We start from the raw sequence: 144,179 nt of genomic DNA on the forward strand, positions 1-144,179 counted from the left end.
CCTAGACTAGTTTGGTTCCAATCGGGCAAAAAACCAGGGACTAGTTCGCAAAAGTAGGTTTTGAACATACTCAGGAATATTTAATGAACATATTAATTGACAGCAACAGTTCTAGAGAAAAAGTTGTTTGGTATGAGGAGATCTATCAAATGATATGCATATTTCGTGGATGTGTGCAACACCACGTGATTACAGAGCCGTAAAACTCGTTAGCGCCAACTAGTGGCCGATTTCTTTCAAAATTCTTACAGACCTCTAGGGCCATGAGACTTGTCTAATAGGTGCTCAAATGTAATTGGCTGTGGCAGCCATGTTTTTTAAGATACGCCAATGTCCTCATAGACATACTTGGTACCTTGGACCAAGACACTGCATACCAATTTTCAAGTCAATCGGACCAGCGGTCAGGTGGTTAAAGCCATTTTGATGTTTTTTCACGTTATTGTGCCACCAAGTGTTAAATCGTCGCGATTTTTTTATCGTGACCAAAGACTCAGCCTATACACATGTGTACCAAGTTTGGTGAAGATATCTCATTTTGTTCCTGAGTTATAGCCCTTTTAGTAAATAGGCTCCCCCCTGAACGATTATTTTTACGCTCCTTAACAACCGTGAATATAAATTTCGACTTTTTTTGATAATTATTGATAATCTGACTCCAGAGAACATTTTGACACTGGTTTGGTTCCGATCCGGCAAAAAACCTAGGACTAGTTTGCAAAAGTAGTTGTTTGACAAAATGCAAAATGGCGGAAAATCTATCATGGCGGAAATGAAATCGGAGATATACGTTTTATTCGTCATGGACTCACCTTTCCAATGATATAAGACACTTGAGTCTACGACATACGGTTTAGGAGTTATGAGCCATTTCGCCCTTTTGATTGCTGTAGCGCCACCTATTGGCCAATCAAGTTCATACTCTGACAACATTAGCCTCGATTTTTGTACTACCATCTGATAAAGTTTCAAGTCTCTAGCATTTACGCTTTGGTCTGCACGATCACAGTTTAAATATGATTGAACAATATTAGTTTAGAGGATAAGCCAATGAGTGGTCTTCTGCTGCCATCTGGTGGCAATTTTAGGTAATACGCCATAATATATTTGAAATAAATTAATTTGACAAAATGTAATTGTAAATATTGTAATAGTGACTTTATAATGTCTAAATAGGAATTATAGAACATGATAAGTAAATAGAATGACAAAATGACCATTTAAGCCCAGCAGGTGGCAGCAGAGAACCACTCATTGGCTCATTTTCATTTTAAATGTCTGTTTTTCATTTAATTGGCACATTTTCCAAGTTAATGTCTTCAGACGTGCTTAACTCACATGCACATTTTGTTGGAGATATAGATATTTGAAATAAATGATGGGTAACAAATAGCTTATTCCAGGTTTTCCCCTTTAAAACATATTTTCAGGCATTATTTTAATTGTAATTTAATAATTATTGTAAAAACATTAATCAAATGAACAAATTAATTGATAAACATTGACAAAATGTCATTTGCAACATTTATTATAATGATTTTATAAAGTTTAAATATGCTTAGTAAGCAGAATGAACCAATGAGTGGTCTTCTGCTGCCATCTGGTGGCAATTTTAGGTAATACGTTTTTAACATAATTGTGAATAAATAAATAACAATTTGATTGACAGTATTGGTTCTTGAGGCAAAGTTGTTCAGTATGAAGAGATCTATCATAATTTCTGCACATTATGTGGATGTTTTTTACCCCACCTGATTACAGAGATAGAAAATACCATTTACAGCCAATACAGGCAATTCACCATAGGGAATACATGGTTTTCAAAGCTTTTTAACAGTTATAGCGCAACCTATGGTCCGATCTCCATAAAACTTTGCATGCTTCTTCAGCATGTTATGTCACATATACATAACAATTTTCGTGAAGTTTTGAGTTTTCCTTTAGGATTTATAAGCTGTATAGTGTATTTTGCTACGCCCCTCTTCTAAATGACCCTGTTATAGCCATCCAAATGCAAAAGTTCAATTTTTTTTCAATAATTATTAATCTAGAGAGTCCAGAGAATTGTCCTAGACTGGTTTGGTTCCGATCAGGCAAAAATCCAGGGACTAGTTCGCAAAAGTAGGTTTTAAACATAATTGCAAATATTTAATGAACGCTTTGATTGACAGCAATGCTTCTAGAGGCAAAGTTATTCAGCATGAGGAGACCTATCATATGATATGTATATTTGGTTTATGTGTGCAACACCACGTGATTACAGGGCCATAAAACTCGTTAGCGCCAACTAGAGGCCGATTTCTTTCAAAATTCTTACAGACCTCTAGGGCCATGAGTCAAACATGCCCACCGAGTTTCATTCCGATCGGCCTCCGTTAACCTTGTCTTAGAGGTGCTCAAACTTCATTAGCCGATAGCGGCCATGTTTTTTGAGATACGCCAATGTCCTCATAGACATATATGGTACCTTGGACCAAGACACTGCATACCAATTTTCAAGTCAATTGGACTAGCGGTCGGGTGGTTATAGCCATTTTCATGTTTTTTTTGTGTTATAGCGCCACCAAGTGTTCAATCGTCGCGATTGTTTTATCGTGACCAAAGACTCAGCCCATACACATGTGTACCAAGTTTGGTAAAGATATCTCATTTTGTTCTTGAGTTATAGCCATTTTAGTAAAATAGGCTCCTCCCACAACATTCGTTTTCCGCACCTTAGCAACCGTGAATCGAAATTTCAACTTTTTTTCGATAATTATTGATATTCAGACTCCAGAGAACATTTCTGCACTGGTTTGGTTCCGATCGGGTTAAAATCCAGGGACTAGTTCGCAAAAGTAGTTTTTCAACAAAATTCAAAATGACGGAAAAATTTGCCTACCGGAAATGAAATCGGAGATATACATTATTTACGTCAGGTATTCAGCTTTCCAATGATATAAGACACTTGAGTCTATGACTTACGGTTTAGGAGTTATGAGCAGTTTCGCGCAATTGATTGCTATAGCGCCACCTATAGGCCAATTTGGCTCATAATTTGATAACCTCTCCTCGATTTTTGGGCTACCATCTGACAAAGTTTCAATGCTCCAGCCTTTACGGTTTGGGCTGCACGATGCGTTTTAGCGGAGAATAATAATAATAAAAACCCTTACAATTACAATAGGGTTTCAGCACTTCGTGCTTGAACCCCTAATAATAAAAATCAGCACAAATACAATAGGTGTTCAGCACTTCGTGCTTGAACCCCTAATTAAAGCTGCAAGCAGCATTTATCGGGGTTCAAGCAGTTAAGGCCTTTAAGCACACAAGCATCAAAAGACATTAAGTTTTATTTAGCAAGCATTTAACAACTGCCATCATAGATGAAAAAGTCAATTTACAGCCTATACAGGCAGTTTACCATAGGAAATATATGGTTTTAAAGCGTTTTTACAGTTATAGCACCTTTTGCCTGAGTCTTCTTATAGTCTTGCCTGATCTCCACCACTTTTATTAGTAGTACTCAAAGTGTGCCCATACTGTATATATGTGGAGGGAGTTTGATTGACAGGCGATCTGACTAATCATAATCCGCCATTTTGTCCAACAAAGCAGTCAGGAAAGTTAGTAGATTAACATAGGAGGAATTAAATTTGAAAAACAAAATGTACTGACGTCTTAGCACTTTAAAACAACATTCCTTTTATGTTCATTCATGTTTATTTTAATGATATAAATTAACTAGAAGGAAGAGATGATCGGTTCACAAGCAGCTTTAACTGAGCCTCGAGTCTACAGCAATCTATCAGACACATTAAAGAGTCACAAAATGGCATTTATTTTTTAAATGTCTCTAAAAATTGACTACATTTGAAAGGTGATACTTTGTTTCATATCAAAAGTACTTGTCTGTCAGCACGCAGTCTTTTCTCTGATCCGCAATGTATTTTTCAATGCGTGAGAACTTGGTGTGGTTTGAGAGTGGCGTCGCTTGTCAGACATAGCAACAGTAACTAAAGTGGGCTGGTCTTTGCGAACGGTCATTGACAGTATGGACGGGGATTCGCCAGTCCCAATTCAAAACAAATTTCATCACAATCCATCATTGTTCGTTTCAAACATGTGAGAGCATCAAAATGATCCATGGGTGAAATTGATTGGATTTAATTTATTTTTTTGTCAGTTCCTATCATAATTTTAACATTTTGGCGTTATTGTTTAGCTATTTACCTATGTTTACAAATTTCATTTGTTTTTTTGTTGTTGTCTCGATCAGACTAACAGCTTTGAAGATAACCACAATTTTTTAAAGCTCTAAATGACACTTACAAAAACCATAAGGCGAAACCTGGCATGTTTGGTATTGTTGGACTCGGCAAGGATTCTTAGGAGGTCTCTCCTGTGAAAAAAACACGGGCTTTAAACTTCTAAGGCTCCTTCAAGGCATTGTGCCAATGACGTATACTTGCTCGGAACTGCACCTAAGAATTTCACCTACTGTTGCACTTGTGCATATGGTAGAGTGACAATAAAGTGATTTGACAAAGACACTGCATGCCAATTTTCAGTAAACTAACGCCCGTTTCACACATACTCCGTCTGCAGTGCGTATGCGGTGCGTGTTGCGGTGCGTATGCGGTGCAGGAGCAGCACGCGCTGTTGTGCTTTCATATATGCTGTGTTTGCAGCGTGCAACTGATCCGCGGTTGTATACCACAAACACAGCATTTATTCATTATTATTTTCATTTCAAATCCAAAAGTTGTTACTGAACATGGCTTGTCAGAATTAAAATTCTCTTTGTTTACACTTTCATAGATGTCACGTTTTAACGTAGTACATTTAAACAACGTTTTATTCAATTCATTACTTTATATTTATATAGCCTATATAACTTTATATAGCCTATACTTTAGCTCACACAAGTGGAAAAACATTGAAATATAACTTATAGCCTATAAACATTTTAAATTAGAAACTTACAATAGAAACAGCCGACTCTCGTCTTCTCTTTCGTTTTTAAACCCTTTTAAAAGCAGGTCATAAAGACCTTTGTTTTTCCACCTCCAGGAATGTACGTGCTCTTCCTTATTTAAATTTTTTTAACCTAAATGCCAGGTAAGGTGTCGTTTCCTTGCTTTACCCGAGAAAAAAAAGCCATGTGTTGACTTTGAAACAGAGTATATTTTAAATTACATACATCTGTGGTAAAATTACTAGATTTTCGTGTCAGTACATGTTTATTTTAAAGCGAACAATGTGCTGTCACTTTAATTCCGCAGTGCAGCACAGCAAAAAATAGACTCGGTACGGAAACGATCGCCGGACTGCTGCAGACGCACCGCACCTGGAACGGACTGACGGACAGCATCCGCGCGCAGTGTGAAAGCTGTAATCCGTTAACATGGGTCGGGAAAAAAATATGCACCGCATACGCACTGCAAACGGAGTATGTGTGAAACAGGCGTAACGGTTGGGTGCGCTTATAGCTATTTTCATGATTTCTTTCACTGTTATAGCGCCACCAAGTGGCCAATTGTCACGATTCTTTTCATGTCAACTCAAATTGAGCTTATGAACATGTGTCCCAAGTTTAGCGAAAATATCTCTTTCCGTTCACAAGTTATAACCATTTTATAGTGCCACCAAGTGGCCAATTGTCATGATTTTTTTTCACGTGACCTCAAAATGAGCTCATGAACATGTGTCCCAAGTTTTGCGAAAATTTCCCTTTCTTTTCACAAGTTATAACCGTTTTATAGTGCCACCTAGAGGCCAATTGTTGCGATTTTTTTCAAGTGATCTCCGAATGAGCTCACGAAGATGTATCCCAAGTTTAGCAAACAAATCTCTTTCCGTTCACAATTTATAACCATTTTAGTAAAAATGGCCCTTGTGCCATCAAAGATTTTGGTTCCCCTTATCGACCGTTAATTGAAATTTTGAGTTTTTTGGATGATTATTGATTGACCGACTCCAGAGAATAGTCTTGCAGTGGTTTGGTTCCAATCAGGCCAAAAACCTAGGAGAAGTCAGCAAAAATAGGTTTTTCAAAAAAATGCAATTTACTCAAAATTGGCGCCTGAAGGGCGAGCAAATCGGAGATAGCCATTTTGTCTGCCTTGAGCCAAGGATTCCAACGATATAAGACACTTGATCCTGGGACAAACAGTCTAAGAGTTATGAGCAATTTTGGACTTTTGGTTGCTGTAGCGCCACCTATGGGCCATTCGGGGTCATACTCTGATAGGTTGTCCCCAAACTGAGGCCTACCATCTGGCCAGGTTTCATGTCTCTAGGCCTTACGGTTTGGCCTGCACGATGCGTTTTACGAATCCTTACAATTACAATAGGGTTTCAGCATTTCATGCTTGAACCCCTAATAAGAATGAAGGCTTTTTGCCAGTTATAGCGCCACCTATGGTCCGATCTCCATGAAACTCTGCATGCTTCCTCGCCATGTTCTGACACATATGCTCATCAATTTTGGTGAAGTTCTGAGTTTTCATTTGGGATGTATAGGCTTTTTAGTGTATTTTGCCACGCCCCTTTTCTAAATGACCCTGTTACAGCCACCCAAATACCAAAGTTCAACTTTTTTTTGATAATTATAGATCGAGAGAGTCCAGAGAATTGTCCTAGACTGGTTCGGTTCCGATCGGGCGAAAAACCAGGGACTAGTTCGCAAAAGTAGGTTTTGGACAAAATTCGACATAGCAGAAAATTTTCCCTGCCTACATCCAAATCGGAGATAGCCATTTTGTCTGCCTTGAGCCAAGGATTCCAACGATATAAGACACTTGATCCTGGGACAAACAGTCTAAGAGTTATGAGCAATTTTGGACTTTTGGTTGCTGTAGCGCCACCTATGGGCCATTCGGGGTCATACTCTGATAGGTTGTCCCCAAACTGAGGCCTACCATCTGGCCAGGTTTCATGTCTCTAGGCCTTACGGTTTGGCCTGCACGATGCGTTTTACGAATCCTTACAATTACAATAGGGTTTCAGCATTTCATGCTTGAACCCCTAATAAGAATGAAGGCTTTTTGCCAGTTATAGCGCCACCTATGGTCCGATCTCCATGAAACTCTGCATGCTTCCTCGCCATGTTCTGACACATATGCTCATCAATTTTGGTGAAGTTCTGAGTTTTCATTTGGGATGTATAGGCTTTTTAGTGTATTTTGCCACGCCCCTTTTCTAAATGACCCTGTTACAGCCACCCAAATACCAAAGTTCAACTTTTTTTTGATAATTATAGATCGAGAGAGTCCAGAGAATTGTCCTAGACTGGTTCGGTTCCGATCGGGCGAAAAACCAGGGACTAGTTCGCAAAAGTAGGTTTTGGACAAAATTCGACATAGCAGAAAATTTTCCCTGCCTACATCCAAATCGGAGATAGCCATTTTGTCTGCCTTGAGCCAAGGATTTCAACGATATAAGACACTTGATCCTGGGACAAACAGTCTAAGAGTTATGAGCAATTTTGGACTTTTGGTTGCTGTAGCGCCACCTATGGGCCATTCGGGGTCATACTCTGATAGGTTGTCCCCAAACTGAGGCCTACCATCTGGCCAGGTTTCATGTCTCTAGGCCTTACGGTTTGGCCTGCACGATGCGTTTTACGAATCCTTACAATTACAATAGGGTTTCAGCATTTCATGCTTGAACCCCTAATAAGAATGAAGGCTTTTTGCCAGTTATAGCGCCACCTATGGTCCGATCTCCATGAAACTCTGCATGCTTCCTCGCCATGTTCTGACACATATGCTCATCAATTTTGGTGAAGTTCTGAGTTTTCATTTGGGATGTATAGGCTTTTTAGTGTATTTTGCCACGCCCCTTTTCTAAATGACCCTGTTACAGCCACCCAAATACCAAAGTTCAACTTTTTTTTGATAATTATAGATCGAGAGAGTCCAGAGAATTGTCCTAGACTGGTTCGGTTCCGATCGGGCGAAAAACCAGGGACTAGTTCGCAAAAGTAGGTTTTGGACAAAATTCGACATAGCAGAAAATTTTCCCTGCCTACATCCAAATCGGAGATAGCCATTTTGTCTGCCTTGAGCCAAGGATTCCAACGATATAAGACACTTGATCCTGGGACAAACAGTCTAAGAGTTATGAGCAATTTTGGACTTTTGGTTGCTGTAGCGCCACCTATGGGCCATTCGGGGTCATACTCTGATAGGTTGTCCCCAAACTGAGGCCTACCATCTGGCCAGGTTTCATGTCTCTAGGCCTTACGGTTTGGCCTGCACGATGCGTTTTACGAATCCTTACAATTACAATAGGGTTTCAGCATTTCATGCTTGAACCCCTAATAAGAATGAAGGCTTTTTGCCAGTTATAGCGCCACCTATGGTCCGATCTCCATGAAACTCTGCATGCTTCCTCGCCATGTTCTGACACATATGCTCATCAATTTTGGTGAAGTTCTGAGTTTTCATTTGGGATGTATAGGCTTTTTAGTGTATTTTGCCACGCCCCTTTTCTAAATGACCCTGTTACAGCCACCCAAATACCAAAGTTCAACTTTTTTTTGATAATTATAGATCGAGAGAGTCCAGAGAATTGTCCTAGACTGGTTCGGTTCCGATCGGGCGAAAAACCAGGGACTAGTTCGCAAAAGTAGGTTTTGGACAAAATTCGACATAGCAGAAAATTTTCCCTGCCTACATCCAAATCGGAGATAGCCATTTTGTCTGCCTTGAGCCAAGGATTCCAACGATATAAGACACTTGATCCTGGGACAAACAGTCTAAGAGTTATGAGCAATTTTGGACTTTTGGTTGCTGTAGCGCCACCTATGGGCCATTCGGGGTCATACTCTGATAGGTTGTCCCCAAACTGAGGCCTACCATCTGGCCAGGTTTCATGTCTCTAGGCCTTACGGTTTGGCCTGCACGATGCGTTTTACGAATCCTTACAATTACAATAGGGTTTCAGCATTTCATGCTTGAACCCCTAATAAGAATGAAGGCTTTTTGCCAGTTATAGCGCCACCTATGGTCCGATCTCCATGAAACTCTGCATGCTTCCTCGCCATGTTCTGACACATATGCTCATCAATTTTGGTGAAGTTCTGAGTTTTCATTTGGGATGTATAGGCTTTTTAGTGTATTTTGCCACGCCCCTTTTCTAAATGACCCTGTTACAGCCACCCAAATACCAAAGTTCAACTTTTTTTTGATAATTATAGATCGAGAGAGTCCAGAGAATTGTCCTAGACTGGTTCGGTTCCGATCGGGCGAAAAACCAGGGACTAGTTCGCAAAAGTAGGTTTTGGACAAAATTCGACATAGCAGAAAATTTTCCCTGCCTACATCCAAATCGGAGATAGCCATTTTGTCTGCCTTGAGCCAAGGATTCCAACGATATAAGACACTTGATCCTGGGACAAACAGTCTAAGAGTTATGAGCAATTTTGGACTTTTGGTTGCTGTAGCGTCACCTATGGGCCATTCGGGGTCATACTCTGATAGGTTGTCCCCAAACTGAGGCCTACCATCTGGCCAGGTTTCATGTCTCTAGGCCTTACGGTTTGGCCTGCACGATGCGTTTTACGAATCCTTACAATTACAATAGGGTTTCAGCATTTCATGCTTGAACCCCTAATAAGAATGAAGGCTTTTTGCCAGTTATAGCGCCACCTATGGTCCGATCTCCATGAAACTCTGCATGCTTCCTCGCCATGTTCTGACACATATGCTCATCAATTTTGGTGAAGTTCTGAGTTTTCATTTGGGATGTATAGGCTTTTTAGTGTATTTTGCCACGCCCCTTTTCTAAATGACCCTGTTACAGCCACCCAAATACCAAAGTTCAACTTTTTTTTGATAATTATAGATCGAGAGAGTCCAGAGAATTGTCCTAGACTGGTTCGGTTCCGATCGGGCGAAAAACCAGGGACTAGTTCGCAAAAGTAGGTTTTGGACAAAATTCGACATAGCAGAAAATTTTCCCTGCCTACATCCAAATCGGAGATAGCCATTTTGTCTGCCTTGAGCCAAGGATTCCAACGATATAAGACACTTGATCCTGGGACAAACAGTCTAAGAGTTATGAGCAATTTTGGACTTTTGGTTGCTGTAGCGCCACCTATGGGCCATTCGGGGTCATACTCTGATAGGTTGTCCCCAAACTGAGGCCTACCATCTGGCCAGGTTTCATGTCTCTAGGCCTTATGGTTTGGCCTGCACGATGCGTTTTACGAATCCTTACAATTACAATAGGGTTTCAGCATTTCATGCTTGAACCCCTAATAAGAATGAAGGCTTTTTGCCAGTTATAGCGCCACCTATGGTCCGATCTCCATGAAACTCTGCATGCTTCCTCGCCATGTTCTGACACATATGCTCATCAATTTTGGTGAAGTTCTGAGTTTTCATTTGGGATGTATAGGCTTTTTAGTGTATTTTGCCACGCCCCTTTTCTAAATGACCCTGTTACAGCCACCCAAATACCAAAGTTCAACTTTTTTTTTGATAATTATAGATCGAGAGAGTCCAGAGAATTGTCCTAGACTGGTTCGGTTCCGATCGGGCGAAAAACCAGGGACTAGTTCGCAAAAGTAGGTTTTGGACAAAATTCGACATAGCAGAAAATTTTCCCTGCCTACATCCAAATCGGAGATAGCCATTTTGTCTGCCTTGAGCCAAGGATTCCAACGATATAAGACACTTGATCCTGGGACAAACAGTCTAAGAGTTATGAGCAATTTTGGACTTTTGGTTGCTGTAGCGCCACCTATGGGCCATTCGGGGTCATACTCTGATAGGTTGTCCCCAAACTGAGGCCTACCATCTGGCCAGGTTTCATGTCTCTAGGCCTTACGGTTTGGCCTGCACGATGCGTTTTACGAATCCTTACAATTACAATAGGGTTTCAGCATTTCATGCTTGAACCCCTAATAAGAATGAAGGCTTTTTGCCAGTTATAGCGCCACCTATGGTCCGATCTCCATGAAACTCTGCATGCTTCCTCGCCATGTTCTGACACATATGCTCATCAATTTTGGTGAAGTTCTGAGTTTTCATTTGGGATGTATAGGCTTTTTAGTGTATTTTGCCACGCCCCTTTTCTAAATGACCCTGTTACAGCCACCCAAATACCAAAGTTCAACTTTTTTTTGATAATTATAGATCGAGAGAGTCCAGAGAATTGTCCTAGACTGGTTCGGTTCCGATCGGGCGAAAAACCAGGGACTAGTTCGCAAAAGTAGGTTTTGGACAAAATTCGACATAGCAGAAAATTTTCCCTGCCTACATCCAAATCGGAGATAGCCATTTTGTCTGCCTTGAGCCAAGGATTCCAACGATATAAGACACTTGATCCTGGGACAAACAGTCTAAGAGTTATGAGCAATTTTGGACTTTTGGTTGCTGTAGCGCCACCTATGGGCCATTCGGGGTCATACTCTGATAGGTTGTCCCCAAACTGAGGCCTACCATCTGGCCAGGTTTCATGTCTCTAGGCCTTACGGTTTGGCCTGCACGATGCGTTTTACGAATCCTTACAATTACAATAGGGTTTCAGCATTTCATGCTTGAACCCCTAATAAGAATGAAGGCTTTTTGCCAGTTATAGCGCCACCTATGGTCCGATCTCCATGAAACTCTGCATGCTTCCTCGCCATGTTCTGACACATATGCTCATCAATTTTGGTGAAGTTCTGAGTTTTCATTTGGGATGTATAGGCTTTTTAGTGTATTTTGCCACGCCCCTTTTCTAAATGACCCTGTTACAGCCACCCAAATACCAAAGTTCAACTTTTTTTTTGATAATTATAGATCGAGAGAGTCCAGAGAATTGTCCTAGACTGGTTCGGTTCCGATCGGGCGAAAAACCAGGGACTAGTTCGCAAAAGTAGGTTTTGGACAAAATTCGACATAGCAGAAAATTTTCCCTGCCTACATCCAAATCGGAGATAGCCATTTTGTCTGCCTTGAGCCAAGGATTCCAACGATATAAGACACTTGATCCTGGGACAAACAGTCTAAGAGTTATGAGCAATTTTGGACTTTTGGTTGCTGTAGCGCCACCTATGGGCCATTCGGGGTCATACTCTGATAGGTTGTCCCCAAACTGAGGCCTACCATCTGGCCAGGTTTCATGTCTCTAGGCCTTACGGTTTGGCCTGCACGATGCGTTTTACGAATCCTTACAATTACAATAGGGTTTCAGCATTTCATGCTTGAACCCCTAATTAAAGCTGCAAGCAGCATTTAGCGGGGTTCAAGCCTTTAAGGCCTTTAAGCACACAAGCATCAAAAGACATTAAGTTTTATTTAGCAAGATTTTAAACACTGAAATAATAGATGGAAAAGTAAATTTTCAGGCAATATAGGCAATTTACCATAGGAAACATATGGTTTTAAAAGGTTTTTAACAGTTATAGCGCCACCTATGGTCCGAGCTCTATAAAACTTTGCAAGCTTGTTAAGGATCTAATGTCACATATGCTCACCAATTTTCGTGAAGTTTTGAGTTTTCCCTTAGAATATATTAAATGATATGTATATTTCATGGATGTGTGCAACACCACGTGATTACAGAGCCATAAAACTCATTAGCGCCAACTAGTGGCCGATTTATTTCAAAATTCTTACAGACCTCTAGGGCCATGAGACTTGTCTAATAGGTGCTCAAATTTAATTGGCTGTGGCAGCCATTTTTTTTAAGATACGCCAATGTCCTCATAGACATACTTGGTACCTTGGACCAAGACACTGCATACCAATTTTCAAGTCAATCGGACTAGCGGTCAGGTGGTTAAAGCCATTTTGATGTTTTTTCAAGTTATTGTGCCACCAAGTGTTAAATCGTCGTGATTTTTTTATCGTGACCAAACACTCAGCCTATACACATGTGTACCAAGTTTGGTGAAGATATCTCATTTTGTTCCTGAGTTATATCCCTTTTAGTAAATAGGCTCCCCCCTGAACGATTATTTTTACGCTCCTTAACAACCGTGAATATAAATTTCGACGTTTTATTGATAATTATTGATAATCTGACTCCAGAGAACATTTTGACACTGGTTTGGTTCCGATCCGGCAAAAAACCTAGGACTAGTTTGCAAAAGTAGTTTTTTGACAAAATGCAAAATGGCGGAAAATCTATCATGGCGGAAATGAAATCGGAGATATACGTTTTGTTCGCCATGGACTCACCTTTCCAATGATATAAGACACTTGAGTCTACAACATAGGGTTTAGGAGTTATGAGCCATTTCGCGCTTTTGATTGCTGTAGCGCTACCTATTGGCCAATCGGGTTCATACTCTGACAACATTAGCCTCGATTTTTGTACTACCATCTGATAAAGTTTCAAGTCTCTAGCATTTACGCTTTGGTCTGCACGATCACAGTTTAAATATGATTGAACAATATTAGTTTAGAGGATTAGCCAATGAGTGGTCTTCTGCTGCCATCTGGTGGCAATTTTAGGTAATACGCCATAATATATTTGAAATAAATTAATTTGACAAAATGTAATTGTAAATATTGTAATAGTGACTTTATAATATCTAAATAGGAATTATAGAACATGATAAGTAAATAGTATGACAAAATGACAATTTAAGCCCAGCAGGTGGCAGCAGAGAACCACTCATTGGCTCATTTTCATTTTAAATGTCTGTTTTTCATTTAATGGGCACATTTTCCAAGTTAATGTCTTCAAACGTGCTTAACTCACATGCACATTTTGTTGGAGATATAGATATTTGAAATAAATGATGGGTAACAAATAGCTTATTCCAGGTTTTCCCCTTTAAAACATATTTTCAGGCATTATTTTAATTGTAATTTAATAATTATTGTAAAAACATTAATCAAATGAACAAATTAATTGATAAACATTGACAAAATGTCATTTGCAACATTTATTATAATGATTTTATAAAGTTTAAATATGCTTAGTAAGCAGAATGAACCAATTAGTGGTCTTCTGCTGCCATCTGGTGGCAATTTTAGGTAATACGTTTTTAACATAATTGTGAATAAATAAATAAATAACAATTTGATTGACAGTATTGGTTCTTGAGGCAAAGTTGTTCAGTATGAGGAGATCTACCATAATTTCTGCATATTATGTGGATGTTTTTTACCACACCTGATTACAGAGATGGAAAATACTATTTACAGCCAATACAGGCAATTCACCATAGGGAATACATGGTTTTCAAAGCTTTTTAACAGTTATAGCGCCACCTATGGTCCGATCTCCATGAAACTTTGCATGCTTCTTCAGCATGTTATGTCACATATACATAACAATTTTCGTGAAGTTTTGAGTTTTCATTTAGGATTTATAGGCTTTTGAGTGTATTTTCCTACGCCCCTCTTCTAAATGACCCTGTTATAGCCATCCAAATGCAAAAGTTCAACTTTTTTTCAATAATTATTGATCTAGAGAGTCCAGAGAATTGTCCTAGACTGGTTTGATTCTGATCGGGCAAAAATCCAGGGACTAGTTCGCAAAAGTAGGTTTTAAACATAATCACAAATATTTAATGAACCATTTGATTGACAGCAATAGTTCAAGAGGCAAAGTTGTTCAGTATGAGGAGATCTATCAAATGATATGCATATTTCGGGGATGTGTACAACACCACGTGATTACAGAACCTCAAAACTCGTTAGCGCCAACTAGTGGCCGATTTCTTTCAAAATTCTTACAGACCTCTAAGACCATGAGTCAAACATGCCCATCGAGTTTCGTTATGATCGGCCTCTGTTAACCTTGTCTAATAGGTGCTCAAATTTAATTGGCTGTGGCGGTCATGTTTTTTGAGATACGCCAATTTCCTCATAGACATATATGCTACCTTGGACCAAGACACTGCATACCAATTTTCAAGTCAATTGGACTAATGGTCAGGTGGTCATAGCCTTTTTCATGTTATTTTCATGTTATAGCGCCACCAAGTGGCCAATCGTCGAGATTGTCTTATCGTGACCAAAGACCACGCCCATACATATGTGTACCAAATTTGGTGAAGATATCTTATTTTGATCTAGAGTTATAGCCTTTTTAGTAAAATAGGCTCCGCCCTGAACATCAATTTTAAGCCCCCTAACAACCGTGAATCCAAATTATGACTTTTTTTCAATGATTATTAATAGTCAGACGCCAGAGAACATTTTGGCACTGGTTCGGTTCTGATCGGACAAAAAACCTAGGACTAGTTCGCAAAAGTAGTTTTTTGACAAAATTCAAAATGGCGGAAAAATTTGCATACCGGAAATGAAATCGGAGATATACGTTTTTTATGTCAGGTATTCAGCTTTCCAATGATATAAGACACTTGAGTCTACAACATACAGTTTAGGAGTTATGAGCAGTTTTGCGCAATTGATTGCTATAGCGCCACCTATAGGCCAATCGGGGTCATAATTTGATAACCTCTCCTCGATTTTTGTACAACCTATTGGCCAAGTTTCAAGTCTCTAGCCCTTACAGTTTGGTCTGCACGATGCGTTTTAGGTCTGAATAATAATAATAATTAAAGCTGCAAGCAGCATTTAGCGGGGTTCAAGCCTTTAAGGCCTTTAAGCACACAAGCATCAAAAGACGTTAAGTTTTATTTAGCAAGATTTTAAACACTGAAATAATAGATGGAAAAGTCAATTTACAGGCAATTTACCATAGGAAACATGGTTTTAAAAGGTTTTTAACAGTTATAGCGCCACCTATGGTCCGATCTCTATAAAACGTTTAATGCTTGTTAAGGATCTAATGTCACATATGCCCACCAATTTTCGTGAAGTTTTGAGCTTTCCCTTAGAATTTATAGGCTTTTGAGTGTATTTTGCCACGCCTCTTTTCTAAATGACCCTGTTATAGCCATCCAGATGCAAAAGTTCAACTTTTTTGATAATTATTGATCTAGAGAGTGCAGAGAATTGTCCTAGACTTGTTTGGCTCCGATCGGGCAAAAAAAACGGGACTAGTTTGCAAAAGTAGGGTTTTAACATAATTACGAATATTTAATGAACGATTTGATTGACAGCAATGTTTCTAGAGGCACAGTTGTACAGTATGAGGAGATCTATCAAATTATATCAATATTGTGGGAATATGTGAAACATCACGTGATTACAGAGCCGTAAAATTCGTTGGAGCCTACTAGTGGCCAATTTCTTAAAAAATTATTACAGACCTCTAGGACCATGAGTCAAACATGCTCACCAAGTTTTGTTCCGATCGGCCTCCTTTAACCTTGTCTTATAGGTGCTCAAATTTCATTGGCCAATGGCGGCCATGTTTGGACCTTGGACCAAGACACTGCATACCAATTTTCAAGTCAATTGGACTAGCAGGTGGGTGGTTATAGCCCTTTTCATGTTTTTTTAATGTTATAGCGCCACCAAGTTTTCAGTCCTCACAATAAATTTTACTGTGACCAAAGACTCAGCCCATACACATGTGTACCAAGTTTGGTGAAGATATCTCATTTCGTTCCTGAGTTATAGCCCTTTTAGTAAAATAGTCTCTAAAACAGGCTTCAAACCAGTTGTTCCATTATGCATGGTTACACACACACACACAAAATGTTTTTGAGATATGTAATTGTGAAAATATCTTTTAATGGTCTATGAGCATGTCAAATTTTTTTGTGAAATACATCACGTTCTAGTATTATTTACTATGAATAACCATGTTTCTAGCATGATTTACCATAGTCTACCGTGATTTACCCTGTTCTAGCAAAATTTACAATGATATACCATGTTCTAGTATTATTTACCATGATTTACCATGTTTCTAATGTGATTTATCATGATTTACCACATTGCTAGTAATTATGTGAAGTGTCAACTCTGACAAAATATGATTGTGTTATAATAGTAATTGCTTTAGTGCAAAATACTGTGGAAAATCAAACTTTAAAAGGAAAGTGAGTCAATAAGTGGTCTTCTGCTGCCCTCTGCTGGACATTCTACTTATTAATACAGTCTTTTCACAGTTGCTTCACTTAAATATCATATTGGTCTTCCATGTTAATTCCATTATACATGCTTATACACACACACACACACACACACACACACACACACACACACACACACACACACACACAGACACACACAGACACACTTTTTCACACACTATGGTCTATAATCATTTCACATAGCTCTTTGTAACTATTAATCAGATTATTAAAAATGTATTCAAAAAAATAGGACTACACACACACACAAACACATTTTGTTGTAGATACAGACATTTTAACTATATGATGTTGCAGTAAACAAAATGTTTCCTGCAAGTCTCCTTCAAGATTCTCATTTCTCAATGTGACAGTTGTCAATAGTAATACTTAATAGATTAATTTTAACTAAATGTGATTGTAAATGTTAAAATAGTGAATTTTTAAAGTCTGAATATGACTTAGAGATCAATATTAGAGTGTAGTACAATAAAATGAACAGCGGGGGGCAGCAAACGACCACTTATTGGCTTAATATACCATTATTTTCATAATTTTCAGCTTTTTAACTGTTATAGAGGCAAATATTGTCCTATCTGTCTGAAATTTGTCATGCTTGTTTAGAGGCATAGTACACATGTTCTGACTTGTTTTTAAGAATATCTGAGCATTCATTGAATAGATATAGGCATTTGGAGACACTTGGTCAAGGCCACATCTTGAAATAAACCTGTTATAGCCATTCAGATGTAAAAGTTTAACTTTTTTTAAATAATTATTGCTCTAAAGAGTCCAGAGAATCATACTGCAGTGGTTTGGTTCCAATCGGGCAAAAAAACTAGGACTAGATTGCAAAATGAGGTTATTAACATAATTGTGAATGTTTAAATAACGATTTGATTGACAGTATTGGTTCTTGAAGCAAAGTTGTTCAGTATGAGGAGATCTATCATAATGTATGCATATTATGTATTACAGAGATGGAAAATACCATTTACAGCCAATACAGGCATTTCACCATAGGGAATACATGGTTTTCAAAGCTTTTTAAAAGTTATAGCGCCACCTATGGTCCGATCTCCATGAAACTTTGCATGCTTTTTCAGCATGTTATGTTACATAGACATAAAAATTGTCGTGAAGTTTTGAGTTTTCCTTTAGGATTTATAGGCTTTTGAGTGTATTTTGCTAAGCCCCTCTTCTAAATGACCCTGTTATATCCATCCAAATGCAAAAGTTCAACTTTTTTTCGATAATTATTGATCTACAGAGTACAGAGAATTGTTCTAGACTGGTTTGGTTCCCATCGGGCAAAAATCCAGGGACTAGTTCGCAAAAGTAGGTTTTAAACATAATCGCGGATATTTAATGAACGGTTTGATCGACAGCAATGCTTCTAGAGGCAAAGTTGTTCAGCATGAGGAGACCTATCATATGATGTGTATATTTGGTTGATGTGTGCTACACCACGTGATTACAGAGCCATAAAACTCGTTAGCGCCAACTAGTGGCCGATTTCTTTCAAAATTCTTACAGACCTCTAGGGCCATGAGTCAAAGATGCCCACCAAGTTTCATTCCGATCGGCCTCCGTTAACCTTGTCTTAGAGGTGCTCAAACTTCATTAGCCGATAGCAGCCATGTTTTTTGAGATACGCCAATGTCCTCATAGACATATATGGCACCTTCGATCAAGACACTGCATACCAATTTTCAAGTCAATCGGACTAGCGGTCGGGTGGTTATAGCCATTTTCATGTTTTTTTGGTGTTATAGCGCCACCAAGTGGTCAATCGTCGCGATTGTTTTATCGCGACCAAAGACTTAGCCCATACACATGTGTACCAAGTTTGGTAAAGATATCTCATTTTGTTCTTGAGTTATAGCCATTTTAGTAAAATAGGCTCCTCCCACAACATTCGTTTTCCGCCCCTTTGCGACCTTGAAGCGAAATTTATACTTTTTTTCGATAATTATTGATATTCAGACTCCAGAGAACATTTCTGCACTGGTTTGGTTCCGATCGGGCTAAAATCCAGGGACTAGTTCGCAAAAGTAGTTTTTCAACAAAATTCAAAATAGCGGAAAAATTTGCATACCGCAAATGAAATCGGAGATATACATTATTTACGTCACGTATTCAGCTTTCCAATGATATAAGACACTTGAGTCTATAACATACGGGTTAGGAGTTATGAGCAGTTTCGCGCAATTGATTGCTATAGCGCCACCTATTGGCCAATTTGGCTCATAATTTGATAACCTCTCCTCGATTTTTGGGCTACCATCTGACAAAGTTTCAACGCTCCAGCTCTTACGGTTTGGGCTGCACGATGCGTTTTAGCGGAGAATAATAATAATAAAAACCCTTACAATTACAATAGGGTTTCAGCACTTCGTGCTTGAACCCCTAATTAAAGCTGCTAGCAGCATTTAGCGGGGTTCAAGCCTTTAAGGCCTTTAAGCACACAAGCATCAAAAGACATTAGGTTTTATTTAGCAAGATTTTAAACACTAAAATAATAGATGGAAAACTTAAATTACAGGCAATTTACCATAGGAAACATATGGTTTTTAACAGTTATAGCGCCACCTATGGTCCGATCTCTGTAAAGCTTTGCATGCTTGTTAAGGATCTAATGTCACACATGCCCACCAATTTTCGTGAAGTTTTGAGTTGTCCCTTAGAATTTATAGGCTTTTGAGTGTATTTTGCCACGTCTCTTTTCTAAATGACCCTGTTATAGCCATCCAAATGCAAAAGTTCAACTTTCTTTTGATAATTATTGATCTAGAGAGTCCAGAGAATTGTCCTAGACTGGTTTGGTTCCAATCGGGCAAAAAAACAGGGACTAGTTTGCAAAATTAGGTTTTTAACATAATGGTGAATATTTAATGAACGATTTGATTGACAGCAATGATTCTAGAGGCAAAGTTGTTTAGTATGAGGAGACCTATAAAATGATATCAATATTGTGGGAATATGTGAAACATGACGTGATTACAGAGCCATAAAACTTGTTAGCGCCTGCTAGTGGCCAATTTCTTTAAATTCTTATAGACCTCTAGGGCCATGAGTCAAACATGCCCATCAAGTTTTGTTCCGATCGGCCTCCGTTAACCTTGTCTAATAGGTTCTCAAATTTCATTGGCCAATAGCGGCCATGTTTTTTGAGTTACACCATATTCCTCATAGACATGCATGGTACCTTGGACCAAGACACTGCATACCAACTTTCAAGTCAATCGGACTAGCAGTCGGGTGGTTATAGCCCTTTTCATGTTTCCTTCATGTTATAGCGCCACCAAGTGTTCAATCCTCACAATTATTTTTACTGCGACCAAAGACTGAGCCCATGCACATGTGTACAAAGTTTGGTGAAGATATCTCATTTCGTTCTTGAGTTATAGCCCTTTTAGTAAAATAGGCTCTGAAACAGGCTTCAAACCAGTTGTTCCATTATGCATGCTTACACACACACACACACACACATTTCTTTTAATGCTATGGTCTATAATCATTTCACATAGATCTTTGTAACTATTAATCAGATTATTAAAAGTGTATTCAGAAACATTGGACTACACACAAATTATGTTGTAGATACAGATTATAACTATATGATGTTGCAGTAAACATAACAAAATTCCTGCAAGTCTCCTTCAAGATTCACATTTCTCAATGTGACACAATTGTCAGTAGTAATACTTAATAGATTAATTTTGACTACATGTGATGTAAACGTTTAAATAGTGATTTTAATCAGATTATTAAAAATGTATTCAGAAAAATAGGACTACACACACACACACACACACACACACACACACACACACACACACACACACACACACACACACACACACACACACACACACACACACACACAAACACATTTTGTTGTAGATACAGACATTTTAACTATATGATGTTGCAGTAAACAAAATGTTTCCTGCAAGTCTCCTTCAAGATTCACATTTCTCAATGTGACAATTGTCAATAATAATACTTAATAGATTAATTTTAACTAAATGTGATTGTAAATGTTAAAATAGTGATTTATTTAAAGTCTGAATATGACTTATACATCAATATTAGAGTGTAGTACAATAAAATGAACAGCGGGGGGCAGCAAACAACCACTTATTGGCTTAATATACCATTATTTTCATAATTTTCAGCTTTTTAACGGTTATAGAGGCAAATATTGTCTTATCTGTCTGAAAATGATCATGCTTGTTTAGAGGCATATTACACATGTTCTGACTTGTTTTTTAAGAATATCTGAGCATTCATTGAATAGATATAGGCATTTGGGGACACTTGGTCAAGGCCACATCTTGAAAAAACCCTGTTATAGCCATTCAGATGCAAAAGTTTAACTTTATTTTAAATAATTATTGCTCTAAAGTGTCCAGAGAATCATACTGCAGTGGTTTGGTTCCGATCGGGCAATAAAAACTAGGACTAGATTGCAAAATGAGGTTATTAACATAATTGTGAATGATTAAATAACGATTTGATTGACAGTATTGGTTCTTGAAGCAAAGTTGTTCAGTATGAGGAGATCTATCATAATTTATGCATATTATGTATATGTTTTTAACCCCACCTGATTACAGAGATGGAAAATACCATTTACAGCCAATACAGGCATTTCACCATAGGGAATACATGGTTTTCAAAGCTTTTTAACAGTTATAGCGCCACCTATGGTCCAATCTCCATGAAACTTTGCACACTTCTTAAGCATGTTATGTCACATATACGTAAAAATGTTCGTGAAGTTTTGAGTTTTCCTTTAGGATTTATAGACTTTTGAGTATATTTTGCTAAGCTCCTCTTCTAAATGACCCTGTTATAGCCATCCAAATGCAAAAGTTCAACTTTTTTTCAATAATTATTGATCTAGAGAGTCCAGAGAACTTTTCTAGACTGGTTTGGTTCCCATCGGGCAAAAATCCAGGGACTAGTTTGCAAAAGTAGGTTTTAAACATAATCGCGGATATTTAATGAAAGGTTTGATTGACAGCAATGCTTCTAGAGGCAAAGTTGTTCAGCATGAGGAGACCTATCATATGATGTGTATATTTGGTTGATGTGTGCAACACCACGTGATTACAGAGCCATAAAACTCGTTAGCGCCAACTAGTGGCCGATTTCTTTCAAAATTCTTACAGACCTCTAGGGCCATGAGTCAAAGATGCCCACAAAGTTTCATTCCGATCGGCCTCCGTTAACCTTGTCTTAGAGGTGCTCAAACTTCATTGGCCGATAGCAGCCATGTTTTTTGAGATACGCCAATGTCCTCATAGACATATATGGCACCTTCGATCAAGACACTGCATACCAATTTTCAAGTCAATCGGACTAGCGGTCGGGTGGTTATAGCCATTTTCATGTTTTTTTGGTGTTATAGCGCCACCAAGCGGTCAATCGTCGCGATTGTTTTATCGTGACCAAAGACTTAGCCCATACACATGTGTACCAAGTTTGGTAAAGATATCTCATTTTGTTCTTGAGTTATAGCCATTTTAGTAAAATAGGCTCCTCCCACAACATTCGTTTTCCGCCCCTTTGCGACCTTGAAGCGAAATTTATACTTTTTTTCGATAATTATTGATATTCAGACTCCAGAGAACATTTCTGCACTGGTTTGGTTCCGATCGGGCTAAAATCCAGGGACTAGTTTGCAAAAGTAGTTTTTCAACAAAATTCAAAATGGCGGAAAAATTTGCATACCGCAAATGAAATCGGAGATATACATTATTTAAGTCAGGTATTCAGATTTCCAATGATATAAGACACTTGAGTGTACAACTTACGGTTTAGGAGTTAAGAGCAGTTACGCGCAATTGATTGCTATAGCGCCACCTATTGGCCAATCGGGGTCATAATTTGATACCCTCTCCTCGATTTTTGGGCTACCATCTGACAAAGTTTCAACGCTCCAGCCCTTACGGTTTGGGCTGCACGATGCGTTTTAGCGGAGAATAATAATAATAAAAACCCTTACAATTACAATAGGGTTTCAGCACTTCGTGCTTGAACCCCTAATAATTAAAGCTGCAAGCAGCATTTAGCGGGGTTCAAGCCTTTAAGGCCTTTAAGCACACAAACATCAAAAGACATTAATTTTTATTTAGCAAGATTTTAAACACTGAAATAATAGATGGAAAATACCATTTACAGTCAATACAGGCAATTTACAATAGGAAATACGTGGTTTTAAAAGGCTTTTAACAGTTATAGCGTCACCTATGGTCCGATTTCCATAAAACTTTGCATGCTTGTTAAAGATGTTATCTTACATATGCAAAAACAATTTTCGTGAAGTTTTGAGTTTTCCCTTAGAATTTATAGGCTTTTGAGTGTATGTTGCCACACCTCTTTTCTAAATGACCCTGTAATAGCCATTCAAATGCAAAAGTTCAACTTTTTTTCAATAATTATTGATCTAGAGAGTCCAGAGAATTATCCTAGACTAGTTTGGTTCCAATCGGGCAAAAAACCAGGGACTAGTTCGCAAAAGTAGGTTTTGAACATACTCAGGAATATTTAATGAACATATTAATTGACAGCAACAGTTCTAGAGAAAAAGTTGTTTGGTATGAGGAGATCTATCAAATGATATGCATATTTCGTGGATGTGTGCAACACCACGTGATTACAGAGCCGTAAAACTCGTTAGCGCCAACTAGTGGCCGATTTCTTTCAAAATTCTTACAGACCTCTAGGGCCATGAGACTTGTCTAATAGGTGCTCAAATTTAATTGGCTGTGGCAGCCATGTTTTTTAAGATACGCCAATGTCCTCATAGACATACTTGGTACCTTGGACCAAGACACTGCATACCAATTTTCAAGTCAATCGGACCAGCGGTCAGGTGGTTAAAGCCATTTTGATGTTTTTTCACGTTATTGTGCCACCAAGTGTTAAATCGTCGCGATTTTTTTATCGTGACCAAAGACTCAGCCTATACACATGTGTACCAAGTTTGGTGAAGATATCTCATTTTGTTCCTGAGTTATAGCCCTTTTAGTAAATAGGCTCCCCCCTGAACGATTATTTTTACGCTCCTTAACAACCGTGAATATAAATTTCGACTTTTTTTGATAATTATTGATAATCTGACTCCAGAGAACATTTTGACACTGGTTTGGTTCCGATCCGGCAAAAAACCTAGGACTAGTTTGCAAAAGTAGTTGTTTGACAAAATGCAAAATGGCGGAAAATCTATCATGGCGGAAATGAAATCGGAGATATACGTTTTATTCGTCATGGACTCACCTTTCCAATGATATAAGACACTTGAGTCTACAACATACGGTTTAGGAGTTATGAGCCATTTCGCCCTTTTGATTGCTGTAGCGCCACCTATTGGCCAATCAAGTTCATACTCTGACAACATTAGCCTCGATTTTTGTACTACCATCTGATTAAGTTTCAAGTCTCTAGCATTTACGCTTTGGTCTGCACGATCACAGTTTAAATATGATTGAACAATATTAGTTTAGAGGATAAGCCAATGAGTGGTCTTCTGCTGCCATCTGGTGGCAATTTTAGGTAATACGCCATAATATATTTGAAATAAATTAATTTGACAAAATGTAATTGTAAATATTGTAATAGTGACTTTATAATGTCTAAATAGGAATTATAGAACATGATAAGTAAATAGAATGACAAAATGACCATTTAAGCCCAGCAGGTGGCAGCAGAGAACCACTCATTGGCTCATTTTCATTTTAAATGTCTGTTTTTCATTTAATTGGCACATTTTCCAAGTTAATGTCTTCAGACGTGCTTAACTCACATGCACATTTTGTTGGAGATATAGATATTTGAAATAAATGATGGATAACAAATAGCTTATTCCAGGTTTTCCCCTTTAAAACATATTTTCAGGCATTATTTTAATTGTAATTTAATAATTATTGTAAAAACATTAATCAAATGAACAAATTAATTGATAAACATTGACAAAATGTCATTTTCAACATTATTATATTGATTTTATAAAGTTTAAATATGCTTAGTAAGCAGAATGAACCAATGAGTGGTCTTCTGCTGCCATCTGTTGGCAATTTTAGGTAATGCGTTTTTAACATAATTGTGAATAAATAAATAACAATTTGATCGACAGTATTGGTTCTTGAGACAAAGTTGTTCAGTATGAGGAGATCTATCATAATTTCTGCATATTATGTGGATGTTTTTTACCCCACCTGATTACAGAGATGGAAAATACCATTTAGAGCCAATACAGGCATTTCACCATAGGAATACATGGTTTTCAAAGCTTTTTAACAGTTATAGCGCCACCTATGGTCCGATCTCAATGAAACTATACATGCTTCTTCAGCATGTTATGTCACCTATACATAACAATTTTCGTGAAGTTTTGAGTTTTCCTTTATGATTTATAGGCTTTTGAGTGTATTTAGCTACGCCCCTCTTCTAAATGACCCTGTTATAGCCATCTAAATGCAAAAGTTCAACTTTTTTTCAATAATTTTTGATCTAGAGAGTCCAGAGAATTGTTCTAGACTGGATTGGTTCCGATCGGGCAAAAATCCAGGGACTAGTTTGCAAAAGTAATTTTTAAACATAATTGCAAATATTTAATGAACAGTTTGATTGACAGATATGCTTCTAGAGGCGAATTTGTTCAGCATGAGGAGACCTATCATATGATATGTATATTTGGTTGATGTGTGCAACACCACGTGATTACAGAGCCATAAAACTCGTTAGCGCCAACTAGTGGCCGATTTCTTTCAAAATTCTAACAGACCTCTAGGGCCATGAGTCAAACATGCCCTTCGAGTTTCACTCCGATCGGCCTCCGTTAACCTTGTCTTAGAGGTGCTCAAACTTCATTGGCCGATAGCAGCCATGTTTTTTGAAATACGCCAATGTCCTCATAGACATATATGGTACCTTGGACCAAGACACTGCATACCAATTTTCAAGTCAATCGGACTAGCGGTCGGGTGGTTATAGCCATTTTCATGTTTTTTTCGTGTTATAGCGCCACCAAGTGTTCAATCGTCGCGATTTTTTTATCGTGACCAAAAACTTAGCCTTTACACATGTGTACCAAGTTTGGTAAAGATATCTCATTTTGTTCTTGAGTTATAGCTTTTTTAGTAAATAGGCTCCGCCTTGAACAAATATTTTTACGCTCCTTAACGACCGTGAATACAAATGTCTACTTTTTTTCGATAATTATTGATAATCAGACTCCAGTGAACATTTTGACACTGGTTTGGTTCCGATCGGCCAAAAAACCTAGGACTAGTTCGCAAAAGTAGGTTTTCGACAAAATCCAAAATGGCGGGAAAATTTGCATACCGGAAATGAAATCGATGAGGCACGTTTTGTTGGTCTTGAGCCAAAGATTCCAATGATATAAGACACTTGCATCTGGGACAAAGGGTTGTTGAGATTTAAGCAAAATAGTGAATTTTTTTTGTTTTTTGCGCTATAGCGCCACCTATTGGCCAATCGGGCTCATATTTTGATAACCTCTCCTCGATTTTTGTACTACCTTGTGGCCAAGTTTCAAGTCTCTAGCACTTACGGTTTGGGCTGCACGATGCGTTTTAGGTCTGAATAATAATAATAATAATAAAAATCAGCACAAATACAATAGGGTTTCAGCACTTCGTGCTTGAACCCCTAATAATAAAAATCAGCACAAATACAATAGGTGTTCAGCACTTCGTGCTTGAACCCCTAATTACAATAGGGTTTCAGCACTTCGTGCTTGAACCCCTAATTAAAGCTGCGAGCAGCATTTAGCGGGGTTCAAGCCTTTAAGGCCTTTAAGCACACAAGCATCAAAAGACATTAAGTTTTATTTAGCAAGATTTTAAACACTGAAATAATAGATGGAAAACTCAAATTACAGGCAATATAGGCAATTTACCATAGGAAACATATGGTTTTTAACAATTATAGCGCCATCTATGGTCCGATCTCTATAAAGCTTTGTATGCTTGTTAAGGATCTAATGTCACACATGCCCACCAATTTTCGGGAAGTTTTGAGTTTTCCCTTAGAATTTATAGGCTATTGAGTGTGTTTTGCTACGTCCCTCTTCTAAATCACCCTGTTATAGTCATCTAAATGTAAAAGTTGAACTTTTTTTTGATAATTATTGATCTAGAGAGTCCAGAGAATTGTCCTAGACTGGTTTGGTTCCGATCGGGCAAAAAACCAGGGACTAGTTTGCAAAAGTAGGTTTTTAACATTATTGCAAATATTTAATGAACAATTTGATTGACAGCAATGGTTATAGAGGCAAAGTTGTTCAATATGAGGAGATCTATCAATTGATATGCATATTTTGTGGATGTGTGCAACACCACGTGATTACAGAGCCATAAAACTCGTTAGCGCCAACTAGTGGCCGATTTCTTTCAAAATTCTTAAATACCTCTAGGGCCATGAGTCAAACATACCCATTGAGTTTCGTTCTGATCGGCCTCCGTTAACCTTGTCTAATAGGTGCTCATATTTAATTGGCTGTGGCGGCCATGTTTTTTGAGATACGCCAATGTCCTCATAGACATATATGGTACCTTGGACCAAGACACTGCATACCCATTTTCAAGTCAATCGGACTAGCGGTCGGGTGGTTATAGCCATTTTCATGTTTTTTTCGTGTTATAGCGCCACCAAGTGTTCAATCGTCGCGATTTTTTTATCATGACCACAAATTGAGGTCTTACACATGTGTACCAAGTTTGATGATGATATCTCATTTTGTTCTTGAGTTATAGCCATTTTAGTAAAATAGGCTCCTCCCACAACAATCGTTTTGCGCCCCTTAGCGACCGTGAATAGAAATTTCAACTTTTTTTCAATAATTATTGATAATCAGACTCCAGAGAACATTTCTGCACTGGTTTGGTTCCGATCAATCAAAAAACCTAGGACTAGTTTGAAAAAGTAGTTTTTTGACCAAATTCGAAATGGCGGAAAATCTATCATGGCGGAAATGAAATCGGAGATATACGTTTTGTTCGTCATGGACTCACCTTTCCAATGATATAAGACACTTGAGTCTACGACATACGGTTTAGGAGTTATGAGCCATTTCGCGCTTTTGATTGCTGTAGCGCCACCTATTGTCCAATCGGGTTCATACTCTGAAAACATTAGCCTCGATTTTTGTACTATCATCTGATGAAGTTTCAAGTCTCTAGCATTTACGCTTTGGTCTGCACGATCACAGTTTAAATATGATTGAACAATATTAGTTTAGAGGATAAGCCAATGAGTGGTCTTCTGCTGCCATCTGGTGGCAATTTTAGGTAATACGCCATAATATATTTGAGATAAATTAATTTGACAAAATATAATTGTAAATATTGTAATAATGACTTTATAATGTCTAAATAGGAATTATAGAACATGATAAGTAAATAGTATGAAAAAATGACTATTTATGCCCAGCAGGTGGCAGCAGAGAACCACTCATTGGCTCATTTTCATTTTAAATGTCTGTTTTTCATTTAATGGGCACATTTTCCAAGTTAATGTCTTCAAACGTGCTTAACTCACATGCACATTTTGTTGGTGATATAAATATTTGAAATAAATGATGGGTAACAAATAGCTTATTCCAGGTCTTCCCCTTTAAAACATATTTTCAGGCATTATTTTAATTGTAATTTAATAATTATTGTAAAAACATTAATCAAATGAACAAATTAATTGATAAACATTGACAAAATGTCATTTTCAATGCTATTATAATGTTTTTTTAGAGTTTATATATATGCTTAGTGGACAGAATGAACCAATGAGTGGTCTTCTGCTGCCATCTGCTGGACATTCTACTTATTAATAAAGTCTTTTCACAGTTGCTTTGCAATAAACACTATAAAATCAGTTATATATCAAATTGGTCTTCCATGTTAATTCCATTATGCATGCTTATACACACACACACACACACACACACACACACACACACACACACACACACACACACACACACACACACACACACACACACACACACACACACACACACACACACACACACACACAGATACACTTTTTCACAAACTATGGTCTATAATCATTTCACATAGCTCTTTGTAACTATTAATCAGATTATTAAAAATGTATTCAGAAAAATAGGACTACACACACACACACACACACACACACACACACACACACACACACACACACACACACATTTTGTTGTAGATACAGACATTTTAACTATATGATGTTGCAGTAAACAAAATGTTTCCTGCAAGTCTCCTTCAAGATTCACATTTCTCAATGTGACAATTGTCAATAATAATACTTAATAGATTAATTTTAACTAAATGTGATTGTAAATGTTAAAATAGTGATTTATTTAAAGTCTGAATATGACTTATACATCAATATTAGAGTGTAGTACAATAAAATGAACAGCGGGGGGCAGCAAACAACCACTTATTGGCTTAATATACCATTATTTTCATAATTTTCAGCTTTTTAACTGTTATAGAGGCAAATATTGTCCTATCTGTCTGAAAATGATCATGCTTGTTTAGAGGCATATTACACATGTTCTGACTTGTTTTTTAAGAATATCTGAGCATTCATTGAATAGATTTAGGCATTTGGGGACACTTGGCCAAGGCCACACCTTGAAATAATGTTATAGCCATTCAGATGCAATAGTTTAACTTTATTTTAAATAATTATTGCTCTAAAGAGTCCAGAGAATCGTACTACAGTGGTTTGGTTCCGATCGGGCAAAAAAATCTAGGACTAGATTGCAAAATGCGGTTATTAACATAATTGTGAATGTTTAAATAACGATTTGATTGACAGTATTGGTTCTTGAAGCAAAGTTGTTCAGTATGAGGAGATCTATCATAATTTATGCATATTATGTGGATGTTTTTAACCCCACCTGATTACAGAGATGGAAAATACCATTTACAGCCAATACAGGCATTTCACCATTGGGAATACATGGTTTTCAAAGCGTTTTAACAGTTATAGCGCCACCTAGGGTCCGATCTCCATGAAACTTTGCAGGATTCTTCAACATGTTATGATACATATACATAACATTTTTCGTGAAGTTTTGAGTTTTCCTTTAGGATTTATAGCCTTTTGAGTGTATTTTGCTAAGCTCCTCTTCTAAATGACCCTGTTATAGCCATACAAATGCAAAAGTTCAACTTTTTTTTGATAATTATTGATCTAGAGAGTCCAGAGAATTGTTCTAGACTGGTTTGGTTCCCATCGGGCAAAAATCCAGGGACTAGTTTGCAAAAGTAGGTTTTAAACATAATCGCGGATATTTAATGAACGGTTTGATTGACAGCAATGCTTCTAGAGGCAAAGTTGTTCAACATGAGGAGACCTATCATATGATGTGTATATTTGGTTGATGTGTGCAACACCACGTGATTACAGAGCCATAAAACTCGTTAGCGCCAACTAGTGGCCGATTTCTTTCAAAATTCTTACAGACCTCTAGGGCCATGAGTCAAAGATGCCCACCAAGTTTCATTCCGATCGGCCTCCGTTAACCTTGTCTTAGAGGTGCTCAAACTTCATTAGCCGATAGCAGCCATGTTTTTTGAGATACGCCAATGTCCTCATAGACATATATGGTACCTTGGACCAAAACACTGCATACCAATTTTCAAGTCAATCGGACTAGCGGTCGGGTGGTTATAGCCATTTTCATGTTTTTTTCGTGTTATAGCGCCACCAAGTGGTCAATCGTCGCGATTGTTTTATCGTGACCAAAGACTTAGCCCATACACACGTGTACCAAGTTTGGTAAAGATATCTCATTTTGTTCTTGAGTTATAGCCATTTTAGTAAAATAGGCTCCTCCCACAACATTCGTTTTCCGCCCCTTTGCAACCTTGAAGCGAAATTTATACTTTTTTTCGATAATTATTGATATTCAGACTCCAGAGAACATTTCTGCACTGGTTTGGTTCCGATCGGGCAAAAATCCAGGGACTAGTTCGCAAAAGTAGTTTTTTGACAAAATTCAAAATGGCGGAAAATCTATTATGACGGAAATGAAATCGGAGATATACGTTTTGTTCGTCAGGGACTCACCTTTCCAATGATATAAGACACTTGAGTCTACGACATACGGTTTAGGAGTTGTGAGCAGTTTCGCGCAATTGATTGCTATAGCGCCACCTATAGGCCAATCTGGCTCATAATTTGATAACCTCTCCTCGATTTTTGTACTACCATCTGACAAAGTTTCAAAGCTCCAGCACTTACGGTTTGGGCTGCACGATGCGTTTTACGGCAGAATAATAATAATAATAATTAAAGCTGCAAGCAGCATTTAGCGGGGTTCAAGCCTTTAAGGCCTTTAAGCACACAAGCATCAAAATACATTAAGTTTTATTTAGCAAGATTTTAAACACTGAAATAATAGATGGAAAACTCAAATTACAGGCAATATAGGCAATTTACCATAGGAAACATATGGTTTTTAGATTCAAGATTCAAGATTCAAGAGTTTTATTTGTCACATACACAGTTATATACACAATATACAACTGGCAGTGAAATGTAAACAGGTCCGCTCCATGGACAGTGCAAATAACAGTTACAAGAAATTAAATAGAAATAGAATAAAATTAGAATAAAAAGTATTAACATAAGTAGAATTATAAATAAATCAAGTTAAGATAAAAATAGGAAATAAGATAAAAATAAAAATATAAAAAATATGTGGATATGATAAGTGAGATAAACTGTAGACTTAAAAATAAGTGGTTAACATAAAATATATAATATGTATATATAAAGAAGTATAATGTGCAAGGTTTATTACAGGTTGTTACGCAGTAACAATAGGGACGTAAAGTGCAGTGCAATTGCAGTATGTGGATGTTAATGTTAAAAGACTGGATGTTTATGTGTGTGCGGGGGTGAAGTGAGTCACGTGACTGAGTTCAGGAGTCTTTTAACAGTTATAGCGCCACCTATGGTCCGATCTCTATAAAGCTTTGTATGCTTGTTAAGGATCTAATGTCACACATGCCCACCAATTTTCCTGAAGTTTTCCTTTAAGATTTATAGGCTATTGAGTGTGTTTTGCTATGTCCCTCTTCTAAATCACCCTGCTATAGCCATTCAAATGCAAAAGTTGAACTTTTTTTTGATAATTAATGATCTAGAGAGTCTAGAGAATTGTCCTAGACTGGTTTGGGTCCGATCGGGCAAAAAACCAGGGACTAGTTTGCAAAAGTAGGTTTTTAACATAATTGCAAATATTTAATGAACAATTTGATTGACAGCAATGGTTCTAGAGGCAAAGTTGTTCAATATGAGGAGATCTATCAAATGATATGCATATTTTGTGGATGTGTGCAACACCACGTGATTACAGAGCCATACAACTCGTTAGCGCCAACTAGTGGCTGATTTCTTTCAAAATTCTTATAGACCTCTAGGGCCATGAGTCAAACATGCCCATTGAGTTTCGTTCTGATCGGCCTCTGTTAACCTTGTCTAATAGGTGCTCAAATTTAATTGGCTGTGGCGGCCATGTTTTTTGAGATACGCCAATGTCCTTATAGACATACATGGGACCTTGGACCAAGACACTGCATACCAATTTCCAAGTCAATCGGACTAGCGGTCGGGTGGTTATAGCCCTTTTCCTGTTTTTTTCGTGTTATAGCGCCACCAAGTGTTCAATCGTCGCGATTTTTATATCGAGACCGAGGAATGAGCCCATAAACATGTGTACCAAGTTTGGTGAAGATATCTTATTTTGTTCTTGAGTTATAGCCATTTTAGTAAAATAGGCTCCACCCACAACATTCGTTTTCCACCCCTTAGCAACCGTGAATATAAATTTCGACGTTTTTTTGATAATTATTGATAATCTGACTCCAGAGAACATTTTGACACTGGTTTGGTTCCGATCCGGCAAAAAACCTAGGACTAGTTTGCAAAAGTAGTTTTTTGACAAAATGCAAAATGGCGGAAAATCTATCATGGCGGAAATGAAATCGGAGATATACGTTTTGTTCGTCATGGACTCACCTTTCCAATGATATAAGACACTTGAGTCTACGACATACGGTTTAGGAGTTATGAGCCATTTCGCGCTTTTGATTGCTGTAGCGCCACCTATTGGCCAATCGGGTTCATTCTCTGACAACATTAGCCTCGATTTTTGTACTACCATCTGATAAAGTTTCAAGTCCCTAGCATTTACGCTTTGGTCTGCACGATCACAGTTTAAATATGATTGAACAATATTAGTTTAGAGGATAAGCCAATGAGTGGTCTTCTGCTGCCATCTGGTGGCAATTTTAGGTAATACGCCATAATATATTTGAAATAAATTAATTAGACAAAATGTGATTGTAAATATTGTAATAGTGACTTTATAATGTCTAAATAGGAATTATAGAACATGATAAGTAAATAGTATGACAAAATGACAATTTAAGCCCAGCAGGTGGCAGCAGAGAACCACTCATTGGCTCATTTTCATTTTAAATGTCTGTTTTTCATTTAATGGGCACATTTTCCAAGTTAATGTCTTCAAACGTGCTTAACTCACATGCACATTTTGTTGGAGATATAGATATTTGAAATAAATGATGGGTAACAAACAGCTTATTCCAGGTTTTCCCCTTTAAAACATATTTTCAGGTATTATTTTAATTGTAATTTAATAATTATTGTCAAAACATTAATCAAATGAACAAATTAATTGATAAACATTGACAAAATGTAATTTGCAACATTTATTATAATGATTTTATAAAGTTTAAATATGCTTAGTAAGCAGAATGAACCAATGAGTGGTCTTCTGCTGCCATCTGGTGGCAATTTTAGGTAATACGTTTTTAACATAATTGTGAATAAATAAATAAATAACAATTTGATTGACAGTATTGGTTCTTGAGGCAAAGTTGTTCAGTATGAGGAGATCTATCATAATTTCTGCATACTATGTGGATGTTTTTTTACCCCACCTGATTACAGAGATGGAAAATACCATTTACAGCCAATACAGGCAATTCACCATAGGGAATACATGGTTTTCAAAGCTTTTTAACAGTTATAGCGCCACCTATGGTCCGATCTCCATGAAACTTTGCATGCTTCTTCAACATGTTATGTCACATATACATAACAATTTTCGTGAAGTTTTGAGTTTTCCTTTAGGATTTATAGGCTTTTGAGTGTATTTAGCTACGCCCCTCTTCTAAATGACCCTGTTATAGCCATCCAAATGCAAAAGTTCAACTTTTTTTCAATAATTATTGATCTAGAGAGTCCAGAGAATTGTCCTAGACTGGTTTGATTCTGATCGGGCAAAAATCCAGGGACTAGTTCGCAAAAGTAGGTTTTAAACATAATCACAAATATTTAATGAACAATTTGATTGACAGAAATAGTTTATGAGGCAAAGTTGTTCAGTATGAGGAGATCTATCAAATGATATGCATATTTCGGGGATGTGTGCAACACCACGTGATTACAGAGCCTCAAAACTCGTTAGCGCCAACTAGTGGCCGATTTCTTTCAAAATTCTTACAGACCTCTAAGACCATGAGTCAAACATGCCTATTGAGTTTCGTTCCGATCGGCCTCTGTTAACCTTGTCTAATAGGTGCTCAAATTTAATTGGCTGTGGCGGCCATGTTTTTTGAGATACGCCAATTTCCTCATAGACATATATGCTACCTTGGACCAAGACACTGCATACCAATTTTCAAGTCAATTGGACTAATGGTCAGGTGGTCATAGCCTTTTTCATGTTATTTTCATGTTATAGCGCCACCAAGTGGCCAATCGTCGCGATTGTTTTATCGTGACCAAAGACTGAGCCCATACATATGTGTACCAAATTTGGTGAAGATATCTTAATTTGATCTAGAGTTATAGCCTTTTTAGTAAAATAGGCTCCGCCCTGAACATCAATTTTAAGCCCCCTAACAACCGTGAATCCAAATTATGACTTTTTTTCAATGATTATTAATATTCAGACTCCAGAGAATATTTTGGCACTGGTTTGGTTCTGATCGGACAAAAAACCTAGGACTAGTTCGCAAAAGTAGTTTTTTGACAAAATTCAAAATGGCGGAAAAATTTGCATACCGGAAATGGAATCGGAGATATACGTTTTTTATGTCAGGTATTCAGCTTTCCAATGATATAAGACACTTGAGTCTACGACATACGGTCTAGGAGTTATGAGCAGTTTCGCGCAATTGATTGCTATAGCGCCACCTATAGGCCAATCGGGGTCATAATTTGATAACCTCTCCTCGATTTTTGTACTACCATCTGACAAAGTTTCAAAGCTCCAGCTTCTACGGTTTGGGCTGCACGATGCGTTTTAGCGGAGAATAATAATAATAACAAGCAGCATTTAGCGGGGTTCAAGCCTTTAAGGCCTTTAAGCACACAAGCATCAAAAGACATTAAGTTTTATTTAGCAAGATTTTAAACACTGAAATAAAAGATGGAAAAGTCAATTTTCAGGCAATATAGGCAATTTACCATAGGAAACATATGGTTTTAAAAGGTTTTTAACAGTTATAGCGCCACCTATGGTCCGAGCTCTATAAAGCTTTGCAAGCTTGTTAAGGATCTAATGTCACATATGCCCACCAATTTTCGTGAAGTTTTGAGTTTTCCCTTAGAATATATCAAATGACATGTATATTTCGTGGATGTGTGCAACACCACGTGATTACAGAGCCATAAAACTCATTAGCGCCAACTAGAAGCCGTTTTATTTGAAAATTCTTACAGACCTCTAGGGCCATGAGACTTGTCTAATAGGTGCTCAAATTTAATTGGCTGTGGCAGCCATGTTTTTTAAGATACGCCAATGTCCTCATAGACATACTTGGTACCTTGGACCAAGACACTGCATACCAATTTTCAAGTCAATCGGACTAGCGGTCAGATGGTTAAAGCCATTTTGATGTTTTTTCATGTTATTGTGCCACCAAGTGTTAAATCGTCGCAATTTTTTTATCGTGACCAAAGACTCAGCCTATACACATGTGTACCAAGTTTGGTGAAGATATCTCATTTTGTTCCTGAGTTATATCCCTTTTAGTAAATAGGCTCCCCCCTGAACAATTATTTTTACGCTCCTTAACAACCGTGAATATAAATTTAGACGTTTTTTTGATAATTATTGATAAACTGACTCCAGAGAACATTTTGACACTGGTTTGGTTCCGATCCGGCAAAAAACCTAGGAGTAGTTTGCAAAAGTAGTTTTTTGACAAAATGCAAAATGGCGGAAAATCTATCATGGCGGAAATGAAATTGGAGATATACGTTTTGTTTGCCATGGACTCACCTTTCCAATGATATAAGACACTTGAGTCTACAACATAGGGTTTAGGAGTTATGAGCCATTTCGCGCTTTTGATTGCTGTAGCGCCACCTATTGGCCAATCGGGTTCATACTCTGACAACATTAGCCTCGATTTTTGTACTACCATCTGATAAAGTTTCAAGTCTCTAGCATTTACGCTTTGGTCTGCACGATCACAGTTTAAATATGATTGAACAATATTAGTTTAGAGGATAAGGCAATGAGTGGTCTTCTGCTGCCATCTGGTGGCAATTTTAGGTAATACGCCATAATATATTTGAAATAAATTAATTTGACAAAATGTAATTGTAAATATTGTAATAGTGACTTTATAATGTCTAAATAGGAATTATAGAACATGATAAGTAAATAGTATGACAAAATGACCATTTAAGCCCAGCAGGTGGCAGCAGAGAACCACTCATTGGCTCATTTTCATTTTAAATGTCTGTTTTTCATTTAATGGGCACATTTTCCAAGTTAATGTCTTTAAACGTGCTTAACTCACATGCACATTTTGTTGGAGATATAGATATTTGAAATAAATGATGGGTAACAAATAGCTTATTCCAGGTTTTCCCCTTTAAAACATATTTTCAGGCATTATTTTAATTGTAATTTAATAATTATTGTAAAAACATTAATCAACTGAACAAATTAATTGATAAACATTGACAAAATGTCATTTGCAACATTTATTATAATGATTTTATAAAGTTTAAATATGCTTAGTAAGCAGAATGAACCAATGAGTGGTCTTCTGCTGCCATCTGGTGGCAATTTTAGGTAATACGTTTTAAACATAATTGTGAATAAATAAATAACAATTTGATTGACAGTATTGGTTCTTGAGGCAAAGTTGTTCAGTGTGAGGAGATCTATCATAATTTCTTCACATTATGTGGATGTTTTTTACCCCACCTGATTACAGAGATGGAAAATACCATTTACAGCCAAAACAGGCAATTCACCATTGGGAATACATGGTTTTCAAAGCTTTTTAACAGTTATAGCGCCAACTATGGTCCGATCTCCATGAAACTCTGCATGCTTCTTCAACATGTTATGACATATATACATGTCAATTTTCGTGAAGTTTTGAGTTTTTCTTTAGGATTTATAGGCTTTTGAGTGTATTTTGCCACGCCCCTCTTCTAAATGGCCCTGTTATAGCCATCCAAATGCAAAAGTTCAACTTTTTTTCGATAATTATTGATCAAGAGAGTCCAGAGAATTGTCCTACACTGGTTTGGTTCTGATCGGGAAAAAATCCAGGGACTAGTTCGCAAAAGTAGGTTTTAAACATAATAACAAATATTTAATGAACGATTTGATTGACAGCAATAGTTCAAGAGGCAAAGTTGTTTAGTATGAGGAGACCTATCATATGATATGCATATTTTGTGGATGTGTGCAACACCACGTGATTACAGAGCCATTAAACTCGTTAGCGCCAACTAGTGGCCGATTTCTTTCAACATTCTTACAGACCTCTAGGGCCATGAGTCAAACATGCCCACAGAGTTTCGTTCCGATCGGCCTCCGTTAACCTTGTCTAATAGGTGCTCAAATTTAATTGGCTGTGGCGGCCATGTTTTTTGACATACGCCAATTTCCTCATAGACATATATGGTACCTTGGACCAAGACACTGCATAACAATTTTCAAGTCAATCGGACTAATGGTCAAGTGGTCATAGCCTTTTTCATGTTATTACCATGTTATAGCGCCACCAAGTGGCCAATCGTCGCGATTGTTTTATCGTGACCAAAGACTGAGCCCATACATATGTGTACCAAGTTTGGTGAAGATATCTTATTTTGATCTAGAGTTATAGCCTTTTTAGTAAAATAGGCTCCGCCCTGAACGTCAATTTTTAAGCCCCTTAACGACCTTGAATCCAAATTATGACTTTTTTTCAATGATTATTAATATTCAGACTCCAGAGAACATTTTGGCACTGGTTTGGTTCCGATCGGACAAAAAACCTAGGACTAGTTTGCAAAAGTAGTTTTTTGACAAAATTCAAAATGGCGGAAAAATTTGCATACCGGAAATGAAATCGGAGATATACATTTTTTACGTCAGGTATTCAGCTTTCCAATGATATAAGACACTTGAGTCTACAACATACGGTCTAGGAGTTATGAGCAGTTTCGCGCAATTGATTGCTATAGCGCCACCTATAGGCCAATCGGGGTCATAATTTGATAACCTCTCCTCGATTTTTGTACCACCTATTGGCCAAGTTTCAAGTCTCTAGCCCTTACAGTTTGGTCTGCACGATGCGTTTTAGGTCTGAATAATAATAATAATAATAATAATTAAAGCTGCAAGCAGCATTTAGCGGGGTTCAAGCCTTTAAGGCCTTTAAGCACACAAGCATCAAAAGACATTACGTTTCATTTAGCAAGATTTTAAACACTGAAATAACAGATGGAAAAGTCAATTTACAGGCAATATTGGCAATTTACCATAGAAAACATATGGTTTTAAAAGGTTTTTAATAGTTATAGCGCCACCTATGGTCCGATCTCTATAAAACTTTGCATGCTTGTTAATGATGTTATGACACACATGCCCACCAATTTTCGTGAAGTTTTGAGTTTTCCCTTAGAATATATCAAATGATATGCATATTTCGTGGATGTGTGCAACACCACGTGATTACAGAGCCATAAAACTCCTTAGCGCCAACTAGTGGCCGATTTCTTTCAAAATTCTTACCGACCTCTAGGGCCATGAGACTTGTCTAATAGGTGCTCAAATTTAATTGGCTGTGGCAGCCATGTTTTTTGAGATATGCCAATGTCCTCACAGACATACTTTGTACCTTGGACCAAGACACTGCATACCAATTTTCAAGTCAATCGGACTAGCGGTCGGGTGGTTAAAGCCATTTTCATGTTTTTTCACGTTATTGCGCCACCAAGAGTTAAATCCTCGCGTTTTTTTTTATCGTGACCAAAGACTCAGCCTATACACATGTTTACCAAGTTTGGTAAAGATATCTCATTTTGTTCTTGAGTTATAGCTTTTTTAGTAAATAGGCTCCGCCCTGAACAACTATTTTTACGCTCCTTAACAACCGTGAATTTAAATTTCGACTTTTTTTGATAATTATTGATAAACTGACTCCAGAGAACATTTTGACACTGGTTTGGTTCCGATCGGGCAAAAAACCTAGGACTAGTTTGCAAAAGTAGTTTTTTGACAAATTTCAAAATGGCGGAAAATCTATAATGGCGGAAATTAAATCGGAGATATACGTTTTGTTCGTCATGGACTCACCTTTCCAATGATATAGGACACTTGAGTCTACGTCATACGGTTTAGGAGTTATGAGACATTTTGCGCTTTTGATTGCTGTAGCGCCACCTATTGTCCAATCGGGTTCATACTCTGACAACATTAGCCTCGATTTTTGTACTATCATCTGATGAAGTTTCAAGTCTCTAGCATTTACGCTTTGGTCTGCACGATCACAGTTTAAATATGATTGAACAATATTAGTTTAGAGGATAAGCCAATGAGAGGTCTTCTGCTGCCATCTGGTGGCAATTTTAGGTAATACGCCATAATATATTTGAAATAAATTTATTTGACAAAATGTGATTGTAAATATTGTAATAGTGACTTTATAATGTATAAATAGGAATTATAGAACATGATAAGTAAATAGTATGAAAAAATGACTATTTATGCCCAGCAGGTGGCAGCAGAGAACCACTCATTGGCTCATTTTCATTTTAAATGTCTGTTTTTCATTTAATGGGCACATTTTCCAAGTTAATGTCTTCAAACATGCTTAACTCACATGCACATTTTGTTGGAGATATAGATATTTGAAATAAATGATGGGTAACAAATAGCTTATTCCAGGTTTTCCCCTTTAAAACATATTTTCAGGCATTATTTTAATTGTAATTTAATAATTATTGTAAAAACATTAATCAAATGAACAAATTAATTGATAAACATTGACAAAATGTCATTTTCAATGCTATTATAATGTTTTTTTAGAGTATATATATATGCTTAGTGGACAGAATGAACCAATGAGTGGTCTTCTGCTGCCCTCTACTGGATATTCTACTTATTAATAAAGTCTTTTCACAATTGCTTTGCAATAAACACTATAAAATCAGTTATATATCAAATTGGTCTTCCATGTTAATTCCATTATGCATGCTTATACACACACACACACACACACACACACACACACACACACACACACACACACACACACACACACACACACACACACACACACACACACACACACACACACACACACACACACACACACACACACACACACACACACACACACACACACACACACACACACACACACACACTTTTTTAATGCTATGGTCTATAATCATTTCACATAGCTCTTTGTAACTGTTAATCAGATTATTAAAAATGTATTCAGAAACATAGGACTACACACACACAATTTGTTGTAGATACAGACATTTGAACTATATGATATTGCAGTAAACAAAATGTTTCCTGCAAGTGTCCTTCAAGATTCACATTTCTCAATGTGACAATTATTGTCAATGGTAATAGGTAATAGATTAATTTTGACTAAATGTGATTGTAAATGTTAAAATGGTAAAAAAAATTTAAAGTCTGAATATGACTTATAGATCAATATTAGAGTGTAGTACAATAAAAAGAACAGCGGGGGGCAGCAAACGACCACTTATTGGCTTAATATACCATTATTTTCATAATTTTCGGCTTTTTAACTGTTATAGAGGCAAATATTGTCCTATCTGTCTGAAATTTGTCATGCTTGTTTAGAGGCATAGTACACATGTTCTGACTTGTTTTTAAGAATATCTGAGCATTCATTGAATAGATATAGGCATTTGGGGACACTTGGTCAAGGCCACATCATGAAATAACCCTGTTATAGCCATTCAGATGCAAAAGTTTAACTTTTTAAAAAAATAATTATTGCTCTAAAGAGTCCAGAGAATTGTACTGCACTGGTTTGGTTCTGATCAGGTTGAAACATCTATGACTAGTTTGCAAAAGTAGGTTATTAACATAATTGTTAGGGTTAGGGTTTAAATAACGATTTGATTGACAGTATTGGTTCTTGAGGCAAAGTTGTTCAGTATGAGGAGATCTATCATAATTTATGCATATTATGTGGATGTTTTTAACCCCACCTGATTACAGAGATGGAAAATACCATTTACAGCCAATACAGGCATTTCACCATAGGATTACATGGTTTTCACAGCTTTTTAACAGTTATAGCGCCACCTATGGTCCGATCTCCATGAAACTTTGCATGATTTTTCAACCTTTTATGTTACATATGTATAACAAGTTTCGTGAAGTTTTGAGTTTTCCTTTACGATTTATAGGCTTTTGAGTGTATTTTGCTAAGCCCCTCTTCTAAATGACCCTGTTATAGCCATCCAAAGGCAAAAGTTCAACTTTTTTTCAATAATTATTGATCTAGAGAGTCCAGAGAATTGTTCTAGACTGGTTTGGTTCCCATCGGGCAAAAATCCAGGGACTAGTTCGCAAAAGTAGGTTTTAAACATAATCGCGGATATTTAATGAACGGTTTGATTGACAGCAATGCTTCTAGAGGCAAAGTTGTTCAGTATGAGGAGACCTATCATATGATGTGTATATTTGGTTGATGTGTGCAACACCACGTGATTACAGAGCCATAAAACTCGTTAGCGCCAACTAGTGGCCGATTTCTTTCAAAATTCTTACAGACCTCTAGGGCCATGAGTCAAAGATGCCCACCAAGTTTCATTCCGATCGGCCTCCGTTAACCTTGTCTTAGAGGTGCTCAAAATTCATTGGCCGATAGCAGCCATGTTTTTTGAGATACGCCAATGTCCTCATAGACATATATGGCACCTTCGATCAAGACACTGCATACCAATTTTCAAGTCAATCGGACTAGCGGTCGGGTGGTTATAGCCATTTTCATGTTTTTTTCATGTTATAGTGCCACCAAGTGTTCAATCGTCGGGATTTTTTTATCGTGACCAAAGACTTAGCCCATAAACATGTGTACCAAGTTTGGTAAATATATCTCATTTTGTTCTTGAGTTATAGCCATTTTAGTAAAATAGGCTCCTCCCACAACATTCGTTTTCCGCCCCTTTGCGACCTTGAAGCGAAATTTATACTTTTTTTCGATAATTATTGATATTCAGACTCCAGAGAACATTTCTGCACTGGTTTGGTTCCGATCGGGCAAAAATCCAGGGACTAGTTCGCAAAAGTAGTTTTTTGACAAAATTCAAAATGGCAGAAAATCTATTATGACGGAAATGAAATCGGAGATATACGTTTTTTTCGTCAGGGACTCACCTTTCTAATGATATAAGACACTTGAGTCTACGACATACGGTTTAGGAGTTATGAGCAGTTTCGCGCAATTGATTGCTATAGCGCCACCTATAGGCCAATCTGGCTCATAATTTGATAACCTCTCCTCGATTTTTGTACTACCATCTGACAAAGTTTCAAAGCTCCAGCACTTACGGTTTGGGCTGCACGATGCGTTTTACGGCAGAATAATAATAATAATAATAATAATAATAATAATTAAAGCTGCGAGCAGCATTTAGCGGGGTTCAAGCCTTTAAGGCCTTTAAGCACACAAGCATCAAAAGACATTAAGTTTTATTTAGCAAGATTTTAAACACTGAAATAATAGATGGAAAACTCAAATTACAGGCAATATAGGCAATTTACCATAGGAAACATATGGTTTTTAACAATTATAGCGCCATCTATGGTCCGATCTCTATAAAGCTTTGTATGCTTGTTAAGGATCTAATGTCACACATGCCCACCAATTTTCGGGAAGTTTTGAGTTTTCCCTTAGAATTTATAGGCTATTGAGTGTGTTTTGCTACGTCCCTCTTCTAAATCACCCTGTTATAGTCATCTAAATGTAAAAGTTGAACTTTTTTTTGATAATTATTGATCTAGAGAGTCCAGAGAATTGTCCTAGACTGGTTTGGTTCCGATCGGGCAAAAAACCAGGGACTAGTTTGCAAAAGTAGGTTTTTAACATTATTGCAAATATTTAATGAACAATTTGATTGACAGCAATGGTTCTAGAGGCAAAGTTGTTCAATATGAGGAGATCTATCAATTGATATGCATATTTTGTGGATGTGTGCAACACCACGTGATTACAGAGCCATAAAACTCGTTAGCGCCAACTAGTGGCCGATTTCTTTCAAAATTCTTACATACCTCTAGGGCCATGAGTCAAACATACCCATTGAGTTTCGTTCTGATCGGCCTCCGTTAACCTTGTCTAATAGGTGCTCATATTTAATTGGCTGTGGCGGCCATGTTTTTTGAGATACGCCAATGTCCTCATAGACATAGATGGTACCTTGGACCAAGCCACTGCATACCCATTTTCAAGTCAATCGGACTAGCGGTCGGGTGGTTATAGCCATTTTCATGTTTTTTTCGTGTTATAGCGCCACCAAGTGTTCAATCGTCGCGATTTTTTTATCATGACCACAAATTGAGGTCTTACACATGTGTACCAAGTTTGATGATGATATCTCATTTTGTTCTTGAGTTATAGCCATTTTAGTAAAATAGGCTCCTCCCACAACAATCGTTTTCCGCCCCTTAGCGACCGTGAATAGAAAATTCAACTTTTTTTCAATAATTATTGATAATTAGACTCCAGAGAACATTTCTGCACTGGTTTGGTTCCGATCAATAAAAAAACCTAGGACTAGTTTGAAAAAGTAGTTTTTTGACAAAATTCAAAATGGCGGAAAATCTATCATGGCGGAAATGAAATCGGAGATATACGTTGTGTTCGTCATAGACTCACCTTTCCAATGATATAAGACACTTGAGTCTACGACATAGGGTTTAGGAGTTATGAGCCATTTCGCGCTTTTGATTGCTGTAGCGCCACCTATTGGCCAATCGGGTTCATTCTCTGACAACATTAGCCTCGATTTTTGTACCACCATCTGATAAAGTTTCAAGTCTCTAGCATTTACGCTTTGGTCTGCACGATCACAGTTTAAATATGATTGAACAATATTAGTTTAGAGGATAAGCCAATGAGTGGTCTTCTGCTGCCATCTGGTGGCAATTTTAGGTAATACGCCATAATATATTTGAAATAAATTAATTTGACAAAATATAATTGTAAATATTGTAATAGTGACTTTATAATGTCTAAATAGGAATTATAGAACATGATAAGTAAATAGTATGACAAAATGACCATTTAAGCCCAGCAGGTGGCAGCAGAGAACCACTCATTGGCTCATTTTCATTTTAAATGTCTGTTTTTCATTTAATGGGCACATTTCCAAGTTAATGTCTTCAAACATGCTTAGCTCAAATGTACATTTTGTTGGAGATATAGATATTTGAAATAAATGATGGGTAACAAATAGCTTATTCCAGGTTTTCCCCTTTAAAATATATTTTCAGGCATTATTTTAATTGTAATTTAATAATTATTGTAAAAACATTAATCAAATGAACAAATTAATTGATAAACATTGACAAAATGTCATTTGCAACATTTATTATAATGATTTTATAAAGTTTAAATATGCTTAGTAAGCAGAATGAACCAATGAGTGGTCTTCTGCTGCTATCTGGTGGCAATTTTAGGTAATAAGTTTTTAACATAATTGTGAATAAATAAATAACAATTTGATTGACAGTATTGGTTCTTGAGGCAAAGTTGTTCAGTATGAGGAGATCTATCATAATTTCTGCATATTATGTGGATGTTTTTAACCCCACCTGATTACAGAGATGGAGAATACCATTTACAGCCAATACAGGCATTTCACCATAGGAATACATGGTTTTCAAAGCTTTTTAACAGTTATAGCGCCACCTATGGTCCGATCTCCATGAAACTTTGCATGCTTTTTCAGCATGTTATGTTACATATACATAATAATTTTCGTGAAGTTTTGAGTTTTCCTTTAGGATTTATATGCTTTTGAGTGTATTTTGCTACGCCCCTCTTCTAAATGACCCTGTTATAGGCATTCAAATGCAAAAGTTCAACTTTTTTTTGATAATTATTGATCTAGAGAGTCCAGAGAATTGTCCTAGACTGGTTTGTTTCCGATCAGGCAAAAATCCAGAGACTAGTTTGCAAAAGTAGGTTTTAAACATAATCGCAAATATTTAATGAACGATTTGATTGACATTAATGCTTTTAGAGGAAAAGTTGTTCAGTATGAGGAGCCCTATCATATGATGTGTATATTTGGTTGATGTGTGCAACACCACGTGATTACAGAGCCAAAAAACTCGTTAGCGCCAACTAGTGGCCGATTTCTTTCAAAATTCTTACAGACCTCTAAGTCCATGAGTCAAACATGCCCACCGAGTTTCATTCCGATCAGCCTCCGTTAACCTTGTCTTAGAGGTGCTCAAACTTCATTGGCCAATAGCAGCCATGTTTTTTGAGATACGCCAATGTCCTCATAGACATATATGGTACCTTGGACCAAGACACTGCATACCAATTTTCAAGTCAATCGGACTAGCGGTCGGGTCGTTATAGCCATTTTCATGTTTTTTTCGTGTTATAGCGCCACCAAGTGTTCCATCGTCGCGATTCTTTTATCGTGACCCAAGACTCAGTCCATACACATGTGTACAAAGTTTGGTAAAGATATCTCATTTTGTTCTTGAGTTATAGCCCTTTTAGTAAAATAGGCTCCTCCCACAACGTTTGTTTTCCGCCCCTTAGCGATCGTGAATAGAAATTTCAACTTTTTTTCGATAATTATTGATATTCAGACTCCAGAGAACATTTCTGCACTGGTTTGGTTCCGATCGGGCAAAAATCCAGGGACTAGTTCGCAAAAGTAGTTTTTTGACAAAATTCAAAATGGCGGAAAATCTATAATGGCGGAAATGAAATCGGAGATATACATTTTTTACGTCAGGTATTCAGCTTTCCAATGATATAAGACACTTGAGTCTACGACATACGGTTTAGGAGTTATGAGCAGTTTTGCGCAATTGATTGCTATAGCGCCACCTATAGGCCAATCTGGCTCATAATTTGATAACCTCTCCTCGATTTTTGTACTACCATCTGACAAAGTTTCAAAGCTCCAGCACTTACGGTTTGGGCTGCACGATGCGTTTTATGGCAGAATAATAATAATAATAATAATAATAATAATAATTAAAGCTGCGAGCAGCATTTAGCGGGGTTCAAGCCTTTAAGGCCTTTAAGCACACAAGCATCAAAAGACATTAAGTTTTATTTAGCAAGATTTTAAACACTGAAATAATAGATGGAAAACTCAAATTACAGGCAATATAGGCAATTTACCATAGGAAACATATGGTTTTTAACAATTATAGCGCCATCTATGGTCCGATCTCTATAAAGCTTTGTATGCTTGTTAAGGATCTAATGTCACACATGCCCACCAATTTTCGGGAAGTTTTGAGTTTTCCCTTAGAATTTATAGGCTATTGAGTGTGTTTTGCTACGTCCCTCTTCTAAATCACCCTGTTATAGTCATCTAAATCTAAAAGTTGAACTTTTTTTTGATAATTATTGATCTAGAGAGTCCAGAGAATTGTCCTAGACTGGTTTGGTTCCGATCGGGCAAAAAACCAGGGACTAGTTTGCAAAAGTAGGTTTTTAACATTATTGCAAATATTTAATGAACAATTTGATTGACAGCAATGGTTATAGAGGCAAAGTTGTTCAATATGAGGAGATCTATCAATTGATATGCATATTTTGTGGATGTGTGCAACACCACGTGATTACAGAGCCATAAAACTCGTTAGCGCCAACTAGTGGCCGATTTCTTTCAAAATTCTTACATACCTCTAGGGCCATGAGTCAAACATACCCATTGAGTTTCGTTCTGATCGGCCTCAGTTAACCTTGTCTAATAGGTGCTCATATTTAATTGGCTGTGGCGGCCATGTTTTTTGAGATACGCCAATGTCCTCATAGACATAGATGGTACCTTGGACCAAGACACTGCATACCCATTTTCAAGTCAATCGGACTAGCGGTCGGGTGGTTATAGCCATTTTCATGTTTTTTTCGTGTTATAGCGCCACCAAGTGTTCAATCGTCGCGATTTTTTTATCATGACCACAAATTGAGGTCTTACACATGTGTACCAAGTTTGATGATGATATCTCATTTTGTTCTTGAGTTATAGCCATTTTAGTAAAATAGGCTCCTCCCACAACAATCGTTTTGCGCCCCTTAGCGACCGTGAATAGAAATTTCAACTTTTTTTCAATAATTATTGATAATCAGACTCCAGAGAACATTTCTGCACTGGTTTGGTTCCGATCAATCAAAAAACCTAGGACTAGTTTGAAAAAGTAGTTTTTTGACAAAATTCAAAATGGCGGAAAATCTATCATGGCGGAAATGAAATCGGAGATATACGTTGTGTTCGTCATAGACTCACCTTTCCAATGATATAAGACACTTGAGTCTACGACATAGGGTTTAGGAGTTATGAGCCATTTCACGCTTTTGATTGCTGTAGCGCCACCTATTGGCCAATCGGGTTCATTCTCTGACAACATTAGCCTCGATTTTTGTACCACCATCTGATAAAGTTTCAAGTCTCTAGCATTTACGCTTTGGTCTGCACGATCACAGTTTAAATATGATTGAACAATATTAGTTTAGAGGATAAGCCAATGAGTGGTCTTCTGCTGCCATCTGGTGGCAATTTTAGGTAATACGCCATAATATATTTGAAATAAATTAATTTGACAAAATATAATTGTAAATATTGTAATAGTGACTTTATAATGTCTAAATAGGAATTATAGAACATGATAAGTAAATAGTATGACAAAATGACCATTTAAGCCCAGCAGGTGGCAGCAGAGAACCACTCATTGGCTCATTTTCATTTTAAATGTCTGTTTTTCATTTAATGGGCACATTTCCAAGTTAATGTCTTCAAACATGCTTAGCTCAAATGTACATTTTGTTGGAGATATAGATATTTGAAATAAATGATGGGTAACAAATAGCTTATTCCAGGTTTTCCCCTTTAAAATATATTTTCAGGCATTATTTTAATTGTAATTTAATAATTATTGTAAAAACATTAATCAAATGAACAAATTAATTGATAAACATTGACAAAATGTCATTTGCAACATTTATTATAATGATTTTATAAAGTTTAAATATGCTTAGTAAGCAGAATGAACCAATGAGTGGTCTTCTGCTGCCATCTGGTGGCAATTTTAGGTAATAAGTTTTTAACATAATTGTGAATAAATAAATAACAATTTGATTGACAGTATTGGTTCTTGAGGCAAAGTTGTTCAGTATGAGGAGATCTATCATAATTTCTGCATATTATGTGGATGTTTTTTACCCCACCTGATTACAGAGATGGAAAATACCATTTACAGCCAATACAGGCAATTCACCATAGGGAATACATGGTTTTCCAAGCTTTTTAACAGTTATAGCGCCACCTATGGTCCGATCTCCATGAAACTCTGCATGCTTCTTCAGCATTTTATGTCACATATACATAACAAGTTTCGTGAAGTTTTGAGTTTTCCTTTAGGATTTATAGGCTTTTGAGTGTATTTAGCTACGCCCCTCTTCTAAATGACCCTGTTATAGCCATCTAAATGCAAAAGTTCAACTTTTTTTCGATAATTATTGATCTAGAGAGTCCAGAGAATTGTTCTAGACTAGTTTGGTTCCAATCGGGCAAAAATCCAGGGACTAGTTTGAAAAAGTAGTTTTTAAACATAATTGCAAATATTTAATGAACGGTTTGATTGACAGATATGCTTCTAGAGGCAAAGTTGTTCAGCATGAGGAGACCTATCATATGATATGTATATTTGGTTGATGTGTGCAACACCACGTGATTACAGAGCCATAAAACTCGTTAGCGCCAACTAGTGGCCGATTTCTTTCAAAATTCTTACAGACCTCTAGGGCCGTGAGTCAAAGATGCCCACCAAGTTTCATTCCGATCGGCCTCCGTTAACCTTGTCTTAGAGGTGCTCAAATTTCATTAGCCGATAGCAGCCATGTTTTTTGAGATACGCCAATGTCCTCATAGACATATATGGTACCTTGGACCAAGACACTGCATACCAATTTTCAAGTCAATCGGACTAGCGGTCGGGTGGTTATAGCCATTTTCATGTTTTTTTCGTGTTATAGCGCCACCAAGTGTTCAATCGTCGCGATTTTTTTATCGTGACCAAAAACTCAGCCCATACACATGTGTACCAAGTTTGGTAAAGATATCTAATTTTTTTCTTGAGTTATAGCCATTTTAGTAAAATAGGCTCCTCCCACAACATTCGTTTTCCGCCCCTTTGCGACCGTGAATCGAAATTTCTACTTTTTTTCAATAATTATTGATATTCAGATTCCAGAGAACATTTCTGCACTGGTTTGGTTCCGATCGGGCAAAAATCCAGGGACTAGTTCGCAAAAGTAGTTTTTTGACAAAATTCAAAATGGCGGAAAATCTATTATGACGGAAATGAAATCGGAGATATACGTTTTGTTCGTCAGGGACTCACCTTTCCAATGATATAAGACACTTGAGTCTACGACATACGGTTTAGGAGTTATGAGCAGTTTCGCGCAATTGATTGCTATAGCGCCACCTATAGGCCAATCTGGCTCATAATTTGATAACCTCTCCTCGATTTTTGTACTACCATCTGACAAAGTTTCAAAGCTCCAGCACTTACGGTTTGGGCTGCACGATGCGTTTTATGGCAGAATAATAATAATAATAATAATAATAATTAAAGCTGCAAGCAGCATTTAGCGGGGTTCAAGCCTTTAAGGCCTTTAAGCACACAAGCATCAAAAGACATTAAGTTTTATTTAGCAAGATTTTAAACACTGAAATAATAGATGGAAAAGTCAATTTTCAGGCAATATAGGCAATTTACCATAGGAAACATATGGTTTTAAAAGGTTTTTAACAGTTATAGCGCCACCTATGGTCCGAGCTCTATAAAGCTTTGCAAGCTTGTTAAGGATCTAATGTCACATATGCCCACCAATTTTCGTGAAGTTTTGAGTTTTCCCTTAGAATATATCAAATGACATGTATATTTCGTGGATGTGTGCAACACCACGTGATTACAGAGCCATAAAACTCATTAGCGCCAACTAGAAGCCGTTTTATTTGAAAATTCTTACAGACCTCTAGGGCCATGAGACTTGTCTAATAGGTGCTCAAATTTAATTGGCTGTGGCAGCCATGTTTTTTAAGATACGCCAATGTCCTCATAGACATACTTGGTACCTTGGACCAAGACACTGCATACCAATTTTCAAGTCAATCGGACTAGCGGTCAGATGGTTAAAGCCATTTTGATGTTTTTTCATGTTATTGTGCCACCAAGTGTTAAATCGTCGCAATTTTTTTATCGTGACCAAAGACTCAGCCTATACACATGTGTACCAAGTTTGGTGAAGATATCTCATTTTGTTCCTGAGTTATATCCCTTTTAGTAAATAGGCTCCCCCCTGAACAATTATTTTTACGCTCCTTAACAACCGTGAATATAAATTTAGACGTTTTTTTGATAATTATTGATAAACTGACTCCAGAGAACATTTTGACACTGGTTTGGTTCCGATCCGGCAAAAAACCTAGGAGTAGTTTGCAAAAGTAGTTTTTTGACAAAATGCAAAATGGCGGAAAATCTATCATGGCGGAAATGAAATTGGAGATATACGTTTTGTTTGCCATGGACTCACCTTTCCAATGATATAAGACACTTGAGTCTACAACATAGGGTTTAGGAGTTATGAGCCATTTCGCGCTTTTGATTGCTGTAGCGCCACCTATTGGCCAATCGGGTTCATACTCTGACAACATTAGCCTCGATTTTTGTACTACCATCTGATAAAGTTTCAAGTCTCTAGCATTTACGCTTTGGTCTGCACGATCACAGTTTAAATATGATTGAACAATATTAGTTTAGAGGATAAGGCAATGAGTGGTCTTCTGCTGCCATCTGGTGGCAATTTTAGGTAATACGCCATAATATATTTGAAATAAATTAATTTGACAAAATGTAATTGTAAATATTGTAATAGTGACTTTATAATGTCTAAATAGGAATTATAGAACATGATAAGTAAATAGTATGACAAAATGACCATTTAAGCCCAGCAGGTGGCAGCAGAGAACCACTCATTGGCTCATTTTCATTTTAAATGTCTGTTTTTCATTTAATGGGCACATTTTCCAAGTTAATGTCTTTAAACGTTCTTAACTCACATGCACATTTTGTTGGAGATATAGATATTTGAAATAAATGATGGGTAACAAATAGCTTATTCCAGGTTTTCCCCTTTAAAACATATTTTCAGGCATTATTTTAATTGTAATTTAATAATTATTGTAAAAACATTAATCAACTGAACAAATTAATTGATAAACATTGACAAAATGTCATTTGCAACATTTATTATAATGATTTTATAAAGTTTAAATATGCTTAGTAAGCAGAATGAACCAATGAGTGGTCTTCTGCTGCCATCTGGTGGCAATTTTAGGTAATACGTTTTAAACATAATTGTGAATAAATAAATAACAATTTGATTGACAGTATTGGTTCTTGAGGCAAAGTTGTTCAGTGTGAGGAGATCTATCATAATTTCTTCACATTATGTGGATGTTTTTTACCCCACCTGATTACAGAGATGGAAAATACCATTTACAGCCAAAACAGGCAATTCACCATTGGGAATACATGGTTTTCAAAGCTTTTTAACAGTTATAGCGCCAACTATGGTCCGATCTCCATGAAACTCTGCATGCTTCTTCAACATGTTATGACATATATACATGTCAATTTTCGTGAAGTTTTGAGTTTTTCTTTAGGATTTATAGGCTTTTGAGTGTATTTTGCCACGCCCCTCTTCTAAATGGCCCTGTTATAGCCATCCAAATGCAAAAGTTCAACTTTTTTTCGATAATTATTGATCAAGAGAGTCCAGAGAATTGTCCTACACTGGTTTGGTTCTGATCGGGCAAAAATCCAGGGACTAGTTCGCAAAAGTAGGTTTTAAACATAATAACAAATATTTAATGAACGATTTGATTGACAGCAATAGTTCAAGAGGCAAAGTTGTTTAGTATGAGGAGACCTATCATATGATATGCATATTTTGTGGATGTGTGCAACACCACGTGATTACAGAGCCATTAAATTCGTTAGCGCCAACTAGTGGCCGATTTCTTTCAAAATTCTTACAGACCTCTAGGGCCATGAGTCAAACATGCCCACAGAGTTTCGTTCCGATCGGCCTCCGTTAACCTTGTCTAATAGGTGCTCAAATTTAATTGGCTGTGGCGGCCATGTTTTTTGACATACGCCAATTTCCTCATAGACATATATGGTACCTTGGACCAAGACACTGCATAACAATTTTCAAGTCAATCGGACTAATGGCCAAGTGGTCATAGCCTTTTTCATGTTATTATCATGTTATAGCGCCACCAAGTGGCCAATCGTCGCGATTGTTTTATCGTGACCAAAGACTGAGCCCATACATATGTGTACCAAGTTTGGTGAAGATATCTTATTTTGATCTAGAGTTATAGCCTTTTTAGTAAAATAGGCTCCGCCCTGAACGTCAATTTTTAAGCCCCTTAACGACCTTGAATCCAAATTATGACTTTTTTTCAATGATTATTAATATTCAGACTCCAGAGAACATTTTGGCACTGGTTTGGTTCCGATCGGACAAAAAACCTAGGACTAGTTTGCAAAAGTAGTTTTTTGACAAAATTCAAAATGGCGGAAAAATTTGCATACCGGAAATGAAATCGGAGATATACATTTTTTACGTCAGGTATTCAGCTTTCCAATGATATAAGACACTTGAGTCTACAACATACGGTCTAGGAGTTATGAGCAGTTTCGCGCAATTGATTGCTATAGCGCCACCTATAGGCCAATCGGGGTCATAATTTGATAACCTCTCCTCGATTTTTGTACTACCTATTGGCCAAGTTTCAAGTCTCTAGCCCTTACAGTTTTGTCTGCACGATGCGTTTTAGGTCTGAATAATAATAATAATAATAATAATAATAATAATAATAATAAAAATCAGCACAAATACAATAGGTGTTCAGCACTTCGTGCTTGAACCCCTAAAAATCAGCACAAATACAATAGGTGTTCAGCACTTCGTGCTTGAACCCCTAATAATAATAAAAATCAGCACAAATACAATAGGTGTTCAGCACTTCGTGCTTGAACCCCTAATTAAAGCTGCGAGCAGCATTTAGCGGGGTTCAAGCCTTTAAGGCCTTTAAGCACACAAGCATCAAAAGACATTAAGTTTTATTTAGCAAGATTTTAAACACTGAAATAATAGATGGAAAACTCAAATTACAGGCAATATAGGCAATTTACCATAGGAAACATATGGTTTTTAACAATTATAGCGCCATCTATGGTCCGATCTCTATAAAGCTTTGTATGCTTGTTAAGGATCTAATGTCACACATGCCCACCAATTTTCGGGAAGTTTTGAGTTTTCCCTTAGAATTTATAGGCTATTGAGTGTGTTTTGCTACGTCCCTCTTCTAAATCACCCTGTTATAGTCATCTAAATGTAAAAGTTGAACTTTTTTTTGATAATTATTGATCTAGAGAGTCCAGAGAATTGTCCTAGACTGGTTTGGTTCCGATCGGGCAAAAAACCAGGGACTAGTTTGCAAAAGTAGGTTTTTAACATTATTGCAAATATTTAATGAACAATTTGATTGACAGCAATGGTTCTAGAGGCAAAGTTGTTCAATATGAGGAGATCTATCAATTGATATGCATATTTTGTGGATGTGTGCAACACCACGTGATTACAGAGCCATAAAACTCGTTAGCGCCAACTAGTGGCCGATTTCTTTCAAAATTCTTACATACCTCTAGGGCCATGAGTCAAACATACCCATTGAGTTTCGTTCTGATCGGCCTCCGTTAACCTTGTCTAATAGGTGCTCATATTTAATTGGCTGTGGCGGCCATGTTTTTTGAGATACGCCAATGTCCTCATAGACATATATGGTACCTTGGACCAAGACACTGCATACCCATTTTCAAGTCAATCGGACTAGCGGTCGGGTGGTTATAGCCATTTTCATGTTTTTTTCGTGTTATAGCGCCACCAAGTGTTCAATCGTCGCGATTTTTTTATCATGACCACAAATTGAGGTCTTACACATGTGTACCAAGTTTGATGATGATATCTCATTTTGTTCTTGAGTTATAGCCATTTTAGTAAAATAGGCTCCTCCCACAACAATCGTTTTCCGCCCCTTAGCGACCGTGAATAGAAATTTCAACTTTTTTTCAATAATTATTGATAATCAGACTCCAGAGAACATTTCTGCACTGGTTTGGTTCCGATCAATCAAAAAACCTAGGACTAGTTTGAAAAAGTAGTTTTTTGACAAAATTCAAAATGGCGGAAAATCTATCATGGCGGAAATGAAATCGGAGATATACGTTGTGTTCGTCATAGACTCACCTTTCCAATGATATAAGACACTTGAGTCTACGACATAGGGTTTAGGAGTTATGAGCCATTTCGCGCTTTTGATTGCTGTAGCGCCACCTATTGGCCAATCGGGTTCATTCTCTGACAACATTAGCCTCGATTTTTGTACCACCATCTGATAAAGTTTCAAGTCTCTAGCATTTACGCTTTGGTCTGCACGATCACAGTTTAAATATGATTGAACAATATTAGTTTAGAGGATAAGCCAATGAGTGGTCTTCTGCTGCCATCTGGTGGCAATTTTAGGTAATACGCCATAATATATTTGAAATAAATTAATTTGACAAAATATAATTGTAAATATTGTAATAGTGACTTTATAATGTCTAAATAGGAATTATAGAACATGATAAGTAAATAGTATGACAAAATGACCATTTAAGCCCAGCAGGTGGCAGCAGAGAACCACTCATTGGCTCATTTTCATTTTAAATGTCTGTTTTTCATTTAATGGGCACATTTCCAAGTTAATGTCTTCAAACATGCTTAGCTCAAATGTACATTTTGTTGGAGATATAGATATTTGAAATAAATGATGGGTAACAAATAGCTTATTCCAGGTTTTCCCCTTTAAAATATATTTTCAGGCATTATTTTAATTGTAATTTAATAATTATTGTAAAAACATTAATCAAATGAACAAATTAATTGATAAACATTGACAAAATGTCATTTGCAACATTTATTATAATGATTTTATAAAGTTTAAATATGCTTAGTAAGCAGAATGAACCAATGAGTGGTCTTCTGCTGCCATCTGGTGGCAATTTTAGGTAATAAGTTTTTAACATAATTGTGAATAAATAAATAACAATTTGATTGACAGTATTGGTTCTTGAGGCAAAGTTGTTCAGTATGAGGAGATCTATCATAATTTCTGCATATTATGTGGATGTTTTTTACCCCACCTGATTACAGAGATGGAAAATACCATTTACAGCCAATACAGGCAATTCACCATAGGGAATACATGGTTTTCCAAGCTTTTTAACAGTTATAGCGCCACCTATGGTCCGATCTCCATGAAACTCTGCATGCTTCTTCAGCATTTTATGTCACATATACATAACAAGTTTCGTGAAGTTTTGAGTTTTCCTTTAGGATTTATAGGCTTTTGAGTGTATTTAGCTACGCCCCTCTTCTAAATGACCCTGTTATAGCCATCTAAATGCAAAAGTTCAACTTTTTTTCGATAATTATTGATCTAGAGAGTCCAGAGAATTGTTCTAGACTAGTTTGGTTCCAATCGGGCAAAAATCCAGGGACTAGTTTGAAAAAGTAGTTTTTAAACATAATTGCAAATATTTAATGAACGGTTTGATTGACAGATATGCTTCTAGAGGCAAAGTTGTTCAGCATGAGGAGACCTATCATATGATATGTATATTTGGTTGATGTGTGCAACACCACGTGATTACAGAGCCATAAAACTCGTTAGCGCCAACTAGTGGCCGATTTCTTTCAAAATTCTTACAGACCTCTAGGGCCGTGAGTCAAAGATGCCCACCAAGTTTCATTCCGATCGGCCTCCGTTAACCTTGTCTTAGAGGTGCTCAAATTTCATTAGCCGATAGCAGCCATGTTTTTTGAGATACGCCAATGTCCTCATAGACATATATGGTACCTTGGACCAAGACACTGCATACCAATTTTCAAGTCAATCGGACTAGCGGTCGGGTGGTTATAGCCATTTTCATGTTTTTTTCGTGTTATAGCGCCACCAAGTGTTCAATCGTCGCGATTTTTTTATCGTGACCAAAAACTCAGCCCATACACATGTGTACCAAGTTTGGTAAAGATATCTAATTTTTTTCTTGAGTTATAGCCATTTTAGTAAAATAGGCTCCTCCCACAACATTCGTTTTCCGCCCCTTTGCGACCGTGAATCGAAATTTCTACTTTTTTTCAATAATTATTGATATTCAGATTCCAGAGAACATTTCTGCACTGGTTTGGTTCCGATCGGGCAAAAATCCAGGGACTAGTTCGCAAAAGTAGTTTTTTGACAAAATTCAAAATGGCGGAAAATCTATTATGACGGAAATGAAATCGGAGATATACGTTTTGTTCGTCAGGGACTCACCTTTCCAATGATATAAGACACTTGAGTCTACGACATACGGTTTAGGAGTTATGAGCAGTTTCGCGCAATTGATTGCTATAGCGCCACCTATAGGCCAATCTGGCTCATAATTTGATAACCTCTCCTCGATTTTTGTACTACCATCTGACAAAGTTTCAAAGCTCCAGCACTTACGGTTTGGGCTGCACGATGCGTTTTATGGCAGAATAATAATAATAATAATAATAATTAAAGCTGCTAGCAGCATTTAGCGGGGTTCAAGCCTTTAAGGCCTTTAAGCACACAAGCATCAAAAGACATTAGGTTTTATTTAGCAAGATTTTAAACACTGAAATAATAGATGGAAAACTTAAATTACAGGCAATTTACCATAGGAAACATATGGTTTTTAACAGTTATAGCGCCACCTATGGTCCGATCTCTGTAAAGCTTTGCATGCTTGTTAAGGATCTAATGTCACACATGCCCACCAATTTTCGTGAAGTTTTGAGTTGTCCCTTAGAATTTATAGGCTTTTGAGTGTATTTTGCCACGTCTCTTTTCTAAATGACCCTGTTATAGCCATCTAAATGCAAAAGTTCAACTTTCTTTTGATAATTATTGATCTAGAGAGTCCAGAGAATTGTCCTAGACTGGTTTGGTTCCAATCGGTCAAAAAAACAGGGACTAGTTTGCAAAATTAGGTTTTTAACATAATGGAGAATATTTAATGAAAGATTTGATTGACAGCAATGATTCTAGAGGCAAAGTTGTTTAGTATGAGGAGACCTATCAAATGATATCAATATTGTGGGAATATGTGAAACATGACGTGATTACAGAGCCATAAAACTCGTTAGCGCCTGCTAGTGGCCAATTTCTTTAAATTCTTATAGACCTCTAGGGCCATGAGTCAAACATGCCCATCAAGTTTTGTTCCGATCGGCCTCCGTTAACCTTGTCTAATAGGTTCTCAAATTTCATTGGCCAATAGCGGCCATGTTTTTTGAGTTACACCATATTCCTCATAGACATGCATGGTACCTTGGACCAAGACACTGCATACCAACTTTCAAGTCAATCGGACTAGCAGTCGGGTGGTTATAGCCCTTTTCATGTTTCCTTCATGTTATAGCGCCACCAAGTGTTCAATCCTCACAATTATTTTTACTGTGACCAAAGACTGAGCCCATGCACATGTGTACAAAGTTTGGTGAAGATATCTCATTTCGTTCTTGAGTTATAGCCCTTTTAGTAAAATAGGCTCTGAAACAGGCTTCAAACCAGTTGTTCCATTATGCATGCTTACACACACACACACACACACACACACACACACACACACACACACACACACACACACACACACACACACACACACACACACACACACACACACACACACATTTTTTTTAATGCTATGGTCTATGATCATTTCACATAGATCTTTGTAACTATTAATCAGATTATTAAAAGTGTATTCAGAAACATTGGACTACACACAAATTATGTTGTAGATACAGACATTATAACTATATGATGTTGCAGTAAACATAACAAAATTCCTGCAAGTCTCCTTCAAGATTCACATTTCTCAATGTGACACAATTGTCAGTAGTAATACTTAATAGATTAATTTTGATTACATGTGATGTAAATGTTTAAATAGTGATTTTTTTAAAGTCTAAATATGACTTATAGATCAATTTTTGTGTGTGTAGTACAATAAAATGAACAGCGGGGGGCAGCAAACGACCACTTATTGGCTTATTATAACCAAGACTAAGCCCATACACATGTGTACCAAGTTTGGTTAAGATATCTCATTTTGTTCTTGAGTTATAGCCATTTTAGTAAAATAGGCTCCTCCCACAACATTCGTTTAACATATTAGTTTTGTTCATCATGGACTCACCTTTCTAATGATACAAGACACTTGAGTCTACGACATACGGTTTAGGAGTTATGAGCAGTTAAATATGACTTAGAGATCAATTATTTTGTGTGTAGTACAATAAAATGAACAGCGGGGGGCAGCAAACGACCACTTATTGGCTTAATATACCATTATTTTGATATGAACTCTGTAATTTTCACCTTTTTAACTGTTATAGAGGCAAATATTGTCCGATCTGTCTGAAATTTTTCATGCTTGTTAAGAGGCATAGGATACATGTACTGACTTGTTTTTAAGTAGATCTGAACATTCATTGAATAGATATAGGCATTTGGAGACACTTGGTCAAGGCCACATCTTGAAATTACCCTGTTATAACCATTCAGATGCAAAAGTTTAACTTTTTTTTATAATTATTGCTCTAAAGAGTCCAGAGAATTGTACTGCACTGGTTTGGTTCTGATCAGGTCGAAAAATCTATTACTAGTTTGCAAAAAGAGGTTTTTAACATAATCGTTAATATTTAATGAACGATTTGATTGACAGTATTGGTTCTTGAGGCAAAGTTGTTTAGTATGAGGAGATCTATCATAATATATGCATATTATGTGGATGTTTTTAACCCCACCTGATTACAGAGATGGAAAATACCATTTACAGCCAATACAGGCAATTCATCATAGGGAATACATGGTTTTCAAAGCTTTTTAACAGTTATAGCGCCACCTATGGTCCAATCTCCATGAAACCTTGCACACTTCTTCAGCATGTTATGTCACATATGCATAACAATTTTAGTGACGTTTTGAGTTTTCCATTAAGATTTATAGGCTATTGAGTGTATTTTGCTACATCCCTCTTCTAAACGACACTGTTATAGCCATCTAAATGCAAAAGTTGGACTTTTTTTTGATAATTATTGATCTAGAGAGTCCAGAGAATTGTCCTAGACTGATTTGGTTCTGTTCGGGCAAAAATCCAGGGACTAGTTTGCAAAAGTAGGTTTTTAACATAATTGCAAATATTTAATGAACAATTGGATTGACAGCAATGGTTCCAGAGGCAAAGTTGTTCAATATGAGGAGGTCTATCAAACGATATGCATATTTTGTGGATGTGTTCAACACCACGTGATTACAGTGCCATAAAACTTGTTAGCGCCAACTAGTGGCCGATTTCTTTCAAAATTCTTATAGACCTCTAGGGCCATAAGTCAAACATACCCATCGAGTTTCGTTCTGATCGGCCTCCATTAACCTTGTCTAATAGGTGCTCAAATTTAATTGGCCTTGGCGGCCATGTTTTTTGAGATACGCCAATGTCCTCATAGACATACATGGTACCTTGGACCAAGACACTGCATACCATTTTTCAAGTCAATCGGACTAGCGGTCGGGTGGTTATAGCCATTTTCATGTTTTTTTCGTGTTATAGCGCCACCATGTGTTCAATCATCGCGGTTTTTTTAGCGTGACCAAAAACTGAGCCCATACACATGTGTACCAAGTTTGATGAAGATATCTCATTTTGTTCTTGAGTTATAGCCATTTTAGTAAAATAGGCTCCTCCCACAACATTCGTTTTCCGCCCCTTGGCAACCGTGAATAGAAATTTCAACTTTTTTTCGATAATTATTGATATTCAGACTCCAGAGAAAATTTCTGCACTGGTTTGGTTCCGATCGGGCAAAAAACCTAGGACTAGTTCGCAAAAGTAGTTTTTTGACAAAATTCAAAATGGCGGAAAATCCATCATGGCGGAAATGAAATCGGAGATATACGTTTTGTTCGTCATGGACTCACCTTTCCAATGATATAAGACACTTGAGTCTACGACATACGGTTTAGGAGTTATGAGCAGTTTCGCGCAATTGATTGCTATAGCGCCACCTATAGGCCAATCTGGTTCATAATTTGATAACCTCTCCTCGATTTGTGTACTACCATCTGACAAAGTTTCAAAGTTCCAGCCCTTACGGTTTGGGCTGCACGATGCGTTTTAGCGGAGAATAATAATAATAATAATAATAATAATAATAAAAATCAATACAATTACAATAGGGTTTCAGCACTTCGTGCTTGAACCCCTAATAATAAAAATCAGTACAATTACAATAGGGTTTCAGCACTTCGTGCTTGAACCCCTAAAAATCAGCACAAATACAATAGGGTTTCAGCACTTCGTGCTTGAACCCCTAATAAAAATCAGCACAAATACAATAGGTGTTCAGCACTTCGTGCTTGAACCCCTAAAAATCAGTACAATTACAATAGGGTTTCAGCACTTCGTGCTTGAACCCCTAATAAACAAGACAGAAGAAAAGTCAAAACGATTTCGCTGAACGAAAAGGGAAAACGATTTCGCTGGACATTACCAAATATAGTCCAGTCAAAATGAGCCATTCTGAATGTTGACAGGATTTGAAAATTACCCTTCATTCAATAGTTTTCCCATATATTTTTGCAGACAATTAGTTAAGAGAAATATCTAAGCTCAACTTAGATATTTTTGCTCATTCAACATTTTATTAATGGGCTTTTTTTTTACAGTGTATTTTAAAGAGGATTGTTTCTTATTGCAGAGAAAACTGTTGAAACACGAAATATGTTTATGAAGCCCTTTAAGTGACATGGTGAAAAACATAAACAATTGAAATAACTTTTAATATGAAGTGGGAGAAAAACTTTTAGCATTAAAACATTTGGTCCCACTCTATATTACGTTTTTTAATGTACCAACATTTAAACTAATAATGTGCACTTATTGTGTACATGCATGCTTGTGTATTGTACTTGTATTTAAAAAATAAAAATACCTGCATGTTACTTCTATAAATACACTGGACTTTCTCAAGGGGTTTTCAATCTTAAAGGAGCCCACAAGATACAATCTCGTGTGATGGACCCCCATTCTAAAATTTAAAAGGCATACATCTTTTATAAACACCTAATTTATAATCTGAAAAATTAATAGGCCTATTAATAATATTGGGGGAAAAAAAAATAAATAAAAAAAAATGTACCTATATATTTTCTTCTCACTATACTGTTAAATGTATTGTTTGGTTATTTAACTTTATTCAATCTAAAAAAAATTTATAACTTATTACAATTGTGTTACTAATATATAATATTTTAATCATTTTGTATTCAAATCTAATTTATTGATTTAATTTTTTTAAAATCATTATTATTATTATTATTATTTATTTTAATTATTATTATTTATTTTTTTACAGTTTTTCCTCTATTTTTCTACACACCCGCTGTCACTTCCTTGTGGTCCCCGGGCCCCCGTTTGAAAAGTTCTGCGTTAACCCACCCTTAAACTGAACCATACCACAAAACCCTAACATTAACCATATCCCACCAGCAGAAGTGTTTTGCAAAACAACATGAACACAATAAATGCATTGTACCAAACAATTTTTTTAAATGCAAGTATAGTTAAAGACACCTAATATAAAGGGTGACTAAATATTCCCCCCCCCCCCCCCCATCACCATGTCTCTTTAGGGGCTTTGACCGTACAGTTATGTTGAAGAGATTGAATATAAAAAAGCACCTGCTGATGACTGTTGCCATGTAAAGCCTCTTTTGCAGTGGTTCCTAACCCTGGTCCTGGAGTACCCCCAACCTGTACACATTTTGGATGTCTCTCTACAGGTCTTGAAGTCTCTTCTAACGAGCTTGAGGTATGTTTGATTAGGGAGACATACAAAATGTACAGATACAAATGTGACCAGGGATTTGAACCACTGCTCTATTGGTTTTATGCTGCCACCAAGTGGTCACAACAAAGATGTATTTAACAATTCGGTTACACTTTATTTTAAGGTGACGTATTTACATTGTACTTACTCCAGTAAGTACAGAGTAATATTAATTAACTACATGTACTTCGTATAGAGTTACAGTTAGGGTTAGTTTCTTGTAATTATGCATAATTTACTGTTATTACCATAGTAAGTACAAGTAGTAACATGGAACTACGTCACCTTAAAATAATGTGTTACCAACAATTCTAATATCAGTGAGATTGACCATATTCATTAGTTTACAAAGTCAAGCAATTAGACTATGTATTATTATGTTTTTATTATTCATTAAAAAAATAATCCTTTGAATTTAAACAGATCTAAATGTCCACAAAAAGCTGTATAACGTATGTGCCTCTTCTGTTCAGCTGTTTTTAGTATTGCTTTTTTTATGGAAAAAATACGTGCCTGGGCCTTAGTATGAACTTAAAAACAAAACAAATCATAAAATACAGTCCATGTTCACAGTTCCCTCCTCACACGGGACATCTCTGCAGAAATTAAAATAGAAAATAGTTAAGAAAAATTAAATCAAACTGTTCGCCTTTCTCACGAGCCAAGAAAACAACATCCAGGGCATTTTCAACATTAATCATCCATGACGAATGCATCGGAGACTGAAGTCTGCAGTCACGAGTGAAAACCTCAAACAGATACCTATAGCAGAACAGCTACCGTTGAGCAGATCTCAGATCAGCTTAAAACATTGAAGTACTTTCCAATACTGTTCATCGGTCATTTCACCCGTGTGTTGTTCATTCGTGGAGATACTGCCTCTGGCTTCGCACCGTCATCCGTTTCCCACTCCTCCTCCTGTTCTTCCTCATCAGTGGAGAACAGCTCATCCTCAAAGAAGGATCCGCCCAGCCCGTACTCCTGCGTGTGAACCGACACCTCATTGGACAGCAGATGTGGAGAGCCTTCGATGAAGTCTGCAAACCTGAGTGTAAGTGTGTTTTTTTTAGACAACATGAAATCAAAATGGACCTTTTTCTTTCTTAACATACTAATTTTTGCTCTTAAGCATGATTCTTTAATATTCTGAAGTCATTAATCATTACCGTTTTACACCTTTGTGTAGGGTCAAGACAATTCGGAGTGAATTATTTTAACCAGCACTTATTGGGGCATGGAACATGAGGCATGGAATATGGAAGATTTTGGCTGACGAGCTGCTACACTGCTGAGCAAATACAAGAATTTGTTCAGCCAAGTCAAAATATATTTTTAAAAAAAAGGACAGGCTGCTGTAAGAAAATTGTGGAGCCCTGTAGCTGGGGAGGAGGAGGGATAGATAGATATTTTCATAATTGCACAGGCGATTGCAGGCTAGGGTATGAGATATAAATTTACGTGGATTAGGAAGTGCTTCTGATTGGCTGATGCCAGCGCGTTGCAAGAACCAATCAGCGCTCGGTTATCTCACAAAACTACTGCGTTCCCCCAAGAAACTTTGCACTCCCTCACAAAACTTTTGTGATGGAAATATGAAGTGAGAGGATAAACTAAATTTCAGTGCTTTTATGTGCGAACACAAAGTTCCTTGGTTGAATGCAAAAGTTTGTGTGAAAACACAAAAGCATTGAAATATAATTTTTCCTCCAATCAAATTTTTTTTACCATCACCATGTTCTTATAGAGGCTCTATATAGGATAGAGGCATTTTAAGAACTTTATTTTTTTAAAACACTATGCAACTTATTATTGAGTGAGTGCATCTTTCAAATCATGTCTCTTCTTTACCCAAACACAGGTTTGATAAACCTGTAATAATGATTTATATTTTAAAGTTGTCACATGTGTCACATCTTATCCGTACACTGAGAAAAGTAGCTCCGGCTGTAAGTAGCGTGAAGTTTGTCGTCACAACAAACAAGAAAAATTCACAATGGATCATTCAATACAGCAAACCTCAGGAGAATCACCGGTTGTAAAAAAGAAAATAAAGTTATTTACTTGTCCATCTACTCTGATAAGATGTCTCAAACCACATCCATCCGTGCAGAAGAGCAGAGCCGGAGCACAACCTAACCTATGTTCTTCCACAAGATGCATGCAGATTCATTTTTTTAACCGTTAGAGGGCCAAAACATTACATAGTGTAACTTTAACACTGTGTTTCTAAAATATTCTCTCATACCTCTTAGGAGACTGGAGCCTAGAGACCGTCTTCCAGGTGTTGAATTCAGGACTGCCGCAGTATTTCCTAAGTTCCTCCAGAGCTTTCTGAGTCTCCGCCTCCGACTGTCTCTGATACTCCTCTTCAGTCAGCAGACGCCGTGGCTCGAGTTTCTTAGGCTTCAGCTTCCTTCAGAGCATTCATTCAGCAAGAAGACAATGACTACATTGCTCAAAATGTATTTGAACAACATTTATTAAAGTTATATGCTCACTGATAAAGCATGAAGGCCTTGGTAAAAGGGTACTCCAGGTTCTTTGAGCAGAATGCAGCTATCATGATGGCCAGAGCCACTTGCTGGACCTGAATTCCAGCGTACACCAGCAAAAGGCCGAATATCTGCAGCGTCCAGGACAGGATGTTGATACTCCGCTCTTCCACCAGAGGCCCATAGCGGTAACAGACTGCAAAACTGACGAACCCGATCACAATGACATAACCTAAATATATTTCAAACAAAGAACAGTCAGCACTTCATATACTTTGCAGACTAGTATAAAACATACCAACATCAAGTATTTGCAAAATAAAGTTTGTTTTTATAATATATCAATAAAAAAATATAATCATTTCTATTTATTAATATAAAAAAATTAATCGTAGCTCACTTTTCACAATCTAGTCAAATCTGCCGTCTAAAAGTCTTATTTACGGCCATTATTTCTCGCTGAATAGTGTTTCAAACAGAAATATCATACTACAAAAATTCAATGTGTTCTATGCTGACATGGTGCTCTCTTACCGATTGCCAGATGCCAGTGATCTTTAAGAATTATTTGTAGATTCCTAAACACCAGCTGGATGATGTAGAGAGAAAAGGACCAGCCGCCCATCAGCAGCACATAGAATGGGCTTTTCTACAGGCCAAGGAAGCAAACATGTTGAAAGGTAATAAGATAACGGATAGTTCTGGGATATAAGGGTCACTTTCTCACCCTCAACCCTTCCAAACTGTTATGAATTTCCTTCTTGCTGAACACAAAAGAAGATATTTTGAAGAATGCTGGTAACCAAACAGTGGATGGGCCCCATTGACTTCCATAGTACTTTCATACTATGGAAGTCAATGGGTCCCAATTGTTTGGTTACCAGCATTCTTCAAAATATCTTCTTTTGTGTTCAGCAGAAGAAAGAAATTCATTCAGGTTTTGAACAACTTGACGGCGAGTAAATTATGACAATTTTAATTTTTGGGTGAACTATCCCTTTAATAAGATTCCATAGTTAATTGCTACACAAAGCCAACAAAGGTGTTCAGAAGTAGAGAAAGGGACATTTAGTACATGTTAAAGAATGTGAAGAATCCTACCTTGGGTAAAAAACGGCCGATGATGAAGATGAGGATGATGAGGGAGGCGATCATGCCGGTGCTCATGCCAGCAGAGTAGTAGAACAGTTGACTCCTACAAGACGGATGAAACGGGTTATAAACACAATATGTCTTAGTAACAACCTCCATGCAGGAAAAGGAGGACTGGTTAAAGATAATACAATATATAAATGTCAATTACCTGCTTAGTATGTCTGCAAAAAAGAACAGCAACACTCCAGCCAGAAAAACCAAAAACAGGTAGATGTCAAAATCTACAGGAGGAAAAACAATATCAATCTGCAAATCAATAACACACTGCCAAATATATGAGCATGAAGATTTCATTTAAGCAATATAAGCTGAAGGACCAACAGGAATACATTTTTGGAAAACTTTTGCCTTTCTAATATATTAACGCAAGTCCTTTTCAACTCACGTCGGCTAGGTTGAACTGTATAGAGTGCATAGGCATCTGAAGGGTCCACTCTGAAACAGGTCTTGTTGCTAAAGAGACTGACGCTCACGGTGGTCTCATTGGTCTGTTCGTGAACAAAATACTGCACAAGCTTCCAGATGCTGAAATGCTCGAGCTCCTGCAGGTCCTGCTCATCATTAACCACTGTCACTTTCAGCTTCGTAGTGCTCCACACTCTCACCTGTCAATCAAATAACAAGCACTCTCAATTTGGATGCAAACATTACTGATCACATTGACAAGAGTCATAGTTAAAAGTCTTCTACCTGTATTCTAGTCCATGTTTCCCTCCATCCAGGTATGATGGAGTTATAGTAGCAAAAATGTTGTGCAGCTTGTGTTTTGATTTCTGGTCCATCTTTAATTTCTATGATGGGACGGGTGGCACCTGCACGAAAATGACCGAGTAATAACTTTAGTGAATCATTCTCCATGTGTGTGTGTGTATAAATCACAGTTTACATATAAATATAATTTATATCATATATATACACATTTTAAAATGCGAAATTTTGAAATAACAGGTTTTATTCATAAAGAATAAAGTAGGTTTTCCTCAGCCATCTATTGTGAGGTGAGGGTTTAACTCAAACATCTGGTTGCGGCAAAAAATATTTTAAAAAAAATACAACAAACTACATTTTTATAACATAACGTTACATTTAACGTTTACCTTTGTATGCAAAGCTGTAACTAATTAAGTTACATCAACACACACACACACACATACATACATATATATATATATATATATATATATATATACATATATATATATATATATATATATATATATATATATATATATATATATATATATATATATATATATATATACATAGTACCATGCCTAGTAACGTTACGCTAACAACAACAATAGCTTTCTTATTTGTCCTACATAATTTAGAAACACTATGTATGAAGATATAATATCTTAAACCTTGTCTTAGTATTGCTTACCTGACGTTTGAGAAAAATGAAATGAAAACAGCACTGTAGTCAAGATAACTTTCAATCTGACAGTTTTGAACCTAAAGTCATTTTCGGATTTCATTAATCCCGCCATGATGTCTTCTCGCGTTTCTTCGATGGTCGGAGTGACGTTACCTACGAGACTTGAGAGCTGAACAGCGTCATCTGCTGCACTGGAGCGGCAACGCGTATCTGTCGCACATCACACATGACTGTTAAATGTTTCTCAATAGTCAAAAACGATCCAATTAAATACTGAAATACCATACGAGTGTTTGTTTTTTTTGTTGTTGTTTTTTTTGCAGTTTAAAGCGACGTATATTGCACAGTTATTAATTGTAGGCTAAAAAAATACTTTCCAACATAATATTTCTTACATTTAAAATTGCAGTCCACAACTTTTTTTTTTTTTTTTTTGTGGTTAAAAATGATCCAAAATCAATTTTTGAAGTGTATAACCAGCCATTGCTCAAAACTATCTCCTTACCTTAGCCGATTCACAACGGTGAGCTTGTAATACTATGTTATAATTTAAGTGGTACTGGTGGATTTCCGCTGGAAATTCAAGCATGTCTTTGCGTCATTACGTCATGACTGTATACATAAAAAGGGAGTCCGGTAGCCTATGTCATGTGAGGATGCTGCAGGTGGCAGATCATTTATAGCCTTTTCTCACAGCAATAATTTGCACGGTTTGATGTGGTATGAGCTATGCGATGGCACAATTTATTGTTATGCTTTTTTCTCAGTTGGTCAGAACAAAATGGCAGACATGTTACTTACTAGTTCAGATTACATTTTCCAGTGAAAACTATTATTTTGGTCGTACTTCCCAGACGTAGCCTAGTATCTGTAATACAGTACAGTATCCACACCAGTGCAGTGACAGCCTACACATATTACTCCTCAAAACATTAGATTAATCCGCGCTGAGGAGCCGTGACGAGACACAACCATAGACCATAAAAAAATTTGGACGACGCAAGTTCATTGACTTCCGCTGACAAGAGTTGAAGCTTTCGGAGGCCCGCACACGATGCTGACATCTTGCGCAGATTTGGGACAGAGTCTGCGCAGTAGTGATCTCGGGACCGGAGTTGTGCAGTAGAGAGCAGGAAGTAGAGGTGTGATTATCAAAAGCCCGCCTACACTCTCACAGATGCAGAACAATTCATTATGTCGTTGTGAAATAAACAGTTATGGAAATGTAGAAATTAAAGCTAAAGCTCCAATCTCCTCACAAAAATCCAGAAAAAAGTCTGTTAGTGCCTCAGTGACAACTTCACTCAGAGAAGCCGTCAATCTCAGCTGTCAATCATGACGTCACACCCCCCGTTTTTATAGCATCAAATAACTAACTAAAACCAAACTTATTTAAAAAACGAACACTTGAAATGAAATCATTGTGATAAAAACTGCCTAAAATGACAGAAACCATCTTTAGGAAACAATTATTTGAAGTGTAATTTGATTGTTTAGTTTGTCTTGCGTCCACTGTAATAAATGGAGGGGCGGGGTTTATGAGCTATACTGGGACCAGCCACCGGGGGGCGATCGAGGAGCGTAAGCTTCAGTTTCTGACAGGAGTGCTGCAGGCTTGGACACAACCACAACCCACCTAATACGGTAATAACTCAGCAACTAACTGCAATTCCAGGTTTCAAACAAAGATGGTGACAAAGAGGCAACACTTACAAACTGCAGCTTTAAATAAATAAATTGACAAAACAGTGCCACTAAGGATTTTTATTCACTCAGCTTCACCAACCCTAAACAAGTCATAGCAAAACTAAACCGTTTCTTTGTCTGGTGCCAGATTGTCTTTTCCTGTTGTCTGTTACTCATAATCCCATCCTTTCTTTAAAGCTCTTGAACTTATTACAGTTTGAAAACACATACTCTTACTTCCCTCTCTAATAACATTCAATATCCTCTCTATGTCAAGCAAATCCTCTTTTTTTGTCCATGAAATGGACAAAAACAAATATGTAATTGCAGAGCTCATTAAACTCCCTTTACAGAGCATGACTATGCATATATGTTCCTTTTAAAGAGTCTAAATCACTTTCATATGTTAAAATGACAGTTAGTTGCAGATAAAATATTTGAAATGATTTTGATTTAATTAAATTAAAACACTTGCAACTTCCAAGCATATATGCATAAAATATTAAACAGATTCAGTAAAAAATGTTAGTTGCCTATAATATTTCATTACTTTGATACAGAAATTATTTAACAAATTCTTTCAATCATAGCAAAATATACACAAATAGAACTGTGTATAAAAAGATGTGTTCCTTACATGTAGATCTCAATTGCAATGTGTACATCACTTTATCACAAATCCGAAGAGGAGATATTTACAAAAATGTACATTATGCGAGGTTGAGCTGCACGCCCAGTTCAGATGTAGGGTCCATTTTTTAAATCAGCAACTGGTGTGCAGCATTAACTGCTCCATATGAGAGGATTTTGGGTCCTGACAGTGAAGTACAAATGCTGGTCACAGATTCTCTCAACCCCAGGCTCCTCCCGGGTGGAAATCTGGAACAATTGAGGCAGCAGCAGAAAGAGGGGTGGAGTATCCCACAGTGAAGTTCTGCAGACCTAACATCAGACATTTCCAACTGTAGCGAAGAGCCTTTCCTACGTTCTGTAAGACAAACAAAATGTTGGAAAAAGAACACGCATAGTGAATTTGTAACTTAGTCAACCAACATTATTTTAATATGTGTGTCTATTAACAATAAATTACATAAAATCAATACCTACATAAAAAATACCCTACATTTATATAAAAAGATCTGGTCCCTTTTTATTAATTTTCTTCAGAATAGTTTTTTATTTTGCAATTTTAATTTGTGTAATTACATTTTTTATTGTCTGTAATTGTAAGTTTAGTTATTGGATAAATAATTTACTTAAAGCCACAGTATATAATTTTTCGCTTATTAAAAAAAAAAAGGCATAACTTGATGACGCCTTGATTATGTAGAGCTTTTATTATGCCGCAGGCAACCGCTTCCGCTTTTTTATGGTGTGACATTTAATAATTCTTGAAAACATTTGATGCAAGTGTTATATTATGCAACAAACCATAATCCTTTAAACAATTGGATTTAAATGCAATCCAATTCCTTTGAAAATAACTATTTTCATTCACATATCCAGGAGATTTAGCCTGTGCCAGCAGCAATATTATAGAATTAAGACTTTGAGTGGTTTAAATACCGGAATTCCAAGTAGACAATTTAGCTGGATTAAACACTAGGCTTTATCATTTTAAACTGTAAACATGTAGCTTAGTGTCTTTAGATTAGTGACTGTCTCTCTGTGTGACAACAGGCCAGAAACAGGATGCACTGCTTTATCCTGAGGGAGGAAATATTTGCTGCATGACAATGGGTCACCGCATGTGATCTGAATGACCCTTTCCTCCCAAAATAACAAATGTCTGACTTTGTACTAGCCCTAGTCCTCTAGAAAAGGCCTCCATATGGGCAAAAACAGATGCTGTATTGAATGAATGCAATGTAAGCTAATGTTGTTAAAGCTGCTGTCCGTAACTTTTTTTGTGTTCAATATTTACAAAAAGTATATAATGAGAATGTACAACATGAATCAATTTTCCAAACTGTGTTTTTGTCTTACCCTGAATCATTATGGTACACTTATAATAAGTGTTTATATTGGGACTGTTTCAGACCAGACTGGTAGGAACCGCTGCGGAGGAGCACAGTCCCTGCGTGACTCGCCATAGACATAAACAGAGAGAAGTAGTTTTTTATGGACTTCAAAAACAGAGCAACTATTACTATTATAATGCTTGGAAGAGCCAGGACTTTTTAATATAACTCAGATTTTATTCATCTGAAAGAAGAATGTCATATACACTTAGGATGACTTGAGGGTGAGTAAATCATGGGCTAATATTCATTTTTGGGTGAACTATCCCTTTAAAAAAGTAAAATATATCTTGGTTGCGGCCAGTGAAAATGCCAGGACAAGTATGAACCTGAAATACTGGCCCAACCAGACCAGCAACAGAAAATCCTTATTGTTGAGCGAGCCCTGTATTTCACTTTATGTTGTTGGGAAGGTTGGCCACTAGCACCAAACTTGTACAAGCTACTTTGGTGAAGGTGCTTTGGAAATAAAACAAAACAGGGATGATATAGATTTTAAGTGGATTACAGATGGCGTGTTTACTAAAGATACTCCATTTACTCAGTCTCAGAAGTTTTAATTGGCTAAGTCTGATAAGGAAACAGTCTAAGATGCCAGACAGGTCACCCGTTGATCTTTGACCTAGTCTAACACAGGGTCAGCAAATTCTCTAGATAAGTCATGTGCTTGTTTAAATAATGCATTTATTTATGGGGTCATCATATTCAAAGCATTAACAGAAGTGGGAATTTTATCTGTGCAGGATTTCATAATCAAAATTCCCTATATGGAAAAGAAGCATTTTTCCATTACTGAATAACACATGACAACTTTCACTCCTCTCCCTCATGAGTCATGACCAAGGCACTGGTCATTTGGAAACTCAAAAGTTTGTTAGACTTTAAATCAGGATAACACAAGAACAAAACCAGTTTGAACTATTTCATCCAAGTTCCCTCAAATTTTTACAAAATAAATTAATAATAATTCAAAATTTACATCAACAACTGCTAATAAAATGGGTCAGAATTGAATAGGTATTTGAACCACAAGAATACACAATAATTTACCAGTACTATTGGAATACTTTCTTTCTTCTGTTTTCTTCATTATACATTCCTTCCTTCTGCTGAACACAAAAGAAGATATTTTGAATAATGTCAGTAACCAAACAGCTAATTGGCCACATTGACTTCCATAGTATTTTTTCATACTATGGAAGTCAATGGGCCCTTTCAACTGTTTGGGTTAACCATATTCTTCAAAATATCTTCTTTTGTGAACAAATTAACTCATTTTCACAAAATTTTCATTTTTGGGTGATCTGTCCATTTAAAAAAATAAATGTGTATGATTTTTATATTTAGGGGCAGGGACAAGCTATATTACTACCCAAACAATAATATTTTTGATCGACATTAACACTTTTATTAAGTAGCCTAACACTTCATCAAAGAGCCTTGAAACACGATGCATCCCACTGATGAGGAGTGATTTTTTTTTTCCAAAAAAAAAACAAAAAGGTAACGACCTTAAACTTTTGAAATGTAGTGTGCATTAAAAACGCACTTTTTATGTTTCCAAGTGAAATAATCATCCTACCTTTTTGTATTTTTTATACTTGTCTTTCTTTTTAGCTTTCTTTTCCTCCTTTAGTTTGTGTTGGCTGTCATCTTCCACTAAGGGCTCGTATGGAGATCTCTCCGGCAGTAAAGTGAAGTGCAGATCTCTGGGCCTCTTCTCTGCCGGCTGATCGAGGCTCTGCTCCGGGGCGCCGCTGTCGACCTGCCGCCTGTATCTGCCGCTAACGTCCTCAAAGAGGCCAAGCCGCGGCACACAGAGAGACTTGGGCTTCATGGTATTCACAGGAGCGTGTTGTTAGTGCTCTCTGATAACGCTCGAGTAGGCTACATACGCACATCCTCTTGGAGCAGCTCTGCAGTGTTTGGCTGGACTCCAGCTCTGATTGGAGTCCAACATCATCGAGTTCACACCAGGGGGGCGCTTGAAAGACTTGGAGTACAAACTATGGTTGACAGTCTGGGGTCAATTAAGTATATTCGAATCAAATTGAATTTCCATTCAGTTGAATTCACTAATTCCATTGTGTGTGGAATGGAAATAATTTAGGTCTAACCTAATTCCAAATAGCTGTTATTATTTTATTATTTAGGTCTAAATACATAGGCCCACAGTTTAAAACCCTGATTGTGTGACTGCAATTCATCAAAATTAAGCAATACAATTAAGTAACAAACAAACAAATAAATAGGCATGAGAAATGGTAAATTTAACCTCTATAAAATGTAATATTAGTATCTGAGTATAGGGACTAGTTTGTTGTAAAATGTTGGTTTGTGAGAAACATATAGCCCACTTACCCTCAATTTTTCCAGAAAATAAAGAATATTTGAGAACATGTTATTAAATTTATTCAGTTAAATTACACATTAGTAGGCCTAAGTGTGTATTTTTTTTTAAATACTGGTTTTATTTTTATTTAAAAATGTTACATCTTCAAAAAAATAATTAAATAGTAGGCTAATAAAATAAATTATCCCTTATTATTATTATTTTGTTGTTGTTGTAAAAACCGAAATGACGCATGCAGATGTTTTTGTAAACATATGATCTAAACAATAACCCGCCCCTTTTTGACCACGTGATCATTGACTGACAGGCGTCAAATCACTGAAGTGAAAGTAGAATGAGCGGGCATTTGGACATAACCTCGGCTGTTGGTAAGTACTCACAGAGTTTCTTAAAAATACGTAAATTAAACTTTAACGTTTAAATGTGGCCTATATTTCAGTTTTACAATCTATGATGGTTGAGAGTATTTAGCTATAATAAATTGTCATTACAGTGGTGTAGCCTATTGAATACTTTTTCATCCTTGATAGCCTACCTGTCTACTTTCATCTTCAATTTCTGGCTTCTTTATAATGAGACGACTTTGTTTAGTAATAGTGTTTTTAACCTATTGTATATGCAGACATCCCAACCTGAAAAAAGTCATTTCAGGGAGGTACGCCCCCCCAGCAAAAAAAAAAAAACCTTGAAAGGAGAAAAGGCGTCCCGAATTTCACCACAGAACATGACTTTACTTGTAGGGTATAGTATAATATATTATATAATGAATATATATTTCTATAGGCCTATGCAATTATTTGTAAAAAAAAATATATATATATATATATATGTGTGTAAAATTATGTAGATCACTTTTACTATTTACATAAGCTGCTTATACTATTTATGTAAACTGCTTTTATTTATATTTCATTGCAACTTTAAACAGGTCTAGGTTTGTTGTTTTCATGTAGCCTTGGCAACTAGCCGACCTGAAAAATATGCACATGAAATGAAACTTGTTTAACTCAACCATAACATGTCAGTAACAAACTGTACAGCGTGCAAGATTGTCATTATGTTTATACTTTCGTTTTTTGGGGCACTCTCCCTCTGCCATGGCGCTCCAGTTTCTAGATACACTGAACTGATTAATTCGGTTCGGGAGAAGAGATAAAAGCCCGCCCATACTGACAATTGATTGGTTGACTTACCGAAACAAGCCAATCAGGACGCTCTCCGTCTTACATGCGCTTCATTAGGTGCACACCAGCACACACACGCAAGGTCTCTCTCTCTCTCTCTCTCTCTCTCTCTCTCTCTCTCTCTCTCTCTCTCTCTCTCTCTCTCTCTCTCTCCCTCTCTCTCCCTCTCTGCCGTGCGCGCGTGCACAGTCTGTGTCTCGCATGCGCTCTCTTGCTCGCTCGCTCTAGATTGCGGGAGAATTTAACTAATTTGCGGGCATCAGGGAGCCGCTATAAATATGCGGGAGACTCCCGGAACTTCCGGGAGACTTGGGATGTCTGTATATGTTACATTTATCTGTCATTAAGTCTCTTTTATAGTCTTTTACACCATACCAAAAGCATCACTGATGCAAAATAGAGTAATACTACACTCTAAAAAAAAAGGCTCGTAATCATAGGGGAACCTTTTTTAGTGCTATATAGCACCAATTTTGGTGCTTCAGTGGTTCTTCAGCGGTTCTTCAGAGGTGCTATATAGCACCTAAGTCAAAGAACCAGTGAAGAACCTCTGAAGAACCGCTGAAGAACCGCTGAAGAACCTCTGAAGAACCACTGAAGAACCACTGAAGCACCAAAATTGGTGCTATATAGCACTAAAAAAGGTTCCCCTATGATTACGAGCCAAGAACCATTTTTGGTGCAATATAGAACCTTTTTTTTTTTTAGAGTGTAGCTATTAATAATAACTTATTAAACCTGCTTAGACAAAAGTTGTTTAGTTAGATTAGACTTTAGACTGACAATGGCAACATGAATGACAGTAAAAAAAAAATCTTTTTTTTCTTTTCTTTTCTTTAACTGGGTGTGTCAGTTACAAACGTTGGTGTTGTCAATATTTTTTACTTAAATTACACAGTGGCATATTTCATAGCAAAACTAACACATACAAGGAATTATATCAAGCCAAAGAAAGTTGAGGGTAATTTGAGACCAACAGAACCATGTAACATGCACCGTACCACTTTTTATTGATTAATTCTGTGATGAGTGAGTAGTTCAAAATGGATGTATGATGCAACAATGCTTTTTTTAAGCATGGTGATGTTCTTTGCATGTGTTGCATATTGCCAAACGTTTCGGAACGCATGCCTTTACATTAATGACATCCCATTCTGAATCCGTAGGGTTTAATATGGAGTTGGTCCACCCTTTGCAGCTATAAAAGCTTCAGCTCTTCAGGGAAGGCTTTCCACAAGGTTTAGGAGTGTGTTTATGTATGTATATATATATATGGCTATTACGTTTATTTGTATTTTGTCATGTTTTTGTTTAAAATGTACACAAGGCTACTGTATTGTGTGACGTGAGGTCACTTGTAAAATGGTGTATACAGTTTAGCCACAAAAAAATAGTCTTTAAACCATATTTTTTTCAAACAAAAACCCACATGAATGTACGAAACTGGTTAACTTCTCCAACTGTGCTTAGTGGTTCCTCATTCTTTTGCTGAATTTTGTAAATTGCAACATAAACATAACACGCCATTTATAGATTAAGAGAGAGTCCTCTACAATACTTCATATAAAGTATTCTTTTGGACATTAGTACTTACATTTTATCAGAATTTCTTAATAAAAGTTCAAGCTCACTTTTGTTCAGTCTTACATTTTGAAATTCTTCTTTGTAGTCCATATCATGTGTTTGTTTACTAATCCTGATTGTATATTTTTGTGTTTAGATGTAAGCTGAACCCTTGGACATGAAGTTTAACTGAAGAAAAAATCTGGACCGTTGAAGTGAATTTTCAATGAGTCTGACAGATATAAGCATTCCATATTCTGGGACGCCATGGTGAGAAAAGTGTGGTAAAGTGTCTTTTATATCATGTATCATTTATAAGATAAATGATTTAATAAACGTATTTCTAAAATCAGCCAAAGTCAGCCCAGCCATGTTTCTTTAAAAAGTGCCAGTTCTATGCTGGATCCGATTGATTTGAAAAGAGAACCTCTCTATTCAGTACAAAGGTATGTAACATTTGCTTTGTCCTTCAAAAATGCAACAACAAAAAAATAATCTGTGACACTTTTTCAGGATTCTTTGAATATTGAACAATGTATCATCTTTACTTTTGATCAAATTAATGTGTAATAAATACGATTATTTTATAGTTATAGTTAAAGTATTTTTTTGTTAGTTTCTTTGTTTTTAAATCTTACCAACCTCAAATTTTTGGATGGTAATGTTCTCTGCATAAGAGTCCAGTCATACATTTTTATTGTCACTATATTTTTACAGGCATCACGAGAACAATATTCCAAAATTACAACATCCAACAATACATTGTAATTCAGCCATGGAGTGCAAACAAGAATATAAATCAAGACTGAAAGCAAAATTTCAATGCATTCACAATGACATGTCCAAACAATCAGATCCCACGTTCCTAAATGACATCTTCACCGAGCTTTACATCACTGAAGGGGAAAGTGAGAATGTCAACAAAGAACATGAAGTGAGACAGATTGAGATGGCGTTGAGGAGAAGACATTCCACAGAAGACACTCCAGTCAAATGCAATGACATTTTTAATCACTTGCCCGAAAAAAACAGACCCATCAAATGTGTGCTGACTAAGGGAGTTGCAGGCATAGGGAAAACAGTCTCGGTGCAGAAATTCATACTGGACTGGGTCGAGGGCAACGCGAATCAGGATATCGAGTTTGTGTACCCACTTCCGTTTCGAGAGCTTAACCTGATGAAAGGATATCAGTTTAGCTTGATTGAGCTTCTTCAACACTTCAAAATGGAAACGGGCTTTGGAGATGGCCACAAAAATCAAAAAGTTCTCTTTATCTTTGACGGTCTAGATGAATGCCGCTTTCCTTTGGATTTCCAGAACAACCCAAAGTTGAGTAACCCAACTCTCCCAGCCTCCATTGATGTTTTGTTAACCAATCTCATCAATAACACACTGCTTCCTGATGCCCTCCTCTGGATAACGTCTCGACCAGCAGCAGCCAGTCAAATTCCTCTTGAGTATATCGACCTGGTGACTGAAGTTCGAGGGTTTACTGACCTGCAAAAAGAAGAATATCTCAACAAGAGAATCAATGATAAACATCTCTCCGGCCATATCATCACACACTTAAAGTCGTCACGAAGTCTGTACATCATGTGTCATATACCAGTCTTCTGTTGGCTCTCCGTTACGGTGCTAGAGAGAATGTTCAATGCAGCGGAAGATGGAGAGATTCCCAAGACTCTTACTCAAATGTACACACACTTTCTTCTCATGCAAACCAGAGCGAAAAACACGAGATACACTAAAGATTACAACCCAGGCCTGGAGGATGAAGACATGCTTTTGAAGCTAGGTAAACTAGCCTACCAACAGCTAAAAAGGGGCAATCTGATATTCTATGAGGAAGACCTGATGGCTTGTGGGATTGATGTGAAGGAAGCCGTGGTGTACTCAGGAGTTTGCTCACAGATCTTCAGAGAGGAGTCTGCAATAACCGAGACCAAAGTGTACTGTTTCATCCATCTGAGCATTCAGGAGTTTTTGGCAGCCATGTATGTGTATTTCATGTTTAAGGTCCACCACAACAACATTCTTGATCATGAAGAGCATCAGGAGAGCACCTTGTTTGAGTTGCATAAGAGTGCCATTGACAAGGCACTACAGAGCGAGAATGGACACCTGGATCTTTTCCTCCGCTTTCTTCTGGGCCTTTCATTGGAGTCCAATCAGACCCTTTTACAAGGCTTGCTTTCTCAATCTGGTAGCAGAGCCTGTCATAGCATTGACGAAACAGTTGAATATATCAAGAGGATGATAGAGGAGATGTCCTTGCCCGAAAAGTCCATAAATCTGTTCTACTGTCTCAATGAACTGAACGAACTCTCTCTGGTCAAGGAGGTCCAGCGCTTCCTGAACTCTGGGCATTTTTCTAAACTATCCCCTGCACAGTGGTCTGCCCTAGTGTTTGTGTTATTGACATCAGAAGAGAAGCTGGATGTGTTTGACTTGAAGAAGTACATCAGATCAGATGAAGGCCTTACCAGATTGTTGCCGGTGGTCAAAGCTTCAGAATCTGCTCTGTGAGTTCATGTTTGATGTTTGATATTTAAAAGTTATCCTAATAGTGTGATTGAAGTCACATTGTGTGTGTTTGTGTAGTGAAGTGTATGTTTGGTTTTTATGTATTGTATCTGTATCATTTGCAGACTGGATAATTGTGGACTTACTATGAGATGCTGTAAAGCTCTTGCCTCCACTGTTGGATCCAGCTCTTCAAATGTACGAGTGCTAGATCTGTGCAATAACTCTGTAGGAGACAAAGGACTGGAGCTTCTGACAGCCGGACTGGACAACACCCTGTGCAATTTAGAGGAACTGAGGTAAAGGTCTTGGTCAACACAAGATACACACACACACACACGTTGAATTTTTTTTATTTTTTTTTCGAAATAGAATTCTTGTGTAACATTATATAGTGGTCAATTGAATGCGTCCTTGCTGAATAAATTAATTGACATTTGTTTTAAATTACGTTTAAAGGTGAACCATGTAAGATTTTTGCTGTAAAATATCCAGAAACCACTAGGCCAGTGTTATATATTTTGTTCAGTTGAGTACTTAGAATATCCCAGATGTTTCCAACTATTTGTAAATCGTGAGAAATTGCTATTTTAACCAAGGAATCGGGACGTGTGAGCTATGCGTTTGAGGGAGTCGCCTGTCGATTGCGTCATATCTGCGTTACCCTCGGTTTCCGGTTTTATTTAGAAGAAATGCTGTACTCTCACTGAAGTGTGAACAAGTGTCATAGCAGCCGCCGAGCGAACGTCATAACTTCCTTTTCAACACACTCAGATATATCTAATACGATAGACAGAGTTGCGTTACCTCATACTCATGACTGGAAAAGAGGAAGTGGCACCGGCGACCGTGTCATAATAAAAGTCCCGCCGGCGATTATGCCATAATAACAGTCCCGCTCTTCAATCGCTCCTGCGGCCTTGCTCAGCTCCACAACACTCTGCTCTGCTCTGCTTCATACTACAGTAATGTTAATAATCGCATCCATGAACATGATTTCTGCCCGAGTCCTATCCCGACTCTTTTCCACCGGCTGTGAGGTGAAGACCACATGTCCCAAGATTCTGCGCTCAAACGTGCTGTCATCAAAATACGCCTTTGTTTTGAACAGGCGACCTCTAGTGGACGGAAAAGTTACATAGTGTAGCTTTAAATGTTGTTGTTGGTATTATTACTATAATCGAGTAATTCGCATTTTAGACATTTGGTTCTTTCCTGAATTATGCGTTTTTGAACGATGTATCACTCAGAACGAATCGGTTGGTTGAATTCTTACGGACTCTCTCATAATGACAGTCACATGTCGACACCTACTGATGTATTGATGCAATCTGCTAGCCTGACAAGCCAGACCCACATCAAGATGTTTGGTCTGGGAACTCACCATTGGCAGGGCTCTTTCCGAGGGGCGGGATAAACGGTTGTCTATAAAATTCCCTCTGCACGCAATAGGATAGCGTCATGAGCGCCACAACCAACCAGAGCAAAGAAGAAGGTGAAGCGGAGCTAGTTGATAGATTAAACTTTCGCCGTATCCGGTCGGCAAAACTCCGAACACATATTCCTTTCTTAAGAATGACTTCAGTCCCGTTCTTTGTTCTTTCCTCAAAGAAAAGCTTAACTCCAAGTCTTCCAGAGTCGCGGCCAAAGCCGATTCGAAAGGCCGCTGTTTGCCAGCTTCTTTGTTTACAAGTAGCACATGGAGCCGCGGCAACTCTGCCGTCATTATGTTAAGCCCGCCCACCGACTCCATACACGATGTGATTGGCCTGACCAGAGTTTGGTTTTGGCTAATGGAGAGTTGCTAGACTACCCTGCAAATTAGATTTGCTGCCGCTAGGGTGCGTCTAGATTTCTAGGCTAGCAATCTGCAGAAATCGAGAGGCTGCTCACTGCAGAGCCATGGGTGTACTAGTAGTTTAGTACTACTACATTAGCACTTGAAAGATTCATGTGATGTGTTACTGTTTCCTCAGGCTATCATACTGCAGAATCACCACACGCGGCTGCTCTGTTCTGGTATCAGGACTGCTCCCAAATGTTCCAAACCTTCGGGTGCTAGACCTGAGTGAAAATAGTCTGAGAGAAGCAGGAATTAAGATCTTGGCCAATTACCTGAGGCATCAGCACTGTAAACTTGAGATACTGAGGTAAACATCCTCTCACAACTTCAGTTCACTGGAAGACATCAATAGCAAATGTAGAATTAGTTTGGTCCTCATAATCACTTGTCATTGCATTATTCATAGACTCAAGGACTGCAGAGTTACACCTGCAGGCATCTTTGCAATAGCCTCAGCTTTACAGTCCAACCCATCTCACTTAAGAGAGCTCGATCTGCACTGGAATAACCCAGGAGATGATGGAGTGGAGAAGCTCTCAGCTCTAATACAGCATCCTCTTTCCCAACTTGAAACACTTTGGTACTTTTTGTTTATGAAATGTTTTGTCACACACACATATATATATATATATATATATATATATATATATATATATATATATATATATATATATATATATATATATATATATATATATATATATATATATAGGCTACTGTTCAAAATTTTGAGGTTGGTAAGATTACATTTTTTTTTAAACTTACTATGCATCAAAGAATAAATAAAAAAATAAGCATAATGTTTTCAACATTGATAATAATAGGAAATGTGACACTGAAGACTGGAGTAATGATGCTGAAAATTCAGCTTTGCCATCACAGGAATAAATTACATTTTAAAATATATTCAAATACAAAATATTTCATTAAATAATAATAATTGTTCACACTATTACTGTTTTTTACTGTATTTTTGATCAAATAAATGCAGCCTAGGTGAGAATAAGAGACTTCTTTTTTTAAAACATTAAAAAAATCTTACTGACCCCTAACTTTTGAACAGTGTGCTATTATAAATATTAATATTATAAATATTATCTCTAATTAAAATGTCTATTTTTCCACCCGTAGGTTAAGTTACGGTTTGCTCACTGTGAAATCCTGCCAGTCTTTGGCTTCAGCTCTGAGGTCCAGCTTCTCAACTCTGAAAGCTTTAGACCTGAGCGGCAACGCAATATATGATGACGCAGTGAAAATGCTCTCAAATGGACTTGGAAGCCCTCATTGTAAAATAGAGGTTTTGAGGTAAGGGTTTCAAATCTCCATTTAAATCCTACACAAAGCGAACACTTGAAGCACACCCTGTCTTTTCAGGTTGGCATTGTGTGAGATCACAGAGGTGGGTGTTGCTGATTTGGCCTCAGCTTTTGTTTCTAACCCGGGTTCTCTGAGAGAGCTGGACTTGAGACAGAACCACATAAAGGATTTTGGCGTATCAAGACTTGCTGAAGTGGTGAAGAACTCCAACTGTAGGCTGGAGACGTTACGGTGAGCAGAACTGAAGCATTGAGACTTTCCTTATAGTGCTTGCAAGGCAGATAATCTCTTAGGCAGTGTTTGGGTATACATTAAATCCCTCTTGAGTAATGTGCATTACTTTATAATTATTATAAAGATACACTATACATTATACATTATAATCAGATTACTTTTGGGATGTAACAAGTAATGCATTACTTTATTAATTTACACATACATTTTTGAGTTTGAGTTTTTGAAGTAATGCACATTACTTTTCTGTTTGATTAATTTGCTCAAACTTGTTTTACTACTGAATTAAACTTAGATATGTGCACTCATGTGTGCGGGAACAGACAAATTGTACAAAACATTACTTTCAACTTTTAATAAAAAGAGTTGTACAGTATAGGTAATGTAATCTGTAATGTTTTGGATGACATACATATCTAGCAGTCAGGCAATATCAAAGTGGTCAGAATATAATGATATTCTAAGGCTCGGTTTGACAAACAGCAACAGCATTACCGTTGTGCATTTTGAGACAAAAAAATTGCAGTGGGATATTTTAAGATATCTCAGTGCAAGTTGCTTTCAGTTAAAACAGCTCAAACATGCATTTTAGTCTGGGACTAGCTTTAGCCTTGTACTGTACACTCACCTAAAGGATTATTAGGAACACCTGTTCAATTTCTCATTAATGCAATTATCTAATCAACCAATCACATGGCAGTTGCTTCAATGCATTTAGGGGTGTGGACCTGGTCAAGACAATCTCCTGAACTCCAAACCGAATGTCAGAATGGGAAAGAAAGGTGATTTAAGCAATTTTGAGCGTGGCATGGTTGTTGGTGCCAGACGGGCCGGTCTGAGTATTTCACAATCTGCTCAGATACTGGGATTTTCATGCACAACCATTTCTAGGGTTTACAAAGAATCGTGTGAAAAAGGAAAAACATCCAGTATGCAGCAGTCCTGTGGGCGAAAATGCATTGTTGATGCTAGAGGTCAGAGGAGAATGGGCCGACTGATTCAAGCTGATAGAAGAGCAACTTTGACTGAAATAACCACTCGTTACAACCGAGGTATGCAGCAAAGCATTTTGATTAAGCCACAACACGCACAACCTTGAGGCGGATGGGCTACAACAGCAGAAGACCCCACCGGGTACCACTCATCTCCACTACAAATAGGAAAAAGAGGCTACAATTTGCACGAGCTCACCAAAATTGGACAGTTGAAGACTGGAAAAATGTTGCCTGGTCTGATGAGTCTCGATTTCTGTTGAGACATTCAGATGGTAGAGTCAGAATTTGGCGTAAACAGAATGAGAACATGGATCCATCATGCCTTGTTACCACTGTGCAGGCTGGTGGTGGTGGTGTAATGGTGTGGGGGATGTTTTCTTGGCACACTTTAGGCCCCTTAGTGCCAATTGGGCATCGTTTAAATGCCACGGCCTACCTGAGCATTGTTTCTGACCATGTCCATCCCTTTATGACCACCATGTACCCATCCTCTGATGGCTACTTCCAGCAGGATAATGCACCATGTCACAAAGCTCCAATCATTTCAAATTGGTTTTTTGAACATGACAATGAGTTCACTGTACTAAAATGCCCCCCCCTAGTCACCAGATCTCAACCGAATAGAGCATCTTTGGGATGTGGTGGAACGGGAGCTTCGTGCCCTGGATGTGCATCCCACAAATCTCCATCAACTGCAAGATGCTATCCTATCAATATGGGCCAACATTTCTAAAGAATGCTTTCAGCACCTTGTTGAATCAATGCCACGTAGAATTAAGGCAGTTCTGAAGGCGAAAGGGGGTCAAACACAGTATTAGTATGGTGTTCCTAATAATCCTTTCGGTGAGTGTATATGATACCGGGGTAGTATGTCATATAGATTATGTCTGTTATATATTATGAAGGCATTACTGCGTTAAACATACTTGCAAAAAAGAACTTCTCAGTAAAAAACATCTGGAAGGCCTGGAAGAGAGCAAGCCTCGGCCAGGTGAGAATATTAATGTAGCCCATTACTTTCCATAAAAGTAACGTAATTAGTTACATTTTTAAGGGAGTAACACAATATTGCAACGGATTACTTTTAAAAGTAACTTTCCCCTGGTCTTAGGTGTGCTAACTATGAAGTTTATACTTGTATATACAATTTAAGATTAAAGTTTGAAATACAATTATGTCTGCAGTTGGCGTTCTTTGTTCAGATGCTGAATTGTGACTGATATTCCCTTAAATGTTTTAGCATTTTATGAACAAATGTCTATCATAACAGTTTAGGAGACAGTGGGGTCACAAAGGAAGGTTGTGCTGTCCTCGCTGCTGCTCTAAACTCAAACCCCTCTCATCTGAGGGAGCTGGACCTGAGCAATAATGAGCTCACAGACGCAGGGATGAGTCTCCTTTCTCCTGTCCTGAGGAATCACGGCGGCAACATTGTGAAATTAGAGTATGTGTTCAACAAAAACTTTCAATAACATTCTAATATATCAGATGATAATTATGAATAATTATTTTAAAGAACTGAATGCTTTTATTCGACAAAGAAGCATTAAATAGATAAAAAATGACAAAACATTCAAATAAGTTACTAAATATTTCAAATAAATGCTGTTTTGAATTTTCTATTCCTCAAAGAATAGCATTCTGAAGGATCACGTGACACTGAAGACTTGGAGTAATGATGCTGATTATTTGCCATCACATTAATAAATTATATTTATTAAAAAGAATATTCAAGCATACAACAAAATTGTGTATATAAAAGTATTTTATATTATTTATTTATAATAAAAGTAATGATAATTAGGTATAAGATTTTTTTTAATGGTAAAAAAATATTTTTTCCCCTAGTTTGAGCCAGTGTGGTTTAACTGTGGACTGCTGTGATTCACTGGCTGCAACTCTTCTAGAAAAATCCTCAAGTCTTAGAGAACTGAATTTGGGAGTAAATAATCTACAAGATCTGGGAATTACAATCCTCTGTGCTGGATTGGAAAATGCACACTGTCAGCTGGACACTTTGAGGTAATTCTATATCTTAAATATATTTAAAAAATTAAGTTAATTGTGATTTTCTTTTAAAAATCTACATTAAAATTGAATTTTACGCTTTTCTTTGATTAGCTATATATGCCTATTATATAGTTTACACGCAACTAATATTTTTCTCTATAGGCTATCTAACTGTGGTTTCACAGGGGAAGGTTGCTCTATTTTAGCCTCTGCACTGAGATCTAAGCACTCAGTTTTAAGAGAGCTGGACCTGAGTGAAAACAATCTCACAGATTCAGCCGTGAGGCCGCTATCTGTTCTACTGGACGATCCAGACTGTAAACTAGAGAAACTCATGTAAGTAATTCCTGGTGAGGTAGTCTATTGCAGTAGTTATGAACACCTGAAATGGCATAATAACTGTACATTTGCTGAGTTTTCCTTTTGTGATGTTGAACATTTTCTTTTTTCTTTCCAGCTTGTATTAAATTAAGACCTGTGTGTATCACAGGCAGCACACATCAACATTTGATGACAATAGCAGAAACCTGCCATACCTCACCATTGATGACTGCACTTATTTTTAGTCATTTATATGACATTTTTCAGATGTATTATTTTTAAATCTGTTATTTATATTGTTGTAATATTTATATTATATGCTAGTATGAAATACTGTGCAGAAATTGACATTGTTTCATAAAATGTCTACACACAGCATTGATTTTGTGATATTAGCATGAATTTCAGAAACTGTAAGGAAGTTACAGGTTAATTAGTTACACCACCAAGGCTCTTCACTTTTTGCTTTTGCATATGTAAATATATTGCATATTGTCCTCAGCATGAACACAACCTTTGTAACACAAGACTAACAAGTTGAAGTATATTTACTAATCACAAATGTTACATGTTGACTGATGCACTGCTGTTTAATGTGGTCAATATATTTTTTTTCTTAATGGTTTGTTTCACAAGAAAAGTTGTGCTCAGAACTTCTGCTTTGTTAACACTATTTCAGCTGTACAGTTATGTTAAACCCATGTCATATGTGTGTGATTTGAATGAATATTTAACATTTATTGAATTCTTTACCCTGTAAAACACTGGTTGTATCAATAAACCTTATTACAAATAAATTAAAGACTGCATGTTATTTGGCGTGTATCTCTCTTCAGTCACCCTGTTCATGAAAGCAAATATTTTGAAAAGACTTTTCTCTTCCAAACATTTATTTTACAGAATCAAACATGTATTTAATCTGTTTTTCAATTGTTTCCATTTTCAGATGACACGTGGGATAGATACTTTCCCTCACATAACACACTAAAATGGAAATATTTACAAGAAATTAGGTAGAAAGAAAATACAGACAAACTTGACAGCAGAAACAGGACATTTCTGATCCCTGAGAGGGAAGACAGACATGTTTTCATTAACATATATAAAATGTACAACATGACCTCAACATCTACAGTTTTAACCGAGTTGTGATGTGGCTCAGATCTCATACATCAGGTGGAAGCTGATGCTTTGTGGGAAAAGTTGAGCTCACAAACTGAACGACACCTTTATAAGCATATTTAGCAGTTCCTCGAACTTGCCAAGTGCTTTAAGCTCTGACAGTGGTGCGAGTTGCTCTTCTAGGTTGATCTTCCTTAAAAATGCTGAGGTCCAAACTCAGACAGGAAAAGCCTGTGAAACTCAAGCTTTACCAGTAGAAGGTTTTAGTGAGGAAACTGGCTGCTGTGTTCAGCCAGCTGCCCCCGGCGTCTTGTTTAGCACCGGTACGGGACACTGCGCGGTCAAGCTCTTTCTCTGGACTCTCGTCCTCTGGCAGGTAATCTGGCAGTTGGGAATTCTCTTCTACCTTCGAGCCAGAGGTGCTGAGTGGAATGAGAACCTGTAATCATAGTACAGCCATATAAATGATAAATAACAGCAAGTATAAAAAAATAAAAGCAGTGTAATGCACGCACGCACGCACAGGATTATTAGGAACACCATACTAATACTGTGTTTGACCCCCTTTCGCCTTCAGAACTGCCTTAATTCTACGTGCCATTGATTCAACAAGGTGCTGAAAGCATTCTTTAGAAATTGTACAACGGTTGATGGACCACATCCCAAAGATGCTCTATTGGGTTGAGATCTGGTGACTGTGGGGGCCATTTTAGTACAGTGAACTCATTGTCATGTTCAAGAAACCAATTTGAAATGATTCAAGCTTTGTGACATGGTGCATTATCCTGCTGGAAGTAGCCATCAGAGGATGGGTACATGGTGGTCATAAAGGGATGGACATGGTCAGAAACAATGCTCAGGTAGGCCGTGGCATTTAAACAATGCCCAATTAGCACTAAGGGGCCTAAAGTGTGCCAAGAAAACATCCCCCACACCTTTACACCACCACCACCAGCCTGCACAGTGGTAACAAGGCATGATGGATCCATGTTCTCATTCTGTTTACGCCAAATTCTGACTCTACCATCTGAATGTCTCAAAAGAAATCGAGACTCATCAGACCAGGCAACATTTTTCCAGTCTTCAACTGTCCAATTTTGGTGAGCTCGTGCAAATTGTAGCCTCTTTTTCCTATTTGTAATGGAGATGAGTGGTACCCGGTGGGGTCTTCTGCTGTTGTAGCCCATCCGCCTCAAGGTTGTATGCTTTGCTGCATTCAGTCAATTATTTCAGTCAAAGTTGCTCTTCTATCAGCTTGAATCAGTCGGCCCATTCTCCTCTGACCTCTAGCATCAACAAGGCATTTTCGCCCACAGGACTGCCGCATACTGGATGTTTTTCCCTTTTCACACCATTCTTTGTAAACCCTAGAAATGGTTGTGCGTGAAAATCCCAGTAACTGAGCAGATTGTGAAATACTCAGACCGGCCCGTCTGGCACCAACAACCATGCCACGCTCAAAATTGCTTAAAATCACCTTTCTTTCCCATTCTAACATTCGGTTTGGAGTTCAGAAGATTGTCTTGACCAGGACCACACCCCTAAATGCATTGAAGCAACTGCCATGTGATTGGTTGATTAGATAATTGCATTAATGAGAAATTGAACAGGTGTTCCTAATAATCCTTAAGGTGAGTGTATATATATAGCCACTGACTGACTGACTGTATATTATATATATATACACACACACACTGACTCTCTGTCTGTCTGTATGCATGTATGTATGTATGTATGTATGTATATATGTATGTGTGTATATGTGTATATAAAAACACACACATACACCAAAACAATTTTAATACAATTTATAATTTTTACTATAATAATTTTAATTTTAATGTAATCAAATATAAAAATGTTATAAATATGAATTATGTACAACTAATTTAATGATGACAATGAGAGGAGCATGTCATGGCATGTAAAAATGTACATTATTAACATTTGCATTATTAATACACAAATACTAATTATTAGGGATGCTCCGATCGATCGGCCAGAGATCAGTATCGGCCGATAATCATATTTTATGACTCGATCTGTACTCACTAACTTGGCCGAACACAAAAAAAACGATCGCAATTTGATGACGTCATCGCGTGAGGGCGTACATGACGTGTGGGGTAGTTAGTAGCAAATATTCAAACGAGAACTTTGAAGGCAGAAGTGGAGAAGGGTTCCATGTGAACAGCAGTTGAACACGGGTCAGTCGGTCCTAAGGGATGGGCGAACGCCGTTCGGAAGTATCGATATACAGTAGAATAGTAGTGATACGTACGCATCTGAAAAATAGCGGAGTACGCAGAGTGAGCTGATGCAGGGAAAGTGCATGATACAATTTGTCCTAAACATGACATGCTTTATATTAAGGGCTTTAAAATAACTGGTAAGATATAGTTAACACGTATAGTTTAAAGCAGCTTGCCCTGTCAGATGCTCTGAGAGATACTTGTGCTGACAGACAGATCAATACCTGCGGTGTTTAATGCGTTTGAAATATGGCGCTTTCCTCAGTGCATAACTTACATCTCACAGGGATATTCTCCATCTCTAAATGTTAGAAAGTCATGCAAATATGTCCATTTTGCTGTCAGGAGACGACAAGCCTCTGCATGTGAATCTTGCATGTGATTCAGACTTCCGTGAGCGCCGCCGCGCTCATCCGAAAACAGACGGAGCGCAATAATTCTGACTAAAATATACATATTTCTAAAATATTTGCTGTTGGACAATAAATGTGCCATATGTAGAATTTTAAACCTACAAGTATGCATATTTTTATGAAAGTGACCATTATAATTGGGTAATCAAATAAAGGCTAATATGCTTTTGTTTTTATTTTCATTTTTAGTTTAAAAACAAAATTATTAATACATGCCTACATTACATTCACTGTATTAGTTTATAGCCTTCAATATCAACATTGTTTTTAGGACATCATTGGGCAGGATGTGAAATAAAATTATTATTAAAATAAATACAGATTTTTTTATCCAAATAGAAAAACGTAGAAAATACAGCCCTATTAAGTATCCTGATATGCATAGTGTTATGCAGAAACCCCATTTAAAAGGCATATTAAAAAGACACTGTATAATGAATCACTTTTATGATTATTTAGTACCCTGTTAAAACAATATTTACATTACATAATTACCATAAAAATGTAACAAAAATATAATAAAGGCATTTTTATCTGAAGAAAAGTTAAGTGATCAGAGAGCTTACAATTCAGTGAAGCATTGGAATCGGGATCGGCTGACCACCATGACAAGAAATCGGTACTCGGTATCGGCAGCAAAAATCCTGATCGGAGCATCCCTACTAATTATAAATATTTTAATAAATTTGTATGTAATAATTAACAATTATATATTATTTATCTATCTTTTCTATTATTTTTATTTGATTACATTTTAATGTAATAACATAAACATTTAGATCAATATCAACTATGTACTGTACAACTACTGTATATCTAATTTAATTATTTAATGATGACAATGGAAAACAATGTAATGGCTTGTAAAAATTTGGCCCGATCGGAAGCAGGATATTGTTGAGCCCTGTCTCATCATTCTCACTGTAAAACATATTTAAGTACATACTTAAAAGCAACAGCAACACCCACCTCTTCTCCATTTTCATTTTTCACCACCTGTTTAGCTGAAAGCACGTTTGTGGCAGCAATAGCAGTGGCCAGACTCTGAACAAAAGACATTTGCTTATTAGTTTTTCATGCACATAATGAGAACAAAGTTGTTTTTATTAGTTGATGGACTTTCTCCTTACAGAAAGAAGAATATTATGCACATAAGCTGCTCATACCTCAGTGGGAAGGTCAGCACGAATGCGTACAGTACATCTCTTCAGAGCCATCTGGAACGTGAAGCTGATTACACCTTTGACCCTCAAAAGGGCGTCTTCACAGACACCTCTCTGATCCTGTCAACACAATACCACATGTGATTTTACCCAGTAATCTGCATAAATAAGAGAGAAAGAGTTTACGATCCAGGTACGATTAACAAAGAGCATGTGTGAAAGCTACATATGGTACATACTGCCCCATCCAAGCCTTGTATGTGCAGGGTAACTGATTTTGCCTTCTTGTTGGAGCTGTTGATGAAGAACTGTGGTTTGTTTTTCCTCTTCTGTTGCTCTGGTGTCTGACAAGCCTGTCTCGGTGTTTGAGGACTTAACACATCATACACCTCTCTTGCAAGGTCTGTAATATCAGTCGTCATGTCAGTCCTTCAAACAGTGGAAAAGGGGGAAAAAGATATAAAACCATGACAAGCAGATTTCTTTTTTTTAATAAGGAGAATTGATGGTTTGTGCTAGGGCTGTAACGATTTGACCAAAAATAAAAACCTCGATTAATTGAACATTTGACCTCGATTACGATTAATGAACGATTATTTTGCTCTTTTTTTTTGCCCTCATAAGGTTGAGTAAGTTCACTGATAAGGTTTGTACTGTAAATATTTTCTACTATTAAAGGTGGAATTTAAAATACTTGAAGGAAACGGTTCACTTTCAGCAGTTATTGTCTATGGAGCAGATTTCTGTTTGTTGTACATCAGATACAGATAAATTAACACTGTAGGCCTACATTACATTTATTTGAATGCATTAATGAGAGAGTGATAGTGTGTGTGAATTACTCTTACTGTCTCTATTCATTATGAAGCTGTGGTTTGTACTTACTTCAAAGGTATTAAAATGTGTAAGGTGGAAAATAATCAAGATATTTGAAATGGAACAAAATCCTCTGCTTTGCTGTTAACCGCCATCGTCGTGATCAAGATATTGAAATTGACTCAACCCCTTCCCCCTTAACGCCATCAGAAGGGCCAGGTTGAGTTAGAAAGACAAAAGAATGATTGGCCGGCTGGCCAACAGGTTTTCGCACCTTTGATACAATGGGGGAAGTTTTGTCTGATTGGTTATTTTCAAATGTCTCACGGGTTGGTCTGATTGGTCAGTTTTACAAGAGTCAGATTTGAATTTGGTGACATCAGGGAAGAGGATAAAAGAAGATTTCATCTGTAGCTCGCTCTCTTTGGTTTCTCTGGCTTTCTCTGGAGAGAGCTATTCTTTAGCTCTCTCTCTCTCTCTCTCTCTTTCTATCTCTCTCTCTCACAGGTAACATTCTAGGCAGAGGCCTACAGAGCATAATTAAGGGTTTATGTTTTACATTTATTTTAAACGATTTTAAGTGTAACCATAACCAGAATTTGTGTTTCCTTTTAGAAGAGATTTATGTCTATGATGTAATTGACATTTTACATTTACTTGATTGTTAATAAATTGTTACATTTTGATCCTTTCTGAATTAATCTGTAATTATTAACTATCTCCAATGTGGAACGGTATAATTGTAACAAAGGGTTAAAACGGAACGATCAAATGTATGATTAACTACCAAATATAGATGACCAAACAATCGGTTGGGATTCTCTTCTAAATGCGACCACTTTGATAAATGGAGTCAGATAAAGAATATTATAATCAAATCCATTCTTCCAGCTGAGACACTGAACGCGTAAGGCCTTCACCGCGGTTCGCTGCCGATCCTTGGAGCGAATTCATGCGGTCTTACAAATGTATGCCTATAACGGTTGAGTTTCTAAGCTACTTTAGTGACTTACTTTAGTCACAGCTTCTGTCTGAGTGTTCGTTTGTCAAAATATATCAGGCATTAGTTCAGCATAATACACATCTGATGGTCGAAACTTGCTTTAATGTTCAAACTGGCAGGGCTTAAACCACATACAAATAACAAGCTTTGTGAGGACGCAGGTGAGAGAGGTCTACCTTCAGGGTGCGCGCGTTTTCAGAGACGCGACACAGCTCGGCTCTGTGTCACTGAAAAAAGCTGAGCACTGAACGGAGAAGTTTTCCGTATTGTTGTTTTTGAATAGTTCACAATCGCTTTAAATGTTGAAACTGGCAAGCCTTTAAACGCATTTACTTGACAAACTTTATGAGCACGAAAGTGAAAGCGGCTTCGGGGCTTGCGCGCGCCGTCTGTGTGTGTGTGTGTGTGTGTGTCAGCGCGTAGGCTATAAGACCAGCAATTAACTGACCTGTATAAACTGTATAAAACATACAGATACTATAGTGATTCTGGGCATCTATAAGCACAGATAACCGCTCCTGCATTTCTCTGTGTGCCTGCAAACTGCACTTGGTGTGACTGACGGGGCGGAGTCACGTGAAAACCGAAATAACCGACATGGGAAAAATACGTCGGTTAGAGGTTCTGAATGTCGGTTTCGGATATTTTTCAATTAATCGTACAGCCCTAGTGCACAGAAATACAAAAAACACATATACAGAAAATAACTAGTCAAATTTGATTTTATGTTAATTACAATATTAAACAATATTAAAAATAGATCACGTAATCTACCAGTAAATATAAATATATCACCTCTCAATCAGTGTCTCCAGGCTCACCATCATGCCAAGCTCATTTTTCATGGTGTTGATGTTACGGGGTGATTCAGCCAGATACCGCAAAGTCTGAGGAGACAGCACAAGAGGTTAGTACTTTTTTAAAGAGGCAGTATACCCTCTTGCTTTTGTTTTTGGGGAACAGAATAGGTTTTTATGCTTGAATGTCAAAAAACACATTATTTAGCCACATATCTTACATTGTTGCAGCACCTCGTCCCAGTCTATCAGTAACGCTCCATTTAGTTCTGGGGCCTCATTTATAAAACGTGTATACACACAGAATTGATCTTAAATTGTGTGTATGCCAAAATCCACGCCAATTTTTATATTTATAAAAACAGTCTTTGACATGGAAAAGTGCTTTGCGCCACGCCAGGGTCTGAGCAGATGTACGCACTTTTCCTTGTGGCAAAGAGTCAGAGAACTGCAGGTATTTGGAAAGCTAAGCAATTCTTGCCTCTCGCCATTCTCAAGTAAAGATGTTGGACGTTGACTGGCGTACTTTTATATGTTAATGACATTAATTAGGCGGAATCATTAATTAGGAAACAATTTAACTGCGCACAATTCATGATGTACAAATTTCACTTCTGGAAGAGAGAAGTATGCATGTTTTTGTGCGTACATTCGTTCTCTGAATCACACGTACGCACATTTGAGAAATGATCATAAGATTAAATGTAGGATGCTTCTACACAACCTTTTATAAATGAGGCCCTGGTCCTGGTCAATTTGCTCTGATTGGTGGGCTGGACCAGTGTGTTGTGATTGGTCAACCGCTTCAGGGTGTTTCGGAAAGGTCACCCCTCTTAAGGCCAACTTATACTTCTGCATCGAGTGTACACCGTAGCTACGCTGTAGGCTGTGTGATGCGCGCGTACCCTACGACATACCCTAACGCGCACCTCTCCAAAAATGTAACAACGCGTCAATTATACGCGGACCGCAAACGATGTGACTGGTCTGCCAGGACCCCTCCCTCAGGTCAATAAATAAAATAAAAAAAATCTGCAATAGGAGTGTGTGTGTGTCCAGAAATGGGATGATAGTTTCATCCTTACATCTGCTATATATATTCTAGATCGTCTCTTATGTAAGTAAGTAAACTTTATTTATATAGTGCTTTTAACAATGTAGATTGTTTCAAAGCAGCTTTACAGTGTTAAACAGGAAAATAATGCAGCATAATTTTATTCAGCTGTATAGCCATTCTGGAGAAAACGCTGATGTCATCAGTTTATTTCAATTATCATACAGTGACAGTGTGGGCTTTAGATCAATAATTAGATCAGTAATTTAGTTTATATGGTTAATTTAGTTTATTAATTAGATTTATTTCTATGTTTAATTGAAAAATGTAGTGTCCCCAACTGAGCACGCCAAGCCAGAGGCAACTGATCAGGGAGTCAGCCCATTGACTTATGTCCTGATCAGTGCCCTGACTACTGAACCAGGGAGCTGATTGAGACACATGCAATGACAATGTAAACAAGCCGCTTCTTTTTCGGCTTTTGCCTTGATACTGTGGGTTACCATCAACATGCCCGTGGACACTGCCTACTAGCGGTCTGCATGTGGAATTGCACATTGACGCAGACAACAACGCAGAAGTATAAATGAAAATCAATGCGTAACTTGCGGCATAGAGGATACGGCATAGGTCCGACACAGAAGAATAAATCAGCCTTTACCATAACGGCAAGTTTCAACATGCAACTAATGCAACAACCAGGCCTCATCCATTTTTTTTTTGCATATGCCTTGGATGGGAATTGTTTAAATGAGGGATATTGTTATCTGTATGTTCCTGGAAGAAAACTTAAGACTACAATCAAGGGGTTTCAGGGTGTTCAGAAACAGTACAGTACTACTTACTGATATACAGTAGAGAGTAACTCCCTTTGGAGTGACTTTGTAACTTTGAAGACCCTTTTCATGCTCATTACACACTAAAGAAAGTTGAACATGTAAAAAAGCCTAATAGGTCCTCTTTAACAAAGTAAAATATTGTGCATAGAAAAATCAGGTCTGAGTGTACCTGGAGGGTGGCAAAAAGCACTTTAGGGTCTTTATGATCTAGAAACAGCACTAGTCCTGGAAGGCAACCCTGGTCCTGAACAATCGCCTCCCGATTCTGTGGTTCTGATGCCAAGTCCTGCAGCTGTGTGACTACTGATAATGCGTCCATCATTTTTGAAGATACCTGAAACAACAAGGGATATGAAGACAAATTGTTTGAAACATATGATTATATAGATACCCTTTTAAAATATGATCCATCATCCATTTTTATATTTTTACATCATTTTATACAAAACAGATCTCTTTGTTTTCCCACTGGTTGTGTATTGAGACAAAGTAATATTATTAGTACATTAATAATAGACCATTCAAAATAGTATTTGTACTAGAGCTTTGACTCACACAGACACATCTTTCAGAAAGGGCAACAGCTCCGGTCATGTGACCATTTATGCAAATGATATAAAAATGTCCACATCAACGCTGCCTTCACGTGCCATCGGAAATGTCCTACTTCCAACTTCTGAAGTCGTGGTTACGAGCTCATCAAATTTAAAATTTGACTAAAGAGAGCGTTCATGTCCAATTTTCTAACTAGGAGACTAGCATTTAGGATAACGTTAATTCCAATGGCACGTGAAAGCAGCATAAATAAATAAAAAATCAGCATTTTCAACCGTGTAAAATACATATTTTCAGTCTTATTTTTAGTGAAGACACTAAGAACCTCGAGACAATCAGTTCCCTATTAACGCTAGTCTGTTAGCATGATAGCTACAGCGTTGGAATTCAGATTCAAATTTTATGGCACTTTACATCGCTGTAATTGAAAGATAATATATTTTTATTCCTTTTAGCATTTTATGTATCATTCTCAAAAACCTACTTCGTGCAATGTTGATTATAAAACTGAAAACTACAATGTACTCACCACTGCCGTTCCTATTAACAGCGCACACACAAAATACAAAACTTCCCACTGCTTCCATTCAAACAAAATGATTGGTCGAAGGCGCTGACGAAGTTTCTAAATCGTTCAAGCTGATTGGCTACAGGCTCCAACACTCCTCTCCGGTCCAATCACAAACGCTCTCAAGCAAAGAGCTTTATTTGAGTTTACCTGCACGGAAAGCGTGATACGGGGAAGAGGTAAAGTGAATAATACGCGTATCTTTGTAAATACAAACGCCATTTTATTAATAATACGATGCATATGTGTATAAATTAGATTAACGCGCAGATTAACGTATATGTCTGGAGTACGCTTGTGTTCTCACGCGCTCAGTGGTAGGACAGTGGCTGATGCTGATAATCAATTGGTGTTGTTGTAGTTAATTGCTTCTTTCGCATATATGCCGTTAGTTTTTCCTCAGTATTTTTAACATTAACGTTGAACGTTTGTACGGCGCTTTTGTTACAGAATTGAATGGCATGCAGCTGATTTGATCCATCACCAGGTCACGTGGAGAAGTTTGCTGCAGTGTGTGTTGGTTCATCTGTCAGCAGAAATCCAGCGTGGAAAACACACAGGAATACTGTCAATGTCTCTGCTGGAAGACATCGTTGATCTGCTGAGAAGTGTCCTGGAGTACTTTGGAGTGCCACCTGACCTGGTAAATATGATAATTAATTTAGTGTGACTACTACAAAACAAATCAATAAATGCATGCTTTTTAAATGTAAGATATAGATGCAACTTTCAACAGTACATCTGTGAACACTGTGTTGTTGCAGTTGATTCCAGTATGGGACAGTACACAGTGTGGACAATACCGCAGCATAGTCCGAATGATTGGGACAAACCTTCCTCTCTATCCTCACCCACGGCTGCGGTTTCAGGTACTGTCTTTGAGAAAATGTGTGTTCTGTTATATAATGTTAAAAATCCAATCAGTAATTCATTTTTTTATTTTAGAAAAGGGTAATTAAATAATCTACACTCACATCAGTGTTATTTTGATATTATTTATATTTTATTTACTAATATTTTGTATTAGTTTTATATTTATATTTTTTTGTTTTATAATATGTGCTTTTGTATTTTTGTATTTTTTTTTTATATTTCCTTTTATTTTTATTTCAGTTTGTTATTTATCACTTCAACTTCTGCTTATTTATTTAAGCTACTTTAAAAAAAAAACGTTTTCATCTAATATGCATTTTAATAGTTTTATTATAATCAACAACAACATTGACTCACACAAGATAAATACTCATTAATCCAATAGCAAAAAGCAGCTTTTTGTTGAAAGAACAAAACACCTTAAACCCAAGTATTTTTCTATTTGATAGGGATTTTTTTTTTTAAATCCCAAAGCTGTTTATTCAAATCAAATGGACTTTGTGCATATCAGAGAACAAATATTACATAAAGTATTATTATTTTATGACTGGCTCATTTTGTAACAAGGCCAGGATATTACATGCAAGTGTTCACTTGGTATAAATTGTTAATAAAGTCTCTTCGCATGCTAAAGGCTTTGAAGGACTTAAGTCAAGTGCACCTTCACTTATGAGTTCTGAATCTTTGTTTCTAGATTCCTCTGCAGACATTCAATAGACAAGGGCATATTGATGTGTCAGTGGATACGCCAGCCATTCCTACTTTAGCGGATGTGCTTTGGCTGGTGGAGGATGAAGGAGACAGCTACACTAAATTCAGGTAGTCACACATCAGAAGCTGTGTAAGCACAAAGGTGTTTATTAATAGCTCACTGACGGTGTCTGTAAGTTACGTCTGTTATGAGATTTTCTTGTTGGATTCTGGTCTTCACAAGAGTAGTAATGGGAAGTTTGGATCATTTTACTGACTCGGATCTTTGAATCCCGTTCATCAAAATGAACAAATCTTTTTTTGAGTCATTTCGTATATATTTCAGCAGAATATAATTAAAATGTTACATATAATAGCCAAACCCCCAACACATCAACTTGCGCAACGTACCAACACATCAACTTGCGCAACGTAGATCTTATTTAGAATAAGAAAAAAATGCAATGCAAGGACAAGGCCAAATTATGAGAAACAGAAACGATTAATTAATTTCTTATCTGGGTCTTCATTCAGGCTATGCAGTCAGTTTACCTCACCTCCCGATCTGACTCGTTCGTTCATCTCGTGACATCCCCATAAACTGAGCTATGTAGTCTGTAGTACCGGATACAGAAATGATTAGTCCATCTCTCAAGTCTGGGGTTTGAGTCATTCATTCTTTTGTCACATTACTGTATGCTGTTATTGTAGATATCTTTGCTTTATCAAAGTGATTTTCCCCATCATACGGATAAAGTTTAAAGCACTACCCTTTATTACCACATTCAGTGTTATAGAAAAGAACCATCATGACAGAAATTCAAAAATAATAATAAATTGTAAGAAAGAAATAAAGCTACAATTTGAGACCAGAAATGCATCATGTAACTGTTAGAGTTAAATAAAAAAAAATAAAAAAAAACGGACTACACGCTTGTTTGTAAGGAAGTTTGGGAATTATTAACTAATTCTGTATCCAAATACAGCTGTCACATCACGTGACAAAAGAACGAACGACTCAGAAGAGTCAGACCCGAAGACTCGAGAGGTGAACTAATAATTTCTTGATTCATGTCATGAGATGAAAGAACGACTCAAACCCGAAGACTCAAGGTTTTGTTTCCTGTACAAAACCTATGGGATGTTTGTCAACACAAAATGAATGAGTCACTCTCTGAGACAGTTCATTGTTCTTGAGTCATATTAAAGGTCCTGTTCTTCGTGATCCCATTTTTCAAACTTTAGTTAGTGTGTAATGTTGCTGTTAGAGCATAAATAATACCTGTAAAATTATAAAGCTCAAAGTTCAATGCCAAGCGAGATATTTTATTTAACAGAAGTTCCCTTTCAAAGCCTACAGCGAACGGCCGGTTTGGACTACATCCTGGTACTTCCTGCTTTAATTACGTCAGTAGAACAGTTTGTTGACTAACCTCCGCCCACAAGAATACGCGAAAAAGGGGGTGTGGTCTTGTTGCTCTCCCACGTGGAGAAGAGGAAGTGTTGCGTTCGGTTCGGTTCGGTTGCGTTTGTCGCCATGTTGTTCAGATGCTGTTATTTTCATCCCGGAGTCAAATCACCTTTGTTTGGCCTTCAGGGGCTGTAGTTTGAGCGCGTTCATCTCCCCGTTATGGTAAGAGGCGTGACCTTCCCGGGCAACGTGCCCTAAGCTGCTGTCGAATCACAACACGGGAACCGCTGGCACAATCAGAACTCGTTACGTATTTCTGAAGGAGGGACTTCATAGAACGAGGAAATTCTCAGGCCGTTTTGAGGACAGTGAAAACAGCGGTATGCAGATAAGTAAATTGTGTGAAAAATACTGTGTTTTTTTACACATGAAACATGAACACATTTTTTATTGCACACTGTAAACACAATCAAAGCTTAAAAAAAACACGAAAAACGGGACCTTTAAATATTAGTTCAAAATTAACAAATCGTTCATGACCGACCCATCACTATACAAGAGTGTGTATGCAATTACAAAAAAAAAGTTTTGTGTTATGGAGAAAGTCATCATGTCTTTCCATGTTTCTAACAGAACTGCCGTCCCACTGAGGAAATACTCTGTACAACAAGGTTTTGAGATTCCCTCATTGGGGGGTGATCATTCGTTATCTGTGTCTGTACCGGCTCCGAGGAGAGGCAGGGTGCTGGAGCAGGCCACCCAGCCAGAGGCCCTGCAGAAGATCTCAGCTCTGGAAGTGGAACTGCACAGATTGCGAGCACAGATTGCTATGATAGTCTCAACTCCGACAGGTACCGTATGCTGTTAATAATATGCCAATGCTGTGACTGACAGATTATTAGAGATTCTGTAAGTTAAAAAATATCTCATAAAATCAAAAGGCTGTCTGTGGTGGCTACCAATTATTTTTAGGCAAGTGATGTAACCGGTGTTATGCTTGAACAACGGTAACCCCAACAGTCACGTATAAGCCCTGCCCGCATGAGGCGCGCCGCTTCTCGAGATTCCTGTCTTTATTAGAGAGAAGAATATGTTCAGCCCCCTCCCTTTGAAGCTTCGAATATTCGGTATTGATTACTACCGAAGCTTCAAAGCTCAAAAAATGTAATGGTGTAATTATGACAAATAATTACAAACTTTTTTTTATAAACAGAAACTATACATATTTATATATTAAATTAACCATAATTCATTTTGTTTCCAAAAGTTTCAAGAATTGTATGTTTATCAATAAAAACAATAGTTAAAGCTGCAGTCCGTAACTTTTTGCGCTCTAGCTTTTAATAAACAGAACCGCATGCGTCTTGCGGAAGAACATTGCAGCCGGAGCTACTTCTCTCTGTTTATGTCTATGGCGAGTCACGCAGGGACTGTGCTTCTCCGCAGCGGTTCCTACCAGTCTGGTCTGAAATAGTCCCAATATAAACACTTATTATAAGTGTACCATAATGATTCAGGGTAAGACAAAAACACGGTTTGGAAAATGGATTCATGTTGTACATTCTCATTATTTAATCTTTGTAAATCTTGAACACAAAAGTCAAAAATAAGTAATAATTAAATAATTTCAGTTTGATCTTGATTTTATTAATCTGTGACTGACAATTTAATTTAGGAATTACAAATAAATTATTGAAGGATGGGGCAGCTTCTAAACTACATTTAACACCATAGAAATCTTTCCTCCCATGGAAATAGCATATCATCATTGCTCATTTCACATATGCATGGGATGTTTCTTAAAGGGACAGCAAGAACCCCCACCCCACACACACACAATATTTAAGTGTCAGAGTCTAAATCGAGACAGCTAATCACATGCTTGAATGAATTGATTAATATTAGTGTAACTAATAAAAATTTATGATATGACCCCTTTAAAGTATCACCCTGATATCTTTTTATATCCATTACTCGTGTCTCTCAGGCGGTGCTGTTCTTCCAGCTGATCCTGGCACTCCATGCTCTACTCTACCAATTCCTGTCCTCACTTCCACTCCTGTCTGTCCTCCGCCGCCACCTCCACCCCCACTTCCTCCTCCAGTTATGGCCAGCTGCACAGAGGTGTCCGTGTCAGAGGTGATTCGACAAAGACAGGCAGCAAAAAGGGGAAAGCTTGCACAGTGTGACCCATCTCCGGGTACAGCGCCTACTGCCATGCCCTCCATGTTAGAGGTGCTGCGAGACCTGAATCATGTCAAACTGCGTTCTGTTGAGAGGTAAGAATCTAGCAGCTTCAAACTCGAAGAAGCGCGTCTTAAGTTTCAAGCTCAGTACTGAACGTGGGTTTGTATTTGTAGATCTCCAGGTGGAACTCCAGTAAGGAGACGGAAGAGTAAAGGTGTAGCATGTTCATCTGACCCTGCAGCTCTCATCGCTGAAGCACTGAAAAAGAAGTTTGCACACAGACAGAGAGATGATTCGTTTGGTAAAGAGAACCACTCGGCTGAACCCTCTCCTTTCAGCAGTCCAGACACCCCCCGGGTAGGTGGTCTTCCTCTTTTTCCTCTAACGTTTATTACAGTTGACAGTGGTACAACAGGAGGTGTGTCGTTTTGACTGTTTAAGTACTCAAAACGACACACAAAGTAAATAAAACCGAGTATTTGGTGGTACAGGAGGATGATGAAATTGGGTATTTGTTAGATGCTGTCATTATGTGGGACAGTTTTGTCAACATTACCCGCAGTCTGTCAAGTTAAAAATATGGACAGAATATAATTGTGTGTAAGCCAACCAATCAAACCGCAAGGTACCATTCAAAGCCATTGTACCTATTGAGTGCATTTACGTGCACCATCTTACACTGATTATTTTTAAAGGGTATACAACACACACACACACACACACACAGTTTCTGCCAATCTCATGTTAACCTTGAGTACCTATAGAGTAGGGCTGGGTAAAAAATATCGATTTTTCGATTTTAATCGATTCTCACTTTTACAAAACAATATCGATACTTAAATCCCAAGAATCGATTAGTCAATTTTCAGTTAATGAATGAAATAAACATTATAGCGCACCTCCCATCCAATAAATTGCGATAATCTTTGTGCTTTATTACTATTGATATAAAACAAAGTCTCAGATGTCAAATTACGTCAATTTTTTTTACGAAATTCAAAAGCATAAAAACCGCTGTGGCGCGAGATCGCTCTGCCGCGGCTCAGCTCAAGAGGACCGGCAGCATGGAATGCACATGAACTGATCTTCTCTTCCGCCTTAATACCAGTTACAGCGCGAAGTAAACATGAATAAGCATCTGAAAGTGTGTTATAAGATACAGGATAACTTACTGAAATCCGTATCATGTCACATGGAATAGCTCAAGTTTCAACCGCAGAAAGACGTAAGTAAAATGGCTAATAAGTAAACAATGTCATGTACGTCACATTTACCCCAGAAAAACCATATCCAGTGTCCATAAACTCGTTAGTAAGCTTTAATCAGCTAGAAAAAATAACTCTAGAGAGGAGCATTTTGATAATTATATGCACCACATTACATATTCATTGTCATTTTTAATCAGTCCTTCCAGAAAAATGCGGCTTTTTTTTGTGATTGTTGCGGGCAAAAATCCTTGATTATGCGGCACGTTTTCTTAAAAAATGCGGGATATTTATGCAATTTTAATGCGATAAAATTGCGGGAACTTGCAAAAACTGCGGTTTGATGAGAAAGAGAAAAAAAGCACTACATCACAGAAAGTGCTGGAATATTTAAGTTCTCATCTTGTTTTATTGAAGACCTTAATAATGGCTAAAATTTACAAAACATTTAGTCAATCAAGTTCTGTAGCTTTACAAAAGGAATATGCTACAACTTCTGAAAATTTTTATAAATAACTTCCTGTTTTACAGATGTCGCTATACAAAACAGACATTTGAGTGCTTCCAATGCACAAAGTGCAATCTCTTAAAGGGTTAGTTCACCTAAAAATGAAAATTCTGTCATTAATGACTTCCCTTTATGTTGTTGGACACAAATTAAGATATTTTAGTTGAATTCCGATGGCTCAGAAAGGCCTCCATTGGCACAATGTACACTCTCAAGACCCATAAAAGGTAGCCTACTAAAGACGTTGTTACAAAGTCCATCTCACTACAGTGGTTCTACAATAACTTTATGAAGCGACGATAATAGTATTGTGTGCAAAAAAAACTAAATAACGACTTATATAGTGATGACTGATTTCAAAACACAGCATCATGATGCTATGAATCATCGAGTCGATTCATGATTCGGATCGCGTGTCAAACTGCTGAAATACGTGACTTTGGCGATCCAACCCGCTGAATCGACTCACTGATTCATAACGCTTCAAACCGCTGAATCAACTCATTGATTCATAACGCTTCAAACCGCTGAATCGACTCATTGATTCATAAAGGCCCATTTATACTTCTGCGTCGAGTGTACGCCGTAGTGTACGCCGTAGGCTACGCGTGTAGCCGACGCCGTCGTGAGCATTTATACTTCTGCGCTGTTGTCTGCGTCAATGTGCAATTCCACATGCAGACGCTAGAAGGCAGTGTCCTCGGGCATGTTGGTGTAATCAAGACAACAGCCGAAGAAGAAGCAGCTTGATGTGTAGAATCTGTACATTCATGTCGGAGTATCAGCAGCAGTGAGAGAGCGGCTTTTCTTGCAGCTTGAGTTGTTGTATCTAATACAAATTAAGCATCTTTAGTTGATTAGTAAAGTTAAATAAGGCGATCTGGCGCTGGAATGCGTTTGTGAAACAATGCGGAGCTCGTGGCCGCTGTTTTCAGCAGCGGTGGCTCAGCAAGCGATTGTTGTTGCGGAGACTTCATTCACGAAATATACCCTAATGTGTCCCTGTTCTTGATATACAATTACTGATTAACATCTTTGGTTTTAATATGAAAATAAATAAACTATATTCAGCGGATCTATGTATTTATTTACTACCATAAAGAATCGCTGGACTGCAAAATAGTGTGTTATAGCAGACGTAAGGAACTATCATCCAATTTCTGGACACACACACACACACACACACTCCTATCGCAGATTTTTTATTTATTTATTGACCTGAGGGAAGGGTTCTGGCAGACCAATCACAGCGCTTGCGGTCCGCGTAGAATTGACGCGTTGTTACATTTTTGGAGAGGTGCGCGTCAGGCTACGTCGTAGGGTACGGCGTATCCAACGCGTCTATGCGTAGGGTACGCCGTACCCTCTGCGTGCACTCGACGCAGAAGTATAAATTGGCCTTAACGCTTCAAAGCTTCATGATGCTGTGTTTTGAAATCAGTCAGCACACAGGGAAACTGCTTTGCTCTTTTGCTGTTATTTTTGTTGGCCAATGGGAGTTTGTGCTTCATCATGGTTTCACCGGTATCTATGGTTTCTCCACGGGGTTTGAAGCTTTTCGATGACGTTCGCGTCGGGTAATCACGTCACTTCAAAACGTTCCCATGGCAATAGGCGGAAATGGCGGCTCTTGTGTGAAGTAAACGAAAATGTTTCAACTTTCTGCTAATATATATGACTTTTTTTGCAACGAAAATGCGGGGATTATGAAATCATGATAGCCCGCATATTTTGCACGCGGAAATAGGCAATTTATGCGGCGAAAGTGCGGCGTATTTGAAAAAATGCGGCCCCCGCATGAATATGCGGACTTTGGCTGATTATGCGTTAAATCACGCGATCGCATAATCGCGTTTTTCTGGAGGGACTGTTTAATGTTCTTCAATATAATGCATGTATGTAGCCTATGAATAAATCTGGCACGTTTTTATGACGCCAAATGTTTACATTTCAAAAAACTAATTGGAGTATAAATATGATTATGTAATTGTAAAGTTAATATTATAACTTTATTATTCTTTTATAAAAAAACATAATTTAGTGTCATTTAAGTGTTTGTATACAAATCAGTTCATTTTTTACCTTCAATATTAGTAGGCTAATGTAGTACAACTGACTCCCATAGTTTACAACATAGATCAGAGATTTGTTTTCCTTGAGAAAATTGGCCATGTATTGTACCTGATATATATCTAAAATAATCGATATTGAATCGAATCGAAAGCTTGTGAATCGAAATCGAATTGAATTGTGAAATTTGTGTCAATACCCAGCCCTACTATAGAGTAGTAATGCATCCTTCATATCTCCAAAGAGTATTTAGTTTTTCATATTTATAAAAGACAGATACGCTGTACCGATTCTTCTTTCTGAAAGTAGCCGAACTCGTGGTGGCGTGCAGTGGGCCGAGCTAAAGAGTCGCGCGCACACGTTAGAATCCTGAAGCAGTGTATTTGGCACAGAGATTTTTTTTTTTTAAATTTTCCCTTAAACGCACCTTTTAGCAGATAAATTAAAAAAAACATGAATTAGTGCTATTTCTAATCGCTAAGGCTGCGGTTTGTCCTGTGTTCTTTTACACGCAAGCATCTCATGACCCAGTGTTTTCAATATCTTAAACCAACTCGGTTCACAGTAAATGTTGCTGGACGCGAATTCATCTCTGCACCTGCTCTAATTGGGTCACTTGTTGTGTGCATTTGGGAACGCAATACGTGCACAATCATCTTCCCAAATTTGTAACGAGAAGCACTTGTAAACCGACTGATTGTCAACAAGACCTGCGGTTTTCTTGCACTGTCTTGCATCTGTGTGTTGTTGATGTCATGTACACACACTCAATGCTGTCGCTTCCAATTGTGGATTGATGCTGGATTTTTGAGTGCCTTAATAGCAGTGCTTGTCTCATTTAAACCACTAGGGGAGGTGTGTCTTTCCCATAGACTGTAAAAAAATATGGACATAGTGGCCGTGATGTCACCCGTAGGTTTCTGAAGAGCATTTTTGAAGCCAAAAGTGGGCAGAGTCGGCCGTCGCCATCCTGGCAGTGCGTCACTCCTGGATAACTGAAAATGGGCAAAGATGCGGTATGTGGGTAGAGCTGAGGTGTCTGGTTGCTGAAACCACACCCACCTAGCTTGACCATATTAGTAATCCACCTGTCACTCAAGTGGCCACGCCCTTAACTATGCAGAACTTTAAGGCTTAATTTGATTTAAACACCAAAAAAAAAAATCACCCCCCACAGTTGTCATGAAGGGCAAAATGAGCTGTATAGACCAAAACCACTTTTTTGTACCAGACTAAACAGATATTTTTTCCTGCTGTAAAGTTGAGCATTTTAACATGGGGGAGATACAGATTTGACTTCCTTTTGGAGTCTCTAGCAGCCAGTCAATGAATTGCAGTTTAAGTCACTTCCGTGTTGGCTTCAAGAGAGACCGCGGGAGGTGGCCGCTTGGTCTTTCCAGAAACTTAGTGTTACATTTAGACCAGCAGAGGGCAACATTTCATCACAGTGCAAGCAGCCATGTGAAACTTGAATCTGTCATTATTTACTTCCAAACCTGTATGAGTCTTCTGCTTAACACAAATGAAGATACTTTAAAGAATGTCGATAACTAAACCGTTAATGGGCCCCATTGACTTCCATAGTATTTTCCCCCCATACTATGGAAGTCAATAGGGCCCATAAACTTTGGTTACCACATATTCTTCAAAATATCTTCTTTTGTGTTCTGCAGAAGAAAAGTTCATACAGGTTGAAGGTCTGTAAATAATGATAGAATTTTCATTTTTGGGTGTACTATCCCTTTAAAAGCAGTCTTTCTGATACGCGTGGTCATGAGAAGATATTCTTCACCATATTCTAGCAGTTTTACACAATACTTGGACAGAACCCTTGACGTTTTGCTGTAAATTTTAGTTGAGATTTAGTTTAATGAGAGTGCATTGTGTGCTGTTGTGACCTAGTGTCGTATTGGTTTACAGATTCTCCATCACACCAGACGCAGCCAGGGACGCATTCACCTTTGACCCTTGACCTTAAAGTCTTCCAGAATCAAAGTTGTCATGGACTGATCTGACGGACAGATTTCTTTCCAATGTTGGTCACTTTTTCCTTTCCCCCTTTCTCTCTGAATTCATCACATGGGCCTCCATCTGAAAACACTGTGCATGCTTTTGAGATTTTTGTGCAGGCATTGTAATTTTTGTACATGCTGAATGCTTCTTTTTTTTAATTTGTAAATATTATATACAAAGGACTTCTTAATTGTGAATGCCTGACTAACACAGGCATTGATACAGGATGGCAGCAATTATGTAATAAGATGCTACAACTCAGTTTCTTTCAGCCACAATTGTTGTATATAAATATGGTTTGATCTATGCAATGCCTCTTTTTATACTGATTTTCTTTTCTTTTATTTTATTTAAAGCCTTGTTGGACTAACCAAAGCTCTCTGAACAACTTACCAGTTATATTTTAAGTTTTGAAAAATGGTACCTATTTTGCTAATAATTCATTCATCCATGTTTGTGCTGTATTTTCATCCTCTCCTACAAACTGTTAATGCAGTATCACCATCAGAAGCAATAAACAAGTTAGAAGCCTTTCAAATGTGTTGTCTTCCACCCATCTTAAACTAGTTTATTAAACAGGTATCTGGAATATTTGATTCTGACTGGTCAATCACACCATTCTGCCTGATATTTCCTAATATTCGTAACATCTACAAAAAAGTAGAGAATGACAGCTGACAATTGTCTTTTTTCCCTCGCATTTGCTAGTTTATATGCTTTTTTTTAATCTTAGAATTACGAGATTAATAAGTTGCAAATACCTTTTTCATTATTATTTTTTATTTCCTGGTAGAAATAAGATTCTATACAAACCTTGGACTAAAAATGCAATTGGCGCTAATTAGCGTGCGTCTCAGATATCGATTACAGTGAAAATGACCTAAGAAGACTTCAGTATTAATATTACTGTAATATTGTTGCAGTGTTGCTAGGCAAGTTGTTTTGTACATTATAATGGACTTTTTTTAGCAGAGGCTTTAAGATAATATACAGGTAAGATTTATAAGGTAATTTTAACTTAATAACACTTTAGGTCCACGTATTTACTTATTTATTTGGCGTATAATAAGCAAGATAATGTAAGCGGACAGCCATTAATTATTGCAAGATAAACCTGACTTAAGTCTTGTATCGCCCTGAAAGGGTATGTTGCGAGAACAATTGTCCAACTATACATTTATTTGAATAGTTTTAGCATCGCACATAACACTTAAAATGGCACTAAGTGATGAAAATGTGCACTGTGTATACCTTTGACCCTGACCTAACAACCTTCTCACACAAGTACGTGTTTACACTATTGTTGTCAGGGTGTGTGGGTGGATGCTTGTTTGATGGAATAATTGCAATGTGTTGTGTCTGTAAACCACATCCTTCCAATCACTAAAGGTTATCATGGAGAGGATATGCTGGTCTACCGAGACAGGAAATGGTTACACGCTGAAAATCTGATTGATCCTTTGCTTCCGTCAGACATGTTATGATGTTGGCCTGACAGGAGGGTGTTCAGAGTGGAATATTGTAGTGTGAAGTCTCACCCCCTTTCTATTTTTGTTTATCTTCAGAAATGCACCTGCTCTAATGAGAAACTTGTGGACTAAATTTAATGCCCCCACGTTTCCGTAACACGTGTTTGTCTGTTGTTAAGTTTGACAGAATTTGGCAGGAGGAGGATGATGATGATGATGATGATGATGATTATATACCTACCTACTTTTTGTTTTGTTGTCAATACCACAAATAAAAAGTGTCAATGCTACCAGAAAGGAAGTAAGTTTTTCCAAGGCCCTATGCTTTTATGACAACCCTGGCAGTGCCCTGCGTCTGTTAGCTGATCGTCTTGTAGATGGCTCTTTGCTTTCCTCCTAAGGATTTGAACTATGTAAGATGGCTGAAGCATTTGAGGACATTTTTATTGTATTTCAAAATTTGAGTTTTGTCAAAAGGTGCAAGATTGAGTTCAGTTTTTGCTTTTTAATCATGATTTTGAAGCCATAAATTGGTTTGTGTACTAAAACAAAATGATTAATAAACAGCAGTCTTTCTCTTCCAGGCAATCATGGGCCTTTTTTATTAGCAGTAGCATGTAGCAAAATGACACCACTATGATGTAATTTTTTTATGACCATCAGGATTTTACATAAAAATTTCTATTGAGTATTTAATGGAACTTGTATAATTTTTTTAATGCTTTTTGTTTTAAGATTTTCCTTGTTTTTCTTTTCACGTAAATACTTTGTTTACATTAAGTTTTAATGTACAAATAAAAGTACATATTCCAGCTTAATATGCGCTCTTAACTGCAGGTATAATAATACACATTTAAATGGAGACGGTTCTTGGAGGTTCTGTTCTTGAGGACAATCTTTAAGAACAAAAATAATTTAAAGAACCACATGAGGGCGCTTAAGGATTGCCGTCATTGTGCATCCAGAAATAACCCTACAGAAACCAATATCTAACTGATGAACAGGGCCAGTTTACAAAGAAAGAGAGAAAAAAAAACTACTGTGCAGAGATGTGATAAGAGTGGAAAAATAAAAAAAAAGAGGGAGAGGCCACAAAAGTTCATGAGTCGCTGTCATTTTTGAATTTGCATACGTGTATGGACTCATTTGCAATGCAAAGTCAACCCAAAGATTTAAAGGAACACCGCATCGTGATTGGCTGCTTGATTGGTCACCTGACGCACTCTTTGTTCACTATTTTGAACATTTACCTATTTACCTGGGAGAAGAATTCCTTGTGAAGGGTTTCTACACAACAGTTTGCAGATTTTGGGGTGGGTGGGTGTGTGTGTGTGTGTCTGTCTGTGTCTGTCTAGAGGTGTTTTCTGTGTTTGAAAAGCATGTGGAGGCCATGATACTGAGAAGATGCTAAACAACCGAAGGTCAGGGGTCAAATTAAGGTATTTACAACACTGCAAGGCACTTGAACCTCAGACCTTGATGAAAGCCTTTTTATATTAATATTTTGTATCACTGTATTAGTGGACCAACAGTAATGTTGGGGTTTTGAGGTTACAAAGTTGCATTGGGTTAAAAACCCAATTGGCAAACCAGCGCTAGGTACATATTGGACAGGACACATGCTGGGTTACACAGTTTAACCCAATGTCAGCTCATTTTGAATAAAAGCTGGGCTTATTTGACCTAATAAATGATTATTATTTCCATTTTGATTTTCTTGCAGCAAAGGTTCACTCTTAATGGCTGGGTTAAAAACAGCCCAATTGACAAAAATGGGTAAAAAATTGGACAGAACACATGTTGAGTTAAAGTATTTATTAGTGCATTTAAATAAATTATTTATATTTATAATCAATTGTCTATTTAGCGAAAGTACATAGCCCATAAAGTGCATAGTGTATAGTGCGTAATTTGGGACGCAATTCGTGAAACGTGAAATAATGTTAGCAGAGCAAACCACGGTAAACCCTACTAAGGGTGAAACATCTACAGATGTTTTTTGTCTGTACAGTAATTATTTTATATACAAGGGAATACAAACCTTACATGTATTCACTAAGTTCTCCTCGGGACGTTTTCTCTCAGGACAGGATTGTTAGTCGGTTAGTCAACAATTGTTAGTCAACAATTGTTGACTAACCGATCCAGTTTTACAATTCAAAACCAGCAGTGAGTTACTATGACCCAGCAGGCTGGGTAGTTTGTGAGGAGATGCATCATTTCTGTCAGTGAAACGTAACCCAGCTGTGGGTTACACAAAACTACCAAACACTTTGAAAATAACCCAACAGGCAGAACCCATAACCCAGCAGTCTGGATAATAAGAACCCATCAAATTTGAGAGAGTTCATGTTAACCTTTGACTTTCATTTGTTAAGGAGCTCAGGCTACATGTTTAAAGCCATTGGACATAATCTGTTTTTGTGTGCATGTTACACAAACACTATTTACACCCAACACAAAGCCCCATGAGGCCCATTGTGACTGGTATGACCACATTTGCACTTGCACCGTTTGTCAGGACTACACTTGACTAATTCAATTTCTCTAGAATTAAATTCATTTTAACGGCCACAACACATAAATGTACTGTATAAGCGTCATGTGTGCGTGTGTAACCTCCTTTCTGACCCTGGCTTGGTACTTTCCCAGTGAGAGTCACTTGAGTTTTTAAATGAGTAAGCCAATGATTCTGGGAAGGAAAGGGTTAATTTTTTACTGCCCCCATCTCTTTTTCTCTCCTTTTCTCTTCCCTCTCTCTTTCTTTCTTTCTTCCTGTCACTCTCTGTCTCTTCCTGCTCTCCTTTTCTTTCTGTTTCGTTCCGCCATTCTGTACTTCATGTAGACTTTTATACCAACTCTATGCACATCTAGCCCTCTGACACACAAACACAAGTTTTATTTGTGGATGGTGGTTGTGTGTATGTTTAAATACTACTTTGTGCTTTTCACAGTCTCATGTATTTTTTATTAGCCCCTATAAACAGAGGAAAGCACACCTGTCTCTATCACCTGCTCTAATGGTAATCATAAACATAATAGGCGTGTGTAAGAAAAAGAGGCTTTTTGTGTGTTAGCAGGCCGCTAAGTGTCATGGGTCAGCTGTTGTGTGTGTGATTTCCACACAAGGAGAGAGTTGATAAATAAAAAAAAAGGTGTTTCAATAAGCTGAACCTGTAAGTTGAGTCGAGCTAGTTTGTCTGCTTTTCAGCTGGCTGCTTTAATTATTGTATTTTTGGGGTTTAATTAAAGTCAAATATTAGGTCACAAGCAATATACTCTCCTTCTGTGAGTACACACTGACTCACCGAGACTTACTGTGATGACTAAAAAGTTGTGATTATAACCATAATTATGAAAACATTTCATGTTTCAGTACATTTGTTTCTCAGGGGTTCATGACAAATGTCATTACATTGAACTATAATGTTCAGATAACAGCTAAAAAGTGAGGTGTATTTTTTCAATGTTAAAGTACTAGTTAAACTTTCCTAGTATATTATTGTAAGTAAGACAAGTGAAAGTTAGTTATCCTGGGAAGTGTAAACATTGATGCTATCAAAACATTGTTTATTTGAGAATTCCTACCTGCAACATGCTTAAACAGAGTTGCAACAGTCCATTTCTGCAAGTAAAAAATCCCATTAATTTTCTCCATAGGGGAATTAAAAAGTGTTATAAACCATTAAAGACAGGCCTAGTGTAAGTTACAGGGTAGTTAATTAAAACCTGTTAAGTGTCACCGGCCCACCGGTGGGCCCACAGCCATTACATTTTTAAAACAGTAATATACTAAACCTAAACTAACCTTGACTAACTATATATCATTTGAAAGCTTACAATCTCTAGTTTTCATATTTTGTGTTTTTCAAAATAAGTTACAGAGGAGCAGTAATTGATCAATTTGCAACAAGAAAATATTTTCATATCCATAAGGTGAAATAGCGATGAACAGATAAAATCATGAAAGATTGGTAGAAACCTGTTTGTTTTCATGCCAGGAGTTCAAAAGATAACATCCATTAAATTTATTTGAGAAAAAAGGTCTGAAAATGTTTTAAATATAAAGAACAAAACAACAGATTCACCATTTGTGATGTGGTGGCGAGCTATAACGCACATACGTGTTCTTTTTATGTTTATTAGAGGTTGAATTCATATCAAATTCTGCCAAACTTCCCATACTACTTCTGAATAGGATGTCTACTTCATAAATTGTATGGAAATTGTATGTGACAGTTAACTATATATGCTTTTATTAAAGATATCAACCCGCATTAATTTAACTTGTTTTTAAAATAATTGTTTTTCTTTTTTAAGATTTTGTAAAGAAATCCACCAATCAGAGAATCGAAACAAGCAAATCACACCAAAAAATAACTTTTTAACACTCCCATACACAACCATTCTCATGAAACTGCAAATGATGTAATCGAGTCATCGAATCTCTATGCTCTCAAACTACTTAAAAATATATATGTAGTATATGTGTGTGTGTGTGTGTGTGTGTGTGTGTGTGTGTGTGTGTGTGTGTGTGTGTGTGTGTGTGTGTGTGTGTGTGTGTGTGTGTGTGTGTGTGTGTGTGTGTGTGTGTGTGTGTGTGTGTGTGTGTGTGTGTGTGTGTGTGTGTGTGTGTGTGTGTTGTTTTCCATATATATACAGGTGCTGGTCTTATAATTAGAATATCATCAAAAAGTTTATTTATTTCACTAATTACATTCAAAAAGTGAAACTTGTATTATATTCATTCATTACACACAGATTGATATATTTTAAATGTTTATTTCTTTTAATTTTGACAACTAAGGAAAATCCCAAATTCAGTATCTCAGAAAATTAGAATATTACTTAAGACCAATACAAAGAAAGGATTTTTAGAAATCTTGGCCAACTGAAAAGCATGAACATGAAAAGTATGAGCATGTACAGCACTCAATACTTAGTTGGGGCTCCTTTTGCCTGAATTACTGCAGCAATGCGGCGTGGCATGGAGTCGATCAGTCTGTGGCACTGCTCAGGTGTTATGAGAGCCCAGGTTGCTCTGATAGTGGCCTTCAGCTCTTCTGCATTGTTGAGTCTGGCATATCGCTTCTTCCTCTTCACAATACCCCATAGATTTTCTTCGGAGTTAAGGTCAGGCGAGTTTGCTGGCCAATTAAGAACAAGGATACCATGGTCCTTAAACCAGGTACTGGTTGCTTTGGCACTGTGTGCAGGTGCCAAGTCCTGTTGGAAAATGAAATCTGCATCTCCATAAAGTTGGTCAGCAGTAGGAAGCATGAAGTGCTCTAAAATTTCCTGGTATACGGCTGTGTTGACCTTGGACCTCCGAAAACACAGTGGACCAACACCAGCAGATGACATGGCACCCCAAACCATCACTGACTGTGGAAACTTTACACTGGACCTCAAGCAACGTGGATTGTGTGCCTCTCCTCTCTTCCTCCAGACTCTGGGACCCTGATTTCCAAAGGAAATGCAAAATTTACTTTCATCAGAGAACATAACTTTGGACCACTTTTTTTCCTTTTTGTCTTTAGCACATGCGAGACGCTTCTGACGCTGTCTGTTGTTCAAGAGTGGCTTGACACAAGGAATGCGACAGCTGAAACCCATGTTTTGCATACGTCTGTGCGTAGTGGTTCTTGAAGCACTGACTCCAGCTCCAGTCCACTCTTTGTGAATCTCCCCCACATTTTTGAATGGGTTTTGTTTTCGCAATCCTCTCCAGGGTGCGGTTATCCCTATTGCTTATACACTTTTTTCCACCACATCTTTTCCTTCCCTTCGCCTCTCTATTAATGTGCTTGGACACAGAGCCCTGTGAACAGCCAGCCTTTTTTGCCATGACCTTTTGTGTCTTGCCCTCCTTGTGCAAGGTGTCAATTGTCGTCTTTTGGACAACTGTCAAGTCAGCAGTCTTCTCCATGATTGTGTAGCCTACAGAACTAAACTGAGAGACCATTAAAGGCCTTTGCAGGTGTTTTGAGTTAATTAGCTGATTAGAGTGTGGCACCAGGTGTCTTCAATATTGAACCTTTTCACAATATTCTAATTTTCTGAGATACTGAATTTGGGATTTTCCTTAGTTGTCAGTTATAATCATCAAAATTAAAAGAAATAAACGTTTAAAATATATCAGTCTGTGTGTAATGAATTAATATAATATTCAAGTTTCACTTTTTGAATGGAATTAGTGAAATAAATCAACTTTTTGATGATATTCTAATTATATGACCAGCACCTGTATAATCAACATCTTAAAAATCAATTGCTTTATATTTCTCAATTTTTAATTTGACTGTCATTTGCAAAAAAAAAATTCCCCACCTATGCAATAGGCTATTGTTCGCATACATCCTTCACGTAACTATCAAGATGATGAAACTGTCATGCTTTCATAACCTCTAGATTGTAAATCCTTGTTTAGTGGCCTTCAAGCTAAAGTCCTTAATTGCTTGCAACCAGTACAAAACTCTGCTGTACAAGTAGTTTAAAATGTGAATCACTCCGATCCTTGCCCAATTACACTGGCTTCCTTTTGCCTTTATTACACTACTTGTCTTAGTTTATAAGGACTGTCATGGTTTAGCACCTTCATATCTAGCCGACTTTAAGGGTTAGTTCACCCAAAAATGACAATTATCCCATAATTTATTTGCCCTCATGCCATCAGGTGTATATGGGTCAGAGGTCACTCTTCCGCCGGAACTAGACTCACATTTGGAAGTTACTGAAAGCCAGTGATTATAGTTTATAAAGTTATAAATATGGATATTTTTCTTACAAAAATGCATTGCTTCGCTTCAGAAGGCCTTTATTAACCCCCTGGAGCCGTATGGATTACTTTTAAGATGGATGGATGTGCTTTTTTGGGCTTAAATCTAAGGTACCATTCACTCCCATATTATAATTTTTTTTTAATAACTCCGATTGTATTTGGCTGAAAGAAGAAAGTCATACACACATGGCTTGAGGGTGAGTAAATTAATGGCTAATTTTCATTTTTGGGTGATCTAATCCTTCAATTCAGCCTTACGCACATCCAGCTTGTTTTACCCAAGTTCAAATTGTCTACTGTTGGTGGTAGGTCGCTCAGTATTATGGGCCCTAAGCTCTGGAATAAGTTGCCCAAGAAACTCTGTGCTGTCTCATCACTACAGACCTTTAAGATAGAACTTAAATCATTGTTTTGCAACTGATTGGTTCTTCTTTCTGTCATTTCAATAGTTGTTCAGTATTATCTTCCATGCTATACGTTTACTGTTTGAATGCTTGTCCTGGGCTGCAATTCCCAAAATCATCATCATTAGCCTAAATTGATTGTAGAGACCATTGGTGGCAATTGTTCTACAATCAACTTAAGCTTACAAAACATTTGAAAAACGCAGCCCTGATTGTTGTATTTTGAATGTACTTCTGTGTTTTTTGTATTATCTATCTAATTTGTAAATTGTCTAATTTGTGTATTGTACAATTTTGATTTTACAATATTAATATTTTACAGTATCATTGTTTGCAATGTTGTGATTCACCTTATACAGTGCATCTGGAAAGTATTCACAGCGTTTCACTTTTTCCACATTTTGTTATGTTACAGCCTTATTTCAAAATGGATTAAATTCATTCAAAATATTTTCCTCAAAATTCCACAAACAATACCCAATAATGACAACATGAAAGAAGTTTGTTTGAAATCTTTGCAGATTAATAAAAAATAAAAAGCAAAAATAAAATCACATGTACTGTACATAAGTATTCATAGCCTTTGCTCAATACTTTGTTGAAGCACTTTTGGCACCAATTACAGCCTGAAGTCTTTTTGAGTATGATGCTACAATTTGGCACACCTATTTTTGGGCAGTTTCTCTAATTCTTCTTTGCAGGACCTCTAAAGCTCCATCAAGTCAGTGCACAGCCATTTTCAGATCTCTTCAGAGATGTTCAATCGGGTTCAAGTCTGGACTCTGGCTGGGCCACTCAAGGACATTCTCAGAGTTGTCCCGTAGCCACTCCTTTGTTATCTTGGCTGTGTGCTTAGGGTTGTTGTCCGGTTGGAAGATGAACCTCTGCCCCAGTCTGTGGTTCAGAGCGCTCTGGAGCAGGTTTTCATCAAGGATGTCTCTGTACATTGCTGCATTCATCTTTCCCTCAATCCTGACTAGTCTGCCAGTTCCTGCCGCTGAAAACATCCCCACAGCATGATGCTGCCACCACCAGGCTTCACTGTAGGGATGGTATTGGCCAGGTACCTGGTTTCCTCCAGACATGACGCTTGCCATTCAGGCCAAAGAGTTTAATCTTTGTTTATACTAATGGGGCCGTTGAATGCTTGAATCTGATTGGCTGATGAACGTTCTGAGGTGTGCAATTATTTTCTGGGAAACGCACAGCGAACGTAGTTCCAGGCAGCTCTCTTGACCGCATTACAGTTCGCATAGTTAACTGTAATAACGGAAATTACAGGACTAAAAAAAAACAACATGACAGACGATTAGAACGTTCATCAGCCAATCAGATTCAAGCTTTCAACGGCCCGTAGTGTAAAATGTAGCAATTTAAAGGCTACACATGACATTTTTTCACTAGCGAGGTAATAACAGCGCTGTTTAGAGACGCACAGAGGTAGCCTAATTCAAACAAGCTTTCTCTCTCTCTCTCTCTCTCTCTCTCTCTCTCTCTCTCTCTCTCTGTGTCTCTATCGCTCTCGCTCTCTTTCTAATAACTTCCTTAATAACTGCAGTAGAACGCTATCAACGGCTCAAGCCTCCGTTATCAGCTTTAAAATGACGTTTCGGAACTAGAGCCGTTGGATGAGACGAGGAAGAAATAGTCCTAATCACAATATAGCGATTTAAATACAAAAACTGGACGAATCTCTTTAAGTATATCATCGGATCGATGTCTTGAGGTGTGGTAACCGTAGTAAAGTGTTGAATTATTAGAAAAGTAATGCACAGCCGAGGTGGTGATGCGGTCACGACGCGAAGCGGAGTTCAACGGCCCGTCGTCAATTATTCCTTACTTCATCAGACCAAAGAATTTTGTTTCTCATTGTCTGAGAGTCCTTCAGGTGTCTTTTGGTAAACTCCAGGCAGGCGGTCATGTGCCGTCTTGCCACTCTACCATACAGGCCTGATTGGTGGAGTGCTGCAGAGATGGTTGTTCTTCTGGAAGGTTCTACTCTCTCTCCACAGAGAAATGCTGGAGCTCTGTCAGAGTGACCATCGCGTTCTTGGTCAATCTCCCTGAGTAAGGCCAATCTCCCCTGATCGCTCTCAGTTTGGCCGGGCGGCCAGCTCTGAAAGAGTCCTGGTGGTTCCAAGCTTTTTCCATTTACAGATGATGGAGGACATCAGACCTGTTCCCCAGACCTGTGCCTCAATACAATCCTGTCTTTGAGGTCTACAGACAATTCCTTGGACTTCATGGCTTGGTTTGTGCTCTGACATGCACTGTTAACTGTGGGACCTTATATAGACAGGAGTGTGCCTTTCCAAATCATGTCAACTGAATTTACCACAGGTGGACTCCAATCAAGTTGTAGAAACATCTCAAGGATGATCAGTGGAAACAGGATCCACCTGAGCTCAATTTTGAATGTCATGGCAAAGGCTGTCAATATGTGTGACTTGCTGTCAATGTACAGGTGATTTTTATAATTTTTTTAAATAAATTTGCAAAGATTTTAAACAAACTTCTTTCACATTGTCATTGTAATACGGTTTGTTGTTATGGGATGAAGGAGGCAGGAACCGGCGAACGTTAAAAGACTTTAATGAATATAAACAAACAGAAAGTAAAAGCGGCAGCCCCTCACGGACGACTGCCGTGCACACGCATAACAAAACATAAACAAAACAATGTAAAGTCCAGGCCTGGTCCTCTCTCGTCCTTCACTGGTGTCGCTTGTCCTTATATGCCTCCAGGCTTCCTTATGAGAGGTCTCGTTCGCTCCTCCCACGTCTTTCGCTCGCCAACTTCGCCACAGTCATTATGGGGTATTGTTTATAGAATTTTGAGGAAAAAAATATGTTTAATAAATTTTGGAATAAGGCTGTAACATAACAAAATGTGGAAAAAGTGAAGCGCTTTGTTTGGTTAATGGCTTATAACTCTGAAACAAAGACTTTTTAAAAATCCCTATGGGAAGAACCAAGGAACCAAGGCTGGTGAAAAATTGGACGGGCACTGTTGCATTCTATGGTGTGAGTTATGTGCTTGTTTGTTTGTTTTTTTACCAGTGGCTAGTTGGAAACCTTTTAGAAAACAATAATTTTTTTACAAAATACATTTTTTTACAGTTTGTGTGTCTGGAACTATGAGTGCCAAGAACATGTTGCATGTGTCTGATACACATCATTTGTGAGACTGAAGGGTTTGGAATGAAAGTGCGTGTTGGTGAAATAAACTTGGAGATGTCTAACCCTGGACTGACACAGGGAATATACAATCTCATTTGACTTGCAAATCTCTATGCAAATGAGGACCCTGAGTAAGGGTGTATCAAGGAGGTGGTCATGTGTCTGCCAGTTGTGTGTGTGTGTGCGTGTGTGTGTGCGTGCTGAAGGAGAGAGGGAGGGAGAGTATGCATACTTTGTGAAGGCCGAGACAGGGACACACATGTAGAATTAGTTGATTCTCTGTCATACTATGAGTGCAGCGGTCCACAGCATTCTTGCGACATTATGTTCTCAGTTCCTTCCCAAGAATTCTGATGGAGAGATTGATTGAAAGAACATTTCTGCCTTCTTTCTTGTGCTCTTTGTAAATGTGAAAGCACATACAGTAGCGCCACTATTCATGTTGTTCAAGTTTTCTTTCAATAGTTCTTTTAAACCTTTTCTTGTTTAATCTTTCGGTTGTTGTTGTTTTTCTATATTTTTATTCTACTTTGATCTTTAAACTTTTTCAAAGTTTTAAAACTTTCTTTTGAACATTTTCAGAACTTTAAAAAATATATTTTACATTGGTTGTTCCATTGTTTTTTTCCATTGTCAACTTCAGTCTTTCAGTTGAACTTTCTTTCATATGTGGTGGAGAATGCAGACTATGAGTTTAAATTATATGATAATCTATAAGTATATTCCTATCAAGAAAAACACAAACACATGTTCAATCGTGTCTGTTTAAAACAGCCGACTATTCTCAAATGGTCTAGTTAATCATTTAATTTTTCATCAACTGCTGTGTAGTGTTTTCTGGAGATCCGGATGATAAAATTGTTACATATTTTGCTTAGTACATCTGATGTGTGTTTTTGTGCTTGAGGCTATGTTTTATGGGTAGTTTGAGATGTGTCCTGGAGGTTGAGGGGGCAGACAGAGTATGTGGAAAACTGGCTGCTGAGACCCCTGGCCTGATATCAGGCAGAGAATTTAATTTGACTTGCAAATGTTATGCAAATAAGGAGACCCGTGACAAGGTGTGTCTAGAAGGCCGTCAAGACATGGGCAGGTGTTTTTCAGAGTGGTAAAGAGAGAGTTACATCATAATAGGATTCTGAGGCAAATTAGTGCTTTTGTTCGTAATTTTGTTCCAAAATGATTGATTGTTTTGCAGTTTTAAAGTCTTATCAACGTATGTATTAGAATAAGATAAATAGGTGCACTAGGATAGTGGAGAATTGCTTAAAGGGATAGTTCACCCAAAAATGAAAATTAGCCCATAATTTACTCACCCTCAAGTCATCCTAGGTGTATATGACATTCTTCTTTCAGACGAATAAAATCAATTATATTTATATAGTTATATTACAAAAGTCCAGGCTAATCCAAGCATTAAAATTTGATTCATAGTTGCTCTGTTTTTGAAGTCCATAAAAAGTGCATCTCTCCGTCAAATAACGTGCTCCATGCGGCTCCGGGGTGTTAATAAAGGCCTGCTGAAGCGAATCAATCGACGCGTTTGTGTAAGAAAAATATTCATATTTAAAACTTTATCAAGTAAACTTTCGGCCCACCGCCTTCCGTGGAAAAGTGTTGAATGTTGAAAGTGAAACTCAAGATGCGTACGTGACGTCATGACGAGTGGAACTGGTCACGTTAGTCTTTCGATCGGCAGGGGAACTTTCAACAATTTTTTCCATAAATTGAACAGGGAAGGCGGTCGGCCGAAAGTATACTTGATAAAGTTTTAAATATGGATATTTTTCTTACACAAACGCGTCGATTCGCTTCAGAAGGCCTTTATTAACACCAGTGAGACGCGTGGAGCACGTTATTTGAAGGACAGATGCACTTTTTATGGACTTCAAAAACAGAGCAACTATGCATCCAATTCTAATGATTGGATTAGTCTGGATTTTTTTAATATATAACTCCGATTTAATGTGTCTGAAAGAAGAATGTCATATACACCTAGGATGACTTGAAGGTGAGTAAATTATGGGCTAATTTTCATTTTTGGGTGAACTATCCCTTTAAAATTAATGAGACACTTCACATAAAGTCTTATTTGTTAACATTAGCCAACAATAAGCATACAGCATTTATTAAAGGGTTAGTTCACCCAAAATGAACATTCTGTCATGAATTATTCACCCTCGTGTCGTTTTGTTCATCTTCAGAACACAAATGAAGATCTTTTGAAAAGGTGAAAAGGTCCAGAAAGGTAGTAAAGACATCATAAAAATAATCCACTTGACTCCAGTGGTTTAGCCTCAAATTTATGAAGTGACAACTTTAATGATGTCTTTATTCCCTTTCTGGGCCTTGAAAGTGGTAGTTGCATAGACTGTCAATGGAGAGACAGAAAGCTCTCAGATTTCATTACAAATATCCTAGTTTGTGTTCCGAAGATGAACGAAAGTCTTACGGGTTTGGAACAACATAAGGGTGAGTAATTAATGACATAATTTTCATTTTTGGGTGAACTATCCCTTTAACCTTTGTTAATGTTAGTTAATGTTTACTATTTGTTCATTAGTTCACAGTGCATTATAATGTTAACAGACACAACTTTTAATGTTGTATTTTTCATTGTTAGTTCATGTTAACTAATGTAGTTAAATAATGTTAACAAATGAAACCTTACTTGTAATGTTACCACGGCATCCAAACTCCATACAGTTTTATGGGGCAATTCAGCACCTTGACTCATCAAGTAAATTCTTACAGTGCTAGAGAATATGATGTATGAAAGTTGGATCTAACAACCAACTAAACTGCTCATAAACTAAATACAATCAGAGGACATTAAGAAATGTATGAATGGCATTGCATTATATAACGGAAAAAAAAGTGGCATTTATATTTTATATTTATATTATAGTAGAACTGAAAACATAAGCACTAAGCAGTTAAACCTGTCTATGGCACACTGACAATTTTTGGGGAAATGACTTCATTCTTTTCAGGCGAAACCCTGCTTGCCAGGGCTTCAGGCAGGTGATTAACCTCCCACGTTATGATGGAGAATCCTCATCTCAGTTCTCTGGCAGAACTATACATCAGTCAGATCCGGTCTGTCCTGTTTGCCTCCACTTTCCTCTATCTCTGGAATTTATAGGAAAGAAGAAGTGGTGAAAGAGGTGCAGGGGAAGAGGTCAGGCTTATCCGTGTATACCAGGATGTATAGGCCGGTTCTGTGTTTTAGGAGAAGTTGACCCTTTGTGCAACCCGTGGTTAATTTAGAAGTGTGACCCTAATAAAAGTGAATTGGATTCTGCTATATTGAAAGATTTTTCATCTTTATTTAAGTTCCTCTAAGGCTTCATAATTCCAGCCAGTTAATTGGGCAACAAGTTAGAAGAACTAGAAGAATTAGAAGAATTACAATTAGAAGAACAATCAACATTTTCTGACGAAACAAGCCCAAATTAATCCTAAATACGATCCCCAAGTCGAATGGGTCACATTTTTCCCGTTCGGCAAGTCTTTACCAAGGCGGGTTTGGACATGCTGGGAACTCTGAGAATAGGGAGAAGGTGGAAACAGGCCTGACGGGATTCCAGCTCTGTGTCCCGACTGAGGGAGTATCGGTCCAGCATTTTCCCACGAGAACAGTCGTGACCTTCCAAGTGGCTCTGGGGGTCCCACTGGGATTAAAGGGAAGACTCAGTAAATGAGGGTGTCTGTGTGTTATCAGATATTTATCCAGCACGTGTCTCTGCGACCTTGTTAAATCCCACTCTCTTTTTTTTCTTCAAATGAGCTGAAATCATTCAAATGAAAGATTCTCACTGAAATGTCTATAAAGTTTTTGCCAGTTGAAATTTTTGGCTGTACTGTACCGTTTAGCCATGATAAATCATTAAGTAACAATTCTATCAATCCCTAACCAATGTCAAATTTGCAAGCAGTTTGTCCTGAAGGAATTCATTTATCTTAGCTAAAACAGATATTATCTGTACTGTTGTAAAAACACTGAAGCTTAACAGTCCATAAACCATTTATCCGTATCATGTTACTGTATTTTTTGATACTGTAGTGATGGAAAACCCATTTCAACCTAATAAGATGATGTACAACACTGGTTGGGGTCAGTAATATATATTTTTTGGTTGAATGAAATAACATTTTATTCAGCAAGGGCTGCATTAAATTGGTCAAAAAATGACAAGAAAGACATTTATAATAATACAGAAGATTTCTGTTTCAAATTAATGTTGTGCATTTGAACTTTCTATTCATAAAAGAATCCTGAAAAAATGTATCACGAGTTAGATCATTGTAAAATGTAATTTTATTTTAAAATGTTAAAATACAAAAGTTATTTTTGAAATGGTAATATTTCACAACATTACTATTTCTACTGTATTTCTGATCAAATGAATACAGCGCTGGTGAGCATAACCAAACTTTAAAATAGTAGTGTATGTTGTGCATTCAGTTTTATATGTTCGGAAATATATGTTTTAATAGTGCTTTTGAATCATTTTTGAAGCTTGAAAGTCTAATCCATTCTGACAAATTATTGGAATTCAATGGATAAGAGTGACCAGAAAAATCTTTAAAATAAACTCAGGTACAGGTTGAGTTTTTTTTTTCTGCCTTCCTTTGGAATGACACAAAGGAAGGCAAATTATAACAGAATTATCATTTTTGAGTGCACTGTGCCTTTAATATGTTCCCCTTTATTTGTCTAGACATCCTAGAAACCGGATCCAAGACATCATTTTTTTTTTCCTATGAATCTGTCAAAGTATTACATGGACGCTTATCAGGTTGCTACAAGTGTTTGCTAAAGTGTTGCGTAGAGTCATGTTGAATATCAGCATGAATAGGTCTCCGTGTTTACTTTGGTGAATAAGTGCCATGTGGCCAGTATGTTAGATACCTGCTATTTGTTAAGTATCATGACACTGTTTGTTGAGAATAAAATAAGTAATTTGAATCTGTACGGGCAGCACTTCGATTTAAGCTCTGTGTCAGTCAGTTTACTATAACATCTGTAGGTAGTTATTAAACTTATATACTTAATTATATCTCCCAATAATCATTGACTCTGTCACATGTGTATTATCTACACTGACAGCGGTTCTGAGCTGTAGGTACATCAGGTGGGCAGTAATCCAGTTGTGCCTCTTCTTGTATCTCTCTTGGATCAGTGCAGCCTTCATGATGTACTTGTTTGGACTGGAGGCAAAGATATCTCTGAGCTAAACCAGCTGGTTAGGTTCCCAGGACACAGGAGACTGATGTATGCAGCTTTGCTGAGAAGGATTGCCATGGCCTGTGGCTCTTCCATGTGTCAGGCAGGCTGACGGCTCTGTTGACAATGATTTGCCATCTAACTTTATTGCTAACCATATGTCTTTTTATCCTATTCTTTGCTACACCCCACTGGACCATAATAGCGGTGGTTTTCCCCAATAAAGGCCTGCCACTCCCATCTGTACCTGGTTAACACAAAAAAAATCCTGTTATTTTTATGGTAAAAAAAACAAACAAACTGGTAGCTGTAGTTGTCAAAAATGGACCATAAAAAATAATTAAAATAAATATATATTAATTTGCTGTAATCATAATGTAAATTACAGTTAACCAATTAACATTGTAGTATTTTTACAGTATTTTTCAAGACCTTTCAGCTGAATAATATTGTTGCATTACCGATGCTCGTTTTGTTTATTAAATCTTAATTTAATGAGAAAATAGCATCTCTGTGCATCCACTTTGCTGTAAACACCCTTTATTGACTTGTCACACATGTTCACACATTTCTCTTTCACTCTGATATGACTGAAGTGAATGAGGAGCAGGGTGACAGTACAGGTTAGTCGTGCGTGTCCGGGTTGTGTTGTGTATGTTAGCGTGTCTGGACTGATCCCGGATCCCAGGGGAGAGGTCCAGGGCGTGATGGGAGGGTGAGGGGGCAGAGACGAGCCTAGCCGAGCCTGTGCTGATTCACACTTATCCCAATCTGGTTCTGCCAGAAGGATCACATAGCACTACTTTTACATCCTCCTTTTCTACCCTGTCCTTTCTTTCTTGTTTTTTGTATTCCTTCCTCATCATTGCGTGTGCATGTTTGCACATTTGTGTGTGTGTGTGTGTGTGTGTGTGTGTTTGTGTTTGTATAGGCAGGAACTTGGGTAGATTTGTGACTGAAATATGCTTTTTGTCTTCTCTTCGCTGCTCATTTTCTCAGCTTAATCTCTGTTCTAAAACATAGTGAGCTGCCTATTCACTACATAGTCATCCTCCTAATCATCACGGATAAAGTCTCACTAGTTTGTAACACTCTGCAGCATAGGCAGTTATAGAGAGCATAGTGTTACACATTAGCATATTGCTAAGCTTACAACGCAACACTCAAATAAGCATCAATATACCCAAATATTACTGAAAATATGACTTTTTTTCCACAGTGTTTGATACATTTTTTTGTTGCAAACGGAAGACGGTCCACCGGAAGCTAGATATTTTATTTTATAACGTGTTAAATATGGATATTTTTCTTACATAAGCCCATCAGAAGGCCTTTATAATTAATAATAATAATTAATTTGTTACCTTTATATAGCGCTTTTCTAGGCACTCAAAGAGCTTTACATATAGAAGGGGGAATCTCCTCAAACACCACTAATGTGCAGCATTCCATTTATGTCCATTTATTAACCCCCCGGGGCCATATGGATTACTTTTATAATGGATGCACTTTTTTGGGCTTCAAATTTTGGGCTGCCATTCACTGCCATTATAAAGCTTGGAAGAGCCAGGACATTTTTTAATATAACTCCGATTGTATTGGTCTGAAAGAAGAATGTCATATATACACCTAGGATGGCTTGAGGTTGAGTAAATCATGGGGTCATTTTAATTTTTGGGTGAACTATACCTTTAAGGCAACATGTTTAATTTTCATTTAAAGGTTTTCATCTAATATTTATATTTGATTTCAGCTTCATTTAAATGAACAAATATGTTTTTAATTGTTTTAGAGTAAAAGATAACAACACTGTTTGCAAAAGACTCCTTTGAATATTTAATGTGTGTGTGTGTGTGTGTGTGTGTGTGTGTGTGTGTGTGTGTGTGTGTGTGTGTGTGTGTGTGTGTGTGTGTGTGTGTGTGTGTGTGTGTGTGTGTGTGTGTGTGTGTGTGTTGCAGGGGTGGGTAATTTTGAGTATATGTTGGAAATAGCCAGTGTTTATGGGATGCATGCCCTTTTCCATAACTCGTCACCCTGTCTTTATCAAAATCTGTCTTCCTGTTGTGTAAGCACCCCAAGTGTTCAGGCATCCATTGTTTGTATCACCACAACTGCACGTTTGCATGAATGCATGTGTATGTGTATTTAAACATGTGTTTGTTTTGTGTGTGTGTGTGTGTGTGTGTGTGTGTGTGTGTGTGTGTGTGTGTGTGTGTGTGTGTGTGTGTGTGTGTGTGTGTGTGTGTGTGTGTGTGTGTGTGTGTGTGTGTGTGTTCATGGGGGATGGTAGGGTTGACAAGCTCTTATCTAGTCTCAAGGCTCTGCACCTGTTCTTTATGACTCACCTGTCAGTCAACCTCAAAGCCACTATACATACCTGTATGCTAATGCAAACGTGCTGATATTATATAATGAAAAGCGAATAGGGTCGTGTCATAGCCTGGGCTTCCCCCTCCACTTCTGTTAAATATTTGCTGTGCTAAAATCCATTCCTTAGAAGAGTGTTTTTGTTTGTACGAGAGCTTCATCAATAAGTTGGTTAAAGGTTAATAACATATAGCAAATACGAGTTTTTGTCTTTTGTGTGGCTGTGTGGGTGTGCAGATTAAGGCGTGGTTAGAAAAGTTTATGTTTGTGTTTGTGTGTATGTGTACAAGGTGTGTTCAGGGAGTGTTTTGGTCTGTCAGACAGTATGTTTATTCTGTGACACGCGTGAGAACTGATGTGTCCTGATGGAACCGCTGTGTTCATTATTGTCCAGTTGGAATTCAGGAATGCCGACTAATAGAGTTAAAGGTGCATATAGTATCAAATTATACAATTTAGAATTTAAGAATTATCTTATTTCAGTTTAAGTGTTTCAGTTCGTAAATTATAATTTGAATTGGCCCCACAGGAAGTTGAATTGGAATGGCAGGAAGTGGAATTGACCGAACTGAAATGCAACAGATGAACTGCATTAGTATAAGTTTTGTACCAACACATATAAACAATTACTTCATTTTGAGTAGTTATGCCTATTTTTTCCCTGATGCATAATCATTTAAAACAGTTCACTGTCAAAACAATTAACAGGAAAAAGATTTTCATTTAATCACATAACACAAACTGTCCACTACATTTTTCAGAAAACTTTATTAAAATAAATATTGATATTGACATTTGAATTAAAATACTGTTTACTGTTTGTGAAAGATGTCACTTATGCTCACCAAGGCTGCATTTATTTGATCAAAAACAGTAATATTGTGAAATATTATTATAATTTAAAAAACTGTTTTCTATTGTCATATATTTTCAAATGTAAGGTATTCCTGTGGTGGATTTTCATTACTCCATTACTTGTCATTACTTTTCTTCAGTGTCGCATGATCCTTCAGAAATCATTCTAATATGATGATTTAGTGCTCAAGAAATCTTTTGTAACTTGCATGTCTTTTCTGTCACTTTTGATCAATTTAATGCTTCCTTGCTGAATAAAAGTGTTAAATTATAAAAAAAAAAAGAAGAAAAAAAGAAAAAGCAATGACTCTAAACTTTTTAATGGTAGTAAATATTTACTTATTTATTTCTACATTAAATGAATTAATCTATTAAATATGGACGGACGGACATAGACAGATGGATGGATGGCTGGATGGATGGATGGATGGATGGATGGATAGATAGATTGTGTGTTTAGGTATAGATACATGTATAGGTACTTTGTACCAAAAACTGAAATGTAATGCAATTGAATGAACTTTTGTGAATCTCATTCCATTTTAATTCGACTTCCTTAAAGGCACAGTATGTAAGTTTCACCGCCTATTCAAAACGTGAATGAGCATGGAATCATGGGAGTTGTAGTCTTGACTCTTCACCTCCACAGCAGATGGAAAGGAATCCGACAGACTCAGGCAGAAATCATGTTCATGAATGAGCGAATGTATTAAAGTTTTATTAACATTACACACTGATAAAAATTATTCTGTGGTAAAGTAAATTCTGAAAAAAAACTAATTTACTTTCTACATGAAAAAGTTAGTTCAGGCAAGAATAAAAAAAAAAGTAAATTTCATATTAGTACTCAATTCAAGCTTGTAGAAATTACATCGTAAATATCAGCTTTATAAAATTAATTAAAACTACTCAACTTTTCTGATACTGGTGTTGCCATCATGCACTGGTGCTTGAATAATTAAGCAGGCTGATTTTTCACCGTTTTCCAGCTCTTTTTACACTGTTTTATCATTGCTTTTTTCGTTAGGTTTAGTAACTTGCGATTTTGTGAGAGTCTGAGTTAATTTTTTACTCAAAATTAATAATAATAATAATTTGTTACATTTATATAGCGCTTTTCTAGGCACTCAAAGCGCTTTGCATAGAAGGGGGGAATCTCTTTGTAGTAAACGTTGTTTGTACGGGAAGAAGGAGGCGGGAACCGGCGGACAATCAAAACATTTAATCAAAATAAAATGGCGGCGACAGCCCCTCACGGTCGACTGCCGCCTACATACAAACACAAAATGAAAATAAAAAGCTGCAGCCCCTCACGGACGACTGCAGCGAACACAAAATAAAACATAACACAAAATCCAGGCCTGGTCCTCTCTCGTCCCTCACTGTCGTCACTCCTCCTTTATACTCCCTCACTCCTCCGCAAGGGCCGAGATCGCTGCGGCTCGCAGCTGGCGCTCATCCTCTCTGATGAGCGCCGCCTCGTCCCGCCCTCACGGTCCCTCGGCCTCGCTGCTCGCCACACTCTTCAACCACCACCAATGTGCAGCATCCACCTGGATGATGCGACGGCAGCCATATTGCGCCAGAACGCCCACCACACACCAGCTGATTGGTGGAGAGGAGACAGAGTGATGAAGCCAATTGTATATGGGGATGATTAGGAGGCCATGATGGACAGAGGCCAATGGGCAAATTTGGCCAGGATGCCGGGGTTACACCCCTACTCTTTATCGAAGGACATCAAAGGGATTTTTAATGACCACAGAGAGTCAGGACCTCGGTTTAACATCTCATCCGAAGGACGAGTTACACATTCATACTCAAAAACGATCAATTGAATGTTACTGTCATTGTGTATTGTGTACCAAGTATTGAGGTCTCTGTGTTCAGGTGCCACGGTAGACGGTACTTCTCGTATGTCTATTGTATAATTTACTTAGATGTGTCTAAGTAAAGCATTATATCGCTTGAGTAAAAAGTATTGCAAAGGAGAAATTACTCAACCTTTTACTGGCCAAGTTAAAATTACTTATTTTCTTTGTTAATTTGACTTAATTTAGTTAAGTACAGTTTACTTCATTCCATATGTGAAATTTACATATAAAATATGAATGCAAAAACTTCAAAAGAAAAAATTAAGTAAATTTTATTTGTAATATAGATCGAATGACATGCCATTATTTTTAAAATATATTTTATGATGGTGAAAGCTCTCTGATTATGCTATGTTACCACTTCACAAAATAGTGTTGTCTCTGAGGCATGGTAAAAACGTTACTCGCGGTGAATCAAGAAAACAAGTGATTCAAACAATAAGACTAACCGTGTTGCGCTGTATAACAATTATTCGTTTTCTATTGATAAATGTATCCAAACAGTTGCTCACCTGTCTCATAAAACACATAATATATTAAAGCGTCTTTTGGTGTTTCCATGGTTTATACGGAAATCAAGGGTAGCACGTCATTGACAGGCGACGCAAGGACACGGTCCGTGACACTGGTTAAAATAGCTGACTTCTCTGGATTTAAATATTGTTGGAAATGTTTGGGATAAATATCTTACATATTGTGCCTTTTAACCAACCCTCTATTAGCCTGACCAGCCAGACTCACATCAAGATGATGGGTCTGGGAACTCACCATTGGCAGGGATCAATCCGAGGGGTGGGATAAACGGTTGTCTTTCAAATTCCCTCTGCACGCAATAGATGAGCGCTACAACCAACCAGAGCAACGAAGAAGGTGAAGCGGAGCTAGTTGATAGATTACATTTTCGCCGTATCCGGTCTGTAAAACTCCGAACACATATTCCTTTCTTAAGAATGACTTCAGTGCCGTTCTTTGTTCTTTTCTCAAAGAAAAGCTGAACTCCAAGTCTTCCAGAGTCGCGGCCAAAGCCGATTCGAAAGACCGCTGTTCGCCAGCCTCTTTGTTTACGAGTAGCACGCGGAACTGCGGCAACTCTGCCGTCATTATGTTAAGCCCGCCCACCGACTCTATACATGATGTGATTGGCCTGACCAGAGTTTGGTTTTTCCAGCTCGCAAGCCAACGGAGAGTTGCTAGACCACCCAGGCTGCAAATTAGATTTACTGCCACTAGGTTGCGTCAAGGCTAACCCTCTATGGTATGACTGTTGCCTCAGCACATGTGCACAGGTCACATGGCTCCATATTTTCTCTAATGAAAAGTGCCCTTTTCACTAATTTATTAATCACCCACAAAAAATATGAGTCACCTTCACTGGTAAGTAAAAAAGTATTTTCAAGAACTTTACATTATATATCATCAAATGTTTTAGAGTAACATTGTACCATAATGGAATCGCCTAAGCCCTAAGGCCAAACCAGACACACTAAGTTGGATACAAATATAGTATATTTGTATGGAAAAGAGATAGAATTCTCTAAATAGATTTGCATTTTTGCATGATTTTGTAATTCACATACTATAACTGCACATATTATGATCTGCACATTTTTTAAAGCACTTATAAAAGCTATAAAACTGCCAGTTGATGTGGGTGAGGATGAGGTGTCGTACTTTGATGAGGGTCATAGTGACAATCCAGCAGAGAGAGTGCGGGTGAGATCGAAGATGGATATGATAACTTGAAATGATGGTTGGGTAATACATGTGTTCCACGGTGGTACAATGTGTCCTGATAGCAACAGCTGAATTTGAAATGTTTTTATTTCTAGTGCTTTTTATTAAATATGAAATTTGTAATACATTAAAAACTGGATAAATGTGTTTGTTCAGGTGTCTGGTTAAAGAAATACATTTTTTTTTCCTTATTGAAATCATATTGCGTACCATAGAGGGTTAATACAAAATTTCGAATCACTAATTTGCATCATTTGCAGTCTCAATTTAATTGTAATTGGCTCCACTGTTTTATGTTCTCCAGTGTTTCACCCCCATCCTAACTATCCTAACCTCACAGGGTTGATGCATTCTGGGACTTAAGTTTTCAGGATCACATATTATCCAATGGGTGGTACAGGAAAGATATGTTAATGATTCACCTTAGAAGATTAGTGAATTGCCTTGGGGCACCAGTTAGACTTCCTCTCCAAATGTTTTCAGACGACTGGTCCATTGTAGACAGCATCAACAATGGAGATGATTTAGAGTACAGGAACTGGTGGGGCAATTTGTCTTGTGTGCAAGGAAAACTTCAGCTGAATCAGCAAGACAAAGCAGTTTGTGGTGGATTTGTGCCATGCAGGGAATCCCTGAAACCAGGCTATACTTTCTAACCACTTCTTTCAACGTGTCGTAAACTAATAAAGGTCTCAATACATTTTGCATTTGCAAAAGGGTGCAAAACCCTGACGACACAGGTTGCGTTGTGTCTTATGTTCAAAGTTGCTTCCATTTTGTACTGCATTTGCTCTCATGTATTTCTATTTTGTTTTATAAGTGTTTTTGTAAAGCTTTAAATTCACTTCCTTATATCTTTCTCCGGTCTGAGTAAGAGGCACATCACCATCTATATTTATTTATGTTGAATAGGAACAGTCTACTTTTTGATGGTCTGCCCACATAGATCACATCCACTTTTTTTTTTAACTTTTCTTAAGCTGTGAATATTACTCAGGGTCGTGACTAAATAGCAGTGCCATCATATGGGGTAAGGTTTCACAGTTAGAAACTTGCCATTCATTTGTTATTTAATGAGTTTTCTTAGAAGTGCAAATGATACAATATCAAATCAATGTTCAACATAATCAATTATACAATTATACTCAATTTCTTTTGCGTTATCAAAACTGACACATTTAAAGTAATCCGAATTGTTTCATTGTTCATCTTAAATTTAACTGAAACTGGGCTGGGATTTCTATTTCCCAGCATGTTTTGCCATGCATGACACTGGGACAGTAAATGCCAAAATGAAGTGTTATATTATGTTTGTTTTGTGCAAGATTAAAATTAAGTGGGAGATTTAGTAGTGTTTAATGTTTTGTTATGCTAATTTAGAAGAGATTCTGTTATGTTGTTGTTTTTCCATTAGTTTGAGAACAGATATATGTTAAATGTATTATATTAGGGTGATCATATTTTGATTACCGAAAACCAGGACACTCGGCCCGGCAATGAGATACTCAAATGATACTCGAAGTTTACTCAAAGATTCATTAATAATTTCAATACATTTAAAGTATGCCCCCTCTGTAAGGAAATAAAATTGTTATATTAGGGCCAGGACAGGACTTGAAAACAGGACATGTCTGGGAAAACAGGACGTTTGGTCACCCTATATTATATTGCTGTCCTATGCTAATGCTACCAAAGCATTGTGTAACCAATTAGCAAGGTGGCCTTTATTGAATTAGCTAGTTAAAGCTAGTCAAGTTTCCACCGCTAAAAATGTGAGATTACATGATAATTTAAGTAAAAATAAGTTAAATGTGTGAATTGGCTTACTCAAATATTTCATGTTCAGAGCAATTAAAATGTATGATTACAAAATAAAAACCTGCAAGTTCTGCATACTTTTTGTTTAATTTTGCCAACTTATTTGGGTTTACAGGGTAGCAATAATACTGTTTATGATTATTTCAAATTTAGCTGACAACTACCTGCTAGAATAAACCATTTGTGGAGCTGGAATTATGCTCAAAACTTAGCATTATAACTACATTAAAATGTTGCACTACAACACCATGTCAAAGGTCAATTTGCAATGACTTAATGTTGGCCTTGTGGGCTTTTTAATGCTTTTTTTAAATTCTGTTCAGAATTTGTAAGTCTAAATATCATCTAACATTAAGTGACTAATCTTAATGAGCATTTAATATACAGTATGCTTGTTTTCTGATGCACATCGTGAGGCTTTCCATTATAATGAAATGTAGGTGAAAATTTAGGAAGTAGACTAGTTTGTTGTGGGTTTTGCGGTAGATTCCCATTACTGTGACTTGACTTTGAAAAGCAGGCGACTTGATTGGTTTTTGTGTTCATACGAAGGATTGTTGTGCTTTTTAAAATAGTTTTGCCCTTAAACATCCTAACTGTAATCTTTGCACCAAACATTTGTCCGAAAGCAGTGTACTGAGTCAGCTGTGCAAAGTGGCAGTGAATCTATGCATGTTTTGCATAACTCCTATGCTCCCTCTTCCCCATTCCGATCAAACAATCACACGGTGAGTCGGCTCAATCTACTCTACTTCTTACTTGCGTGTGCTTTTTATTTAGTCAATTCGTTGAAATTTCAAAGGAAAAGTAAGTATGAAGCAAATATCATTTGAGCACTTGTATGTGATTTAGCGTGTGTTTGTGTGGTTTTTCAGATGGATTACTGACTTTGTATGAGAGGATGTTGAAGGATAAAACGTGAAGGTAAATCGCCGCAGTAATGGACTCGGCCAAAGATGCCATTGGTAATTTTCTCTCATTCTCCGTTCTCTGTTGCTTTCTTTACGGCTTTTTAGTAATGAATCAGTTTTTCGGAAAAAAAAATATGAGACAATTCTTCAAATATGCTCAACATAACTGTCTCGGCTTTTCTTTGATCTTGTCGGTTACTGTGGCAAAACTCTTTTCTTTGTGAAAGTGTGAAAGGAAAGTGAAAAGCCATTGTGACATTTGATTTGTGTAAGGTTAATGTTTTTTACTTTTATGATTACATTTTTTTTCTGTTTCATTTTCAAAGGACTTAATAAAAAATGGCATAAAGGAGAACTTAACTTCACAGACATTGAATGAATTTAAGAAAAGATGATTTTTAGGTTAGTCAATGCTGCAGATTCAATAAAAGGATAATGAAAAATTCCTCAAATTATTATGAAGTTAGCAAGACCACATAGTATTTTTACATCAAAATGTCCACTACAATTCCACATAGAGGAATAATATTGCAATAAAAATGTATATATTCTGTTGAAAGAATCACATGATCGCTTTGGTCAGCTTAGATCACCTTATGTTGTTCCAAAATCGTATTACTTTTTATTTCCTGTGCAACACAAAAGGAAAATTTTTGAAGAATCTTCTAGTCAATCTAGTTGCATGAGGACTGAAGCTTTTAAGCATCAAAAAGGGAGCAAAAACTAAAAAAGGTTTCATAAAAGTGGTCCATATGGCAGCTCTCTTTTGCAAATTCATGAAAGAAAAACGATGTCCAACTGTGAGCAAACTGTTGTATTAAGTTGGATCCTTTCAATGAAAAGATTGATTGGTTCAGCTCAATGACTCAATTATCGGTCACAACAGTTAATAGTTCACAGCAGGGGATTTACAGTAAAATATTTTTTTTCCAACTGTCAGACTAAACTATTTTATTAATATAGAAAAAGACATGGACCACATTTCCTATTCCTTATTAAAGCTTGAAAGCCTTTTAATGAATTGCATCTGTATTCATTCATAATATCTTATTTATTGTTCTGCAGGAGAAAGTCAAATGGGTTATACATTTTAATTACCCATGTAATACATTTGGATTATATATTTGGGTGAAGATATTTAAGTATTTCTGCCTTATTTATGACACAATGATAGTATATCATCATGTTTGTCCTCAATGATATGTTGCACTTTCTATCCATCAAACAACAAACAAAAACATTTCTTATCTCTCTGACCTTCTGTGCTTCAACTTTTTTCAATCCTATCCACTTTCTCTCTCTTTCTCCGTGTGTGTGTCTGTGGTTTCTGTCACTGTTATCTTTGCTTAGGTCTGTCTGAAACCCAAGTGCTTCTGATGACACATTACCCAAGTGCTGTGCTCTGATAATGCCTAGCTCTCTCTCTCTTTCTTTGCGTGCGTGTGTTTGTGTGTGTGCATGTGCATGCATACATTTGTGTGTGAAGGGGAACCCAGAGTGGTGGCTTCCCAGTTTAATAGCGATGTGGTTTAGGGTGGATATGAGAGAACTCGGAACGTATTTTCCACCTTTTGTCTTGCAGAGTTGCGTGTGTTATGTGATAGTCTGCTGAGTTCAGCTGTTCTTTTTCATATACTAAAGTTTATTTGCTGTAATTTAGAACAACTGATATATATCAAGTGTGTGTATGTGCAATTCTCTCAATTAACTAGTTGCTTATTAGCATGCATATTGCTAGGATATTGGCTGTTTATTAGTAGTTTTAATGCACATATTAATGCCGTATATAACTAAACTTACAAATACCTTACTAACCATTAATAAGCAGTCATTTTGATGTGTGTGTGTGTGTGTGTGTGTATGTGTGTGTGTGTGTTAAATATGATTGTACATTTATGTATATTATAACTAACATTTAAATTCTGACCATATACATTTCATATCCTGATAATATAAATATATATAATGTAATTACCTTTACAAGATAAGTCTTCTTGAATTGATGTGCTAAAAATGTCTTAAATAAAAACAAACTTATTTAAACTGTCTGCTTGATTTTTCACATCCATCACATGTATTTATTGTAGTTTCGGCACAGTGCAAATATCTCAAGTAACCTCTCATTTTTACAGCCTCTCTCTCTCTCTCTCTCTCTCTCTCTCTCTCTCTCTCTCTCTCTCTCATATGCTTCTCTTTTGCATTTCTTTTGAACACCATCAGCATTATTTTTTTAACACTTTCCCTTGTATCATCTTCTGTCTCTCTTTTTCACACATCCACGCATTGTCATGCATTGTCCATCACTGACGGCCTCTCCTTCACAGTGTTGACCCAATCACAAAAACACCAAACGAAAACACTTCCAAATCCCTCCCCTAACTGTCCTAAGAGGATATTTCTATGACATTAATGAGGTATTGTGGAAGGTGTATGTGTGTGTGTTTGTGTTGCTATATAGGGAAGTGACTTGCCGAGTTGTTTTCATTTCGTACTCCAGCTCTCTTACGCTAACCACTAACAAATCGCACACATACACTACTTCTCCTTTTTTCCTTTTCTTTTGTATGATGTACTCGTGTTTGTGTACAGTATGTGCATGCAACACTTAGCTATTCCTTATTTTAGTGTATTTAACACATTCATAGCACAAATGTACTAAAAATACACTCATATTTTATTTCTAATATACTTCGCAGAACTGCATTATAAGTACTGTGAGTTCAAAGCAGCATGCATGTACTTAAAACTACACACACACAACCTGGAAACCCCCTCACGAGAGGCTGCTGTGTCTAATATCTTGAATATTCCCTGATAGCATGCCTACGAAAGTGTGTGAGTCAACTGTTTGTTTTGTGTGTGTGTATATTTATAGAAGCTGTGCTGTCATTTAATGTACCACTATAAAATGAGTGACAACATTTGAACAGGTGTTGTGGAATCCCCTGACTGCATTGCCCCACACTCTCAGAAAAAAAAGGTACAGTGGAGGTACAATTTTGTTCCTTGGGGAACAAAACGTAAAACTGTACCTTTAAAGGTTCACAATTGGTCCTTAGGGTACAATTATACCATTGTTTTCCTCTACTTAGAGCAGGAGTATGCAAGTTCGGTCCTAGAGAGCCACTGTCCTGCATTGTTTGGCTCCAACCCTGAAAGATGTCTATAGAAGCTCTTATTGAGAATTAACAGAGGTTTAGATGTTGATGTTGTATTGAAAATATACAATTGGTCACCATTATTGTTCCTTAAGTTGGGCAGTTTGACTCTTGGCTTTTTATGTGAGTTTGTGGATTTTGATACAGCGTTAATAAAACACAATCTGTTCAAATCAAAAGAAGCCATAAACCAAAATTGGTGTGAAGAAACATGTTAAAATGATTAATAAATAATATGCACCAACAATACTTGCTTGCCACAGATCAGACATTCTGAATTCTGATTTTTAAAAAGTGCATCTAAAAAAGTTTAGATGCACACAGATATCAAGAATCAGCATATGAAACTCAACAATGTTGACATACTTAATGCTGCAATGCATGCTGGGAGCCATGAGTTTTATACTGTGGTGGCTTAGTAGGGTTGGAGCTAAACTCTGCAGGACATCAGGTTACTCCTGACTTAGAGGTACAAAAGTTTTATAGTACAAACTGTATATTCTATCCCCTAACCCTAAACCAACCCCTACCTATCATAGAAGACTTTCTGTCTTTTTACATATTAATTTTTACATATAGTATGATTTATTCGCTGTTTTCCTCATGGGGACCAAATGTCCCCAAAAGGACAAGGTGTTACGGAACTGCTGGTTGAGGATCCAAAAAACAGCTTTATTAGAGGGACAATCCAGATACGTAATCCAAAGTACAGGCAACAGGTCAAAACCAAGTGGCAACATCCCCCAGTTTCTCTTGAAGCCAATACGGAAGTGACTTAAACTGCAATTTATCGACTGGCTCCAGAAGGGAGCAGAATCTCATTGAGCCCCATGTTAAAATGCCCAACTTTACAGCAGAAAAAATTTGGTTTTGGTCTATATATCTAATTTTGCCTTTCATGACAACTGTGAGGGGGGTGAATTTGAAACGCATTCGTTGACATTATATAAAGCCTTAAAGTTCTGCATAATTAAGGGCATGGCCACTTTGAGTGACAGGTGGATTGCCGTTTGTCTGCTGTCTGTTAGTCATCACGTCACCTCAGCTCCAGCCACGTCCCGCCTCTTTGAAGTGAAGTGACGTGTGGCCAAGTATGGTGACCCATACTTGGAATTTGTGCTCTGCATTTAACCCATCCATATTGCTGCGGCTCCCGGGGATTGCCGATTTTCTATTATCCGGGAGTGATGCACTGCCAAGATGGCAACGACCAGCTTGACCCTAATTTAAGCTTCAAAACTGCTTTTCAGAATCCTATGGGTGACGTCACGGACACTACGTCGGTACGTCCATATTTTTTTTACAGTCTATGGTCAAAACAAAGGGCAGGCAATCCAAACAAACAAACACACAAGGCTGGGAACCAAGGCAAACGGGTAATCCAAGAACAGGCAAGAAATCCAAAAACCAAGACACATGAACCAGGAAAACGCTCAGAGATGCAGTATAACAACATAAAAGACTTTGCAATGAATGACTCAGATAACAGGCTAGATATAGGCAGAGGTAATGAGGTAAATGAGACACAGGTGTAAACAATGAGTGCTGATGAGTCTGGGCAAAGGATTATGGGTAATGTAGCCCTTGATGGAGTGACAGTCCGGGGTGGAGTGCACTCTCACAGGCTCTCTCACTGGTGAATCGTGACACAAGCGCTGCGTCCCAATTCGCATACTATCCGTACTAAATAGTATTTGAAAAAATAATTAGTATGTTGAAAATCGTAGTATGTTGAAAAGAGTATTCCAAAGATTCCCGGATGGTCTACTATTTCCGGTCATAATTCGAAGTGCAGATCGATCCGCACTCTAACGGCTGATATTGCCCACAACCCATTGCAAAACTACAAACGCGGATAAAAAGTGTTAAAAAACTACAAACATGACGGTTACGCGAGTCTGACGGTTAAGTAGAGAGGATTAGATAAAGGGGTTAGAGTGAGCAATTATCAGTATTTAACCTGACAAAAATATATTTATTCAATATTAGCCACATTATATTTCACCTGCAGCAGCATTGTGAACTTTTGTAATGATACGTTTGGCCATTAACTTTGCAAACACATGAGAGGAGTCTCTGCATTAAAGACCCACGAAAGGCAGATCAACGAGCGACTACATTTCTCTCCGTTACGGTAGGAAATGACATTGAATGTGGAGGATTTTAACTGTGGCGATGATTGACAGGGCAGTTTAAACGGTGACGGGACGCACGTAACTAAGCAACAGAGTCTGTTAAAGATGACAAAGTAGTATGTCCCAAAGCTTGCATAATCTTCTGCTACACACTCAAAAGTATGTACTTTTTGTTCACAAAAAGAGTACATACTTTTAGGACGTAGTATAAGTAGGCGAATTGGGACGCAGCAAAGGATTTTGGATATTGCCATCTTTGTAGGGACATTTGTGAGGATTTATCAGGACCACACACACACACACACACACACACACACACACACACACACACACACACACACACACACACACACACACACACACACACACACACACACACACACACACACACACACACACACACACACACACACACACACACACATACATTCTATGCCCCTGCAGTATAAACACTCAAACAACTTTGTTAGTCTTTTAAATAGACTTACTTAGTCTCTATAGACTATATACTTATTGGGCCTCATTCAAGCAACACGGACAGAGTGAATTTTTGTGGAAATAATTAATAAAGAAAAACTTTCTGGCATAAAAATGTCACATGATCCTTCAGAAATCATTCTAATATGCTGACTTGATGCTCAATTAATATTTCTTATTATCAATATTGAAAACAGTTGCCTAATATTATTTGTAGAAACTGTCATACATTTCGTTCTTCAAGACTCTTTAATGAATCAAAAGTTCAAGAAAATAATTGATTTTAAATAGAAATTGTACTGTAACTTTTATATACTTTAATGTGTCCTATGAATATATTTTGTTTTAATTTCCTTAAAAAAAAATGTATTGACCCCAACCATTTGAATTGTAGTGTTTGTAAAAATTGTTTACTTATTACTTACTGTAAATTGTCAATTATTTGTAACATAGCTTTTACAGTGCTACAATTGACAAATATTCATGTGACACTTATGAAAGAGTGTTTTTAGGAATGATTCACAGAATTCATTCTGTTTTCATTAATGCCTGCCATCGTGTTTACGTCACATTAATGACAGCCGGAGTCAAATTGCATGTTGAAATGTTCCTATTCTAAAATATTAGTGGGAATGTGTTTTGAAACGACTCGTAGTACAAAAGAACAAGTCTGTGGAAAAAACAATGTTCGCTTTTAAACACCAGTGAAGAGGAGAAACCGGAAAGACTTGTGACCAACCCGCACTGTCATCTACAGACCAACTTTCACTTTCATTTCACAGAATTCTGAGTTGCATCACTGTAAAGATGAAGACACTGAATAAATTAATATAGTGTAACTGAGTGACATGTTTAGAGATTTTCGAGCTGGTGATGTCCGGTGACCAATGACGAGTGGCCCAAATTGTGTGTGTGTGTGCTGCTTCATTTGCTGTCAGGATCATTTAGAGAGTAACAAAAGAGCGGGCAGCAGCCTGGTGTTGGGGGTTCAGGGCAGGGGGTTTGCATGCGTGTGTGTGGCGGGAGTGTGTATCGGGATGAATAATGAGCTCCATTTAGTCTTTTCATTCTGCTCTATTTCACCAGGTGAATGGAGCACAACACACACATACGCACACTAACTTAGCGCGGGAAGCAGGAGGCCTTTTGCTACTTTTTAGAAGAAAACTACCCCAACCCCCATGCATACACGTGCGCACATGTGTCACCTTTACTGCACTGTTTTGCCTATAAATATTCCTTACTATGTGTTTGAATCAGCTTTTACCACAAGAGTTGTAGTCCTTGTTTTGCCCCCTGTGTAAAAGTGTGTGTGTGGGTGAACTGTACATCTGAATTTCAGTTTATATATGCATGTTGTATGTAAGTAATTGTGTAAAAAAGTGTTTATTTTCCATTTTTAAACATTTGGTAAAAGGAAAGTCCAGCCAAAAATGAAACTTGTACACGTTTCTTCTGTGGAACACAAAAGACGATATTTTAAAGAATGTAGGGAACCAAACAACATTAGACCCCATTGACTTCCATTGTATGGAGGAAAAAAAACAACAACACATTTCTCAAAATATCTTTCTTTTTTTTTATTCCACAGAAGAAAGTAAGTCAAACCTTTTTGGAATGACATGAGTTATGAGTAAATGAGGGGGGGGGGGGGGGGGCATTTTTGGGTGAACAGATCCTCAGCAAGGACCATGAAAAACCTCTGCTCAGACCTCTATGAACCTCGATCTTCAAGAAGAAGGAGCTGGATGAAATATTCTGAATGATATCAATCCACAATCTGACTTGTGATGGAATTAAACCACACTGTGTTCGTTTGTTGGCCAGAGGAGAACTGGCCCCCTGACTGAATCTGGTTTCTCCCAAGGTTTATTTTCTCCATTCTGTCACTGATAGAGTTTGGGTTCTTTGCCACTGTCGCCTCTGGCTTGCTTAGTTGGGGACTCTTAATATTCAAAAATATTACTGATTTGACTGCACTGACACTTTTGGATGAGAACTCAACTGAGCTGAATGATGACATCACTGACATTTCTGCAGAGCTGATTTATATCTGAATTGAACTCATTTCATAATTGATGTACTTTACACAGTTATTGAACCAAACTGAATCACCACTGAACTGAGTGAAGACTATTTTTTTTGTCTTTTCAGAGCTGCTTTACAGCAGAATTGAATTGTTTGCATCATTGATTTGTTATTTTTCCTGTTTATCACTGTAAAGCTGCTTTGAAACAATCTGTATTGTATAAAGCGCTATATAAAAAATGTGACTTGGCTTGACTTGAACTATCCCATTAACAAGAAATTCATAAACCCAAGCACTGCAATTATGCGTTTCCAAGTAGTAAATTCTTTCATGTGTTGTTTGGAATTCACAATTTTATAAGTTTGAAACTGTTTTACAAAAGCATAGTAACATCATATTATAACAACCATAATGGAATCGAACTGAACACTTAAGTGTAGTTAGATGTTTGATATGTTTGATTGATATTCCATTATAAGTCAATGTTGGTGCACTTTTTCAAAAGAATCCTGAGGGGAATAATTGTGAAAATGTAGTAATATGCTGTTGTTTAATATTAGGTCATTTTTAAAATAATGTTTTGTAAGATTTTAAACATTCTATCATTTATTTTTATTTGTAAGAGACCATACAATGTACTAGATTTATCCAATGGCTAATTTTCATTAACAGTCTAATGTGCTTAAGTGTTAATAAACAACATTATGTATTCTTAAGGCAAATGAATACACTTTAATATATGTTGAGATATAATTATGCCTTCAGAAAGGTAATAGGATTGACAGTTTTATCTTTTATCTGCTAATTAGAAGCCTTTTAAGATTGTTCACTTCTGGCAAACAACAGCAAAACAATTTTTTTTTAACTTGAGCTGCTGATTATGGAATAGTAAAATTAAATGGAATAAAATCTGAAATCAGCTAATCATTAATTCATAAATTTGTATACATTATATTTGAGGGGCACAATACCTGTTTTGTAGAATGACCTGAATAATTTATGAGTTCATGAATTTGAAGTGTTGCTGTCTCAGATTACAGTATTTCTGACGTAAACTTTAGTCTCCAGACTGTGACATTTGAATTTTTAAGTGAACACCAGTGAAATACAATGACTATTTCACTGTCTAAGAATCTGAATATATTTTCAGCTGATTCCAGTGATTTTTTTAAATCCATTTTCTTTTATTATCTTTGTTTCCTTGTTCTTGCATCACCTTTGCCCTGCTTTGTATATTTTCTCTTTGACCTACTTCTCATCTATTAACTGTTCTTCTGTTGTTTTGTGTGTGTTTAGTTCACAGTTAATATTGTTTTTCTGTGATTATCAGCCACTGGCACGCTGCTCTATATATGTTTCTGCTCTCTTACAAACAAACCGTCAAACGTACGGATGCCAACACTGGGCCAAATCTGAGGACAGAGACAGTTTCTTCGGCTAATCACCCTCAGTGCAGTACTCCCTCGCTCGGCCCTCCCTTTCTCCTCTTTCTTTTGCCTTTTCTCTCTCTCTCTCACTCACTTTCTCTTTATCTAATCAATCTGTGTAAGTTTCTCTTAGTTTGAGAGTGTTGACAGCAGATCGTTTTGGGCAGGGGTCTGGTCCTGCGTTCTCTCCTCTATCGCTAATAAACCATCTGTCACTTCAATCCCTCGCTGTGTGTGTGTGTTTGTGACTTGGTTTTGGTTTGCTTTTGTTTACACTCATCAGCATATACTTTTGTCTTTATCTCACGGTGTTGCCTCATCATTTCAACATTTACCTTTACAGACAGATATTCACAGCACCATCTTCCATCTTGCTCACGTTTCCGCTGTTCTCGTAATTCTGTCAAAGAGATCAAATGATCAAAGTGATTAAAAAGTGTTTAGAGTTTAGTTTGTCTACTTTGGCATTATGTTTTGAGCTGCACTGACATATATGCACTTGTAAAGCCTTTCAAAAGTTTGGGGTCAGTACGATTTTTTTTTATTGAAATAAATTTTATTCAGCAAGAATGTATTGAATTTATCAAAAGTGACAGTAAAGACATTTGTAATGTTACAAAAGAATTCTATTTTCTAATATATCAAATAAATGCTGTTCTTTTGAACTTTCTATTCATCAACCCTTTTCAACATTGATAATAAGAAATGTTTCTTGACTAGAGTAATGATGCTGAAAATTCAGCTTTCCCAGCACAAAAAAATTAATTCCATTTTAAAATATATTTAAATAGAAAAGTAATTTTAAATTGTAATAATATTTCACAATATTACTGTTACTACTGTGTATGGATTATAATGTGTGTTGGTAAGTGTGAGAATGTCCAGACTTTTTTACATTTCATTGAGTTTTATAGCCTATGTAATTTTGGCTGATTTGTAATTTTCTGTCTTATTTTTTAAAACACTTAAATCTTTAAGGCCGATTTCCATACTGACCACATTTTGGATAATACATTGCAGTCAGTCAAATGAATGTATGTTAAAAAGGATAAGCAATTATTGTTACTTGAAAATTCGGTCATCATTTACTCATTCATGTTGTTCCAAACTAGCCTGGCTCGTATCAAACCTGTATTACG

At 37.3% G+C, this 144,179-nt stretch overlaps 5 protein-coding genes across 10 annotated transcripts; 2 read left to right on the top strand and 3 right to left on the bottom strand.

Annotated features, from left to right (window-relative positions):
• Positions 1-62,968: 62,968 nt before the first annotated feature.
• nemp1 (nuclear envelope integral membrane protein 1) lies at positions 62,969-67,741 on the bottom strand. Its single transcript, XM_079802299.1, has 9 exons — positions 67,609-67,741; positions 66,915-67,036; positions 66,610-66,829; positions 66,373-66,445; positions 66,171-66,264; positions 65,604-65,718; positions 65,076-65,301; positions 64,823-64,990; positions 62,969-63,622 (listed from the first exon to the last, which is right to left on the bottom strand). The coding sequence occupies exons 1-9, from the start codon at positions 67,712-67,714 to the stop codon at positions 63,418-63,420; spliced, it is 1,329 nt and encodes a 442-aa protein (XP_079658425.1). The 5' UTR covers positions 67,715-67,741; the 3' UTR covers positions 62,969-63,417.
• Positions 67,742-69,352: 1,611 nt separating this feature from the next.
• LOC307117166 (required for drug-induced death protein 1) lies at positions 69,353-73,253 on the bottom strand. Its single transcript, XM_079801908.1, has 2 exons — positions 72,892-73,253; positions 69,353-70,276 (listed from the first exon to the last, which is right to left on the bottom strand). The coding sequence occupies exons 1-2, from the start codon at positions 73,144-73,146 to the stop codon at positions 70,139-70,141; spliced, it is 393 nt and encodes a 130-aa protein (XP_079658034.1). The 5' UTR covers positions 73,147-73,253; the 3' UTR covers positions 69,353-70,138.
• Positions 73,254-73,980: 727 nt separating this feature from the next.
• On the top strand, positions 73,981-86,443 carry nlrp12l (NLR family pyrin domain containing 12-like). 2 transcript variants are annotated; one of them, XM_079801909.1, is made up of 14 exons: positions 73,981-74,030; positions 76,013-76,102; positions 76,567-76,679; positions 76,763-76,855; positions 77,127-78,932; positions 79,059-79,232; positions 80,910-81,083; positions 81,183-81,356; positions 81,908-82,081; positions 82,151-82,324; positions 84,593-84,766; positions 85,171-85,344; positions 85,495-85,668; positions 85,790-86,443. In XM_079801909.1, exons 3-14 carry the CDS (start codon positions 76,636-76,638, stop codon positions 85,797-85,799), a joined length of 3,345 nt encoding a protein of 1,114 aa, XP_079658035.1. In that variant the 5' UTR covers positions 73,981-74,030; positions 76,013-76,102; positions 76,567-76,635; the 3' UTR covers positions 85,800-86,443. The 2 variants fall into 2 exon arrangements, with proteins under 2 accessions (XP_079658035.1, XP_079658036.1); XM_079801910.1 differs by lacking the exon at positions 76,013-76,102 and having other exon boundaries at positions 73,998-74,030.
• Positions 86,229-96,250, bottom strand: armc1l (armadillo repeat containing 1, like). Of its 2 annotated transcripts, none has more exons than XM_079801947.1 (7): positions 96,197-96,250; positions 95,282-95,446; positions 93,218-93,309; positions 90,843-91,032; positions 90,607-90,723; positions 90,410-90,484; positions 86,229-87,214 (listed from the first exon to the last, which is right to left on the bottom strand). In XM_079801947.1, exons 2-7 carry the CDS (start codon positions 95,432-95,434, stop codon positions 87,023-87,025), a joined length of 819 nt encoding a protein of 272 aa, XP_079658073.1. In that variant the 5' UTR covers positions 95,435-95,446; positions 96,197-96,250; the 3' UTR covers positions 86,229-87,022. The 2 variants fall into 2 exon arrangements, with proteins under 2 accessions (XP_079658073.1, XP_079658072.1); XM_079801946.1 differs by lacking the exon at positions 96,197-96,250 and adding an exon at positions 95,668-95,714 and having other exon boundaries at positions 86,405-87,214.
• A 91-nt stretch (positions 96,251-96,341) lies between these two features.
• Positions 96,342-109,241, top strand: mtfr2 (mitochondrial fission regulator 2). Of its 4 annotated transcripts, none has more exons than XM_079801943.1 (8): positions 96,342-96,414; positions 96,686-96,878; positions 97,000-97,104; positions 97,803-97,927; positions 99,843-100,060; positions 101,197-101,488; positions 101,570-101,753; positions 107,100-109,241. In XM_079801943.1, exons 2-8 carry the CDS (start codon positions 96,807-96,809, stop codon positions 107,142-107,144), a joined length of 1,041 nt encoding a protein of 346 aa, XP_079658069.1. In that variant the 5' UTR covers positions 96,342-96,414; positions 96,686-96,806; the 3' UTR covers positions 107,145-109,241. The 4 variants fall into 4 exon arrangements, 3 of the variants coding, with proteins under 3 accessions (XP_079658069.1, XP_079658071.1, XP_079658070.1); XR_013815418.1 differs by lacking the exon at positions 96,342-96,414 and adding an exon at positions 106,096-106,195 and having other exon boundaries at positions 96,784-96,878; positions 107,100-107,235; XM_079801945.1 differs by lacking the exons at positions 96,342-96,414; positions 107,100-109,241 and adding an exon at positions 106,096-106,240 and having other exon boundaries at positions 96,784-96,878.
• The last annotated feature ends 34,938 nt before the right edge of the window (positions 109,242-144,179 follow it).

Source organism: Gobio gobio (genome assembly GCF_949357685.1).
Source record: "Gobio gobio genome assembly, chromosome: 21".
NCBI classification, from domain to species: Eukaryota; Metazoa; Chordata; class Actinopteri; order Cypriniformes; family Gobionidae; genus Gobio; species Gobio gobio.

What these genes read in the sequence shown, in the direction of transcription:
- nlrp12l (XM_079801909.1), top strand. Translation starts at nt 76,636, where the DNA reads ATGAGTCTGACAGATATAAGCATTCCATATTCTGGGACGCCATG. An exon ending in TGTAAACTTGAGATACTGAG is followed by an intron (nt 81,084 to 81,182) that starts GTAAACATCCTC and finishes CATTATTCATAG; the next exon opens with ACTCAAGGACTGCAGAGTTA. An exon ending in TCCCAACTTGAAACACTTTG is followed by an intron (nt 81,357 to 81,907) that starts GTACTTTTTGTT and finishes TTCCACCCGTAG; the next exon opens with GTTAAGTTACGGTTTGCTCA.
- nemp1 (XM_079802299.1), bottom strand. Translation starts at nt 67,714, where the DNA reads ATGGCGGGATTAATGAAATCCGAAAATGACTTTAGGTTCAAAACTGTC. An exon ending in TACAGTTCAACCTAGCCGAC is followed by an intron (nt 66,446 to 66,609) that starts GTGAGTTGAAAA and finishes TTCCTCCTGTAG; the next exon opens with ATTTTGACATCTACCTGTTT. An exon ending in TTTGCAGACATACTAAGCAG is followed by an intron (nt 66,265 to 66,372) that starts GTAATTGACATT and finishes TCCGTCTTGTAG; the next exon opens with GAGTCAACTGTTCTACTACT.
- mtfr2 (XM_079801943.1), top strand. Translation starts at nt 96,807, where the DNA reads ATGTCTCTGCTGGAAGACATCGTTGATCTGCTGAGAAGTGTCCTGGAG. An exon ending in GACAGCTACACTAAATTCAG is followed by an intron (nt 97,928 to 99,842) that starts GTAGTCACACAT and finishes TGTTTCTAACAG; the next exon opens with AACTGCCGTCCCACTGAGGA. An exon ending in AAACTGCGTTCTGTTGAGAG is followed by an intron (nt 101,489 to 101,569) that starts GTAAGAATCTAG and finishes TTGTATTTGTAG; the next exon opens with ATCTCCAGGTGGAACTCCAG.
- armc1l (XM_079801946.1), bottom strand. Translation starts at nt 95,706, where the DNA reads ATGACCGGAGCTGTTGCCCTTTCTGAAAGATGTGTCTGT. An exon ending in TGCTTTTTGCCACCCTCCAG is followed by an intron (nt 93,310 to 95,281) that starts GTACACTCAGAC and finishes CTGTCTCCTCAG; the next exon opens with ACTTTGCGGTATCTGGCTGA. An exon ending in GTGCTGACCTTCCCACTGAG is followed by an intron (nt 90,485 to 90,606) that starts GTATGAGCAGCT and finishes TCTTTTGTTCAG; the next exon opens with AGTCTGGCCACTGCTATTGC.
- LOC307117166 (XM_079801908.1), bottom strand. Translation starts at nt 73,146, where the DNA reads ATGAAGCCCAAGTCTCTCTGTGTGCCGCGGCTTGGCCTCTTTGAGGAC. An exon ending in AGTATAAAAAATACAAAAAG is followed by an intron (nt 70,277 to 72,891) that starts GTAGGATGATTA and finishes TTTGTCTTACAG; the next exon opens with AACGTAGGAAAGGCTCTTCG.